The 144,179-nt window shown below is 45.0% G+C and overlaps 1 protein-coding gene and 1 pseudogene across 1 annotated transcript in view; both read right to left on the bottom strand.

Annotated features, from left to right (window-relative positions):
- Nucleotides 1-49,314, bottom strand: part of LOC137504115 (NADP-dependent alcohol dehydrogenase-like) — a 52,054-nt gene extending 2,740 nt beyond the window's left edge. The window contains exons 1-9 of the mRNA XM_068232128.1: nucleotides 49,143-49,314; nucleotides 47,348-47,449; nucleotides 42,615-42,753; nucleotides 38,045-38,132; nucleotides 33,043-33,259; nucleotides 14,420-14,680; nucleotides 9,351-9,486; nucleotides 2,287-2,422; nucleotides 1-756 (exon numbers count right to left, since the gene is read on the bottom strand). The exon at nucleotides 1-756 is cut by the window's left edge and continues 2,740 nt beyond it. Of these exons, the coding sequence (XP_068088229.1) occupies nucleotides 732-756; nucleotides 2,287-2,422; nucleotides 9,351-9,486; nucleotides 14,420-14,680; nucleotides 33,043-33,259; nucleotides 38,045-38,132; nucleotides 42,615-42,753; nucleotides 47,348-47,449; nucleotides 49,143-49,160 (1,122 nt within the window). The 5' untranslated portion in view covers nucleotides 49,161-49,314 and the 3' untranslated portion in view covers nucleotides 1-731. The remainder of the gene's footprint in view (nucleotides 757-2,286; nucleotides 2,423-9,350; nucleotides 9,487-14,419; nucleotides 14,681-33,042; nucleotides 33,260-38,044; nucleotides 38,133-42,614; nucleotides 42,754-47,347; nucleotides 47,450-49,142) is intronic.
- A 20,783-nt stretch (nucleotides 49,315-70,097) lies between these two features.
- LOC137504109 (NADP-dependent alcohol dehydrogenase-like) lies at nucleotides 70,098-137,415 on the bottom strand (annotated as a pseudogene).
- Nucleotides 137,416-144,179: the final 6,764 nt, after the last annotated feature.

Genomic DNA, 144,179 nt, shown 5'->3' with positions numbered 1-144,179 from the left:
GGGTTTTTTGGGGACTGGTACTATTACGGACCGCTTAAAACATGGGGGGACAATACCGTTCGATAATGACCGCTCGAATAAGGAGGTGAGCACCGGGGCTAGCTGGTTAGCACAGGTTCTCAGGCAGATCGTCGACACTCCATCTGGGCCAGAAGACTTCCTGGGATTTAGCTTACGGAGGTGCTGGAGTACCTCTGGTTCGTGGACAGTGATAGGAGCTGGGGCGCCCAGTTCACTCGAGAGAGGGGTCACCTTGTGCAGGGGGTCCACGCTCAGCAGTGGGAGAGTAGACGATGCAGAGGGGAGCCTCAATAGGATCCTGAGGTTTCCCATTCTATAGGTAAGTATCTCATTATAAACCTGGGCTTCAGCTCCCTTCATGCCTAAGTAATGTGTCTTTCTAAAAATATGGGGATGCACTGGACGTGTCCCAGACTGAATGAACAGTGATATTTGCCCTACCCTATCAGACTTGATAAAATAAGACAAAGGAGACAAAAGTCTACTTGAGAATACAGAGTTCCATACAAAAGAAATCCTAATCATATTTGGGAAAAAGCACAATTGATTATCATAAAAGAAGGCAAACTAAAGATAAAATACCTTGCTGCACAAATTAGATTTTACTTTATAATGTGTGATACAAACAGCCAGTTTCAGAAGAGAATCAGAAGCAAAAAAATTATGTTCAGCAGTGTAAGACCGACAGAAGAAAATGCTTCAGAAGCTGATTAGAAGACCACAATGCTTCGTACCCTGGAAAAATAAACAGAGAAAGCCATTAGCAACAAAAGCATACATCTGGATAACGTTATTAGAATGCATGCTTACTGCAGCTACCCACTACCTCTGCTGTTGGACCACTCTTTACCTCTTGCTGCTGCTGGACCTCTCTGTCTCTCCCTGCTGATGGACCTCTCTCTGCCTCTCCCAGCTGATGGACCTCTCTCTGCCTCTCCCTGCTGATAAACCTCTCCCTGCCTCTCCCTACTGATCAGCCTTTCTCTGCCTCTCCCTGCTGATGGACCTCTCCCTGCCTCTCCCTGCTGATAAACCTCTCTCTGCCTCTCCCTGCTGATCAGCCTTTCTCTGTCTCTCCCTGCTGATGGACCTCTTTCTGCCTCTCCCTGCTGATCAGCCTCTCTCTGCCTCTTCCTGCTGATTAGCCTTTCTCTGCCTCTCCCTGCTGATCAGCCTCCCTCTGCCTCTCCCTGCTGATGGCCCTCTCTCTGACTCTCCCTGCTAATTAGACTCTCTACCTCTCCCTGCTGATTGTCCTCTTTCTCCCTCTACCTGCTAATCAGCCTTTCTCTGCCTCTCCCTGCTGATGGACCTCTTTCTGCCTCTACCTGCTGATCAGCCTTTCTCTGCCTCTCCCTGCTGATGGACCTCTCTCTCTCTCTGCTTTTCCCTGCTAATCAGCCTTACTCTGCCTCTCCCTGATGATGGACCTCTCTCTGCCTCTCCCTGCTGATGGACCTGTCTCTGCCTCTCCCTGCTGATGGACCTGCCTCTGCCTCTCCCTGCTGATGGACCTCTCTCTGCCTCTCACAGCTGATGGACCGCTCTCTGCCTCTCCCTGCTGATGGACCTTTGTCTGCATCTCACTGCTGATCAGCCTTTCTCTGCCTTTTCCTGCTGAAGGACCTCTCTCTGCCTCTCCCTGCTGATGGACCTCTCTCTGCCTCTCCCTGCTGATCAGCCTTTCTGTCTCTCCCTGCTGATGGACCTCTCTCTGCCTCTCCCTGCTGATGGACCTGTCTCTGCCTCTTCCTGCTGATCAGCCTCTCACTGCCTCTCACTGCTGATCAGCCTCTCTCTGCCTCTCCCTGCTGATGGACCTGTCTCTGCCTCTCCCTACTGACCAGCCTCTCACTGCCTCTCTCTGCTGATGGACCTCTTTCTGCCTCTACCTGCTGATGAGCCTTGCCTTGCCCCTCCCTGCTGATGGACCTCTCTCTGCCTCACCCTGCTGATCAGCTTCTCTCTGTCTCTCCCTGCTGATAGAGCGTTCTCTTCCTCTCTCTGCAGATGGACCACTCTGATCAGACACTTCAAATTATTTATTTGAGATCATTATAACAAAGAACTTTTACACAGAATTATCTGCACTTGAGACCTACAGAGGACCAGGAAAACATTTCATCATTAGTGGGGTAAATATTTAACATGTTAGGAATAATAAGTATTCAGCATATTGCTTTGGACAGTGGGATTATTTTGTCAAAGAATATAAGCAAAATGGCAATGAAATAATACAAAACATTTTGTTCATTATATACATACCCCTTTCCAGCATTAAGAAGATCAAATCCCTCATTGATGCTACTCAGTGGAAGTTTTTTGCTCACCAGGAAGTCAAGATTAAATTTTTTATTCATATAATCATCAACTAGCTTTGGGATTTCATCACCTTTCCAGCCTAGAGGAAACACATTGTAAATGAAAAAACCTGCGCATTGCAATACTCTATTTCTATACAAGGACATGCCTGAAAAACACAGATTAACTGAATAAGCAAAGATTGTATCATAACTGTTGTTATGTCATGTGCCATTTTTCATTTATTTTCCCTGAATGAATTACCCATATATAAAAATACTGCAGGTTTGAGCCACTGTGTTCACGCTTATCTGAGGTGCTAATGAGAATTATATAAAAAAGAAGAGTTGCAAAAAGAAGGAGAAGTAAAAAGGTGCTACTCTGTCTCCCTTTCACCCCAATCAATCAGCTGCTTGATTCTCAAGGTGTGGGTATCCCTTTAATCCCCACCAAACATAAAAATAGACAAAAAACAGAGAATAGCGCTCGTATCCAATTTATAATTGATAGTTTATTTATCTATACATAAAAAATATATCTAGCCTTTGGAATTAAAACCATATAAGCATAAAGGGTTTCATATACAAGGTCACTTCAAAAGTTCTCCACTATATCCCCTTCTGCATATACTTTCTAAAAAATTTTTTTTAATAAGTGGAACAATAGAACTTCATTCATGCCATACGCACTATCATGCATACCATGGAGCCACCTGAATCTCTAATAAAAATTCCCCATAAAAAGTTCTCCAATAAAATCCGTGTAGATAAGTGCATTGGGTCAATCCGCCTATATATTTATAGCAGTCCCCTCCGTTATCTCAGAGTCTCTATCCACCTGCCGCAAAGGACGCTTTCAATCACTTATGCGTCCAGTCACTTACGCGTCTTGCAGCTTTTCTAATTTTCACATGCGGGCTCCGGCCGGTAGCCTCGCAAGCAGGACTCCTCTCTCTTTCCGTATCGCTGCCCCCCCGGTATGGCGTCCGTTTGCAAGCTCCTTACAGCTCCGTGCGCTCCGGCTGTCACACGGAGGGGACTGCTATAAATATATAGGCGGATTGACCCAATGCACTTATCTACACGGATGTTATTGGAGAACTTTTTATGGGGAATTTTTATTAGAGATTCAGGTGGCTCGATGGTATGCATAGATGCGGATACACACGCTGCTAAACAGGAAGCAGCGTGGCAGCGTGTGTATCCGCATCTATGCAGAGAGAGGAGACAGACCAGCGGCGAGAGAGCATCGCTTGAAGCCAGGGAGGTGAGTTGTATACAGTGCTTCCTGGCTGCTCACTATGCATCTGAGGGGGGAGCACGGAGGGCGGCCCGGGAGAGGAGAGGGAGGGAGAGGTCGGGCTGCCCTCCCCGCGGCTCCGGCTCCCCCCTCCATTATAGGGGACAGCTAGCTATCTAACCTATCCTAGGGGCAGCTACCTAATCTAACCTATCCTAGGGGCAGCTACCTAATCTAACCTATACTGGGGGCCAGCTACCTAATCTAACCTATCCTGGGGGACACCTACCTATCTAACCTATACTGAGGGGCAGCTACCTATCTAACCTATCCTGGGGGCACCTACCTAATCTAACCTATGGTGGGGGGCAGCTACCTAATCTAATTTACGCTGGGGGGCAGCTACCTATCTAACCTATACTGGGGGGCACCTACCTGATCTAACATACACTGGGGGGCAGCTACCTATCTAACCTACACTGGGGGGCACCTACCTAATCTAACCTACACTGGGGGGCACCTACCTAATCTAACCTATACTGGGGGGCACCTACCTAATCTAACCTACACTGGGGGGCACCTACCTAATCTAACATACACTGGGGGGCAGCTACCTAATCTAACCAACACTGGGGGCAGCTACCTAATCTAACCTACACTGGGGGCAGCTACCTATCTAACCTACACTGGGGGGCACCTACCTAATCTAACCTACACTGGGGAGCAGCTACCTAATCTAACCTACACTGGGGGGCACCTACCTATCTAACCTACACTGGGGGGCACCTACCTAATCTAACCTATACTGGGGGGCACCTACCTAATCTAACCTATACTGGGGGGCACCTACCTAATCTAACCTATACTGAGGGGCACCTACCTAATCTAACGTACACTGTGGGGCACCTACCTAATCTAACCTACACTGGGGGGCACCTACCTAATCTAACCTACACTGGGGGGCACCTACCTAATCTAACCTATGGTGGGGGGCAGCTACCTAATCTAACCTACACTGGGGGGGCAGCTACCTATCTAACCTATACTGGGGGGCACCTACCTGATCTAACATACACTGGGGGGCAGCTACCTATCTAACCTACACTGGGGGGCACCTACCTAATCTAACCTACACTGTGGGGCACCTACCTAATCTAACCTATACTGGGGGGCACCTACCTAATCTAACCTACACTGGGGGGCACCTACCTAATCTAACATACACTGGGGGGCAGCTACCTAATCTAACCAACACTGGGGGCAGCTACCTAATCTAACCTACACTGGGGGGCAGCTACCTATCTAACCTACACTGGGGGGCACCTACCTAATCTAACCTACACTGGGGAGCAGCTACCTAATCTAACCTACACTGGGGGGCAGCTACCTAATCTAACCTACACTGGGGGGGCACCTACCTAATCTAACCTATACTGGGGGGCACCTACCTAATCTAACCTATACTGGGGGGCACCTACCTAATCTAACCTATACTGAGGGGCACCTACCTAATCTAACATACACTGTGGGGCACCTACCTAATCTAACCTACACTGGGGGGCACCTACCTAATCTAACCTACACTGGGGGGCACCTACCTAATCTAACCTACACTGGGGGGCAGCTACCTAATCTAACCTACACTGGGGGGCAGCTACCTAATCTAACCTACATTGGGGGGGCAGCTACCTAATCTAACCTACACTGGGGGGCAGCTACCTATCTAACCTACACTGGGGGGCAGCTACCTATCTAACCTATACTAGGGGGCAGCTACCTAATCTAACCTGTGCTGGGGGGCAGCTACCTATCTAACCTATACTGGGGGGCACCTACCTAATATAACCTACACTGGGGGGGCAGCTACCTAATCTAATCTACACTGGGGGACAGCTACCTATCTAACCTACACTGAGGGGCAGCTACCTATCTAACCTACACTGGGGGGCAGCTACCTAATCTAACCTATACTGGGGGCACTTATCTAACCTGTATTAGGGGCACCTACCTAGCTAGCCTATACAGGTGGCCACTATACTGGCTACATATATTGCAGGCACCTACCTAAATAACCTATACTGGGGGCACCTACCTATCTAACCTATGCTGGGGGCAACTATTCTGGCTACCTATATTAGAGGCACCCACCTAGCTAACCTGTACTGGGGCACCTACCTATCTAACTTATACCGGGGGCGCCTGCCTATCTAACCTATACTGGGGGCAACTATACTGGCTACCTATACTGGAGGCACCTACCTGGCTAACCTATAGCGGGGGCAACTATACTGGCTCACCTATGCCTGGCTACCTATACTGGGGGGACCTATACTAAGTGCAACTAGACCTGGCTAACCTATACTGCGGGCACCCATACCTTGCTCGGGGGGGGGGGGGAGGGTGCAATTTTTACACCCTCACCCTGTGTGCATTTTAGCCTAGAAACTGCACTGATTAGCCCAACTTTTGCACTCTCATTTTTCACCCTCATCAAAAGGTTTCTTAATTCTTCTTCTCTTTCTGCCATAAGAGTCGCATCATCTACATATCTGAAGTTATTATTTCTTCCAGCAATCTTAAATCCAGCTTTAGCCTCATTAAATCCAACATTAGACATGACATAATCTGCATACACATTAAAAAATACGGTGACAATATACAGCCTTGTTATACTCCTTTTCCAAGATTGAAGTTATTCCATGTTCAATTCTCACAGTGGGTCCTTGACCTGCATACAAGTACCTCAGGAGACATATTAGGTGATCCGGTACTCCCATCTCTTTAAGAACTTGCTATAATTTATTGTGATCCACACAATCAAAGGCTTTGGTTTAGTCAATGAAGCAGAAGTAGATGTTTTTCTGAAACTCCCTTTCTGAATAATCCATCGAAGGTTGTCAATCTGATCAATGGTTCCCCTGCCTCTTTGAAAACCAGCTTCCTTTTCCAGTAGTTCTCGCTTCACATATTGCTAAAGTCTAGACGGAAAAATCTTGAGCATAACCTTGCTAGCTTGTGAAATGTGGCCAATTGTTCGGTAGTTGAAACATTCCTTGGCATTGCCCTTCTTTGGAATTGGGGTATAAACTGACCTTTTCTAGTCCTGTGGCAATTGTTGGGTTTTACAAATTTGCTGGCATATTGCAGTGCAGCACTTTAACAGCATCATCTTTTACTATTTCAAATAGTTCAACTGGTATTCCATCACCTCCGCTAGCCTTTTTGTTGGCCCACTGAACTTGCTCGAGAATGTCTGACTATATCAAAAATCATACTGTGTCTGGGTAATCAGTGTGGTTAAGATCTTATTTGTACTGTTCTTCTGTATAGTCTTGCCACCTTTCTTAATCTCTTCCACTTCTGTTTTGTCCCTCATATTTTTGTCTTTTAGTGTAAAATGTTCTCTTGATATCTCCAATTTTCTTGAAGAGGTCTTTTGTTTTACCCACTGTGTTGTTTTTTTTCTATTTCCTGGCATTGCTGGTTTAGGAATGCCTTCTTATATCTCCTTGCTTGCCGATATTGTTGCCTTCCTCTTTTGCCTTTTGCTTCCCTTCTTCCCTTAGCTATTTGTAAATCCTCAGTAGACAGCCATTTTGCTTTCTTGCTCTTCTGTTTCTTTGGAAAAAAATTTTTTGTTGCTGTCTCTTGCACAGTATTCTGAGCTTCTGTCCATAGCTCCTCAGGTGCTCTGTTTACCAGATCTAATCCCATAAATGTATTTTTCATCTCCACTGAATATTCTTAAAGAGAATATGTACTGTAAAAATCTTACATAAAAAAACGTACCAGCCTGTTTTTTGTCTTCTCCTAGCCCCCTCTGTGACATTTTTGTAAACAATGAAGATGACCGGCAAACAGAAAATACATCATCAGAGCAGGTGCCCGTTTGCAGTGGCTTCTCTGCTGGAATGTTACTGCCACTTGTTGCCTTAGCTGCTTGTCTGGGCTTTGAACTGATCTTTCTACACTCACAGCTGTTCACAAGGTCACAGCTCCATGAGCTGCAGAGACCTTGCCTGGGACTCATTCACACAGCACACACACAGTCTGCAGGGGAGCGTGGAGGGGTCGTGCATAACTTCTCCCTATCACGGCAGAGGCAGTGCATTCCTCCCTGGGTTGTGCATTCCTCCCTGGTGTATAAGACTACTTTTTAACCCTTGAAAATCTTCTGAAAAGTCAGGGGTCATTCCTCCCTGGCGTATAGGACTACTTTTTAACCCTTGAAAATCTTCTGAAAAGTCAGGGGTCGGCTGTCATTGATGATGCACCCTATCCTGTTACCGCCACTCAGATCCTCCTGCTGGGGATGGTAGTGAAGCGGTGCAGGCGAGCATGTGCAAGATCTGAGAGGCAGAGAAGGAGGTAAATAGGATACAAGGGCGGGTGAAAGAGGCTTGTTTTATGGGCACATTTATGGGCACATTGCAATCTATTCTTCCATACCGCTCTGATAAACAGGGAGACAGGAGAGCTGACCAATCCAACCTGTCAATCGCCTATGTATGGTTATATACTGGGTACCACATACAGTACAGCACCAGCATCTGTTCATACATAGCACTAGTATATGATGTTTTTTACATTTTTATTTAGTGCGCGTTGGAAGAGGGGTAGTCTTAGACGGCGAGTATATCCCAAACGCTATATTTTTACTAGAAAAGTTGGGGAGGTCATCTTATACGCCCAGTCGTCTTATACGCCGGAATATATGGTAGATATATTACAGAGACAGTGCAACTAGAAAAGGCTGCAGTAATCCAGACCACATTACAACAGGTATAGGAACTTATAGGATAGAAGAAATAAGGCTGAACATTTTGTTACAGAGTCTCTTTAAGAGATATTATTTAGCTCATACCTGTATGGTCTAGTATCTTTGATTACTTTCTTCAGTTCAAGTTTGAATTTTGCAATAAGAAGTTGATGATCTGAGCCACAGTTAGCTTCTGGTCTTGTTTTAGCTGACTGTATAGAACTCCTCCATGTGTAGAGTCGCAGTTTGGGTTGTTGGAAAAGTGTGTTTGTTATGACCAGTGATTTATCTTGACAAAATTCTATTAATCTTTGCCCTGTTTCTTTTTGTACTCCAAGCCCCAAATTGTCTGTTATTCCAGTCGTCTTTTTATTTCCTACTTCAACACCCCCAACTTACCTTGATACATAGATCTTATGCTAGGTACACATGATTTTCTGACAGATTTACTGTCAGATCGACTATTTCCAACAGGTTTGATCTGATTTCCGATTGATTTTCCGTTCACTTCTAGAGAAAATTGATCGGATAATCGATTGGAAATCAGATCGGACCTGTTGTAAATAGTCAATCTGACAGTAAATCTGTCAGAAAATGGTATCGTGTGTACCTAGCATTACATTCCAGGTTCCTATACAGTATTGATTTTTACAGCAGTGGACTTTCCTTTAACCTCCAGCTACATCTGCAGTGGAGCATCCGCATCGGCTTTGTCCCAGCCGCTTTATTCTTTCTGGCGTTACTTGTATTTGCCCTCCACTCTTGCCCAGTTACATTTTACACACAGGGCTCTATGCAGTATTTTACAGGAGTGGAGTGAAATATATTAAAACAGCACTGGCAGCTTGAACGTGTTGATTGTGGCATGTCACTATGAGATCTTTTTAAAAGTTGTGTGCCAAAATAGGCAAAAATTAACAACACAATTTATCTAATTTCCCTACAGACATTCAATAAAATAATATATATGCACACATTTATTCATACGTAGATATATCTAAACATTTAAAACCCTATATATTTTTATTACCTCCATAGGCAGATCCTTTTAATGTCCGTCCTGTCAGCAATAAGAATGGATTGAAAGCAATGGAATCATTTGGAGATGTCACACCCATAACCACAGTCACTCCATTGGCACAATAAGTGCATTGTAATGCAGATAACTGTAAAATGAAGTAAAAACTTATTTTTAACAATGCACATAGCAATATGCTTAGCTACTAGAGTTATTTGAGGAAGATGTGGACCCCCTAGAATAGAATAGAATGAGTATTTTGTTTATTTTGGGGGAAATGCTTGTTTGGTTTAGCAACGGTCAATGCTGTAAATGCATTTTGCAAAACAACTCTTTGACGTAACCTTACAGAAATGTAATAAAGTTCACTAATGGCCATAACTGGAACAGACAGCTATGCTGATGCATCATTCTTCCTCCTGAGGGCACATACACACACATACAATCTTGATTAGCAAAGAAATGAACAGCGCTACTTAAAAACAGATGAATGCTTACCTGCAAAAAAGTGCAGACCCCACTCATGGGATACAAATACACAATGAGCACACATACAACCTGTCTACCACTTGGAGGATGTTAGTTTCCACTAACAGCTTGCAATGCAATTTGTTAGGTACTCGTCCCTCCCACTGTCGAAGAAGTCTTTCCTCCATGGGAGGGGACCTAACACTAACTAAAACCTACCTATGCATATGCATAGCCTGGGCGCGCTACCAGTAAAATTAAGAATTGCGCAGAAAAAGTGGGATCAGCGCATCACCAGGCCGCCTCTGAATGGCCTCAGCTCAGAGATGCGCTGAGCCCCCCCAGGAACTGCAAACGCACCTTGATACAATCTTGATTGGCCAATGATTGGCCAATTTTACTACTTCTATTTAGTATAAGAGCTTACCTACACAATTTGTTCATAGTATTTAGACTTTTAGCAGCCACATAAAGTAAAACCTTATTTGGCTGCAGGGCCATATTTTTCCTGCTGCTGGGGAAGAGTGCCTTCCCTAAACTGGCAGGCTCGTCAGGGTATGCAGAGTGGGCAGCTGGGAGCTTTTATAGTTACCTGTCCAAATAGCTGGACAGGCTTCTTCTCTCCTCCACCATGGCGGCAATATAACCCTGACATGTCTTCTGGGTTCCAATCACATTATATGACATGTGATCAGGATCAAGGAGAACGTGTCAGCATTACAGCGCCACCCGGTGGTGGAAGAGGGGTGATGGAAGAGTCTCTTCTATCACGTTCATCACCCCTCTTCCACCACCGGGTGGTGCTATAATGCTGACACATTCTCCTGGATTCCGATGACATGTCATATGATGCGATCAGATATGATCTGGACCCAGAAGACATGTTGGAAGTTCAGAGCTGCGGGTGGAGGAAGAGAAGAAGCTATCAGGAAAATAGCCATCCAGTTAAAAATCACATACTTACCTAAAATGAAGCCTCTGGATCCCCATGAGGCTTCCCTCACTGTCCTCTGGTTCCCTGTCACCAAGTGCAGACCCTCCAAAGATTACCAACAAGGGCTTGTAAATAAGCAGATTGCGGCAGTGCTCCTCTTCAAGCATGAGTACAGCTCTGGTGCACCTGTGTAAATATGGCCGCACCTGCGCAGTAAGGTGGAGCCAAGTGCGCAGTAAGTTGGAGCTGTGCATGAGTGGCTCTGTGCTACTGCGCAGGCGCGTCCGTCCTGGAGCATGACTGTGCTTGTACCAGAAGAGGAGTGCAGTCCCAATCAGCTGAAGAGTCTGTTAGTGGCAATGGGAGACCAGAGGTGAGGGAAGCCTCATTATGATCTGGAGGCTTCCCTCTCCTTGGGTAAGTATACGTTTCTGAACCTGAGCTTTGGCTCGGGTTCTCTTTGAAATATTGTGTTTCCACAAATGTATGAATGTTCAGATGCATCATTTCTATTGAACTTTAGAGCTGTCCCGAACCATTCGCCGGGCGAATCTCTCTGGGCCCTGTACTACTTCCAAGTCGCTATGACCCAGAGTAGTACGTCTGTGCTGGCCCGGTGGTGCGCGTCCTATATCACGCTCCTGTTGCCGGGCACTCTCTGCGCATGAGCGTGACGTCACATGCACATGCACAGAAAGTGCCCGGCAACAGGAGATCTAGGACGCGCACTGCCGGGCCAGCGCAGGCGTACTACTCCGGATCATAGCGACCCGGAAGTAGTACAGGGCCCAGAGATGCTGAAATGTTTGCCGGCGAACGGTTCGGGAACCGTTTGTGACATCTCTATTGAACTTTCTAAAGCCCATCTCTAGGCTGAGAGCTTAATATGCCACCTAAGCCATTGTGATGGTCAATGGTTACATTTTTATGTGAAATCAAGCTGCTACAGTACAAATTCTGTTTGAGATTTGATTACTTAACCAGATGCAGGTCAGTTTAAACTAGCAAACCTAAAGTGAAAATAAACTTATGATATCATGAATTGTATGTGTAGTACAGCTAAGAAATAGAACATTGGTAGCAAATATAATTCTCATCAGTGGCGTAGCAATAGGGGTTGCAGAGGTTGCGACCGCATCAGGGCCCTAACTGGAAGATTCGGCAAAGGAAGCGGGCTCTAACCCGCGAAACGTGTTGCCTGTGCTACTAATAAAAACCTTTGTTATTACAAAGATTTTTTCGTCATTGAGGTAAGCTACCTTAAATTTATTTTTCGTTTTAAACTGTTTTTAGATGCTTTTATACTACACCAGGGCGCCTCTTATACCCTAATTGTGTTCTGACACTGTGGTTTTCCTTGATTGGTTTTGGTGTGCCATATCAATTGTTATGTAAAGAGTGTTGGGGGGGGGGGGGGGGGCGATGTAAAACTTGCATTGGGGCCCACAGCTTCTTAACTACGCCGCTGAGTATCATATTGTTTTCCAGTACAGGAAGTGTTAAGAAACTTCAGTTGTTATCTATGTTCAGCTTTTAGCTCTGAGCTCTTCGACCAATCTTGGGTCAAAGACAGTCCTGTTTTCTCTAGCACTTAAACAACCATGAAACAGTAAGAGACAGGATGAGATAAGGTTTTACAGCAGGAAAGTTCAAAAGGTCATTAGCTCTGCTCTGTTTTATAGTTTAAAATACACAGTGTGGTTTGTAAACTGCAAATAAGACAGAGTGATGCACTGTTATTAAAAAAAGCTATATAGCTGAAAATAAAAATATTAGACCCTTTTTTTTCTACTAAAGTTCTATTCCTTATCCGTACTATACATACAATTCATTATATCATGACTTTTTGTTCGCTTCAGGTTTGCTTGAAGGCTGTGTTGGTGGAGTTGCTGCTGCCTGAAATGCATCATCCTGCTGTTGAGAAGAAACCAGGCACACACTGAACCAGATTGCACCTTATAACAATGACAGTCTAAGGTGCAGAAAGTGACCAAGGGCTTCTCTACATATAAAAACAAGCTCTGTAACTGATTGCCCATACAGATAAAGGGAAAACATTAGTACCTTGACTGGAGCTTTAAAATAATTTAGTTTTTCATGCTTATTATCTTAGATCTAGTGTTTCTTTAAAACCATCTTTACAATAGATTAACTGTAATTAATTGTACAGCACTAGGGGATCAATACTTTAGAGCATAACTAATAAAGGTTACATTTTAAACTGGCACTCATAATTAGATGTGTGTTTTAGGTTTATTCCCTTTGTATCTATTTGGAATGTTTACAACTTATTCTTTACAATCTACCTACTCCCATATAGGCACAGTTTTGCAATTAAAGAGAACCAGAGATGACGTAAAGGAAAGCTTTTATGCATACCTGGGGCTTCCTCCAGCCCCTTACGCACGGATCGCTCCCACGCCGCCGTCCTCCGCTGCCTGTATCTGCCGTTACCGGGTCCCGTAGTTTTGGCCAGTCGGGCAGTCGGCGGCAGCACGCAGCCAATTGTCCGCATTACAGGGGCTCCCTCCATACCCGTACGGGTGCGGCTCCATACTGCGCAGCCGCATGCGTAAGGGTATGGAGGGAGCCCCTGTGCATGTGGACACTTGGCCGCGTCCACTGGAAGTGACGGGACCCGGTACCGCCGATAGAGGAAGCGGAGGATGGCGGCGTGGGAGCGATCCAGGCTTATGGGGCTGGAAGAAGCCCCAGGTATGTATAAAATCTTTTTTCATTTTCCCTCTCTGGCCGTCTCTGGTTCCCTTTAAAGGAATACTATCGATGTATGCATTTATTTTTAAATGCTGTATGTTGTAGCACACATTAGGGCAAGTACTAGGAGCAATTTTATTCCTCACACAGCTGTTCCTCTCAGCTGTAAAATCCTCCGTCAGTTTTGGCGTCAGTGTTGGATACAAAATGTATCTAATACTGAGCTCCCAGAGGGCTAGACCATGTCTGCACAGGGGAGTTTCTATCAACTCCTCAGTTTATAGTTTAATTATCACCTTGCTGAAAGAATCTTGTTGATATGGTGGTAAGGGGTTAAAGATTCTAGCAATGTGTGTTTATTATCTTTGCTTCTTTTGACTGATAAAGATACTAATAATGCTAATTGTAAACAGTGATCTGCCCCTCTCAGCAGCTTGTAAAGTGGATGCAGCCTGGAGTGTATCACCTCAGCAGACAGCCAGGCAAGCAGTCTGAGTGTAAACACAATAGCTAGTTATATTCCAGCAATATTCCAGCTCATTTAGTTACCTGTTACCACCTCAGATCAGCCTATTTCTCCTCATGTCTGCTGCATGCTGTGAGTGACACAGTGAAATATATTTGTGAGCTGTGTGACAGAGTAACCAAGCAGCTCAGGGTGACCCAAACTACTATGAGCTGTGTGAGAAATGAATTTTTAAGCAGGGATAGTGAGAGAGAGAGACCTGGGTGAATAAATAAAGTGCCCCTAGCACTAGTGGTAATGTGTACACTAATATAGAGTATTAAAAAAAAAAGTCGTTTCAATCGATAGTACTCCTTTAAATACTTATTCAATACAGAGGCAATACATACACCATATCTGGTCTGGGTAATTCAGGATCACTGAGCAAGGGAAATATTCACATACTGTAAATATTAAGGATAAACGTTTAGCTTTGCTTATTTATTCATTTCTACATACCATGGTATCAATTCGTCCAGTGCATTCAAACGAAAAATCCACTCCTCCATTAGTCTTCTCACAAATGACCTCATGAATTGGCTTGTCATAATCTTTTATACATAGACACTCTGTGGCTCCCAGCTCAATGGCTTTTGGAAATTTGTCTTTATGAGTCCCAACCCCGATAATGCGAGAGGCTCCTGCATTTTTGCATCCAATTATTGTCGAGAAACCAACACCTCCCAAGCCAAACACAGCACAAGTAGAGCCTGGTGTCACCTATGGGAAACAGGAAGACAAGTGGTTATTCAAATATCATTATCCCCATTATGTGTCTGCATTGATATCTTTAAAAATAGACTCCTAGGGCATGATTAAAGGGAACCCGAGGTGGGGTCTACATTAAAATAAACAATGCTACCTGAGCCGGGGGCCTGGGATCAGGTAGCCACAATCCCCGCCACTCTCCGCCACTCCAGTAGCCTGAAATGTCTTGGTTTCGTGAAGCCTGGTGTATTGATGCTGTAAGAAGAGCGTTGTGTGTGTCTTTACAGAGCAGCATGCAGGGAGGTGGAGGAGTGGCAGGGGGAGTGGCCAGGGAGAGACAGAGCTGCCCAATGGCAGCTAGGGAAGACCTGCAGGAACAACCCCAGTGGGCGTTTGAGCAGGGAATACTTCTCTTCCCTTACCCTTGAGCTAGTGACAATTGCTTATCGCTAATTTCGGGGGGTAATAGTGCAGCGCTTGGGGTAGCAGAGAGTGGCGTGGGGGGGAGACACAAAGGCATGTCCTGCAGCAGGAAACATGCCTCTGTGTCCCATCTGCCCCCCTGCTGCACGGCCTTGGGTACTCTGTAAGGTGGTGAAATAAGTATTTGGAAGCATAAAATTATAAAAACTTTTTTTTTCCTTATTGTTTTTGTATCAGCTGTGCAAAATGAGCCAGTGAGTATGGCAGAGAGTGTTAATTTATCTATGTTGCTGCCTCTCGCTGATGTGCTGCATGCTGGTCTGCATCATGCTGACATGTCTTCAGGATGTGAAGGTGGAAGTGTTGGGAAGATGGAGAGCAGCGTATGGTGCATTGTCGAGAGCTGGTGACATAGGTAAACACACTCTGTCTCCCCATAACACGAAGGTTCCGTTTTTCTACAGGCGACACTGAATTTCATACTGCCGGCTAATCCCTGGTTATAATCTTCTCAATGAAAAACTAGGTGGGAATAAACTATTGTTAAATTAACCTATACTTATTTGTTGAGGAAATATTGTGTAATTGCATTGCATATTTTATATGCACTAAATAAAAATAAGATAATTTGCACTGAATTTGTGAAAATAAGCTGGAGCAAAGTGCACACTATTTAACATCTAGTGTAAAGGCCTGTACACATGCTCAGTCAATGCTGCCCAACGAACATTGGGACCAGGGGAAGGTGGAGCTTCCTGGGAGTGACGTCAAGTGGTGGGTGGAGAAAGTGGGCAGAACAATGGCCAGGCAGCTGAGAGGAGGCGGTGGCTGCTGGAAATCGGTCGCTTTGGCCGGGTTTCATCTAGCCCAGGCATGGGCAAACTCGGCCCTCCAGCTGTTATGGAACTACAAGTCCCACAATGCATTTGCCTTCATGAGTAATGACTGTGGCTGTCAGACTCCTGCAATGCATTGTGGGACTTGTAGTTCCAGAACAGCTGGAGGGCCGAGTTTGCCCATGCCTGATCTAGCCTGTGTAAGGAGCTTAACTGTTAAAAAGAGCTTCCACTTTTAAGGAATAAAACTCATTGGGCTCAATTCTGAAAGGCCACTCTGTAAAAAACCAAACATGAGGAGAAATACCGCATTCGGTATTTCAGATTTTTTGTAACTATTCTGAAAGCGGTATTTTTCTGCACAGTCGTGTGCAGTGAGGGAGGGAGGGGGTGAGGGGGATACCTTCCTCGGCTCACTAATCCTCCTGGCTGATGGGCAGATGGCATCGGGGATGAGTGCAGGGGCTGCGCTGTCACATCCCCGCAGCAGCAGCTCTGTGCAGTAGCTGGCCTCCACCACCCCCTCCGTGCTCACTGACTCCTATGAGGCCGATCAGCGAGGAGGAGCACGGAGGTCAGTCAGAAGCACACAGCGGGCATGGGTGTAGTGAGACACCACAGCACCCAGCAGGAGACTGCTTTACAACAGTCTTCACTCTGCAGATATCCACGGCTCCCAGCGCAGCTTCAACAGCCAGGAATTACTGAAGGAAACTCCCTCCCCCTCCTGCCTCCCACTACCCACACAGCTTATCGCATGGATAAGATGAAGTTACTGGCAGGTAAGAGCTGGTCTTAAAAAGCAACTACTTTTGCTTGTTCTACCAAACACTCTTATCTTTTAGAATTGACGTTTACTGACTTTTAAGGAGGATTTTACCTCAAGTCGGTAATTTAGCTCACTGCTCGGTAACTTTACTTTTTCATGCGGTAACTGTCTATCAGAATTAGATATTTGATAAAATCAGTGGTATTTTTGCATTACCGAATGCGGTGATGCTTTCAGAATTGAGCCCATTGTTTTCCATTTTACTCTTACATTATCTCTAAATATTCAAAGCTTCAATGGCAAATATTTTTTCTGCTTTTTTATTTTGTTTGTATGTATGTGCATAATAAATAGTCAAATAGTCATTCCACAGTGTTTCTAACAGAATTTGGTGGCCTGAAGTGTCAGTTTGCTGCCAGTCAATGGTATAGTCCAGGTGTTGAAAATGAGCAACAAAGCCTCTTGCCCTGCACAGCAAATTGAAGCAGCAAGGGTGGGGATTTCTGGACACTCACACAGAAAATCTACTCCACACACAGTACAGAGAGTGTTGTTGCTAAGGCTGAAACAGGAGTAATTTGAACTTGTTGTCAATTGTGTGAGTTATTTCGCCTGGACCATACTAGGTCCACTGCTCTGCATTTTTAGGGAACAAGCAGTGAACTCAAACAGGATGGGTCAAAACTTAATTCCTAAACCTTCCGTAAACAATCAATGATCATTCAGAAAGACAAATGTTGGCCGCCTTGATATAGCTTTACTGCCTAACATGTATTTGCTCATAGAGATCGGTGGTGAGATGAATTTGGCTGAATTCCAAGCTACATACAGATTAATTTTCTTATTGATCATCTTTATCAGCCCTCCACTTAGAGTGAACCTAAACCGTTGTAAAGAAAAAAAATTCACTTGTAATGATCGCTGCTGCAGCAGCTATTACTGGAAGTAGTAGTGCTGCAGCTCAGGCAGTTCTGATCTATTTCCATGCAAGCTGCATAGATTTGTCTGTCTTTCCCTGCTGTCAGCTTGTGACTGATTATCATTCACCTGTGTGGGAATCTGCATGTCTGCTCCCATTGGATGACCTCAGTATAAAGATCTGCTTCCTGCAGGGTTTCCTTGGGTTTTCATAGCTTCAGTGTAAGCCAGTCTTGCTGTCGCTTTAGCCCCCGATCGTGTTTCTTGTTATAAAGATACTTTGCTGGTCTTTGCATCATATATTGGTTCATTGCCAATATATATGCATACCAGCACGTTTATTATTTTCCGTGTATTTGTGTTACGTTAATACATCAGTGTCGCTGATGTATACGTACACGAACTGTTTATATCCTGTGTGCAGTTAGTCAGCTTTCCAGCACGTTTTGGTAGGTTGCGCGTACCGTGACCACCCGTGCTGAGGTAGTTACCCTGCTTCTGGTTCTGTTTGTGGATTGCGTTCATCTCTGCGAAGAGATAACGAATCCTTCTGAATCCTGTCCTGTTACCGTTTGTGGATTGCGTTCATCTCTGCGAAGAGATAACGAATCCTTCTGAATCCTGTTCTGTTACCGTTTGTGGATTGCGTTCATCTCTGCGAAGAGATAGCGAATCCTTCTGAGTCCTGTTCCCTGTATTACTCCAGTCCTAGTCAGCGTTCCTGCTTATGTCATATATCGGTTCATTGCCGATATATATATATGTTAGTCAGACCTTACAAATAGTTTCATTGATAGCTGTAATTGTAATACGCTAGGAAAACATACTTATTGTATATTTATCTGTGTTACGTTCATCTATCTCGATCCTGCTATTTTCTGACTATCCTGTCCTGTCTTTGTGAGGCACGCCATCGCCGCATCGCATTGGCTGCCTCATTCCAGTCTGTCTGGTTTTGGACGCTTGCTGTCGCTAAGTAGCCGCTAGCTAGCAAGCGTTCATTCTGTCTACCTGTCCTGATCTCCTCAGTTCTGGTTTATGCGCTCAGCGCTACTTTGCGCTGAGACGTTATAACGAAAGCATTGTTTGTGGCTGTCAGATCTGCACCGGCTCTGTGCGCCACAATCTCCTATTGGAGTCAGTCCTCCCCTCCACTATACTAGGGATAGCCTGTTTCCTGGTGCTAGTGTGTGTACCTCCTCCACGCCAGCTCATGCGTTGCATGCTGACTGTGGAGAATACACCACCAAGCGTTACATTATGAAAACCCCATTACCAATCCCCATTGTGGGGGGGATTCCCAGAAAGTATGACACTGTTAATTATGGTTCCTGTTCCTTTAAGAAATTTGAAGAACTTAGCTCTGAAACAGAAAATGAGTTTTTCTCTGAATGTGCCAGGTTCCTGGCCAATCCTGATCTCCAAGCGACTCCTGTTTCAACCTGGGCACTCCAACTAAGTTATATTTTGTTTAAAGGGGAATTATTCCAGTGGGCATTTGATGTTCTCAATCATTCCGATTTGAAAGAAAGACCGCTGGAATTTCTAGCGTTTGTGATCCATAACTGGTTGCGCATAGATCCATTGCCTTTTCCTCTTAATGAACTCCTGGCAGCAGGTCAATCAGCTACTCCGTCAATTGCTTGCAAAAATGTTCAGCAAGCAGAAGGTGTTACTGATAATTTTCCTGCAGCCTTGAATAAATCACCAAGAACAGCAGGGAAAACAGCAGGGTCTAAGGCCAAACGCAAACGTTCTAAGAAACGTGTCCGATCTGCAGAGTCGTTATCCTTAGCGACTGAGACCTATAATGAGATTCTGCCATTAACAGATAATGAAATGCAATTGTCTTTCAGGGGAGTTAAATGGACTTATGAAACTACTAATGAACTTTCCTCCCTGGCTAGGGAAAATAAAGATTTTTGTTTAAAAAAATTATCTGAGTATGATTATGAGGAGATATTACAGAGTATTGAACAAATCAACTTATTTGTAAAGCAAGGAAAGTTTGCATACACTACAGTTCAGCACTTGCTACAGGTATTGGAGATTCTTAGGAATAAGGAATCTGCCAATCACCTGCTAATTAACCCAATATATGTCCCTGCTACAATCATATCTGCAAACCATGATCTGCCTGTTAAGTATGCTTGGAATCCTCCATTTGAGAAAGGAGAGATGGAAGCTCTGGTCAATGAATGGAAGAATGATTCAAGTTCATTTTGTCAATTTTACAGTGCAAAAAGTGAATTGGTATTGAATGCATGCATTAAGTCTGCCTATAACCTAATAAAAACTGGTGTGTGTGAGTATGACTTTGTGGCTCCATTGATTGATGTGTGGGAACTGATTTTGGATGATTTTTTTGTGACTCCGAATTCGCAAATTTGGCGTTCTGACCCGCCTGCTTCAGCACCTTTGGCTGATTCAGCAGGTGATTCGGAGCTCTTTTTGTGTGAAATTGAAGTTCCTGCAATTCCACCCTGTACCATGGATAACTCAGTGTTACTTCCCAGTAAAATAGAAGCCACTGATACATTCTTAACCTTGCCCTGCGCAAATTTCTCAGCAGAGAATCCAGAGGTCCTGCTGACTTCCGAGTCCAGCCTAGCCAGTACTCATGACTCTTTGTTTAGTGAAACAGACACCAGAAAAATCTTGCCTGTCTCTGCAAACACTTCTGCAGAAATTACCTGTGTTAATAAAGTTCAACTCCTGTCTGATCCAGCAGATGCGCAAACATTGTGTCTTGATCTTCCTGTTTCTACACCTCGCTCTAGTTTCGTGAATAGCTCAGAGCATCTGCTATGTGAACCTGAAATCGCAGAATTATTACCTTGTTCAGAAAATTTTCCAATAAATTTGCCCTGTACCATGAATTGTGCAGTAGATCTCTCCAATGAAACTCAGGTCACAGAATCATTATGCTGTCCAGCAGGTGCTTCCATGGTTTTGCCCTGCAATATGGACTGTTCAGTGATCCTGTCCAGTGAAGCTGTGGTCACAGAGTCTTATGCTTCACCCAGTATTTTGGATACTTTAAACCCTCTAGCAGAGGAGGCTGAAGCACTGCTTACCTCAGTTGGTGTTGCAGTAATATTCACTTGTCTAGCAGCTGTTTTGGAATTACAGTCTGCTCTAATAAAACTTGATGAATTTCTGCCCAGCAAAGCAGAAGCCATTGAAATATTGTCCTCGTCAGCAAGTGTGTCAGATACCTTGCCCTGTACACAGTCTGATTTAACCAATGTTGTTGAGTCCCTCTCCAGTGTTGTAACAGCCGAGGAACTCCAGCCCTGTCCTCTGAATGTTTCAGAAGTCTTGCCCTGTAACATGGATAATTCTGATTCTCTGGTCAAAATAATAGAAATCTCAGAATTTCAGTCCGGTCTGATGAGTGTTCCTGAAACCCAGCCCTGTATCCTGAAAGATTCTAGTTCTCTGGCCGCTGTGGCAGAGGTTCCAGAGTCCCCTTCCTGTCCAGGGAATTCCTCAGTTTTGCCTAGTCCAGTGGGGGCTGCTGCAATACTGACTTGTTCTGCAGCGCCTCATGAGCTCCAATCCAGTGTATTAAATGAGTCTCTGTCCAGTCCAGAGGTAGTTGTGGAGTCCCTATCTGGTTCAGTGCATACATCAGAAGATTTGTCCTGTTTTGTTGGTGCCCCTGAATCTGATTTGTTACTGACTTTGCTGGAATCAGCGACATCTAAGTCTGATCCAGCATTCTCGTGTAAAAGTCCAGTGGTTGCGAAGTTTAGTCATGATGATTTTTTTTTGGCCGGTCCTGGTTTTGGTCCGGTCTTGGCTGACCCTGAGGCTCACAGTTCCTTGACATGCCCAGAGGTTTCTCTTGTGCCGGTGTGCCCAGATGTTCTTTGTGTGCCAGAATGCCCAAGTGTGTCTAAGGTGTTAGCGTGCTCTGATGCTTCCTTAGTGGGAACACGTTCTGATGTTGCCAGTCTGCCTGCATGCCCAGAGATGGTTCTGGTCCCTGAAAGCCCTGATATTGATGTTTGTCCTTGTGGCCCTGACTCGGGAATTGCCCTAGGTTCCATAGGGGTTCTTGATAGTTCTCCATGTGAGCCTAAGGGGCGTTCTGACCTATGGGGATCTCTTTGGAGCTTCAAGGTGTTCTGGGAGGTCTCTGAGAAAACCTGTCCTGGTGCCTTGGACTGGTTCAACAGTGGGTTTTGTGTTGGTAAAGACAGTACCGGTGGGCATTGCAAAGGCTTTGGCGTTTCTGAACGGTTCCTGGAAGGCGGTGGGTATCGCTCAGGGAATTTCGGAGGGCTTTCTTCTGGAAATCATGGTTCTGATGGGTGTCACACTGGGGCTTGTGGTACTGATGGGCGTGGTTCTGTAGGTTCTGGTTCTGATGGGTCCAGTCTTGTGGGGACTGATTCTGGAATTCGGTCTTGCCGGGCTGTCCCGGTCATCATGAATTATCAGTCAGACTGTTTTGTTGGGAATTTCGGTTTTGAAAAGCGTCTGGAATCCGCTTTTAAAGGCGGGGGTACTGTAATGATCGCTGCTGCAGCAGCTATTACTGGAAGTAGTAGTGCTGCAGCTCAGGCAGTTCTGATCTATTTCCATGCAAGCTGCATAGATTTGTCTGTCTTTCCCTGCTGTCAGCTTGTGACTGATTATCATTCACCTGTGTGGGAATCTGCATGTCTGCTCCCATTGGATGACCTCAGTATAAAGATCTGCTTCCTGCAGGGTTTCCTTGGGTTTTCATAGCTTCAGTGTAAGCCAGTCTTGCTGTCGCTTTAGCCCCCGATCGTGTTTCTTGTTATAAAGATACTTTGCTGGTCTTTGCATCATATATTGGTTCATTGCCAATATATATGCATACCAGCACGTTTATTATTTTCCTTGTATTTGTGTTACGTTAATACATCAGTGTCGCTGATGTATACGTACACGAACTGTTTATATCCTGTGTGCAGTTAGTCAGCTTTCCAGCACGTTTTGGTAGGTTGCGCGTACCGTGACCACCCGTGCTGAGGTAGTTACCCTGCTTCTGGTTCTGTTTGTGGATTGCGTTCATCTCTGCGAAGAGATAACGAATCCTTCTGAATCCTGTCCTGTTACAGTTTGTGGATTGCGTTCATCTCTGCGAAGAGATAGCGAATCCTTCTGAGTCCTGTTCCCTGTATTACTCCAGTCCTAGTCAGCGTTCCTGCTTATGTCATATATCGGTTCATTGCCGATATATACATATGTTAGTCAGACCTTACAAATAGTTTCATTGATAGCTGTAATTGTAATACGCTAGGAAAACATACTTATTGTATATTTATCTGTGTTACGTTCATCTATCTCGATCCTGCTATTTTCTGACTATCCTGTCCTGTCTTTGTGAGGCACGCCATCGCCGCATCGCATTGGCTGCCTCATTCCAGTCTGTCTGGTTTTGGACGCTTGCTGTCGCTAAGTAGCCGCTAGCTAGCAAGCGTTCATTCTGTCTACCTGTCCTGATCTCCTCAGTTCTGGTTTATGCGCTCAGCGCTACTTTGCGCTGAGACGTTATAACGAAAGCATTGTTTGTGGCTGTCAGATCTGCACCGGCTCTGTGCGCCACAATGTCCTATTGGAGTCAGTCCTCCCCTCCACTATACTAGGGATAGCCTGTTTCCTGGTGCTAGTGTGTGTACCTCCTCCACGCCAGCTCATGCGTTGCATGCTGACTGTGGAGAATACACCACCAAGCGTTACATCACTTACTTCTACCAGCCCCCCGCAGCCATCCTGTGCTTACGCCGGTACACAATGATGCTCCGTTACACGCTGCTGCTTAGTTTCAATTCTGTAAACTGATCAGTCGGCAGTCCACTGTGCCTGCAGGGCCCTGGCCACGCGCATCCTCGTATGTGTTCAAGCCAGGGAGAGCGTCCTGCGCAAGCGCAGTATGAAGTTTTCTCTTACTGCGCCTACGCAGGACGCTCTCTCCAAAGTGAACGTGTACAAGGACAGGGCCAGGGCCGCACAGTGGAACGATGACTAATCAGTTGGCTGAATCGAAACTAAGTGGCGGCGGGGTAATGGAGGATTGTTGAGGACTGGCACGGGCACAGGAGGGCTACGGGGGGCTGGTAGAAGCCCCAGGTAAGTGAAACGCTTTTTCTTAACCACTTGAGGACCTAGGGCTTTCTACCCCTTAAGGACCGGACACTTTTTTTCCATTCAGACCACTGCAGCTTTCACGGTTTATTGCTCACTCATACAACCTACCACCTAAATGAATTTTGGCTCCTTTTCTTGTCACTAATAAAGCTTTCTTTTGGTGCTATTTGATTGCTCCTGCGATTTTTACTTTTTATTATATTCATCAAAAAAGACATGAATTTTGGCAAAAAAATGATTTTTTTAACTTTCTGTGCTGACATTTTGTAAATAAAGTAAAATTTCTGTATACATGCAGTGCGAAAAATGTGGACAAACATGTTTTTGATAAAAAAAACCCATTCAGTGTATATTTATTGGTTTGGGTAAAAGTTATAGCGTTTACAAACTATGGTGCAAAAAGTGGATTTTCTCATTTTAAAGCATCTATGACTTTTCTGACCCCCTGTCATGTTTCATGAGGGGCTAGAATTTCAGGATAGTATAAATACCCCCAAATTACCCCATTTTGGAAAGAAGACATCCCAAAGTATTCACTGAGAGGCATAGTGAGTTCATAGAAGATATTATTTTTTGTCACAAGTAAGCGGAAAATGACACTTTGTGAGAAAAAAAAAAAAAAGTTTCCATTTCTTCTAACTTGCGACAAAAAAAAAAATGAAATCTGCCACGGACTCACCATGCCCCTCTCTGAATACCTTGAAGGGTCTACTTTCCAAAATGGGGTCATTTGTGGGGTGTGTTTACTGTCCTGACATTTTGGGGGGTGCTAAATTGTAAGCACCCCTGTAAAGCCTAAAGGTGCTCATTGGACTTTGGACCCCTTAGCGCAGTTAGGCTGCAAAAAAGTGCCACACATGTGGTATTGCCGTACTCAGGAGAAGTAGTATAATGTGTTTTGGGGTGTATTTTTACACATACCCATGCTGGGTGGGAGAAATATCTCGGTAAATGACAATTTGTTAATTTTTTTTACACACAATTGTCCATTTACAGAGATCTTTCTACCACTCAGCATGGGTATGTGTAAAAATACACCACAAAACACATTATACTACTTCTCCTGAGTACGGCAATACCACATGTGTGGCACTTTTTTGCACCCTAACTGCGCTAAAGGGCCCAAAGTCCAATGAGTACCTTTAGGATTTCACAGGTCATTTTGAGAAATTTCGTTTCAAGACTACTCCTCACGGTTTAGGGCACCTAAAATGCCAGGGCAGTATAGGAACCCCACAAATGACCCCATTTTAGAAAGAAGACACCCCAAGGTATTCCGTTAGGAGTATGGTGAGTTCATAGAAGATTTTATTTTTTGTCAAAAGTTAGCGGAAAATGACACTTTGTGAAAAAACACAATTAAAATCAATTTCCGCTAACTTGTGACAAAAAAATAAAATCTTCTATGAACTCGCCATACTACTAACGGAATACCTTGGGGTGTCTTCTTTCCAAAATGGGGTCATTTGTGGGGTTCCTATACTGCCCTGGCATTTTAGGGGCCCTAAACCGTGAGGAGTAGTCTTGAAACGAAATTTCTCAAAATGACCTGTGAAATCCTAAAGGTACTCATTGGACTTTGGGCCCTTTAGCGCAGTTAGGGTGCAAAAAAGTGCCACACATGTGGTATCGCCATACTCGGGAGAAGTAGTACAATGTGTTTTGGGGTGCATTTTTACACATACCCATGCTGGGGGGGGAGAAATACCTCTGTAAATGGACAATTGTGTGTAAAAAAATCAAAAGATTGTCATTTACAGAAGTATTTCTCCCACCCAGCATGGGTATGTGTAAAAATACACCCCAAAACACATTATACTACTTCTCCCGAGTACGGCGATACCACATGTGTGGCACTTTTTTGCACCCTAACTGCACTAAGGGGCCCAAAGTCCAATGAGTACCTTTAGGATTTCACAGGTCATTTTTGTTTCAAGACTACTCCTCACGGTTTAGGGCCCCTAAAATGCCAGGGCAGTATAGGAACCCCACTAATGACCCCATTTTAGAAAGAAGACACCCCAAGGTATTCCGTTAGGAGTATGGTGAGTTCATAGAAGTTTTTATTTTTTTGTCACAAGTTAGCGGAAATTGATTTTAATTGTTTTTTTTCACAAAGTGTCATTTTCCGCTAACTTGTGACAAAAAATAAAATCTTCTATGAACTCACCATACTCCGTACGGAATACCTTTGGGTGTCTTCTTTCTAGAATGGGGTCATTTGTGGGGTTCCTATACTGCCCTGGCTAAACCGTGAGAAGTAGTCTTGAAACCAAATGTCGCAAAATGACCTGCGAAATCCTAAAGGTACTCATTGGACTTTGGGCCCCTTAGCGTACTTAGGGTGTAAAAAAAAGTGCCACACATGTGGTACCGCCGTACTCAGGAGAAGTAGTATAATGCGTTTTGGGGTGTATTTTTACACATACCCATGCTAACTGGGAGAAATATCTCTGTAAATGACAATTGTTTGATTTTTTTACACACAATTGTCCATTTACATAGAAATGTCTCCCACCCAGCATGGGTATGTGTAAAAATACACCCCAAAACACATTATACTACTTTTCCTGAGTACGGCGGTACCACATGTGTGACACTTTTTTGCAGCCTAGGTGCGCTAAGGGGCCCAACGTCCTATTCACAGGTCATTTTGAGGCATTTGTTTTCTAGACTACTCCTCGCGGTTTAGGGCCCCTAAAATGCAAGGGCAGTATAGGAACCCCACAAGTGACCCCATTTTAGAAAGAAGACACCCCAAGGTATTCAGTTAGGTGTATGGCGAGTTCATAGAAGATTTTATTTTTTGTCACAAGTTAGTGAAAAATGACACTTTGTGAAAAAAAACCAATAAAAATCAATTTCCGCTAACTTTTGACAAAAAATAAAATCTTCTATGAACTCGTCATACACCTAACAGAATACCTTGGGGTGTCTTTTTTTCTAAAATGGGGTCACTTGTGGGGTTCCTATACCGCCCTGGCATTTTACAGGCCCAAAACCGTGAGTAGTCTGGAAACCAAATGTCTCAAAATGACTGTTCAGGGGTATAAGCATCTGCAAATTTTGATGACAGGTGGTCTATGAGGGGGCGAATTTTGTGGAACCGGTCATAAGCAGGGTGGCCTTTTAGATGACAGGTTGTATTGGGCCTGATCTGATGGATAGGAGTGCTAGGGGGGTGACAGGAGGTGATTGATGGGTGTCTCAGGGGGTGGTTAGAGGGGAAAATAGATGCAATCAATGCACTGGGGAGGTGATCGGAAGGGGGTCTGAGGGGGATCTGAGGGTTTGGCCGAGTGATCAGGAGCCCACACGGGGCAAATTGGGGCCTGATCTGATGGGTAGGTGTGCTAGGGGGTGACAGGAGGTGATTGATGGGTGTCTCAAGGTGTGATTAGAGGGGGGAATAGATGCAAGCAATGTACTGGCGAGGTGATCAGGGCTGGGGTCTGAGGGCATTCTGAGGGTGTGGGCGGGTGATTGAGTGCCCTAGGGGCAGATAGGGGTCTAATCTGATAGGTAGCAGTGACAGGGGGTGATTGATGGGTAATTAGTGGGTGTTTAGGGTAGAGAACAGATGTAAACACTGCACTTGGGAGGTGATCGGACGTCGGATCTGCGGGCGATCTATTGGTGTGGGTGGGTGATCAGATTGCCCGCAAGGGGCAGGTTAGGGGCTGATTGATGGGTGGCAGTGACAGCGGGTGATTGATGGGCGGCAGTGACAGGGGGTGATTGATGGGTGGCAGTGACAGGGGGTGATTGATGGGTGATTGATAGGTGATTGACAGGTAATCAGTGGGTTATTACAGGGGAGAACAGATGTAAATATTGCACTGGCAAATTGATAAGGGGGGGTCTGAGGGAAATCTGAGCGTGTAGGCGGGCGATTGGGTGCCCGCAAGGGGCAGATTAGGGTCTGATCTGATGGGTAACAGTGACAGGTGGTGATAGGGGGTGATTGATGGGTGATTGATGGGTAATTAGTGGGTGTTTAGAGTAAAGAATAGATGGAAACACTGCGCTTGGGTGGTGATCTGATGTCGGATCTGCGGGCGATCTATTGGTGTGGGTGGGTGATCAGTTTGCCCGCAAGGGGCAGGTTAGGGGATGATTGTTGGGTGGCAGTGACAGGGGGTGATTGATGGGTGATAGGTGATTGGCAGGTGATTGACAGGTGATCAGTGGGTTATTACAGGGAAGGCCAGATGTAATTAACCTCCTTGGCGGTAATCCCGAGCTGAGCTCGGGGTATGCCGCCGGAGGTCGCCGCTCAGGCCCTGCTGGGCCGATTTACATTCTGAAAAAAGCAGCACACGCAGCCGGCACTTTGCCAGCCGCGTGTGCTGCCCGATCGCCGCCGCTCCGCGGCGATCCGCCGCGTGCAGCGGCGAAAGAGGGTCCCCCCAGCCGCCCGAGCCCAGCGCAGCCGGAACAAACAGTTCCGGCCGGCGCTAGGGGCTGGATCGGGCGGCTCTGACGTCAGGACGTCGACTGACGTCCATGACGTCACTCCGCTCGTCGCCATGGCGACGAGGAAAGCGTAACAAGATAGGCCGCTCATTGCGGCCTATCTTGTTACTTTCGATTGCCGGAGGTGATCGAAAGTACGCTTCCGGAGCGCCCTCTAGTGGGCTTTCATGCAGCCAACTTTCAGTTGGCTGCATGAAATATTTTTCTTTTAATTAAAAAAAAACCACATTGCAGCCTCCCTGGCAAAATAATTAAACCGCCAGGGAGGTTAATGCACTGGCGAATTTATAAGGGGGGGGGTCTGAGGACAATCTGAGCGTGTGGGCGGGTGATTGGGTGCCCGCAAGGGGCAGATTAGGGTCTGATCTGATAGGTAACAGTGACGGTTGGTGATAGGGGGTGATTGATGGGTAATTAGTGGGTGTTTAGAGAAGATAACAGATGTAAACAATACATTTGGGAGGTAATCTGACGGCGGGTTTGCGGGCGATCTAATGGTGTGGGTGGGTGATCAGATTGCCCGCAAGGGGCAGGTTAGGGGCTGATTGATGGGTGGCGGTGACAGGGGGTGATTGATGGGTGATAGGTGATTGGCAGGTGATTGACAGGTGATCAGTGGGTTATTACAGGGAAGAACAGATGTAATTAATGCACTGGTGAATTGATAAGGGGGGGTCAGAGGGCAATCTGAGCGTGTGGGCGGGTGATTGGGTGCCCGCAAGGGGCAGATTAGGGTCTGATCTGATAGGTAAAAGTGACAGGTGGTGATAGGGGGTGATTGATGGGTGATTGATGGGTAATTAGTGGGTGTTTAGAGGAGAGAATAGATGTAAACAATGGATTTTGGAGGTGATCTGATGTCGGATCTGCGGGCGATCTATTGGTGTGGGGGGGGTGATCAGATTGCCCGCAAGGGGCAGGTTAGGGGCTGATTGATAGGTGGCAGTGACAGGGGGTGATTGACGGGTGATTGACGGGTGATTGACAGGTGATGGACAGGTGATTGACAGGTGATCAGGGGGGATAGATGCATACAGTAGATGGGGGGGGTCTGGGGGGGGGGGTCTGGGGAGAATCTGAGGGGTGGGGGGGTGATCAGGAGGGAGCGGGGGGCAGGGGGGGGATAAAAAAAAATAGCGTTGACAGATAGTGACAGGGAGTGATTGATGGGTGATTAGGGGGGTGATTGGGTGCAAACAGGGGTCTGGGGGGTGGGCAGGGGGGGGTCTGATGGGTGCTGTGGGCGATCTGGGGCAGGGGGGGGGGAAATCAGTGTGCTTGGTGCAGACTAGGGTGGCTGCAGCCTGCCCTGGTGGTCCCTCGGACATTGGGACCACCAGGGCAGGAGGCAGCCTGTATAATACACTTTGTAAACATTACAAAGTGTATTATACACTTTGTATGCGGCGATCGTCGGGTTAACATCCCGCCGGCGCTTCCGTATGGCCGGCGGGATGTTGCGGCGGGTGAGCGGCGCCAGGCGGAGGTGGAGGATCGCGTCACGGATGACGCGATCGCTCCGCCCATGCCCATACAAGGACCGCCGCCAATTGTCAATACGGCGGTCCTTGCGGCGTCCACTTCCGGCCGCCAATTGTATATACGGCGGTCGGGAAGTGGTTAACAACAGTTTAGGTTCACTTTAAAGTGAACTGAGCAGGGGCGTAGCAATAGGGGTTGCAGAGGTAGCGACCGCATCGGGGCCCTTGGGCCAGAGGGGCCCCAAAGGGCCCTCCCTCAACTACAGTATTAGCTCTCTATTGGTCCTGTGCTCATAATAATCACTTTTATAGATACTTTGAATAGTGGTAATCAATAACAAGCTATTCCCCATCCCCTTCTTGCACCTCTGACACTGTAGTTGCCATTGGCAGGTTTTGGTGCGCCGTATCAATTGTTATGTATAGAGTGCTTGGGGGCCCCATTGTAAAACTTGCATCGGGGCCCACAGCTCCTTAGCTACGCCACTGGAACTGAGCACCTTTTTTTAGCACTCAGGACATTTCTATAGCACATGAAAAATGCATGCCAACAATCTGTTTCATTATTAAAATAAACTTTTATTTTACCTTGTATTTTACATTCAAAGTAGTTTTATTAGCCTGTTTCAGCAGGCCTGCCCGGCCGTCCCCACCACAGAGATTTCAGGAAGCTAATTGTTTTATTGAGCTAATTATCAAGAAGTAAAAAATACCTTTTCATCAACAAATCGGGTGGGTAATTAGGACTGTTTCTTCAAAGTGCGGTAAAAGTGCGGGACTCATGCGGAAAATTTTCCGCAAAAGTCGGTATTTTCCGCAATAAAAAATCAATTCTCAAAAATGTTCAGGCGCATCACTTCGTCGTTTCTTTTACCGATTTTTTTTATCACCTACAAATAGTAGGTGATATATTCCGCATCCCATTGACTTTAACCTCCCTGCCGGTTATCCCGAGCACAGCTCGGGGTAACCTGCCGCGGAGGATTCCTCAGGCCCTGCTGGGCCGATTTGCATAATTTTTTTTTGTTACACGCAGCTAGCACTTTGCTAGCTGCGTGTAACATACGATCGCCGCCGTTCCGCGCCGATTCGCCGCAACCCGCCGCATCAGAGGGTGCCCCCCCCCCGAGACCCGTGCGCTGCCTGGCCAATCAGTGCCAGGCAGCGTCGAGGGGTGGTTCGGGACTCCCTCTGACGTCACGACGTCGATGACGTCGGTGACGTCATTGCGCCCGTCGCCATGGCGACGGGGGAAGCCCTCCTGGAAATCCCGTTCAGAACGGGATTTCCGGATGGGTATATGCGCCGGCGGCGATCGGCGCATTCGGGGGGAAGCCGCAGGGAGGGGGGAAGCATGTAGCTAGCGCTAGGCTAGCTACATGCTAAAAAAAAAAAAATGCCAAAAAACACCCTCCCTGCCGTGCGCAGCAATTTTTTATAACGGCAGGGAGGTTAATGAAGTATGGAGGCTTAAAGTGAACCTAAAGTCACTTAAAAAAAAACGAGATTAACTCACCTGGGGCTTCCCTCAGCCCCCTGTAGACGATCGGTGCCCTCGCAGCTCCGCTCCGATGTCCCAGGACCCGCCGGCGAGCACTTCCGGTTTGGCCGTCACCGGCCGACAGGGATGGGAACGCGAGTGATTGTTCGCGTTCCCAGCCTGTATATCGCCCCCTATGCTGCTATTGCGGCCAGGAGGTCGCAATAGCAGCATAGGGGGCGATATACAGGCTGGGAACGCGAACAATCACTCGCGTTCCCATCCCTGTCGGCCGGTGACGGCCAAACCGGAAGTGCTCGCCGGCGGGTCCTGGGACATCGGAGCGGAGCTGCGAGGGCACCGATCGTCTGCAGGGGGCTGAGGGAAGCCCCAGGTGAGTTAATCTCGTTTTTTTTAATTGACTTTAGGTTCACTTTAAGGGCTGTGCTTGGTGGACTTTTTTTTTTTTTTTTTTAACCCCCCTGGCGGTATAAAAAAATCCGCCAGGAGGCAGCGCAGCAGGTTTTTTTTTTATCATATCATGTAGCAAGCCCAGGGCTCGCTACATGATAGCCGCTGCTCAGCGGCATCCCCCCGCCCGCTTCGATCACCTTCGGCGATCTCCGAACAGGAAATCCCGTTCAAAGAACGGGATTTCCTGGAGGGCTTCCCCGTCGCCATGGGGATGACGTCACGGGACTTCATTGGGAGTCCCAAACCACCCCTCAGCGCTGCCTGGCACTGATTGGCCAGGAAGCGCACGGGGTCTGGGGGGGGGCGCACGGCGGGACGGATAGCGGCGATCGAGCGCGGGGCGGCGGCGATCGGTGTGCTGTCGCAGCTAGCAAAGTGCAAAAAAAAAAATTAAACAAATCGGCCCAGCAGGGCCGGAGAAAACCTCCTGCGTGGCTTACCCCGAACTACGTTCGGGGTTACCGCCAAGGAGGTTAAACACTTTTTCATGCGACCTTTTTACCGCATGATTCCCGCATGAATAATGGCTGTTTCCGCATCTTTTTTCCTGCATGCGGAAAACATGCGGAAATTATTAGTGAATGTGGAAAAAATGCGGAGTTTACCGCTGGCGGAAATATAGCGGTAACATTTTGCGGAAAATTTGGCTCTTTGTGAATAGAGCCCATTGTGTGTGCCAATGTGTCAAGATAGCATCTCTGACTTCTGTAAATAAGGAATGTAAGAAGGGGAGGGGAGAACATGGCAGCTTTTATGCCAGGAGAAATTCCAGTGAAAGAGAATGTGCTCAGTTCCCTTTAAAGCGGAACTGTAGATACAAAATAAACACATTGTTTCACTTACCTGGGGCTTCCCCAAGCCCCCAGCAGCTGTCGTGTCCCACGCCGAGTCTCCACGAGTCTCTGTTCCCCCGCCGCCGCTACTTCCCGTACCTCGACTTGTAAGTCGAGGCCAGCGCAGCTCTACCAAGTGTATCCTTTGTTCGTGTTCCTCTCTGCAATAGCGGGGAATGCGAAGAAAGGATACGCATGGCCAGAGCCACGCAGGCGCAGTGGCCCGGCGGCGAAACCGAAAGTAGCTGTCAGTGGGAGAACGGAGGCTCGTTGAGGAGCGGCGCGGGACAGGACGGCTGCTGGGGGCTTGGAGAAGCCCCAGGTAAGTGAAACCATGTGTTTATTTTGTATCTACAGTTCCGCTTTAAGTTGGCTCTTGTGAAGGACGTTCCATTTCACAGTGCAGCTCAAATTTATATCCACCAGCGCCATCTTGTGTTTCTTTTACTTACTTATGAAAGTAAACTTTAGACAATTCTCATGCATAGAATTAGAAATAAAACAAAAAGTATACTTTATGTCTGTAGATATACAGTATAGTTAAAGAATTATTATTACCTTAGCAGTGTTTATAGCTGCACCATATCCAGTACCAAATCCACAGCCTATGAGGCAAGCCTCATTAGGAGCACAGGAATCCACTTTTGCAACACAAAGGTCAGAAACGACAGTGTATTCAGTAAAGGTGCTTGTACTCATAAAGTGGTAAACTACTTTGCCTTTGCAAGTGAATCGGCTGGTTCCATCTGGCATCAGGCCTGTTCTGGGGCCTATGCTGTTAGGAGAAAACAAATCAGACCAAAATGTATTAAAAAATTTACTGAACATTTATAAATTGGACTCAGGCACAGATGATCATGATTCCTATAAAAATATCAATATTAGGTCTCAATATTATAAATTATTATAATATACAGTATATATATATATATATATATATATATATATATATATATATATATATATATATATATATATGTATATATATATCAATATTGGTGCTGGAGCCTGTAAGTACATTTTCTTTATAAACAACAGTTTATGTATTACCAGATCTGCCAGATCTTACTCCCATTTATAGATTCTTACTTGCTTCTCACTACCATTTATAGATAAAAGTATATACAGTGTAATATGACTTTTGGTTTCTGGTTCCATTCCCTACCTGCTGTCCTCTCCCGGTTTGCTTTTCTGTTTTGGTTGTTCTGTTCAAATATATGTTTGTATGTGTGTGCATATGCAAATGCATGCACGCACACACATACAGTGGGGTGCAAAAGTTTGGGTGAGATTTTTCTTGATCTGCCACTTCGAGCCTTAACCTGAACTGAGCCTGTGGTCATCCATTTCCTCAATATGTTCCTAATTGTGGAAACAGACAGCTGTAATCTCTGAGACAGCTTCATGTGTCCTTCTCCTAAATCATGATGGTGAACAATCTTTTTCTTTAGGTCATTTGAGAGTTGTTTTGAGACCCTCATGTTGCTACTCTTCAGAGAAAATTAAAAGAGGAGGGAAACTTATGATTGACCCCCTTAAACACTCTTTCTCATAATTGTATTCACCTGTGTATGTAGGTCAGGGGTCACTGAGCTTACCAAGCCAATTTCAGTTCCAATAATTAGTTCTAAAGGTTTTGGAATCAATAAAATGACAAAAGTGCCCAAATTGATGCATCTGCCTTATTTTATTTAAACAATTATAACGCACATTCTCTAAAACCAATAAACTTTATTTCACTTCTCAAATATCACTGTGTGTGTCTCCTATATGCTATACCATATTTTTTGCATTATAAGACACACTTTTTCTCCCCCTAAAGTGGCAGGGTGGGGGGGGGGGGATTAAGTGCAGTTTATAATCTGAATATTCATTTTCAGTGGAGCAAAAGTGCAGTGTAAGCCCTCACTTATAAAGCCGGGAACTCGCGGCTCAGAGTTCTCCACCCGTCCTGTCTTCTTCCTGTATCATCACGTGTGTGTAAGCTCTACACAGTGATGTCACCAACATATGTGTGTGGACGGCTGGGGGATCCCGTACAGACTGAGCGTGGCAGATTTCTGCATGCCACCTCTATCCATCCAGCCAAAAGTAAACACAGATCAAGGCTTTGAATCCACACAGGGAAGTAGGACTTTACAGCACACTGAACTCCCCAGAATGCTTTAGATGCTGGCCGGACCCAGAGATGTCAAGCTACTCCTGCAAGCTGAAAGCTGAGCCCTGAAAGCTTGGTGTCTATCAAAACAGTGAGTGACAAATTCCTCTGCTGTGAAATGTTTTAACCCTTTGTTTACAGTTGGTAATTAGCAGCAATCCACTTTAAAGAGACTCCGTAACAAAAATGTCATCATGTTTTCTACCATTCTACAAGTTCCAAAACCTATCCTAATGTGCTCTGGCTTACTGCAGCACTTTCTACTATCCCCATCTCTGTAATAAATCAGCTTATCTTTCCCCTGTCGGACTTGTCACCCTGTGTCTGGAAGGCTGCCAAGTTCTTCAGTGTTGTGGTTCTGTGATGCATCTCCCCCCTCCAGGCCCCTCTGTGCACACTGCCTGTGTTATTTAAATTAGGGCAGCTTCTCTCTGCTCTATTATCTTTTACAAGCTGGATAAATCATCCTCTGAGCTGGCTGGGCTTTCACATACTGAGGAATTACAGACGGGTAGAGCTGTCTGCACTCTGCAGGAAGAAACAGCCTGACACTTCAGTGGGTGATAGCTGCAGGGGGAAAGAAACACACAAATGATCTCTTGAGATTCAAAAGGAAGGCTGTATACAGCCTGCTTGTGTATGGATGTATTTTCTATGTGTGGACATACTGTACATCAACCTACTTCCTATCAACCTACTTCCTGTTTTGGTGGCCATTTTGTTTGTTTATAAACAAACTTTTAAAAACTATATTTAACCACTTCAGGATTCTGCGTACGCATATGTACGCCCCTGAATCCTGAAGCGGTTTCCATGGAAACGGCCGCTCGAATGAGCGGCCGTTCCATGTCAGTTCACGGAGGGTGTCTCCGTGAACACCCTGCGAGCCTCCGATCGTGGCTCGCAGGGTAAATGTAAACAGGCGGGGAAGATCTTCCCCGCTGTTTACATACATACGGCGCTGCTGCGCAGCAGCGCCGTGACGGAGATCGGCGATCCCCGACCTCTGATTGGCCGGGGATCGCCGGCATCAGATAGGCTAAAGCCTATCCTATCCGGCGCAGGACGGCTTTCCGTCCTGCGCCGCACACAGGGGACGGGAGAGGGAGGGAAGGCGGCAGAGGGTGGACTAGCGCTGCGGAGGGGGGCTTTGAGGAGCCCCCCCCCCGCTAGGCACAGCAGCGCGGCGGCGATCAGACCCCCCCAGCAGGACATCCCCCTAGTGGGGAAAAAAGGGGGGAAGTCTGATCGCCCTGCACGATTTCTGATCTGTGCTGCGGGCTGAAGAGCCCCCGCAGCACAGATCAGCCAAACCACCCGGTATCCGGAAGTGGTTAACCACTTTTAATGCGGCGGGGAGCGGCGAAATTGTGACAGAGGGGAATAGGAGATGTCCCCTAACGCACTGGTATGTTTACCTTTGTGCGATTTTAACAATACAGATTCTCTTTAAAGCAAGTACAAGTGCAGACACAGCAGGAGCTTATCAAGTAAACAGCACTAGGGTCTAATGAACTATTGACAGTGAGAGGATAACATTTTGCTTAATTATTGTACAAACTTATGCCTACCACATACCACATGTTAATTTACTGTTAGTACAATTAACTCATTGAGTTCATTGTTGATGAGTTTTGGATTTTTTTATGCAGATATTCATTTTATTCACAGCAGCACTATAGACTGCATTGTTTATATGATACATTTAAAGGGGAACTTCAGCCTAAACAAACATACTGTCATTAAGTTACATTAGTTATGTTAATTAGAATAGATAGGTAATATAATCTCTTCCCCACCCCGTTTTAAAAAAACAGGCAAATGTTTGTGATTCATGGGGGCTGCCATCTTTGTCATGGGGGCAGCCATCTTTTTGGTTGTAAGGAGGTGACAGGGAGCAGGAGACACAGTTCCAACTGTCCTGTGTCCTGATAACCCCTCCCAGCTGCACGTGCTAGGCTTCAAATGTCAAATTCAAAATGTAAAAAAAAAAAATTGCACCAAAACTGCAGAACGAGAACAACATCATCAGAAATCCCATCATGCTTTGCACAGCATTAGGGGGAAAATGCCCTGGCAGTTTTTTTTCGGTGCAGCTAAAAATGAGACTTGTATAAGAGAAAAAAAGTTCTGATGCTGTGAAACAGTTAAAGAAACACCAGGCCTTTCCAGTGCTGCTGAGTAAATTTTTAGTCTGGAGGTTCACTTTAATGCACTTATTTATAAATTATTATTGATGGTCAATGGTCATACAACATTCCATCTGTGCCTGGTAGTGTTTCTGCACCCCAACAGTAATAAGCTCCTGCCATTGAGGTACACAGCAAAGATGAAGTGTGTGGAATATTGCAAGACACATCATTTATGTAACTTGGGGGGAGAAGCTCTACAAGATGTCCCTGGGCCATGGATGCACCAGGTTTAGTATATATATATTTTTTCCTTGGATTCTGTCCTCTAAACCTATGTGCATCTTATAGTCCGGAGCGTCTTATAGTCCGAAAAATACAGTATTTAACTGACATTTTTTTAATCCTAACAGCCAACAAATTATACAGGAAAATCATGTCGATTAACACAGTTGCCCAAACTTTCACATCCCACTGTATATGTATGTATACAGACAGACAGACCCCCACACGTACACATAAAAAGGAAACTGGAAATAACCACTAGTAGAATATTGGTAAAATGACCTATATTCTACCATTGTACAGTGGTAATTCTGATAGTAAAATATCGGTAAATGTTACCAATATTTTACTATCACCAGTTTAACCCCATTCTCACACAGAGTCTCCCTCTACCAATGCCTAACCCTAACCTCTACCGATGCCTAACCCTAGCCAATTTGTGCCTGCTATTTGTAGCCGCAGTTTGCATAGTGGGTGCTCAATATTTTATTGGGTCCTGCAGGTGCCCACATGTCCATCATTTACTAATAATGACATGGGTGCCTATGGTGGCCCAAATGTTGTGCTTCTGACCCCCTACCCTAGATGTCCTAAGCTGGTTTTACGGTATGCAGTATTGTGCGGGTTCCTTGCAAGAGGGGGACAGCAAAGCCTCTACCCACCTCAAAAGAACCATTTTGCTCAATATTCCCAAGCTCTGTGTTCCCCAAAAAGGAAGTGATGGTTGGGTTTAGAGAGATGGTATATTCTACTTCAGAGAATGGCATTCTAGATGTCTATGTCTGAACACTTGGGAAATGATGTTCAAAATACGAAAAAAAAAGTTTAGAAAGAACTCAAAAGACCTGATCGTGAGCAGAGAAATTGGAGCAGAAGGATTTCTGTGCACAGCATGACTTGCACACCCTTATTTGCACTACTAGTTATGTATTTGATCCATACAGTGTTCAAAAGTCAAGAGATAAACAAACATCAACAATATTCTTACTCATTTTTCTCACACAGGTTACAGGTGTCACTTTTACAACTTCTACAAGATCCACATTGGGGAATCATCAGTGGAATAACTTTGTCACCTAAACACAGAAAAAGAAAAGTCAGAAATTATTTTTTTAAGCATGGTAAATGTGATAATGACACAATATTTAGTTTATAAAGATTTATGTAAGTCCATGAAACATTAAAATTGCAAATAGAACAGTAGTTTGCTTTTCAGATACTTTTCAGCAAGACCCATAATTTGCTCAAAAGAAATAGCTAGTGATAGGCCATGATCTGGAGGGGGAGGGGGGGAGGGGGTTGCTGCTGGGCCAGTCATGTCCATCCTATTAAGTTTTTTTTTCAAAACTCTGATTATTTAGTTTATTTGGTCAGTCAGCACGTTTGTTTTCTTTCCAACTACTTACTAAGAACAGAAAAGCCACTTTTAGACATAAATACTACTGATCATCACCATTATCACAGCAGCCCCATTACTGAACATTTATCTATATCACTAAAGGGATAACCTAGACTCGCTAAAGGAATACTTAAAGGGAACCTAAACTGAGAAGGATATGTATTTTTTCTTTTAAAATAATACCAGTTGCCTGACTCTCCTGCTGATCCTGTGTCTCTAATACTTTTAGTCACAGCCCCTGACCAAGCATGCGGATCAGGTGCTCTGACTGAAGTCAGACTGGATTAGCTGCATGCTTGTTTCAGGTGTGTGATTCCACCACCACTGTAGCCAAAGAGATCAGCAGGACGCCAGGCAACTGGTATTGTTTAAAAGGAAACATCCATATCCCTGTCAGTTTAGGTTCTCTTTAAATCAAATAAAAAAAATATTTTAACTTACCTGTGGCGTCTTGCAGCCCCCTGGAGTGGTTCTGTGCCCAGGACGTCCTCCTGATACTTTCCATCCAGCAGCGGTGCCCCCCCCCCCCCCCCGGCAAAATTGGGGCACATTGCTGCCAGTCACTGGCTACTGCGCATGTATCTCTGAGCCGTGCGCACCCTGATCGCAGTACACAAAAATTATGGCTCAGGGCTGCGCATGCTGGTAGTGACGGGCCAGCTTTGCAGGGGTTGCTGCTGTGAACTACACCTTAGACTTTCAGTGCCCTAGCGGTAAAATGCTCCAAGACACACCAGAATGGGCCATGCACTTCAATGCATTTCAGATCCCCATAACATCAACAGTAACATAACATTTTTTTTGGGGGGGGGGGGGGGGGGGGGATTGTGATAAAGTATAAAATGAAATTTTACATGTGTCTAGTAATGACGAGCCAAAGAAATTGAAAGGCATTGCCAATCTTCCATGACTTCTGCACAATTATAAATGTGCAGAAGTCATGGAAGATTGGCAATGCTCTACAATTGGCTCGTTCAAGTCTGTACATGAAGTGATGGGATGCCAATGTAAATATCATGTTCTTAGTAACTCAGCTCCCTTATCCTGATTTATGATAGTAATTGTATTGTGTATGTGAGTGCTTGTGTGGGTGCTATCACATTTTTTTTTTCGTTTTTCATCTACTTATGCTAGAATACTGGGTAATTCAAACACACAATCAGTTTTTACCTTCATTGAAAACAATATTTCAGAAATGATCAATGAATTGCAGATTTGTCTATCTTAATGCAAATTTTGAGAAAATAAAGTTGGGATCACACTTGTTTAAAATCGTGTGTGGTTTTGCTCAATGTGAAATCACATATAATGCTTTACATTGTTGACAGGTGCTTTCTTTTGGAAATTAGTGATTTCCCACCGCAAAAAACGCAAATTGCGTGCGATTACCATGGACTGCCGGGAAGTGCTCTAGTCTATGGTGGTGAAGCAGATGTTAAAATAGATACTATATGCGTCACCTTGTCCATGGAAAATTGCGGCTGTTTTCCATTGATGCAAGTGTGGTCCCAACCTTAGAGTGCAGATTTAAATTTGGTCATATACAGTTATTGTCAGTTTGAATGGGTTCGGTTTCAGGTAGTTAGCACACTAATTAGTATCATGTGGGTTTTGCCACATAGCGTAAAATGCAGACCAAATTGCATACGATGCCAGACCCCACAAAAATCGCATTGGTGTGTGATTCGCAATGTTGTTATGCGTGTTTTAAATAGTACACAGCAATTTCCTTTTTCTCGCAAACAATACAATACTTTTCTATGGAACTTTAAAGGTATGCATTTTATGTAAAAACAATCTAGTGATTCCTACTACACTGGCACAAGCGCGCTCTCATATACATAGAAACTACCACAACCTAGACATGCAATCTATCTCTGATTGTACTACTTTAAGAGGAACTCCAGTGAAAATAATGTAATTAAAAAAGTGCTTCATTTTTACAATAATCATGTATAAATGATTTAGTCAGTGTTTGCCCATTGTAAAATCTTTTAAATCCCTGATTTACATTCTGACATTTATTACATGGTGACATTTTTACTGTTGGCAGGTGATGTAGCTGCTGTATGCTTTTTTGGCAGTTGGAAACAGCTGTAAACAGCTATTTCCCACAATGCCGCAAGGTTCACAGACAGGAAACTGCCAAGAGTACGTACTCAGAGTTTCTTGTGGGAGGGGTGTCACCACAATATCAGTCATACAGCACCCCCTGATGGCCTGTTTGTGAAAAGGAATAGATTTCTCATGTAAAAGGGGGTATCAGCTACTGATTGGGATAAAGTTCAATTCTTGTTCAGAGTTTTTCTTTAAACCATTAAATAAATAGGCTGTGCTAGCACAGGGGAAAGGAGAGCTAAAGCTTTCAGCCAGACCACAATGGCTGCTAACATACACACAAGAAATTGGAGCTATACTCATCCTGCTTAGGGACCAAGATGTTTAACCACTTGCCGACCGCGCACTCATAACGCGCGTCGGCAAAGTGGCAGCTGCAGGACCAGTGACGCAGTATTGCGTCGCCAGCTGCAGGCTGATTAATCAGGAAGCAGCCGCTCGTGCGAGCGGCTGCTTCCTGTCAATTCACGGCAGGGGGCTCCGTGAATAGCCTGCGGGCCGCCGATGGCGGATAGCGTCCTGTGCAGCCCGGATCTCCCGGGGGGGGGGGCAGGTAGGAGAGGGAGGGGGAGGATTTCGCTGCGGAGGGGGGCTTTGAGGTGCCCCCCCCCCCCGCAACACCCGGCAGGCAGGAGCGATCAGACCCCCCCAGCACATCATCCCCCTAGTGGGGAAAAAAGGGGGGCGATCTGGTCGCTCTGCCTGCACGCTGATCTGTGCTGGGGGCTGCAGAGCCCACCCAGCACAGATCAGCTACAACAGCGCTGGTCCTTAAGGGGGGGTAAAGGGTGGGTCCTCAAGTGGTTAAAGGGATCTAAGAAGCTCCTGTCTTCAAATAGCTGAAAGGGCTGCCATGTTTGAAACGTTCACCCCCCTGCTACTTTTCCACTGCCATTATCCAGGCTGGGTATGAAACTCTTCAAGTGGGACTAATGTTTTCTGTTTGAAGTACTCAGGGTTTGTTTGTGATCAATTAAGTCTAATTAGGTGATTTCTTATCTGCCTTCCATCATCTGTTGTTACTCGGTCTGCAGGGGCGGAAGAGGTAGAATATTTTAACCCTTAAATGTAAAAAGATGAGGTAAAATGAAAGTTGTTTTTTTTTATACTAAACCACATTTTTAGAATGAATTTTTAATTTGCTATGCTCAGTTCGCTTTAAGGGAAAACAGGTGCTGAGGGGAGTGGCTACTTCACATACAAAGAATCATTAAAGTGGTATGAAACCAGGCATTTCTTCTTTGCGCTAAAAGATTATTTACAGCATATAATATAATACTACAATTTTTTTTAGCAGAACAGCATTTAAACAGTTAAACACAGGACATATGCTAGGTACACACTATACAATTTTCCAACAGATTTACTGTCACATCGACTATTTCCAACAGGTCCGATCTGATTTCCGATCGATTTTCTGATCAATTTTTTGTTCACTTTTTATGGAAAATCAATCAGAAATCAGATCGGACTGGTTCGAAATAGTCGATCTGATAGTAAATCTGTCAGAAAATTGTATAGTGTGTACCTAGCATTACTTTTTTAATAGGAAGCTCCCTGCGGAGAGATCCGCATCCGAAGAGGTGATAACATTATTTTGTGTTTACCTAATTGTAGCAGAGAGGAATGTAAACATTTCCGGGCAGTGCTGAAACTCCTTCTAACGTGTGCAGATTAGATACAGCTCAGAAATAATCACTGGGTACATTACAATATATAAATACTGTAGCTATGGATACAATGCAATGGCAGCTTTCAGAGCAAATAAACTGTACTTTGGGAACCTGGGAACTAAATAAATAATATTACTTGTGCACAAAAGCAAATATGATAACTGTTTGGGTTATCAAAAGCAGCAAAAAACATTTATTGAATATTATGTCAGAGTTTAATACTATCAAGACACTCATAGACCACTCCCCTCTTCCTTTCCCTTTAAAACCTTGGTCTCAAAGCAGGATGATCATAGCATACCTTTATTGGGTGTATTATATGCTTCTGTTCCCAATTACCACATTTCAAATGAATACTTTGCACTCACCTGGTTTTACCTTTGTGACTCCTTGCCCAACGCTTTCAACAACTCCAATGCCTTCATGACCCAAAACCACTGGGAATTTAGTGTGAAATATTGTTTTCAGAGCACTATTATCTGATCCACATATACCAGTGGAAAGAATCTGAGGAATAAGGATACAAAATAGTTACTTACATCACAAAGCATTAATTATATCGTTAAGAAATATTGAAGTAAGAAAAACAATAGCGACCCATGTAACTGCACTGCAGTGGAGTCTGCCAATATGGTGGAAGGGCAAACAAAGACCCGACCATGTAATAAGCTCAAAAAGTAAAGCAAATAAACCCCCAAACAAACAAACAATACAAAAATATGCACAACACAACTTGGGTACTGCCTGGCTACTTCAACAATAATCTATAATGATTGATGTTATGAATTAACATTAACAAGCTCAGGACACAACTGTACACATGGTAGACTCTTGGCCAAATAGATTACAAATGGCCGCCTAGACCAAATTCAGTATAGCATGTACGCACCTTTCTACTTTGCTGTGTGGAGTGTGTACAGATCTTCAAACTTTATATATTATTCTACAGCTGACCTATTTTTTTTCACAGTCTATATCCCCTTACCATCTATCTATCTATCTATCTATCTATCTATCTATCTATCTATCTATCTATCTATCTATCTATCTACACACACACACACACACACACACACACACGGGTCATCTTCTGACACAAAGAGGAACGGGTTACTGAAACTCCGATGAAACTCCACAACATCTATTGCTTGTAATCCTTTTGTATAACCCTTACCCAATTTTAAAGTCTCCTATAAATGTTTGTTAATTATTCTACCTTAATTTTCTCCTTCTTTTCTTGAATTAGAGACAAACACTGCCTCTTTATGCATCCATACTACTGCAGCATCCATACTACTCCATATAGATCTCCTGCAAGGGCGTAATATTGATCTATTTGTGTAGACTAATAGGACTCTGGTGGGAAGATTCAGTAAGCCCACTGAGGATGGGATTCAAATTTGAATTCACTGTTGAACATCCTTATCAGTGCATTTATATGGAACAATATTTTTGAGATTATGCTACTATCGGTCACCTCATTGCAGTGTGCATTATGCAACCCTTCAGCTCAGTAAATCAGCCTATATGAGTAAAAAAGAACCTGGAACCCTACAGTAGTTTTGGTGTTTCAAAAACTTCAGGCAACCTTCCCCAATTGTAAAACTTAATTGTTACCCTATTTTAAGACTTGGGATTCAGATTATTGCAAATTCTCATTAGTTTCCCTCTTGTGACCAGATAACTTTAATATACACTTTAAGAGGGATATGTATGGTGCGATTGCTGATTCCTTTTGGAAAGGCTACTTACCTGACTGTTCTGACTCTGACAGCTCAGTAACTGACCCATAAACAGTATGCACATCAGGAGTTGTGACTCAAACTAGGTACTGTACATGTTTGCTGAAGGTGTGTACTGACAATGCAGATGCCCAAAGACTGTCCAGTAGCCAGGCAAATTGTATTTTTAAAGGTGACCGCAACATGGCAAATTCCACATTCTTCTCCCTTCAAGTTAACATTGAAAGACCAGTGTTGCACAAAACATGATACTTACTGTAAATGTAGCCTCAGACAAAGCAAGAACTCGTTATTTTTTTATTTAATAGCAGTTATCTATAATAAGCACTCCAAAATGCCACAGCACAAAGCTTTATGAGGGTGTTAGCCTAATTAGTATTTGCACCCCTCCCTGCCGCAAATGACAGTTGACAGTCTGACCCAAAATGGAACATGTTGCTTTGCTGTAACTGTTTTGAATTCTAGAAAAAACAAATAGTTGTGATTTCAACTTGTTAGTAGCCTATTATTGACCCCTCAGCAGACACATGGCAGCCAATCAACTATCCCTCCCACCTGGACTGCCCCCCTCCCCCCCCCACCTTTCAGAAAGCCAGCACAGCAGCCATTTTACACTCTGTGTGGTGTGTGAAGCAGTTTAGGGACAGAGCTGTACTACTATTAGGGAAAGCGTTAGTTAGGCCTATGTTCTGTGTCCCCAGTGGCCCTTCTTGCTGCTACAGTACCAGTTCACCATCTACATAATCCCAGAGCCCTTCAAAAGGCTTTGTTTTGATCTTGTCTTGATATATTGCTGTTCATTGTGTCCACACAGTGCCCTTTAGCTGTTGCAGACAGGTGCAGTCAGTGCATAGTGCTACAGTAGTCCAGTGCACCCATAAGCTGTTGGAGACAGGTCTGCTGGTCCTAGTAGTGCACCGACTTGATAAATTAATTGCCCTTGTAAGGGCTCTTTTTTTTGTTCTTGTTATTGTTATATTGCAATTCTGTGTGTCCAGAGCACACGTTACCTGTTGGAGACAGGTCTTCTTGTCCTAGCAGTGCAGCGACCATAACCCAATAATCCTTCACCACCATTACTGGCATCTAGTATCCACTACTGCACCCTGTATAAGGCCTCAGTGCAGAATCAGTGTTTTTTGGGTCACTTACTGTCATTGAACTACCTCAGCCCGACCATAGGGTTGGAAAACCGTGATCGCCTGCACTCCCACGAAAGTGCGCATAAGCATATTGGCCACTACACACCACTACACAAAGATTGCCGCCAAGAGGACTAATATTTATGCCCTGGAGTTGTCATTAGCAAAAACAATGATTTGCTCACCTGACGTTATCACTAAAGCTCTTTACGGTTGTTTGCTGTGCGTTAAACACCGCGTTTCATCTGTCAGTGTGAAGCAAGCATAACCCTTACACTACCTTATCACTCTGTATGCACGCTGGATGTTTTAAAGCATGTCATTTCACAAATTTAGGAATGTACTGCAATTTCTGCCATTTAGAAATTAAAACATGACTCTGCGTCTGCTACATGATTTTTTGGTGCATCTTTTGCCATGGATCCCCCTCCGGCATGCCACGGTCCAAGTGTTAGGCCCCTTGAAACAACTTTTCCATCACTTTTGTGGCCAGAAATAGTCCCACTACATTTTAAAATTTGCCTGCCCATTAAGGTTTATGGCGGTTTGCCTGGTTTGCTTATTCACGCTACATCACTACTGCCAAACCCCAGGGGCATATCTGGGTAATATAGTGCCTATGGCAAACATTGAAACTGCGCCCCCCCCCCCTCCTGGTCAGAGCCCCCTTCCTCTCTAAAAAAAAGCATCTTTTCTTGTGTGTATGTGTTATGATTGCCTATATTTTTTTGGGTCTGGATACTGCTGAAGATACTTATTCCTTCTCTGTCCTCTTTTCTAACACTAAGCCAAGTGCACCCTACATACATAAATTAAGTAACCACGATGTTCCCCAGATAAAAGAATGAATCTGATCTGAGTGATGGAGAGGCATGGGGGCAGGCATGGTGGCTCAGCACAAAGGTAGGCATGGTGGTGCAGTACAGGGACAGGCATGGGACACAGCACAGGGGCAGGCATGGCACAAGGGCAGGAATTGGTTGCAGAACAGGGGCAGGCAAGGCACCCATGGTGCTGTGGCAGCCATGGGACGATCCATGCCTGCACCCCTCTAGATACGCCTCTGCCAAACCCTGCGGGAGGCCAGCAGAGCTGGGTTAGGTCCAAATCAGATACTTAGGAAGGAATCTCATTTGGGTCCCCCTGAATAAAGCTACATTAGACTGATGTCGTAGGCCTCCCTCCCATTGGACACGAGGAGCCTGTAGCTATTTCTGTGTTTTTCCCGTGTTTTGAACACGAGTAACACTTTGTTGAGTGTCCTTGATATATATTACAACTGATTATGGACATGTGTATTTGATATGATATGTATAATGATGATTTATATGTAATAACTGTGGGGCGACATTTCTAGGATCATGATTGGTGGAATGTAATGTTGAATATGCATATATGTAAATGATCTAGTTCTCTATGTGGTCCTCTTTGAGACTTTTAAGAAGTGATTTGTAAGATGTAGGGTTAGTGCGGGCCTGTTATGATTTGAGAAAGGACCTATGATGGCCCGAAACGCCTGTGCATCGTCAAAAACATACCCGCAGATGGAATTTTAAGCATTATGTTTTAAGGAAGCCAAAATAAAGGAAATATTTTAGATGGTGTGAATCTTATGGAGTAATCCATAGACTCCAGACAAGACAATCATATTCATGGTCACATTGGACAATCTATTGTCTGCACACTCATCTTCTGCTGCTGTTTCTTCTACATTAAGAGTGGATTTATGTGCATGATTGCTATTGTTGGGAAATGATATTTCAGGCCAATCAGGTAAAATGGGCACGAGGTTCACCTGATGATTTGGGCACCACCATAGGCTGAATGCAATTTGCAGCTATGGTAGTGCCCTGTGTGCTGTATCATTATCGCATGGTTAGTATATGTTGCAGCTTTAAGGAAAAAAACAAAAAAACCTAAACATCTAGCAGCTGGTCTTTGTCAAATGCATAGGCGACATTGGTTTTGATATTAAGAATTTCACAACAGTGACCCTTAAAGTTGGCTGAATATTGGATGACACAATTTCCCCCCTTTAGTAATATTTCAGTTCATAAAGTCATTCTATTTTTTTTCTTCAGAACTTCTGAGCCTATTCACTGGCACAGTCTGATGTGTGCTGTGCTCTATAAGCACAAACGTGCTAATTTATTTTTTAAAATAATTCAGTGCTAGCTTTATATTAACAAAAACAGAATTTTAATAAAAATGACGTACCTTTATTCTAACTTCATGAGCTTTTGGAGGAGCTACTGTAATTTCTTCAATGGTCAGAGGTTTCTTTGCTTCCCAGGCAACCGCTGCCTTGCAAACAATATCCTTACAAAAAAAACAAAAAACAAAAGCAAAATGTAAGATAATTGACCATATAAAGATAAAAGAACATTTGAACTGAATATCATCCAGAAGGATTAAAGGAATGTGATCAGTTTCAGGTTGACACTTGCCAGAAAGCAGTACACTACATTTGCATAGTGAGTATGGACAGGAACTGGGCTTTTTTTTTTTTTCTTACATTTCGATCTAGTGGTGGTTGTGTGTACATTTTAGCATCTCTGGCTTTGGTGCTCCAGCACTGAGTAAAACTATGGCATTATGCTCCTCCACTCTGAACAACATCAAAGATTTTAAGAAATTGAAACATCTGAGGCTTCATTAATCACTTCACCACTAAGGGGTTTTTACCCTAACGGACTTGTAATTTTCACCTGTCAGCGCCCCTCCATTTCATTCGCCAATAACGTTATCACTACTTATCATACTAAAATGATCTATACCTTGTTTTTTTCACCACAAATTAGGCCTTTTGGGGTGATTTTTGTTTTTTTAAGTACTTTACTTCCTATTCATTTTAAAGGGAAAAAAAGGGAAAAAAAGAAAAAATAATTACACTATTTCTCCAATTCCATTTTCTATAGTTTTAAAATAAACAATACTACTTTAAATAACTTTCCAATATAGTCTGTGCTATTAGGTACACCGGACTTCTCACACACAGTGTTCCTGATTAAGTAAGTTGGGTTGAAATCAATCTCTTTTTCAGAAGTAACTAAATTAATCAGGAAATGATTTGGATGTGAAGGCAGAATATTATTTACCTACTGGAAAAGGTATTGTTGAAAAGATTGGTGATCTGATTAAGTTTTCTTGTGAAAAAAAAACAAAACTTGTTTTATTCCAGCCCACAATAAACAATGGTGCTTAATTATGAATTGTTCTTTTGTAAAATGTGTATGATCACACACAAAAAAATTACAAATATTAAAAACATTGAGTTGAACCAAATAAATGAAGTAAACCCTTAAAAAAATACCATTTAATTTAAAATGGTATAAAAAACATATCAACCCATTCACTAAACAAGAAAAGACATGTTATTATACAAATGCATTATTTCTTTCTGCTACATATATCTACAATTTTATGAAATGTATTTTTAGCTCTGTGATGGGATATAGTTTAATAGCTTTAACAGCTTTCAGAAGCAGTAACAATCGGGACTTTCTTGTGGTGAAATACCACAGCTCACCAAAATCCACCAAACTGGAGAACATGATCTCACCAGCAAATCCAAACAACAATGACAAAAATATAATTGTAAATATAACTTTTCTTTCAATAACAGCATTATTATTGTTGTTGTTATTATTATTATTATTGTCCCTTTTCTGATGATTAAGCGTATACTTGTAAAAAATACACTTAAGTTTCTTCTGAGGCTTAGTATGTTATATGAACTCTGTCAGCAATGCATAGTTTCTACAAGATATTTAGGAAAGATCTATTAAAAGAGGTAGTACACTGCAAAATATTTATATATGGGAAAACTTTTAGAATGGGACAAAAAGTGTAGATGTTAGATAAATAATAGTGAGACAAAAGCATGACCCTTTGTTGAAATAAAGCAAAGCAAAATCTACAGCACTCTAAAGGTCAAGCAAACAAAGACAGCAGAACATAACATTCAATCACATTCAAGGCAAGGCAATAACTTAAAAAACGTGTTCCCTACTTTTCCTGCAGTGCTCATGTCTCCAGAAGAAGGGATATGTCTTTCCGATGAGTTTTTCAATGCTTTCTTTGCTTCTGAGGTTTCCTGTAGTTAGTGGTGTTGACAGGGAGTTGTTTCCACTCCCTCTGAACTGACTACAGTACAAGCTTTGCTTAAACAGTCTGTTAATTGTTCCTGCAAGGCTGAGATCTTGGCAGTTTTCAGCACTGCACTGTTTAATTGGTTATCGCAAACATCCAGTCATTCCAAGCAAAGATAGCTAAATAGATTGAAGTTCATATGTATCTACAGTATGTGTGCCCAAAAAAATAAATGACATAACCAGAATTTAGAAACTGCAAAATGAAATTGTATGTGTGATAAAGATTTACATTACACCTGCAAAATTCTATTTTTGCAAAAAAAAAAGGGAAATCTGGACTTACTTGGGGCTTCCTCCAGCCCCCCTGTAGCCCGTGAGGTCCCTCAATGCCCTCTGGGTCCCCAGACTTGGGGACTACTGCTGAAGTTGTGCATGCGTGGCCCTCCAGGCACCTAGCGCATCATTGCTCCTGTGAACCTAAGGGTCCTACGCATGCGCGGTTGAGTCTTTCATGTATGGGCCCGTGCATGCCCAGCTTTGGTCAAAGTCGGGCACCTACCGGAGCCTCCAGCAGGACCACGGAGGGACCCAGAGGACACAGAGGGACCTCACAGGCTCCAGGTAAATTCAGATTTGCTTTTTTAAACTCTGTTCAGGGTCCCTTTAAGTTGTATGAGTTGAAACAGGTACTGCAAATTCTGCCAAGTCATTTTCTGCTCAGAATTTGCATTTCCAAATCAGCAAGAGTTAGGTTGGAATTTCTCCCCCCCCTCCCCCCACCTCAATTCAGCAGAAACATTCCTGATTAGATTGGAGTGCTTACAATGCAGGGTAAGGTTCCAGGCTGCTTAATAAATACAGAGCAGTAGGTAAATGGAATTTGATTTTGTGGCTGACAATCCCTCTTTAAAAGATGTAAGAAAAATATACAGATGAAAACGTTATTAAAATAAAGAAGCATATGCAGAAGAAGATGATATATGTGGATACAATGGAAGAAAGAAGATTACAGATGAGAAGAGGGAAGTAAACAGATGTAACAGATGTAAATAAGAAATTTAAAGTCAGATTTATTTCAAATCAAAAATTTTTAAGGCCTCGTTCCCACTATACGCGCTGCCGTGCACATTTCAGCATTGAATAGAATCAGCATTGCAGTGCATAGCAGCGCAGATAACGCACAATTGTACACGTTGCGTTCCAATCGCACAGCCATCTGCCCTAATTGATGTGAACAAGGCATTGCATTTTTTGTTTTACACCATTTGTTTCAAATAAGTTGAGGGCCAAGAAAAGATGTAAAGGCAAAACTAGAACAGTCTACAAGATGTCTCAACAGTTCGAAACCAAGCCTGTGGCTTAATGAATGTATTGGGCACTGGCGTAACAATAGGGGAAGCAGCCCCTGGTCCTGCTCATGGCTGTTTTGGGGGGGGCAGGAGGGGTCACAGCATGAGGGGAAAGCTTTGCACATCAGCAGGGAGGGGGGACAGTCCTTCCCCCTCACTTCGGGCTCTCCCCTCTGCGCTCCCCCTCCTGCATCTATCTAGGTGGCAGCAGCGGCGGCGGCAGCAGCAGCTATAATTACCTCCATTCACCACGGAGGTTGCCGATTTGCAAGGGCTTCTCCGATCTGCAAGGGCTTCACATTACTTCCTGTTAAAACAGGAAGTAATGTGAAGCCCTTGCAGATCGGAGAAGCCCTTAACAGGAAGTAATGTGAAGCCCTTGCAGATCGGAGAAGCCCTTGCAGATCGGAGACCTCAGATGGTGAATGGAGGTATTTATAGCTGCCGCCGCTGCTGCAACTAAGATAGATGCCGGAGGGGGAGCGCAGAGGGGAGAGCCTGAGGTGAGGGGGGAGGGGCTGTCCCCCCTCCCCGCTGATGTGCAAAGCTTTCCCCTCATGCTGCAAACCCTCCTGCCCCCCCCATACGGCCATGAGCAGGCCCCAGGGGGGGGGGGGCGTTCAAATTCTTGCAGGGGGGCCCGGGGACTTCTAGTTACGCACCTGGTATTGGGGATTTTTCTTATTTTTCAAATAATTGTGTACACTAAGACTAGTTTCACTGTACTCTACTACCAATCATCCTCTAGCTTCTAGCACTTGGGTTGGCTTGTTTTCTATAAAATGAACCCCACAGTATCACAAATGCCGATATCAGTAGTTGCCTAGCATTTATTGATTGTTAAGGTTGTTTATACAATCAAATCTTGCAAACATCACAAAGGCGTTCTTATTTTAAACTTGCCTTAGGGTGTGAAGCTTAACATAATGCCAAACAGATTACACTAGCCAGCAACGCCCAGATTCCTGACTCATGTTAGTTGTAATAATTATTATGTTAAAGAAACCTGGTATTTAATACAAAATAATGACATCTGCTTTTGAAACAACATACATGATTAGTACAGCACATACTGTGTATATATTTTATTATTACTTAGATTCCCATGTCTGATTTCTTCTGTTTGCTATCTGGGTGCTGCCATCTTGCTTGTGATGTTTGCTCTGCAGATCTTTCCATAGTGATCACAGTTTGTTCTCTGATGTAATTGTTAGTTATGGATCAGTCATTTATCAGGTAACTGAAGGAAGATAATAATTCATAAATAGTGTTGCTGCTTGTATTCAAGTTAAAGCCAAATGTATCAAAAATATTGGTCATTTGGTTTACCTCAGACAAAGATGAAGTTCAGTGAAAATTTGGTGGGCTCGGTGGGTTTCTCTTGAGTCAACAACAGCAATTAGAGACTCTGTAAACTATGCTGGTGGTGACTAGGAATGATCATTGGAAATGGCATTAGCATCATGAAGCATCCGCCTGTGAATAAGGAAGTATAGCAGAGATGGAACATGCCAAGGAACGCAGTAGAGGCTTTCCTCTATTGAGGGCACTTTTTTCCCTACAGGTACACTATAAGAGTGACTCTGTGTCCCACCCCAGAAGTGTCAGAAGTGTGCATATTAAAGGTTTGTTTGTTTTTTAACCTGTGTGAGTAGCAATGTGGTGTATTATTTAAAATACCCTTGTGGGTTGGGTTATGTGGGACCAACATCAAGGGGGATGAGGCTTAAGACTGAATGAATGTAGGAAAGGTGACTGCTCTACCTCACTCCATATAAAGTGCCATGTGAAGAGTGAAGGATGCTGGAGAGGAAGCAACTCCATATAGCAAATCTTTAAATCATGATTCTACACTCCTATTGGGATAAAAGTTGTGGCTTGAGGGCAGGAAGTCATCTGCTGGATGCTGTGGAGGAGGCTTCATTTTATATGCTTGATTTTATAATTTACTAGTGAGTAGTATTACTTTTATGTGAATAAATACTTTACACTATGGGTAGTGTTTTAGCCTTCAGGTGATTGCTGATTATCTAATGTTTGTGGAAAAGCCTGGCACAGTGAAACACGGTGAGTGGTCCTTATGCAGGGGGAGATAGGGGTGATGCTGAATAGCTGTCTGTGAGATCTGGGGAGCCACTGTTATAGGTGAGTGTGATTCCTGCTAGTGGAATCACACTCACCTATAACACAAGCTATAGGCTGGCGAGGGTCATGGTGTGTTTTTACAGTTTGCAGTTTCCATACAGTACAGCAATCTACACTATTGTTTGTCTTTCTTTTACTTCTGAGAGCAACACTACTTTATCTGGAGTTGGAGAGACAAGAGGATATTTGCTGGGGCTTAACTATTAGAGATGGCTCGAACGGTTCACATGGCAGGTAGTCCACGCAGATATCAGCTACCCACACCCGCGGCGGGTAGCCGTCACATAGCACGTCTGACCCGCCCCCTATACCTCATCATTAGGCTAACCTTTCACTCTCTACATCACAGTCAGCAGACACATGGCAGCCAATCAGGCTGCACTCACCCATGGACCCCAGCAGCAGCGTCGGCCATGTTCTCACTCTGCTGATCTTGCTATAGTGAGAAGAAGGGAGAGACATTTGGAGATAGGGAAAGCGTTAGTTAGGCTCTTGTTAGCTTGCTCCTCGCTCATTCTTGTTGCTAAAAGCACCCCACAAAAAGCTCTTTTGAGAGCTAATATTCTTCTCATCTGTTTTTTGTGTGTGTGTGACCACAGGCCCGGTCACAGCTGGGTCTACTTGCTGTACTGTGCCAGGCCCACACTTTGTATTACCATTGCATATCTTTTCACTTCATTTGTGATTTAACTTACTAAAGCATAGTTTTCTTTGTGGTTGACACTGCATATCCATAGAGCCCACAGACAGTTGCCAGCCAGGCTAGCTGGGATTTGTAGTCCCACACTGTATTACCATACCATTGGATATCTTTTTGCTGCATTTGTGATTTAACTTACTAAAGCATAGCTGTCTTTGTGGGTGACACTGCATATACCCAGAGCCCATAGACAGATTGTGCAGATAGTATGCCCCCCAACACAGCATGTGCAGATAGTATGCCCTCCAACATAGAATGTGCAGTTATTATGCCACCAATACAGTGCAGATATCGTGACCCTAACATAGCAAGTCATATGTGAGCCATAATGTCACCAAATGGCCTGCAAGAGCCTGCAGCACAATCTCACTCATACACACACGATCTCTGTAGAATCATATGCAGTGCAACCCTCCATTTCCCCTTCTCAAAGGAACCATAACATTCCTGCAAAGCATTGCCCAAAATATATGTGATTATGCTTGCTACAAGTCATCCCCTCCACCCAATAACACAGAAGCCAGCAAATTACTGCTTTCTGGCTTTCATGTGGAAGGGAGGTGCCAGAACTGTCATTCTATATGTGGGCCACCAATATTTAAAGATGCAGTAAGGATGCAGCAAGTATATATAATACATTTTGTGTGTGTGGGGGGGGGCAGTAAAAAAGCCTCAGGGGGGCACATTCGGCACGCAGGCCTTAGTTTGAGGACCACTGTACTAAAGCATAGCTGTCTTTGTGGGTGACACTGCATACATAGAGCCCACAGACAGTTGCCAGCCAGGCCAGCTGGGATTTGTAGTCCCACCACTGGCAGCGCACTCTCTTATACCAGTGCATATCTTTCCACTGTACCTGTGTGACAGCACACTCTATTATACAAGTGCATACCTTTCCTCTGTACCTGTGTGACAGCACACTCTATTATACCAGTGCATACCTTTCCTCTGTACCTGTGTGACAGCACACTCTATTATACCAATGCATACCTTTCCTCTGTACCTGTGTGACAGCACACTCTATTATACCAGTGCATACCTTTCCTCTGTACCTGTGTGACAGCACACTCTATTATACCAGTGCATTCCTTTCCATTGTATCTGTGTGACAGCATACTCTATTATACCAGTGCATACCTTTCCACTGTACCTGAGTGACAGCACACTCTATTATTCCAGTGCATACCATTCCACTGTATCTGTGATTGAACGTACTATACCATAGCTCCCTTTGTTGGTGACACTGCATACAGCCCACAGAGAGACAGGGACAGTTAGCTAGGCTGTTCGTTATTGCTGAAACCACCCCAAAACAAAAACCCCTTTTGAGGATCATATTCTATTCTTTTTGTGTGTGTGTGAGACAGACACTGCATACAGGGCAGGCCACAGTCATTGCTGGGCCTTGCAGTTCTACTATCGGCTTCTATCTATTACAAGCCAGCACATTGTCTATCATCATGAGCAGTGCTTAGCTTGCAACTGTATTTGTGATTGAAAGTACTACATAGGATATCTCTGTGTTGGTGTTAAAGTACACAGCCCAGTGACACACACACACAGCCACACACACACACACACACACACACACACACACACACACACACACACACACACACACACACACACACACACACACACACACCTGTTGTGTATTTGACACTGATTGTGCACCTCTTTGTGATTGCACACACTGTGATTACTACTACATACCCCCCACCAATATGGAAAAAATAACAGGCAAAGGCAGAGGCAGGCCACCCGACAGGTCTGTCCGAGGTCATGAGGACGTGATTTTGTGCTGCCCTTTACCAAAGTACAGTGTTTGGAAGGCACATACCCTCATCCCCCAAGATTCTGCGGACATAGTTGACTATTTAACACAGGACACCTCATCTTCTTCAGCTTCCACATTGAAACGTGACATATCTTTCCTCCTGCTCTGACACGGGCACACCACTTAACACTCAGCTGGCAGCCACCACCGCAACTACTAGCACCACATCCGCTCCATTTGAGAGTTTGCAGGAGTTATTTGGTGGGGGATTAACTGATTCACAGCCATTATTGTTACAAGATGAAGGCGCTAAGGATGTTACACCACCTCGTATATCTGAATTAGGCATCGCTATGGACGTAAGGTGTGAGGATGATGATAAAGTACCTGTGCAGTTTTGGAGGTGTCTGGTACAAGCAAAGCTGTGGAGGAGGATGATGATCAACCTGCCATGGATTGCACGTGGGTTCCCAATAGACGACGAGATGAACATTGGGACAGTTCAGAGGGGGTGTCAAAGAGGAGTAGTACATGAGTTGCTTTAAGAAGCAGGGGGAGCTCCTCATCGGAAACAGCTCATGGCTGTGTCCGTCAGCATGTATCGCCACCTAGGGACAGCCAGCCAACACACCCTTCATAGTCAGCTGGTGCCACCACCACAATGCCATCAACCCACAGCTCACCAGTGTGGAGTTATTTTTGTGTCTCTGCCTCAGATTACAGCAATGCCATCTGTACTCTATGCCATCAAAAATTGAGTTGTGGAAAAAGCAACACCTCCCTAGGGACATGAGCCTTACAAAGGCACTTGATCAATAAGCACAAACACCAATGCGATGAGCTCATAAGGAAAAGCAGCATGCAAATGCAAAGCCACTCTCTGCCTCCTCTAGGTGCAGCATCTTTAGCCGCTCGCTCTATCCTCTGCTGCCCTTGCACCTTCACAGCCACCCTCCTCCACTCCGTCTCTCACTTTGAGCGGTTCCTGCTCCTCTGCCCACAGCAGCCAGGTGTCTGTAAAGGAAATATTTGAGCGGAAGAAACCAAAGTCTGACAGTCACCCACTTGTACGGCGTCTGATGCTGTTAGCCCACCAGCTGTTACCATACAAGCTGGTGGACTCTGCGGCCTTCTGAAAATTTGTGGCGATTGGGACACCACAATGTAAGATACCAGGCCGCAATAATTTCTCAAAAAAGGCGATACCCAAACTGTCTCGTGATGTTGAAAGGCAAGTGGTGTCATCTGTGGCACAAAGCGTTGGGTCAAGGATCCATCTGGCCACAGATGCCTGGTCTGCAAAGCACAGTCAGGGTAGGTACATTACTTATACGGCACATTGGGTCAACCTGGTGACCGCTGGCAAGCATGGAGTACCTGGCTTGTAGCAGACTCACTGGTGACACATCCACGGCTTGCATGCAGCCCTGCTGCCACCTCCTCTCCTTCTCCTCCTACTCCTCCTGCTACATCCTCTTCACTAATTATCCTCCTCCTCCTCCTCGGCTGAGTGCTACTCTACTGCTGTGTTTTCTCAAACTGCACACCCCCAGCTCCCCAGGGCATGCCAGGTATGACGGTGTCATGCCATCTTGGCAGGGCCGGCCCTAGACTATTTGCCGCCTGAGGCAAAAAAAAATTTTCCGCCGCCACCCCCCCCGGTGGGGGGCGCACGCTCTGGGGGGCCGCCGAGCTGGAGGGGTAGCTGGCAGGACGGGGGTATTGGGCCTAGCGGCGGGGAGGGGGTCGTACCCCCCCTCCCTCGCCTGGGTCCCCCGTGCTCCGCTCCCCTCCAGCCTTAAATACAAGCAGCCGCTATGTGTAAGACGCACGGGCGGGGAGGACTCGCCTCTTCCCAGCGTGCGCTCCACTGACATCACTTCCTGCAACGCTGCAGGAAGTGACGTCAGTGGAGCGCACGCTTGGAACGATGAAGAGGTGAGTCCTACCCGCCCGTGCCTCTTACACATAGCGGCTGCTTGTATTTAAGGCTGGAGGGGAGCGGAGCACGGGGGACCCAGGCGAGGGAGGGGGGGGTCCGACCCCCCTCCCCGCCGCTAGGCCCAATACCCCCGTCCTGCCAGCTACTCCTCCAGCTCGGCGGCCGGCTCCCCGAACCCACGGACGGGCGGGTGCCGCCCCTGGAATTTTGCCGCCTGAGGCAAAAGTTTCACCCCACCTCATGAGCGGGCCGGCCCTGCATCTTGGTCATGTCTTTTCTCAAATCTGAGAGTCACACCGGAGCAGCACTCCTGGCTGCTCTGAACAAACAGGTGGATCAGTGGCTGACCCCGCCCGCACCAACTGCAGATCGGCAACATGGTGTGTGACATCGGCAGCAATCTCATCGGCTTTGAATTTGGGAAAGTTGACACATGTGCCCTGCATGGCACATGTGCTTAATCTTATAATACAAAGATTTGTGTGTAAGTTCCCAGGCTTACAGGAGGTCCTGAGGCAGTCCAGGAAGGTGTGTGGGCATTTCAGGCATTCCTACACGGCCATGTCCGATATTCAGTGGAGAACCAACTTGCCAGTGAGGTGCTTGATTTGCGATAGCCCGACTCGCTGAAATTCAATGGTCCTCATGTTTGACCGCCTGCTACAACAGGAGAAAGCCGTCAACGAGTATCGGTACAACTACAGTGAAAAGTCATGCTCTGGGGAGCTGAGGATTTTCTGGCTGAAGTACTGAACACTCATGCATAATGCCTTCTGGCTCATGCATCCGTTTGAGGAGGTGACAAACCTGGTGAGTCGCAGTGAAGGTGCCATCAGCGACCTGATCCCATACACTTTCTTCCTTGAGCGTGCCGTGCGTAGAGTGGTGGATCAAGCTGTAGAGATGCATGAATAGGAAGAGGAGGAAGAGTTATTTGAACCATTACCAGAACCAGATTTATCATCAACACCTGCGGCATCACAGAGGCGGGGGGAGGAGGATGCGTCATCTGGGGAAGAGGAGGAGGAAGAAGTTGGCTTTGAGGAGGAGGCGCAAGAACAACTGCAGAAGGCATCGCAGGGGGCTTGTGCTGCTCACCTTTCCTGTAGTATTCTTCGTGGCTGCGGGGAGGAGGAGAACTTACCTGATATGACTGAGGAAGAGCAAGAGGAGATGACTAATAGGACGGCATCCAACTTTGTGCAGATGGGGTCCTTCATGCTGTCCAGCCTGTTAAGGGACCCCCGTATAAAAAAAACTCAAGGGAAATGACCTGTACTGGGTGGCAATGCTACTAGACCCTCGGTATATGCACAAAGTGGCAGAGATGTTACCAAATAAATACAAGGCTGATAGGATGCAGCACTTGCAACACAATTTGGTAATTATGCTTTACAGTGCTTTTAAGGGTGATGTCACAGCACAATGGAAAAAAGGTGCCAATAATCCTCCTTTTACCATATCCACGCAGGCAAGGACAGGACACTAGCGATCTGATGGTGATGTCGGACATGCGTAATTTCCTTAGTCCAACGCATCACCTCAGCCCTTCTGGATCCACCCTCCACCAACTCCTCAACCGGCAGGTACCCGACTACCTGGCCTTAAGTGTGGCTATAGACACTCTGAGCAGCGATGAACCCCTGGACTATCGGGTGCACAGGCTTGACCTGTGGTCAGAGCTGTCACACTTTGCCACTGAACTTCTGGCTTGCCCCGCCTCAAGCGTCCTGTCAGAAAGTACCTTTAGCGCAGCAGGAGGCATTGTCACTGAGAAGAGAAGTCGCCTAGGTCAAAAAAGTGTTCAGCACCTCACCTTTATTCAAATGAATGAGGCATGGATCCTGGAGGGCTACTATCTGCCCGAAAACGAAGTCAGTCCCCACACAGCATCTCTGCCTGCAGGCTGCTTGACTGCCTTCTCCGCCACCACCAACAAGGTCCACGACTCCAGGTGGATTCCTGCATTTCGGCCGCTACCAAAAAGAATAATCATTTTTCCGGTGCTTGTACATGCCTGATTTTTCTGGCTGCACTGTGGCTGCAACAACAAAACAAAAGGCATGTACATGTGTCAATTCCCCTTTATGATCGTTACCTTGCTACGGTAAAGGGGCTTGTTTATCACAATGAAGCAATGACCTATATGAGTGCATTGGGGGGCACACCCAAGACAATAAGGTTGTTGCTTCATTGTAGACAGACCAAATTCGATCAGCTGGACAGTCACTGTTGTTCTGTGACTGAGCTACCTCAGCCCGACCATATGGGCTGTAAAAACCGCCATCGCCTACACTCTTGCCATCGTGCACACCAGCACGGCCATCACTACACAGCTGTTTGTGGTGCATTACACAGTGAGTTTAGTCTGTCAGTGTGAAGCAGTACACTACTTACACTACCTGCTGATCCATGTATACACACGCAAGATGTTATCAAGCACTTTATGCCTCCAATTTAGAAATGCAATGTGATTTCTGCCCTTTAGGGATTATAACCCCACTGTGCGTCAAATCCGTAATTTTCCCAGGGACTTTTGGCATGTATCCAATTCTGCCATGCCCCCCTCAAAGTGTTAGACCCCTTGAAACATCTTTTCCATCACTTTTGTGGCCAGAAACAGTGTTTGTAGTTTTTCAAGTTCGCCTGTCCATTGAAGTCTATTGGGGTTCATCAAGTTGCTGGTCCGCGGACTTTTGCGGAAGTTCACGTTCGCAGTCCGCGGACCCATAATCTGAGGTTCGAGCCATCTACGTACCGGGACTGTATTGTGACACTCAGGCACAGACAGATACAGTAGGACTGGACTTCTTTATATGTGGTAGCGCGCTTTTATAATACAACCTGTTTTCTCTGTATGAGCATACAATTGTACTCACCCAATCCTCCAGCATTACTGCTGCCATCTGCTGTCACTACTTATGCACAGTGATGTCAGATGCTGGCACTGTGCTAGAGGAACTCAGAATCTGGTAAGTGAGTAGATGTGAGGTGAAGCATGTACCGGTATATGAATTTCTTGTTCAACAACAATACAAAAAGCTGTTCATCATCAGTGGCGTAGCTAAGGAGCTGTGGGCCCTGATGCAAGTTTTACAATGGGGCGCCCCAAGCACTCTATACATAACAATTGATACGACGCACCAAACCCTGCCAATGGCAAATACAGTAGTGTCAGAGGAGCAAACAGGGGATGAGGAGCACTTTGTTAATGATTACCACTATTCAAAGTATCTATAGAAGTGATTATTATGAGCACAGGACCAATAGAGAGCTAATACTGTAGTTGAGGGAGGGCCCTTAGGGGCCCCTCTAGCCTAAGGGCCCCGATGCAGTCGCAACCTCTGCAACCCCTATTGATACGCCCCTGTTCATCACTTATACCTGTTTTCTTAGTGAATTTTTCAGATCTCAGATCATGGAAACACAGAGGCAAATTGCATCAAAATGTAGTAAGCAGCATTTTTTAAAATGCAAAATTCATGCAATTCAAAAACTGGACATTATTTTTAAAACAATGCAAAATGCTGGACTGTCCTGATAATCCTCTGCCTCCAAGGGCTAATTCACAGTACATCAGTTGCGTTGCAGGATAATTCTGCATGTCATCTCACTGCCTATACAATTCTATGGGCTGTTCATGTTCACATCTCTGCATTGTAACACATTGGGCCTGATTCACAAAGCGGTGCAAAGTATTTGCACGCCTGTGAAAAGCCCCTTATCACGCCTAAACTCAGTTTAGGCGTGATAAAATGAAACTCGCGCGAAATTCCCGCACGCAAAGTTTTGCGCGCGCAATCGTGCAGCGCACGGTGCAGTGCGCGCGATGCGCCCATTAAACCCTATGGGCGTTGCGCGCGGAATTACGCGATTGCATGCGTAAAACTTTACGCACGGGACTTTGCGCACGATAAAGAGCACAAATCGGTGCTAACTCAGCGGTGCAAAGCTTATCACGCCTAAAGTCTTTTAGGCGTGATAACTAAGATCGCGGACTTTTGCGCTCACAATTTGCGGCAAATTGCGTGCGCAAAAGTCCACAATCGCGCAAATCGCAGCACTTTACGCGCGCAAAAGTCCGCGAACGGCACTTCACGTGCTAACTATTTAGCACACCCGTGCTAAACAGTTAGCACCGCTTTGTGAATCAAGCCCATTGTGTTATTCTTAACTTGCTGCAGTGACATTATGCTATTAAAGTGATCCTTAAGCCTATGAAAAAAAAAATACGTTTTACTCACATGGGGCTTCTACCAGCCCCTTGCAGCTGTCCCGTGCCCTTGCAGTCACTCATGGATCCTCCTGTCCCCCAACGCCAGCTACTTTCAATTCACCGCACCTGCGCAGGCCTAGCCACTTGTCTCCTTCTACGTGTTCCCGTCCGCAATAGCGCCCTGTGCAGGACGGGAATGCGTAGAAGGCTTCGCGTGGCCAGGCCTGTTGGCGAAGTGAAAGTACCTGATGGCGGGGGACAGGAGGATCTGAACGAGACTACGAGGTCACAGGTCAGCTGCAGAGGCTGGTGGAAGCCCCAGATGAGTAAAACGTATTTTTCATAGGCTTAAGTGTCTCGTTAAGCTATTTATGTCTAGTCTCCATTGCCTTGCTTTCGACTGGAGGAAAGCCCCAGGTATGGTAAGTATTAATGCTGCAGTAGTTTATGTCTCAGGTTTACTTTAAAGAGACTCCGTAACAAAAATTGCATTCTGTTTTTTTATCATCCTACAAGTTCAAAAAGCTATTCTAATGTGTTCTGGCTTACTGCAGCACTTTGTACTATCACAGTCTCTGTAATAAATCAACTTATCTCTCTCTTGTCAGACTTGTCAGCCTGTGTCTGGAAGGCTGCCAAGTTCTTCAGTGTTGTGGTTCTGCTATGAACTCCCCCTTCCAGGCCCCTGTATGCACACTGCCTGTGTGTTATTTAGGATTAGAGCAGCTTCTCTCTTCTCTCTTATCTTTTACAAGCTGGATAAATCGTCCTCTGAGCTGGCTGGGCTTTCACATACTGAGGAATTACAGACAAGGGCAAAGCTGTTTGCAGGAAGAAACAAGCAGCCTGAAACTTCAGTGCATGAGAACAGGGGGAAAGAAACACACAAATAATCTCTTGAGATTCAAAAGAAAGGCTGTATACAGCCTGCTTGTGTATGGATGTATTTTCTATGTGTGGACATACTGTACATCAACCTACTTCCTGTTTTGGTGGCCATTTTGTTTGTTTATAAACAAACTTTTTAAAACTGTTTTTAACCACTTTTAATGCGGCGAGGAGCGGCGAAATTGTGTCAGAGGGTAATAGGAGATGTCCCCTAACGCACTGGTATGTTTACTTTTGTGCGATTTTAACAATACAGATTCTCTTTAATGCTTTTAGCCATAGACTCTGAACAGCCATGCAGATCAGGTGCTGTGTGAGTGGATTAGCCACATGCCTGTTTCAGGTGTGGGATTTAGACACTACTGACCAAAAGATCAGCAGGATGACAGCCAACTGGTATTTTTTTAAAAGGAAATAAATAAATATAGCAACCTCCATATCCCTATTAGAGATGGCCCGAACGGTTCGCATGCGAACTTATTCGTGTGAACATCGCAGGTTCACATTCGGGTTGAATTGTGAACTTTTATGCGAGTTCGACCCGCCCCTATACTACATCATTGGGCTAAACATTCACCCTCTACATCACAGTCAGCAGACACATGGCAGCCAATCAGGCTGTACTCCCTCATGGAGCCCCCCCACTTATAGGCAGCAGCGTCGGCCATGATCTCACTCTGTGTGCTGCTGTAGTAGTGAGAGAAGGGAGAGATTGCTGCAGAAGCATAGGGAAAGCTCGTTAGCTTGCTCCTTGCTTATATTTGTTGTTGAGAAGTACCACCAAAACAGCTCTTTTGAGAGCTAATGTTCTGATGAATGTGTTTTTTTTGTGTGTGGCCCACTGACACTGCAATGCATATACAGCCCTGTCTGTCGCAGCTGACCCTTGCTAATTGCTATACTGTGCCAGGCCCAGCACATTCAGTGCCTAGTGTGACTGATGCAAATTGTATTATAATAACAGTCACTGCATACTATTCACTGCACCTGTGTGACCGCATGCTGTTTTATATAGCAGTTACCGAATAGCTTTCACTGCACCTGTGTGACCGCATGCTGTTTTATATGGCAGTCCGTGGATACCTTTCACTGCATCTGTGTGACCGCACATTATTGTACAAGCAGTCACTGCAACCTTTTCACTGCACCTGTGTAACCACACATTGTTGTACCAGCAGTCACTGCAACCTTTTCACTGCATCTGTGTGACCGCATGCTGTTTTATATACCAGTCCGTGCATACATTTCACTGCATCTGTGTGACTGCACATTCTTGTACCAGCAGACTAACTGCAACCATTTCACTGCACCTGTGTAACCGCACATTGTTGTACCACAAACACTGCAACCTTTTCACTGCACCTGTGTGATTGCATATTGTTGTACCAGTAGTCACTGCAACCTTTTCACTGCACCTGTGTGACCACACATTGTTGTACCAGCAGTCACTGCAACCTTTTCACTGCACCTGTGTGACTGCACGCTGTTTTATTTACCAGTCCATGCATACCTTTCACTGCACCTGTGTGACCGCACGTTGTTGTGCCAGCAGTCACTGCAACCTTTTCACTGCACCTGTGTAACCACACATTGTTGTACCAGCAGTCGATGCAACTTTTTCACTGCACCTATGTGACTGCACATTGTTATACCAGCAGTCAGTGCACCCATTTTCACTGCACCTGTGTGACTGCACATCATATTAGTCAAGTCAGTGCATACCTTTCACTTCATCCCCCCAATATGGACAAAACAAGAGGCAGAGGCAGGCCACCCGGCAGGTCTGTTCGAGGTGGCGTGATTTCGTGTGGCCCCGGACCAAAGTACAGTGTTCAGAAGGCACATGCCATCAACTCCCAAGATTGCCAGGATGTACTTGACTATTTAACACAGAACACCTCATCTTCCTCAGCTTCCGCACGGAACCGTGACGTATCTTCCTCTGCAGCCACCACTGCTACAAACTACTAGCACCACATCCGCCCCATTTGACACTTCACAGGTGTTATTTGGTTGGGAATTAACTGATTCACAGCCAGTATTGTTACAAGATGACGGCGCTAATCATGTTACACCTCCACCTCATATGTCTGAGTTAGGCGCCAGTATGGACGTAAGGTGTGAGGATGATGAAGTACCCGTTGTTGGTGCAGTTTTGGAAGTGTCTGATACAAGCGAAGCTGTGGAGGATGATTATAATGATGATGAAGATGATACTGCCATGGATGTCACGTGGGATCCTAATAGACATGATGACCAGGGGGACAGTTTAGAGGGGGAGTCAGAGAGGAGTAGGAGGAGACGAGTTGCTGAAAGAAGCAGGGGGAGCTCGTTGTCAGAAACAGCTCGTGGCAGTGTCCGGCGGCATATATCGCCACCTATGGACAGCCAGCCAACATGCCCTTCAAGGTCAGCTGCTGACGCCACCACCATAGTGCCATCACTCCAGGGCTCAACGGTGTGGACATTTTTTTGTGTGTCTACCTCAGATGAGAGCAATGCCATCTGTACTATCTGCCAGCAAAAATTGAATCGTGGAAAGACCAAGACCCGCGTTGAGACAACTGCCTTTAAAAGGCGCATGGTGAAAAAGCACAAACGGCAATGGGAAGACCACCTGAGGAAAAGCAGCAAACAAATGCAAAGCCACCCTCCGCCTCCTCTTCCTCCTTCAGGTGCAGCATCTTCTTCAGCCACTTTATCCCTTGCACCTTCACAGCCACCCTCCTCCACTCCGCCTCTCACCTTGAGCGCTTCCTGCTCCTCTGCCCACAGCAGCAGCCAGGTGTCTGTTAAGGAAATTTTTGAGCGGACGAAGCTAATGTTTGCCAGTCACCCCCTTGCCCAACGTCTGATAGCTGGCTTGATGGGACTGTTATCTCACCAGCTGTTACTATACCGGCTGGTGGACTCTGAGGCCTTCCCAAAATTTGTGACGATTGAGACACCACAGTGGAAGGTACCAGGCAGCAATTATTTCTCAAAAAAGGCAATACCCAAACTGTACTGGGATGTATAAAGGCAAGTGGTGTCATCTCTGACACACAGCGTTGGGTCAAGTGTCCATCTGACCACGGATGCCTGGTCTGCCAGGGCAGGTACATTAATTATACGACACATTGGGTCAACCTGGTGACCGCTGACAAGCAGGGAGTATGTGGCTGTGCAGCGGACCTAGTTGTGAAACCTCCATGGCTTGCAGGCAGGCCTGCTGCCACCTCCTCTCCTTCTCCTTCTACTCCTCCTGCTACATCCTCTTCCTCCTCAGCTGAGGGGCAGTTCTCTCCAACTTCACACCCCCAGCTCCCCAGGGCCTATGCTGCATGCCAGGTACGACGGTGTCACGCCATCTTGGACATGTCTTGCCTCAAAGCCGAGAGTCATACTGGAGCAGCTCTCCTGGCTGCTCTGAACAAATAGATGGATCAGTGGCTGACCCCACACCAACTGGAGATTGGCAACGTAGTGTGTGACAATAGCAGCAATCTCATTTCGGCTTTGAGCTTGGGAAAGTTGACTCATGTACCCTGCATGGCACATGTGCTGAATCTAATAATCCAAAGATTTGTGTGTAAGTACCCAGGCTTACAGGAGGTCCTAAAGCAGTCCAGGAAGGTGTGAGGGCATTTCAGGCGGTCCTACATGGCCATGGCGCGCTTGGCCAATATTCAGCGGAGATCAACTTGCCGGTGAGGCTCTTGATTTGTGATAGCCTGACTCGCTGGAATTCAACGCTCCTCATGTTTGACCGCCTGCTACAACAGGAGAAAGCCGTCAATGAGTATCTGTACAACTACAGTGAAAGGTCATGCTCTTGTGAGCTGGGAATTTTCTGGCCGAAGTACTGGACACTCATGCGTAATGCCTGCAGGCTCATGTGTCCGTTTGAGGAGGTGACAAACCTGGTGGGTCACAGTGAAGGCGCCATCAGCGACTTGATTCCATATGCTTTCTTCCTGGAGCATGCTGTGCGTAGAGTGGTGGATCAAGCTGTAGAGGAGCATGAACAGGAAGAGGAGGAAAAGTTGTGGGAACCATCACAACCAGAACAAGATTTGTCATCAACACCTGTGGCAGCACACAGGAGGGGGAAGGAGGAGGAGGAGGAAGAGTCATCTGGGGAAGAGGAGTCAGATGAGAAAGGTGTTTTTTTGAGGAGGAGGCAGAAGAACAACCGCAGCAGGCATTGCAGGGGCTTGTGCTGCTCACATTTCCCGTGGTATTGTTCGTGGCTGGGGGGAAGAAGAGAACTTACCTGACATCACTGAGGAAGAGCAAGATGAGATGGCTAGTACGGCGGCATCCAACTTTGTGCAGATGGCGTCTTTCATGCTGTCCAGCCTGTTGAGAGACCCCCATATTAAAAAACTCAAGGGGAATGACCTGTACTGGGTGGCAACGCTACTAGAACCTCGGTATAAGAGATGTTACCAAATACACACAAGGCTGAAAGGATGCAGCACTTGCAACACCATTTGGGAAGTATGCTTTACAGTGCTTTTAAGGGTGATGTCACAGCACAACGGAATAAAGGTGCCACTGCCAGTAATCTTCCTCCTTCTCCCATGTCCACACAGGCAAGGACAGGACGCTCTAGCGATCTCATGGTGATGTCGGACATGTGGACATTCTTTAGCCTTAGCCATTCCGGATCCATCCTCCACCAATGCCTCAAACGGCAGGTAGCTGACTACCTGGGTTAAGTGCGGATGTAGACACTCTGAGCAGCGATGAACCCCTGGACTACTGGGTGCGCAGGCTTGACCTGTGGCCAGAGCTGTCACAATTTGCCATCCAACTACTGGCTTCCCCTGCCTCAAGCGTCCTGTCAGAAAGGACCTTCAGCGTACCTGGAGGCATTGTCAGTGAGAAGAGAAGTCGCCTAGGTCACAAAAGTTTTCAGTACCTCACCATTATCAAGATGATTGAGGCATGGATCCCAGAGGGTTACTGCCTGCCTGCAGTCACACAGCATCTCTGCCTGCGCGCCGTGTGACTGCCTGCCCCGTCAGTCCTCACTCAGCATCTCTGCCTGCAGGCCGCTTGACTGCCTTCTCCGCCACCACTAACAGGGTCCAGGACTCCAGGTGGATTCCTGAATTTTTAAGGTTGCTGCTAGCAGTGGCCCCGCCCCCTATGATAATTTTTCTGGTGCATGTACATGCCTGCCTAATTTTTCTGACTGCACTGTGGCTGCAACAACAAAACAAAAGGCATGTACATGTGTCAATTCTCCTTCGTGATTGTTACCTTGCCGCGGTGAAGGGGCTTGTGTATCATAATGAAGCAATGACCGGCTAAATGAGTGTGTTGGGGGGCACACCTGACCCAAGATAATAAGGTTGTTGCTTCATTGTGGACAGACCAAATTTGATCAGCTGGACACTCAGTCACTGATGTTCTGTCATTGAGCTACCTCAGCCCGACCATATGGGCTTGAAATCCGCCATCTCCTGCACTCTCACCATGGTGCGCACCAGTCCAGAACGGCCGTCACTACACAAACAGCTGTTTGCGGTGCGTTACACAGTGAGTTTAGTCTATCAGTATGAAGCAGTACACTGATTACTCTACCTGATTGATGTATACACAGGCAAGATGTTTTAAAGCACTTTAGGCCTCCAATTTAGCAATGCAATGTGATTTCTGCCCTTAAAACCCTGCTGAGCGTCAAATCCGGATTTTTCCTGGGGACTTTTGGCATGTATCCCACTCCGCCATGCCCCCCTACAGATGTTAGTGACCCCTGAAACATATTTTCCATCACTTTTGTGGCCAGAAGCCCAGAATTAGTGTTTGTAGTTTTGAAAGTTTGCCTGCCCATTGAAGTCTATTGCGTTTCGCGATGTTCGCCGGTTCACTAACTTTTTTTGCATGTTCACATTCGAGGTTCGTGAACCTAAAATCGGAGGTTCAAGCCTACTCTAATCCATATCACTTCAAGTGTCCTTTATTTGTAATTCCACGGGTCAGTGAATCAGGTCCAATGTATTGGATACACAACCAGAGCCAGGGGCGTAGCAATAGGGGGTGCAGAGGTAGCGACCGCATCAGGGCCCTTGGGCCAGAGGGGCCCTGAAGGACCCTCCCTCAACTCCAGTATTCACTCTCTATTGGTCCTGTGCTCATAATAATCACTTCTATAGATACTTTGAATAGTGGTAATCATTAACAAACTGTTCCCCATTCCCTTCTTGCACCTCAGACACTGTAGTTGCCATTGGCAGGTTTTGGTGCGCCGTATCAATTGTTATGTATAGAGTGCTTGGGGGGCCCCATGGTAAAACTTGCATCGGGGCCCACAGCTCCTTAGCTATGCCACTGACCAGAGCAGGTTAAAAAATATATCAGACATGATGAAAACAACATAACCAAAAATGCATGTATTTTATGTAAGACAATTTTGTATCATGGCTCATGGAGCGTTTTTGAAGTTGACCACTTAGTCTGTTGATGCCTGTGAGAATGCCCTTGCATGTTTACATCTATTTCAATAAAGCAATAAAGATGTCGAAAATGTTGGTTTTGTGTCTAATAAGATGGTTTTTATTTTATTTTCTCCCTCAGTACAGTATACCTGTGATTACATTTGTATTTGTATGCTTTAAGTGCTCTAATTGATGAAAGTGAATTAGTTTCTAAAGCCAACAAATTGAAGAAGGAAAATGACTAGTGTAATATCTATCCTTATGCAACATACATTTAAAGCGGAATGGAACCCAGCATTTCAACTTTGCTCTAAAAACATTATTTACAGCATATTATATGCAACCAGCATTTTTTTTTTACTAGACCAGCATTGGAAGGACACACAGAGCTTTAAAGTTCCGTGGAGAGAAATGCAGAAGCATCCGAAGTTTAGATAGATACATTTAAGTAAACACAATGTAATACGTGAGGGATGTGACTTACTTTCTATCTGTGTCCGGGAGCTCCTGCACAGTCAGAGAGTGTGTGTCACATTCCACACTTGTTACATTGTGTTTGTTGAAATGTATCTTTCTAAACTTTGGATGCGTCTGCATTTCTCTCCATCGAACTTTAAAGCTCTGTGTGTAACCGTTCCAATGCTGGTCTAGTAAAAAAAAATGCTGGTTGCATATAATATGCTGTAAATAATGTTTTAGAGCAAAGTTGAAATGCAGGGTTATATTCCGCTTTAAAGTGACCCTGTCACTTCTTCACATGTAAGCGAGATAAAATTTGTGAAACACATTTAAATCTGTGCATTTGCATTCCTCATGTTCAAATAATGTCACTGCTGACATGCAGGATGCAAGAATACAAAAGCGAAAATAAAATCACAGACTGCAATGAAAAAAATTCATCCACTTGAAGCTTGCATTTAAAAAAAAATATATGTACACAGTAATATGAATTGAAATAGGGGAATGACCAATGATGCATCAGACTTGCTTTACTTATTTTAGCTTTTTTTTTTTTCAATGCGGACCCAACCTCTTGCACAGCACACCATATTTTTTGGTTTTTTTTTAACATGCTGAAGAATTCACTTCTCTGTGTTCCCTGTTTCAAAGATTGAATCAAAGTGTCTAATTAACTCTTATAAGATGCTGTAAGTAGACTGCAGGAGAGCTCTGCCTAGGTACCCTGGTATACAGTAAACACCTTCAGTTCGCACTGCAAAGGTAAAACCTAGTAGAACTTCAGTGGTTTTTTAGGATTTCCATAAATTGTAAGATTTTTTTCCTCATAAAGCTTATCATGTTAGATCATAGAGGAAGTTTTGAGTTTAGTTCCACTTAACACATTGTCAACCCCAACATAAATATAGGTTGTAGAATATAAAATTACTTTCTGCACACTTCAGTGTGTAGAAGAAGGAAAGGGTCATTTTTCAAAATATACAAGCAAAACATATTTTTAATGCAGAATGGAAATTACAGAAGAGAGTGCTCCATACGCAGGTTAAAAGATCACAATGCTTCGAACCCTGAAAAAGAAACAAGAAAAGTAATGTTATTTATAGATTCAGGATGTTTTTCTATTTGTTTTAAGAAAACTTAAAGGGACACTTAAGCCAGAAAAAAAAATGAGTTTTACTCACCTGGGGCTTCTACCAGCCCCCTGCAGCAGTCCTGTGCCCTCGCAGCCACTCACTAATCCTCTGATCCCCCACTGCCAGCTAGTTTCGTTTTTGCCAACAGGCCCGTCAGGCCTGGCCAGGCGTAGCTTTTTCCGCATTCCCGACTGTAATTAGCGGTATTGCAACGCATACAAAAATATGCGTTGCCGCATTACGAACGCATAGATATGCGGCAACGCATATTTTTTTACGCGTTGCGGCCCGCAATAGCCAGGGCCGGATTTGGACTTCCCAGTGCCCTAGGCCCGGTACCACCAACCGCCCCCCCCCCCCCACACACACACACACACTCAGGGTGCATACACACATCAGACCATAGTCTTTGGAAAATGAAGGATCACAGACCAATTTTACCCCCTTCCATGTAGTATGAGAGCCATACCTACAAAGTCTATTCTATTGAGCTGAACTCCCCATCAGATAGAAATCTTTGCAAGATGCTGCACACAAAGATGCTGTACACATGCAACAGATCAGTATCTGCAAAAGATCTGTTCCTGCAAAAGATCCGTTTCTGCAAAATGCATTCATAGTCTATGATATCTGCAGATCCTCATACACACCTTGTTTAACAAACATTCATCTGCAGATCAGATCCACCAGGATGGATCTTCAGATCTGCAGATGATTGTCTGATCTGCAGATAATTGTCTGTTAAACAAGGTGTGTATGAGGATCTGCAGATATCATAGACTATGAATGCATTTTGCAGGAACGGATCTTTTGCAGGAACAGATCTTTTGCAGATATTGATCTTTTGAACGTGTTCAGCATCTTGCAAAGATTTTTATCTGATGGGGAGTTCAGCTCCATAGAATAGACTGTGTAGGTATGGCTCTCATACTCCATGGAAGGGGGTAAAATTGGTCTGTGATCTTTCATTTTCCAAAGACTGTGGTCTGATGTGTGTATGAGCCTTTAGGAAAATGAAAGATCACAGACCAATTTTACCCCCTTCCATGTAGTATGAGAGCCATACCTACACAGTCTATTCTATGGAGCTGAACTCCCCATCAGACAGAAATCTTTGCAAGATGCTGCACACAAAGATGCTTTACACATTCAAAAGATCAGTATCTGCAAAAGATCTGTTCCTGCAAAATGCATTCATAGTCTATGATATCTGCAGATCATCATACACACCTTGTTTAATAGACATTCATCTGCAGATCCGATCCACCAGGATGGATTTTCAGATCTGCAGATGATTGTCTGATCTGCAGATGAATGTCTGTTAAACAAGGTGTGTATGATGATCTGCAGATCTCATAGACTATGAATGCAATTTGCAGGAACGGATCTGTGGCAGGAACAGATCTTTTGCAGATACTGATCTTTTGTGTCTGTACAGCATCTGTGTGTGCAGAATCTTGCAAAGATTTTTTCTGATGGGGAGTTCAGCTCCATAGAAAAGACTGTGAAGGTATGGCTCTCATACTACATGAAGGGTGGTAAGATTGGACTGTGATCTTTCTTTTTCCAAAGACTATAGTCTGATATGTGTATGAGCCTTAACGATCACTTGTTTGCAGGATACCTATGAATGTTTTCTCTCTGAAAAATGATGAATGATTGTTTTTCCTGTTAGAGCAGTGAGTCCCTAATGCCTGGTACGCACCAGATAGATGGGTTGAATCGATTTTCCGATCACTTATACAAAGTCGATTAGAAAAATGATCAGAAATCAGATTAGACCTGTCAGAAATAATTAATTTGAACCCATCTATCTGATGGCAAATTGCATGGTGTGTACCAGGCATGAAGTAGCAGAGCGGCATTCATCTCCCTCTCTGCTCTTCTGTAATCACAGATCTGTTGCATTTATTTTATAGTATTTATTGTACTGATTCTTTCACAGGTGTTTTTTTACTGTTTGCCAACACGGTACAAATATATATTTTTTTAATTTTTAGTGTATGTTATTACTTTTGGTATACAAAACAGAATGTAACAATACAAAAGTATACAACAGTACATTTGTAATTATAATTATAGAGAAGTTGTCTATCTCATACTAGACTACTGCTGCCTTTAAAATGAGCCAGCAAGGGGTTAAGATTTAGCTTAGAAGGGGCTGCCATAAATCTCTCTAAAAAAAACCTTATCTGTTTAAGATTTACAATCCAGGGGGAGAGAGGAGAAGGAATGGCTCAAGTCATTAAATCTGACCAGCAATACATTGTTTAGCCCAGCTTGAGTTGTAAAGTGGAAATAATTCTGTTAAAATGTTTACTTTTACTGGATCAGAAATTGTCTACATTGTGATCCATGTTTCTCTCACCCCTGGCAATAAACTGAAGCGTGTATGTTCAGTAGATAGCACTGTCTCATCGCACACCACAAAGTAAGGAAAATACACGGAGCTCTGGAATTCTGACTGTGTGTGTGCAGCAAAGCCCGGGCGCTTTGGAGTAGGAGAAATGATTTATTTTGACATGCAGCCTCTTATCTCTCTCAGGTCCTGCCGCCCTTTTATCCTTCTGATTTTTTTCCGCCCTAGGCCGTGACCTTTGTGGCCTTTGCAGAAATCCGGCCCTGGCAATAGTGCTAATTGCAGTTGGGAATGCAGAAAAAGCTACGCGTGGCCAGTCCTGACAGGCCTGTCGGCAAAAACGAAACTAGCTGGCAGCGGGGGACCAGAGGATTAGTGAGTGGCTGCAAGGGCACAGGACTGCTGCAGGGGGCTGGTAGAAGCCCCAGGTGAGTAAAACTCATTTTTTTTTCTGACTTAAGGTTCACTTTAAAGCCAAAAAAGAAAGCAGCTCGACACAAAGCAACACACTAAATCAATAATGTTTAAAGTTCTACCAATTAAAACAAAATAGTTTAAGATATTATCCTTATCTTCTGATGAGCAAGTTTATTACATTTGTCATCCTTTGGACGTCTCTGGGCCTTTCTGGGCTGGCGCCATAGATAGATAAAAAAGAAGGCACATCACTCAGGACTGGCGCTATCATGGGGCAACCTGGGCAATTGCCCCAGGGCTCCTGAGTTCTACTGGCCTTTCCAGGTCTCAACCCCAACTTTTGCTCACTGGGGTCCCTGCCAAAGTTTTGGCAGCATAGCAACTCAGTCGCCAGTCCTGATGTGCACACCTCTCCATCTGTCTGTGCTTCCTGTCTTCATCCGTCCCTGGCTGCATATTTTCAGTGACCTAGCGGATGTCATTATGTAATAACATTCGCTGAGTCATGACCTGAGGAGAGTTATCCCTGCGAGGATGAAGATGATAGTGTATGTACAATAGTGTACTGCACGGGCCCTGAGGTGCAGATTAACCATTTATGCCACGCAGACGTGAGCTTCACATCCGCAGCGGCAGCTGCTAGAGCTGCAGGGATGCGCTAGTCATGTCCCTGCAATTTGAGAGGTTTGCAGGCGATTGTGCGGGCAGATGCCCGTGATCGCGCTGTTACAGGGAGCAGGGGGAGTTTGGCTGCAGGGGACAAAAGTCCCAGGGGAGATTGGCTGCAGGGGACAACAGTCCCCTGTGCCAATCCGTACATTACCGCCAAAACTAAACATACTTTTTGTTGGAGAAAAACAGTGTTTATTCTTAAATAGAGCCACCAGGCTATCTCCCGCCATGATTTACGCCGGTTTCCACCGCCTGATCGTTCATTTATGAATGGGAACTTTGCTCCTATTTATTAATCTCCCCGCTGGCACTATGATCGCAGGTTTCCATTGAAACCTTGCGTCACTTCCCTAGTTACAATGTAGCAATACATTTTATCCTATGTAGCGTACTTGTACGCTACATAGAATTTTGCTCAGCCGGGACATCTTGTGGCCAAATAGTAAAATACACCTACTGACTTTAGGGAAAAAAAATAATAATATCTATAATTATTAAATAATGGGCTAAAAATTAGGGATGGATGTAAAACCTAAAAAATTCACCTTTATTTCCCCCAAAAATATTGTCACCATACATTATACTAGGGATTTCATTTTAACGTTGCAATAACCGGAACAAATGGCCAAATAAAATGTGTGGATTTTAATTACAGTAGCATGAATTATTTTGAAACTATAATGGCTGAAAACTGATTCTTATTATTCTTATTATTCCCATTATAATGCATTTAGAATAAAATAATTCTTAGCATAATGTACCACCCAAATAAAACCTAATTGGTGGCGGAAAAAACAAGATATAGATCATTTTGTTGTGATAAGTAGTGATAAAGTTATTGGGGAATGAATGGGAGGAGCGCTTAAATGTGAATATTCCTCTCGTCCATAAGGTGAAAAATACCTGCGGGCTGAAATAGTTAAAGCTGTGGGGATCTGGGGTGAATTTGCTGCTGGGGGAGGTGCAGTAAGGCCCCAAGGTTACTTTTCAACCCATAGCATGTAGTGTGATTTATATATATCGACTCATAGCAAAATCAGCCACTGGTGTACATCTTTCTTTATCTATCTTTGATGTCAGTTTGATAGCAGGAGTGATGTACCTGTATGTAGTTGGCATTGACAAGTTTTTCCAACAATGGATTGTGTAGCAGGAGGTAAGCTAGTTAGGTATTTGGTTGCTTTCTGGGCTATTTCTGTGGCCATTTGTGTATTGGTTACAATTTGCCGTGATCTGTGAGACACTATTTTGAGGCTGGGTTCACATATGGCATTGCGTAAAAGACTTAAAATACACACATCAGACCATAGTCTTTGGAAAATGAAAGATCACAGACCAATTTTACCCCCTTCCATGTAGTATGAGAGCCATACCTACACAGTCTATTCTATGGAGCTCAACTCCCCATCAGACAGAAATCTTTGCAAGATGCTGCACACAAAGATGCTGTAGACATTCAAAAGATCAGTATCTGCAAAAGATCTGTTCCTGCAAAAGATCCGTTTCTGCAAAATGCATTCATAGTCTATGATATCTGCAGATCATCATACACACCTTGTTTAACAGACATTCATCTGCAGATCAGATCCACCAGGATAGATTTTCAGATCTGCAGAGGATTGTCTGATCTGCAGATGAATGTCAGTTAAACAAGGTGTGTATGATGATCTTCAGATCTCATAGACTATGAATGCAATTTGCAGGAACGGATCTTTGGCAGGAAAAGATCTTTTGCAGATACTGATCTTTTGTGTCTGTACAGCATCTGTGTGTGCAGCATCTTGCAAAGATTTTTTTCTGATGGGGAGTTCAGCTCCATAGAAAAGACTGTGAAGGTATGGCTCTCATACTACATGAAGGGTGGTAAGATTGGTCTGTGATCTTTCATTTTCAAAAGACTATGGTCTGATGTGTGTATGTGGCCTTAGTTTTATGTCATGTTTTATTTTAATGTTGTGTTCGTTTTTCTTCACTTTTAGTGCATTTTTGGTGCATTTGTGATGCGTTTTTCATGCGTTTTGCGTGCGTTTGAATGCATTTGCGATTAGCATATACAAAACGCATATGCATTTTGTATGCGTTTTCCATGCCTTGTTATATTTACATGTATGCAAATCACTAGGAAGACAACAGGAGCCATAAGTACAACAACAAAAAATATTTTTGGGAAAAAACGCATATAAAAATGCATGGAAAACGCATTAAAAACGTATACCATTGCATTCCCATTGATTTTCATTATGTGCGTTTTAGCAGCATTCCTGCATAATATTCAACAAAACCAGCGTTTTTGCATTTTTATATACATTTTTTCTTGCGGCCCATAGACTTCCATTAGCTGCAAAAACACAGCGTTTTCCGCAATGCTAGCATTTCTGCTATGTGTGCACCCACCCTGAGAGTTCTTGTAAACTTTATTTCAAATTGCACACAGCTCGTAATTGGGTCTATTTAAATTCAGCATCTGACAACTTCTTTATAGTCCTTTATCTATGACAAGTGACAACACCTGTAAAAAAAAAAAAGATGGCTACCTTTTTATCCCCCGTACCATGTTATTGTTGGATTCGGGTCAAACAGCACATTTTTCCATACAGCCATTTGATTTGGTTCAACCTGACTATAAGCAACATTTGGGATGCCACTTTTGGGGCATCTAGCCTGGCTAGCTATTCCATTGGCTCCAAATGGTCCTCTTTGCACCCATACATCTTGTTTTGGTGGACAATGACAGTTGTCAAAAGGGGCTATGTTTATATTAAACTCCCACTCCTAAAGTTAGGGTTCAGGGTAACTGCCATCATTACTAAGGTAAAATGCCTGTAGCCACTATCTTGGATTAATGCAATTAGGCCACATCATATAAAATATGAACGGGGAGGGGATTCATGAGGGCAAAGCCCACTTTTGTAATCTGGGCAAAATCCAAGGTAAAGACCAGCTATGTAGCAGCAGATGAACAACAGTTGTGTCTGGGTATTTTCAGCGAATAATATTGTGGGACCCTTAGGGCCTTTTCACACTGGGATGTTGCAGTGTGGTAAATTTATCGCACCCCACATTGCGGTACGCTGCGCCGGAAGTTCCCTATCTAATGTGAGGGCATACCTACGTTACGGTACGGCTCCTGCAGCGACCTGCATCGGACCGGAAGTCATGTAAATCTATGGTGACGCAGTGATTTAAAAAAATGTTGGCGGCAGCATCGCGGCGCGCATGTGCGGAAGTGTATTTGTTACAATACGCTTCCGTGCTTTTCCGTCTACCCAAAACAGGAAGTAACTGCAAGCATGCATCACTTCCTGTTTGATCGGATGCCATAAGGGGAATACTGCATAGTAACGCAGTATTCCCTGAAGGCCTGTTTTTGGCGGTGCGGTGCGGTGCGGCTACCGCACTGCACCACTAACACCAATATACAGTGTAAAACCAGAATTATTTTAGGAATACCATGGGCTATGATAAGTAAAAGTTTTGTTTTCCTTTGTGGAAACTATTAACCCTGCATGGTCATTACTATCACCTTCTTTTAAGGGACACAAGGGGTACAGATAATGACCCTGCTTTAATATAAGAAAAGGGTGTTACAAAATTAGGGAGGAAATAGTAAACAATAGTATTGCTCAGGAAGAGATGTCCCTTGCTCACAGACTTCAAATTATCTGTGGACTACCAGCTTGCATAGGGAATAGGGATTACAAACAGGGGTCTGACTCTTTTTTTGTCATTTAATTTTTAAAAATACAACAAAAAAAATCTATTTTATTCAAGCGATTTGCATTAAAAGGGCACACCCATGCCGTTTCAGTTTGTGGCACTGTGGGGTGTCTGTGTTGTATATGTGCATAAAAATAAAGCAAGCTGAAATCATATTTGCCAATAAGACTTGCTGGGTGTAAACTGAACCTATCGAATAGTGCTTCTCAACAAAAGTGGAATTTCTCTTTGATGAGCCACAATTCAATTACTGTTAAGCTGGCCATACACTGGCCCGATTTGCGGCCGTTTTGACAGCAGATTCGATCACTGGGATCGAATCTGCTGCCAATCGTTCGCGCTAAACGCACCCGCCGATCCGATTTCCTCCCGAAATCGGATCGGTCCGTCGATCACGCCGTGCGGAAAAATACCGTCGATCGCCCGCGGGTAGGGAGCGCGTCGCTAGCGGCGGCCGATCCGATCAGGTATACATTACCTGACGCTGGCTCCCGGGCATCTTCTCCGCACTGCACGGCTCTGTTCCTTCTTCCATCCCGGCGTACATTATTTTCCTGTGTCACTGCAGTGACTAGGAAGTTCAAATAGAGGGCGCTCTATTTGAACTTCCTGGTCATGGAGTGACACAGTGTACGCTGGGATGCGGTGCGGGGTGCAGCGCGGAGAAGAGGACCTGGAGCCAGCTTTAGGTAATGTATACAGGGGGGGGGGGGGGGGGGAGACAGGCGGCAGAAGCAGCTCCACAGATTGTGATCGGTTTCAGGCTGAAACCGATTCACAATCTGTTTGCAGTAAAGGCAGCCATACGATCCCTCTCTGATCAGATTCGACCAGATAGGGATCTGTCAGCTGGTCGATCTAATGGCAAATCGACCAGTGTATGGCTACTTTTAGGGCTCATTCACACCATGAGCGTTTGCGGATTTTTTTAAGAGCTGGCGATTTTTGTAATCTCTAAAAACACTTGTGCAATGATTTCCTATGAGATTGTACACATGTGAGCATTTCGATTTTAGTAAAATGGAAGGTATAAGGAAACCGCAAAGCGCTTGAAAAAGCGCTTTGTATAGCGACTTCCCGAGCGCTTTTAAGAATAAATACATTGTATTTATTCTTTTCCGGGTCAAAGAGTTCACTTCCTGGCTGGCATCAGGAAGTGTAAATCTCAATCGCTCATCAAAGTGATTAGAAAAGTGCTTGCAAAAGCGCTTTTCTAAGCTCAAACCGCAGGGAAAAGCGCTTTAAGAACTCTCAATAAATCGCTCAGCACTTGCGATAGCGCTGGCGATTTATAAGTGAACAAGGCTTTAGAGTTAACTCAGCTTTTTGCACCAGTTCAGTTTGTTAGTGAATAAAAACATACACACACAAAAAAAAAAAGAATAGTCAAGCACCAATAAAAAAAGTTCTTTATATACTGCACGTACCCCTTTCCAGCATTGAGCAAGTCAAATCCCTCATTGATGTTACTCAGTGGCAGTTTTTTGCTCACCAGGAAGTCAAGATTGATTTTTTTCTTCAAGTAATCATCTACTAGCTTTGGGATTTCATCACCTTTCCAGCCTAGATATAAGAGAGAAACAAGAGAACAGACATTGATTGAACAGGTTATCAATTCTGGAGAGGAACATATTTAATAAAAAGCTGGAAAACATTGATCTACAGAATACACACATGGGGCTTTATTCACAAAAGAGTGCAAACTGTTGGCACGGCCGTTTTCACGCAAATGTTCAAGTAAACCTTTTTGTGCGCAAACACAAATAAAACACGATAACGATTTTGTGTTTGCGTGCGAAAATGTTTAATTGCGAAAACGGCTGCGCTAACAGTTAGCACTCTTTTGTGAATCAAGCCACATCAGCTTTGCTTTGCCTTAAGTGATTGACAAATCTGAGGGTTGAACTTTGTGCTTGCATTGAACTGGCATGCAAGAAAGCAGTGTGAAACAAGAAGGGCATAATTCATAGGATAAGAAGAATGAGAAACTGAGATGAATGCTAAAAAAAATAATCATACATACCTGGGGCTTCCTCCAGCCTCCTTCGGCCTGATCCGACCCTCGCCGCCATCCTCCGCCTTCTGCTTCCTCCGTTATGGCTCCTGCATACTGTGTATGTGCGCCCGCCGACCTCCCTTCACCAAGACTATAGTACTACAGCGAAGGAGCAGAACGCTCCTGGCCACGGGAGCGTGATGGCTGCACTGCGCTGACTGACATTCCTGAATCTCTTCTGAGTAGCTGCACTTAAAATAAATCTTGAAGACGATCCATTATAATCACTTTGCATATAATGATGACATCATCCTTCTAGACCCACTGCACTATACCGGTATTACCAGCCAAGCTAACGTTAATGCTGCTTTAAGCATCACTTGCCTGTTGGACAAAGGACTGCACAACTTATGATCCTAGATGGCCTGAACGGTTCGCATGCGAACTTATTCGCGTGAACAATGCAGGTTCGCGTCGAACCGCGAAAACTTAGCGAGTTCGACCCATCCCCTATACTTCATCATTGGGCTAAACTTTGACCCTCTACATCACAGTCAGCAGACACATGGCAGCCAATCAGGTTGCACTCCCTCCTGGAGCCGCCCCCCCCTTATAAAAGGCAGCAGCTTTGGCCATGTTCTTACTCTGTGTGCTGCTGCTATTAGTGAGTTAAGGGAGAGGTTGCTGCAGAGATAGGGAAAGCTTAGTTAGGTCTTGTTAGCTTGCTCCTTGCTGATATTTGTTGCTGAAAAGCACCACCCAAAAAGCTCTTTTGAGAGCTAATGTTCTTGTGATGTGGTTTTTTTTTTGTGTGTGGCCCACTGACACTGCATATACAGTCCTGTCCGTCGCAGCTGGCCCTTGGTAATTGCTGTACTGTGCCAGGCCCAGCACATTCAGTGCATACCTTTTTACTGCACCTTTGTGACTGCACATTGTATTTTACCACTAGCAATCACTGCATACTTTTTAACAGCACCTGTGTGACTGCACATTGTATTATACCACCAGCAGTCACTGCATACCTTTTCACTGCACCTGTGTGACTGCACATTGTATTATACCACCAGCAGTCACTTCATACCTTTTCACTGCACCTGTGTGACTGCACATTGTATTATACCACCAGCAGTCACTGCATACCTTTTTACTGCACCTGTGTGACTGCACATTGTATTATACCATTATACAGCAGGGCCTTGAAAGAGTCCTCCTGTATTGTTATTTTTCGTCACTATCTCCCTGAGTCAGGACTTGCTGGTGGTAATTGCTGTACTGTGCCAGGCCCAGCACATTCAGTGCATACCTTTTTACTGCACCTTTGTGACTGCACATTGTATTTTACCACTAGCAATCACTGCATACTTTTTAACAGCACCTGTGTGACTGCACATTGTATTATACCACCAGCAGTCACTGCATACCTTTTCACTGCACCTGTGTGACTGCACATTGTATTATACCACCAGCAGTCACTTCATACCTTTTCACTGCACCTGTGTGACTGCACATTGTATTATACCACCAGCAGTCACTGCATACCTTTTTACTGCACCTGTGTGACTGCACATTGTATTATACCATTATACAGCAGGGCCTTGAAAGAGTCCTCCTGTATTGTTATTTTTCGTCACTATCTCCCTGAGTCAGGACTTGCGTGTCGTGCCTTTCTTGGATGTGTGGTGGTAGCCGCTTCTCAGGCTCCCACTCCGGGCCGGAACCGAACCCTGATTCCTGGCCCGTTACCCGTGGTCACCATGGTACTGAGAAATTAAGATGGAAAGTTTATCACACAGTTGAATGAAACCCTGATTCTCGGCCTGTTACCCGTGGTTACCATGGTACTGAGAAAGTACTTACACAAAGAATTGGATGTGTGCATTAAACACCAAGTGAACACCTGACTTATGTGTTCGCTCCCAAGTTGCGCTCATGTAGTAGAACGTAATGAACATTACGGTAAGTGCCTGTTTTTAAATGTTGGGAGGCAGGTGCGGGCGGCTCTTCCCAGCGCTGGCCACACTTGGAGGGGTCGCCTGCACCTCCCAGCCTCCCCCTCCGGGATTCCGCTGTGGTTTCCAGGCAGTGAGGGAGCTTGGGGCCCTGCGGCACCCCGGTTGTATGGGGGCATTGGGAAGCCTCCCCATGGTGCTCCTGGATAGTGCTAATGTAGCATGAACTAATTCCCACAGGGCAACTGCTTTGCGGTATTGGTTTTAACTCTGCAAACTTTGGCATGCGAAAGCAAATGCATATTTGCGTGAGCTATGTCTCATAGCCAATTAGGCCAAATTTCCAAAGCCAGATTTGTCAAGTGTTACTTGGTTTGATGCACACATAAATTCTCGACAAAAGTGTACTGAGAAAGTACCACGGAAAGTCTATCACACAGTTGAATGAATGGCAGACTTGCCCTCCATAACAGATTCTTGTTGAAGGAACTGCACAGACAGCAGAAAAAGTAATTAAAAAAAATAGATGTAAGCTTTAACAATGGTAGAGAAAGAACCATCGACAGTCTGAGCAGTGGTGAACCCCTGGACAACTAGGTGTGCAGGCTTGACCTGTGGCCAGAGCTGTCACAATTTGCCATCCAACTTCTGGCTTGCCCTGCCTCAAGCATCCTAGAAAGGAACTTCAGCGCAGCTGGAGGCATTGTCAGGAAGAAGAGAAGTTGCCTATGTCAAAAAGTGTTCAGTACCTCACCTTTATCAAAATGAATGAGGCATGGATCCCGGAGGGCTAACTGCCTGCCTGAAGACTAAGTCATTCCCCACTAGTGTTGGGCGAACAGTGTTCGCCACTGTTCGGGTTCTGCAGAACATCACCCTGTTCGGGTGATGTTCGAGTTCGGCCGAACACCTGACGGTGCTCGGCCAAACCGTTCGGCCACATGGCCGAACTAAGAGCGCATGGCCGAACGTTCCCCGAACGTTCGGCTAGCGCTGTGATTGGCCGAACAGGTCACGTGGTTCGGGCCCGAACGCGCTCTGATTGGCCGAACGGTCACGTGGTTCGGGTAAATAAATACCCGAACCACATCATATCTCCGCCATTTCTCTGTGGGTTTAGCTTTGGGTAGGCAGGCAGGGTAGTTCGCTCTCCAGCCACGCTAGCCAGGGTCCCCCCCAGTCATTGTGTGTCGCTGCTGGGAACAGTAGTACACCGCTCGCTCAGCCACACTATATATATAGCATTGTTTACTGCCACTGTGTACCTCGCTCAGCCACGCTATATATAGCATTGTGTTTTTTGACACTCTGTGTACACGGCTTAGCCTGGCTATATAGCATTGTGTGTACTGCCACTGTGCACCTCGCTCAGCCACGCTATATATAGCATTGTGTTTTCTGACACTCTGTGTACACGGCTTAGCCTGACTATATAGCATTGTGTGTACTGCCACTGTGCACCTCGCTCAGCCACGCTATATATAGCATTGTGTTTTCTGACACTGCGTACACGGCTTAGCCTGACTATATAGCATTGTGTGTACTGCCACTGTGCACCTCGCTCAGCCACGCTATATATAGCATTGTGTTTACTGCCACTCTGTGTACACCGCTCAGCCAGACTATATACCATTGTTTACTGACACTCTGTGTACACCGCTCAGCCAGACTATATACCATTGTTTACTGACACTCTGTGTACACGGCTCAGCCTGACTATATAGCATTGTGTGTACTGCCACTGTGCACCTCGCTCAGCCACGCTATATATAGCATTGTGTTTTCTGACACTCTGTGTAGACGGCTTAGCCTGACTATATAGCATTGTGTGTACTGCCACTGTGCACCTCGCTCAGCCACGCTATATATAGCATTGTGTTTACTGCCACTCTGTGTACACCGCTCAGCCAGACTATATACCATTGTTTACTGACACTCTGTGTACACCGCTCAGCCAGACTATATACCATTGTTTACTGACACTCTGTGTACACGGCTCAGCCTGACTATATAGCATTGTGTGTACTGCCACTGTGTACCTCGCTCAGCCACGCTATATATAGCATTGTTTACTGACACTCTGTGTACACGGCTCACCCAGACTATATAGCATTGTGTGTACTGCCACTCTGTGTACACCGCTTAGCCAGACTATATAGCATTGTGTGTACTGCCACTGTGTACCACTGTGTACCTCGCTCAGCCACGCTATATATAGCATTGTTTACTGACACTCTGTGTACACGGCTCAGCCAGACTATATAGCATTGTGTGTACTTCCACTCTGTGTACACCGCTCAGCCAGACTATATAGCATTGTGTGTACTGCCACTGTGTACCTCGCTCAGCCACGCTATATATAGCATTGTTTACTGACACTCTGTGTACACGGCTCAGCCAGACTATATAGCATTGTGTGTACTGCCACTCTGTGAACACGGCTCAGCCAGACTATATTTCATTGTGTGTACTGCCACTCTGTGTACACCGCTCAGCCAGACTATATAGCATTGTGTGTACTGCCACTCTGTGTACACTGCTCAGCCAGACTATATAGCATTGTGTGTACTGCCACTCTGTGTACACCGCTCAGCCAGACTATATAGCATTGTGTGTACTGCCACTCTGTGTACACCGCTCAGCCAGACTATATAGCATTGTGTGTACTGCCACTCTGTGTACACCGCTCAGCCAGACTATATAGCATTGTGTGTACTGCCACTCTGTGTACACCGCTCAGCCAGACTATATAGCATTGTGTTTACTTCCACTCTGTGTCTGCTGGGCCTGGGAACAGTAGTACACCGCTCACCCACCACTGTATAGCATTGTGCTCTGTGTCGCTGCTGGGAATAGTGGTACACCGCTCACCCGCCACTGTATAGCATTGTGCTCTGTGTCGCTGCTGGGAATAGTGGTACTGTATAGCATTTCTGTACTGCCACTGTACTGCTGCCAGTCAGCGTTTGCATTGTGTTTTCTGACACTCTGTGTAGACGGCTTAGCCTGACTATATAGCATTGTGTGTACTGCCACTGTGCACCTCGCTCAGCCACGCTATATATAGCATTGTGTTTACTGCCACTCTGTGTACACCGCTCAGCCAGACTATATACCATTGTTTACTGACACTCTGTGTACACCGCTCAGCCAGACTATATACCATTGTTTACTGACACTCTGTGTACACGGCTCAGCCTGACTATATAGCATTGTGTGTACTGCCACTGTGTACCTCGCTCAGCCACGCTATATATAGCATTGTTTACTGACACTCTGTGTACACGGCTCACCCAGACTATATAGCATTGTGTGTACTGCCACTCTGTGTACACCGCTTAGCCAGACTATATAGCATTGTGTGTACTGCAACTGTGTACCTCGCTCAGCCACGCTATATATAGCATTGTTTACTGACACTCTGTGTACACGGCTCAGCCAGACTATATAGCATTGTGTGTACTTCCACTCTGTGTACACCGCTCAGCCAGACTATATAGCATTGTGTGTACTGCCACTGTGTACCTCGCTCAGCCACGCTATATATAGCATTGTTTACTGACACTCTGTGTACACGGCTCAGCCAGACTATATAGCATTGTGTGTACTGCCACTCTGTGTACACGGCTCAGCCAGACTATATTTCATTGTGTGTACTGCCACTCTGTGTACACCGCTCAGCCAGACTATATAGCATTGTGTGTACTGCCACTCTGTGTACACTGCTCAGCCAGACTATATAGCATTGTGTGTACTGCCACTCTGTGTACACCGCTCAGCCAGACTATATAGCATTGTGTGTACTGCCACTCTGTGTACACCGCTCAGCCAGACTATATAGCATTGTGTGTACTGCCACTCTGTGTACACCGCTCAGCCAGACTATATAGCATTGTGTGTACTGCCACTCTGTGTACACCGCTCAGCCAGACTATATAGCATTGTGTGTACTGCCACTCTGTGTACACCGCTCAGCCAGACTATATAGCATTGTGTGTACTGCCACTCTGTGTACACCGCTCAGCCAGACTATATAGCATTGTGTGTACTGCCACTCTGTGTACACCGCTCAGCCAGACTATATAGCATTGTGTTTACTTCCACTCTGTGTCTGCTGGGCCTGGGAACAGTAGTACACCGCTCACCCACCACTGTATAGCATTGTGCTCTGTGTCGCTGCTGGGAATAGTGGTACACCGCTCACCCGCCACTGTATAGCATTGTGCTCTGTGTCGCTGCTGGGAATAGTGGTACTGTATAGCATTTCTGTACTGCCACTGTACTGCTGCCAGTCAGCGTTTACTGTAAGGATAAGTGAAATGAGGAAGAAATCCGGTGAAAGAGGAAGGGGCAAGGGAAGAGGTGTTTCCCCTGACGGTTCACGTACAGGCCACAGGGGAGCACCCAAGAAAACCCACTCAATACCGCCCATGTTGTCCAGGACAACAACCCTCACAAATCCAAAAGAACAGGACCAGATAATTACTTGGATGACCTCTCAAGCGTCCAGCAGTGGGTTAAGCAGCACCAGCACATCACGCACGAGGTCCGAGTCCTCAGCCAATTACAAGGAGCCAGTGGGCACAAAGCTGACACAACCGGCAGCGACACCACGCACACAACTGCCAGATAACCAGTCCGATGAATTACCTCAGGACACAATGGGGTATTCGCAGGAGCTATTCCCAGCCCAACAAACTTCCACCTTTCAAAGGTCAATAGAGGAACAGCCAGAAATGTTGTGCCCGGATTCACAACCATTAACTGTGGGAAATGCACCGCGCACTGAAATACAAGGCGAGTTCGAGGAGGACTCGGAAACCCAAATCCCAGAGCAAGTTGAGCAGGAGGGGTTGCAATTGCAGGAGGTCGGCCGACAAGATCTGGAAGACGACGTTGGAGTGAGCTGCGCAGAGGTTGTTCTGGGGAGCTCTACTCCACGGCGGCGGCCCCCCACAATGACATATGACGAGTTTGAGGAGATGGAAGAGGAGGGTATGGACAATGTGGACATAGACCCAGATTTTGTTTGTGAACGAGAACATCGCCGTCGTAGCAGCAGCACAGATGAGTCTGTTGAAGAACCCACTGCTGCACAAGTTCGCCTTGTGCCACAAGGTAGGCGGCGCGCAATTTCAGGCACCACAAGCGTGGAAGTTCAAGTGAGAGGCAAAAGAGGAGCAAACAGAAATCGCCAGCAAGGAGGCAGGTGCTCCAAAGTCTGGGCTTTCTTTGAAGACTGCACTGAGGATCTTACCATGGCAATTTGCAAGGTGTGCAAGACCCGCCTGAGCAGGGGGAAAAGTATTAACAACCTCTCCACCACCAGCATGAGCCGCCACATGCTATCCAAACATCCCACTCTGTGGGCAAACGCCGCAGGACAGGGTACCAGCAACACTGCCTCCCTTGGGTTCACCAGACTCACCACCAGACCCGCCTCAGCAGCAGCAGTAGCCCAGCCATTGCGTGGTTCACAACATTCACAAACATCAGACGACGCTGACACTGTCACTTTCCGGAGTAGTGCTCTTGAGGTCTCCCAGTGTTCATCAAACACAACAACCAACAGCCCTTCCGTGTGCAGCGCTACGGTTCAGTTGTCTGTGTCGGAGATGTTTGAGCGTAAGAGGAAATTGCCAGCAAATGACCCCCGGGCCGTGGCAGTAACAGCCAGCATAGCCAAGCTTCTGGCCTGCGAAATGCTGCCATATCGAGTGGTGGAGACAAACAGCTTCAAGGGCATGATGTCAGTGGCTATCCCACGTTACGTGGTTCCCAGCCGCTACCACTTTGCGCGCTCTGCAGTGCCTGAGTTGCATGAGCACGTGGTCAGCAAAATAACCCGAAGCTTGAAGAATGCCGTTGCCTGCAAGGTTCACCTCACCACTGACACTTGGACGAGTGCGTTCGGACAGGGTCGATACATCTCCCTTACCGCGCACTGGGTGAACCTTGTGGAGCCTGGCAGCGATTCCTCACCTGCTACGGCGTGGGTGTTGCCCACGCCGCAAACAGCTGCACCGCCGTCCCTCCCACTGGATAACAACAGCAGCACCTACCTCTCTGACTCCTTCTCCTCCAACGCATCTCAAAGCTGTACCTCATCCGGAAACGCTAACCCAGCAGCAGTAGGATCGTGGAAGCAGTGCAGCACAGCTGTTGGCATGCGTCAGCAAGCGTTGCTGAAGCTGATCTGCCTTGGGGATAAGCAGCACACAGGGGAGGAAATTTGGAAGGGAATAAAGGAACAGACGGATTTGTGGCTGGCACCGCTGGACCTGAAACCGGGCATGGTTGTGTGTGATAATTGGGAGTAATCTCATTCGCGCTTTAAGGTTGGCTAAGCTGACACACATCCCTTGCCTGGCGCACGTGATGAACCTAGTAGTTCAGCGGTTCCTGAGGACATACCCAGGCGTGGCCGATCTTCTGTTGAAGGTGCGTCGAGTGGCCAAACATTGTAGAAATTCCAGTACTGCTTCGGGGGCACTCGCCAAGATGCAGGAGCGCTTCAATCTCCCCCACCATCGCTTGCTGTGTGATGTCCCTACGCGCTGGAATTCTACGCTGCACATGCTAGCACGCTTTTGTGAGCAGAAGAGTGCAGTGGTCCAGTACATGACGGCGCAGTACCGAGGCGCATCCGGACAGCTGCCAAGCTTCTGTGGATCCGATTGGGCCAACATGTTGGACCTCTGCCAAGTCCTCCAAAATTTTGAGCAATCCACGTTGCTTGTGAGCAGTGACAACTCTTCAGTCAGCATTACCATACCACTGCTGTGTTTACTGAAGAGGTCAATGTTGAAAATCAAGGAAACAGCTGTCATGATGCAACTGGGGGAATCTGAGGGAGAAAACGATCAGCGTGATGGTACCAACATCAGGCCATCCGCCTCAGGGAACGCTGGCCCCAGCAGCTATGACGAAGAAGAGGAGAAGGAACAGCTGGAGTTGGAGCAGGAATTTCATGCCACCACTGACGAGGGCCAGAGCGGTGCACGTTGGACTTCCACAATTCAGCGCGAATGGTCAGCAGAAGCAGACCAGGAGGAAGGTGACGACTATGATGCATCACAACAACTATCACAACGCTCACAAGAGGATGATGAGGATTCTGGTAGGACTCTGGCACACATGGCTCAATTCATGCTAGACTGCATTGAACGCGACCCACGCATTGTGCGCATTCTGGACAACACCAATTACTGGGTTTATACCCTTATGGATCCACGGTACAAACACAATGTTCCAAAACTGCTTGAAGAAAGAGTCAGACAGGTCAAAATGGAAGAATACCAGCAGGCCCTTGTGGAGACTTTAGAGAGGAGATTGACATCCTCCCCCTCCTCTAGCCAGTTGTACGCCGACAGACTGACTTCCGCAAACCCAGGACGACCAGGAGGGCAGCAAACAATGCAAGCCGCAGCTAGTGCCCAAAAGGGAATGGTATCGGCAGTGTCCTTGGAGTGGGAACATTTTCTGACACCCATGCAGCAGCAGCCCACTGAACAGCAAGCGTGCAGATCCACCTCCAACACCGATCGCCTGGAGAAGATGGTCAAGGACTACATGTCAGATGACGTAGCTGTGTCGAACAATCCATCTGCACCCTTCAACTATTGGGTATCGAAGCTAGACACCTGGCACGAACTGGCAATGTACGCAATAGAGGTGCTGGCTTGCCCGGCAGCCAGCGTTATGTCGGAACGATGTTTCAGTGCTGCCGGAGGCATCGTCACAGATCGGCGTATCCGCCTCTCCACAGAAAATGCAGACCGTCTGACTCAAATTAAAATGAATCAATCCTGGATTGGAAATGACTACGCAACACTCCAGGACCCCAACCAAGTAACATGACCAATGAACATCTGGGATGGTGTAGCGTTTCCCGTCCCTGTTTATTGAACCTCTCATCTGTATTACATTTATGACTGCATGGCGGCAAAAAGCATTGCTGCTATATCCGCACGCTTTTTGTCCTCATGCAAGGCCTGGGTTGTTGTGTCTCAAAAAGCATGGCCTTCTCCTCCTGCGCCTGCTCCTGTTCCATCACGTGTGCTGCTGCTGCTGCTGGGTTAGCGTTGCCGGTCCCTGTTTATGGAACCTCTTATCTTTATTACATTTATGACTGCATGGCGGTACAAAGCATGCTATCCGCACGCTTCTTGTCCTCATGCAAGGCCTGGGTTGTTGTGTCTCACAAAGCGTGGCCTTCTCCTCCTGCGCCTCCTCCTGTTCCATCACGTCTGCTGCTGCTGGGTTAGCGTTGCCGCGTGGTCCCTGTTTATTGAACCACTTATCTTTATTACATTTATGACTGCATGGCGGTACAAAGCATGCTATCCGCACGCTTCTTGTCCTCATGCAAGGCCTGGGTTGTTGTGTCTCACAAAGCATGGCCTTCTCCTCCTGCGCCTCCTCCTGTTCCATCACGTGTGCTGCTGCTGCTGCTGGGTTAGCGTTGCCGGTCCCTGTTTATGGAACCTCTTATCTTTATTACATTTATGACTGCATGGCGGTACAAAGCATGCTATCCGCACGCTTCTTGTCCTCATGCAAGGCCTGGGTTGTTGTGTCTCACAAAGCGTGGCCTTCTCCTCCTGCGCCTCCTCCTGTTCCATCACGTCTGCTGCTGCTGGGTTAGCGTTGCCGCGTGGTCCCTGTTTATTGAACCACTTATCTTTATTACATTTATGACTGCATGGCGGTACAAAGCATGCTATCTGCACGCTTCTTGTCCTCATGCAAGGCCTGGGTTGTTGTGTCTCACAAAGCATGGCCTTCTCCTCCTGCGCCTGCTCCTGTTCCATCACGTGTGCTGCTGCTGCTGCTGGGTTAGCGTTGCCGGTCCCTGTTTATGGAACCTCTTATCTTTATTACATTTATGACTGCATGGCGGTACAAAGCATGCTATCCGCACGCTTCTTGTCCTCATGCAAGGCCTGGGTTGTTGTGTCTCACAAAGCGTGGCCTTCTCCTCCTGCGCCACCCTCCTCCTGTTCCATCACGTGTGCTGCTGCTGGGTTAGCGTTACCGGTCCCTTTTCCTGGAACCTCCTATATGTATTACATTTATGACTGCATGCCGACAAAAAGCATGTTACCTGTGCAAAGAAAACAGACATTTCCCGCATTTAAAAGACAGTTTTCCCTTTGAAACTTTAAAATCGATTTTCTCAAAAACTATAAGCTCTTTTTGCTAAATTTTTTTTCCTCTTGTACCCACTCCCAAGGTGCACATACCCTGTAAATTTGGGGTATGTAGCATGTAAGGAGGCTTTACAAAGCACAAAAGTTCGGGTCCCCATTGACTTCCATTATGTTCGGAGTTCGGGTCGAACACCCGAACATCGCGGCCATGTTCGGCCTGTTCGGCCCGAACCCGAACATCTAGATGTTCGCCCAACACTATTCCCCACACAGCATCTCTGCCTGCCTGCCTGCCTGCTAGCCGCTGCTGCCTGTCCCAAGACTAAGGCCTCGTTTCCATCTATGCACTTCTGTCTGCTTCTGTCCGCTTTTCAGCAACATGTATCTTTCTGTAACATTGATGTGCTGAAAAAAAGCGGATAGAAGTGGACAAATGGAAACAAGGCCTAAGTCAGTCCCCACACAGCATCTCTGCCTGCAGGCCGCTTGACTGCCTTCTACGCCACCACCACCAACAGGGTCCAGGACTCCAGGTGGATTCCTGCATTTCGGCCGCTACCAAAAAGAATAATATTTTTTTCTGGTGCTTGTACATGCCTGATTTTTCTGGCTGCACTGTGGCTGCAACAACAAAACAAAAGGCATGTACATGTGTCAATTCCCCTTTATGATCGTTACCTTGCTGCGCTGCTAGCAGCGGCCACTATAATAATTTTTCTGGTGCGTGCACATGCCTGCCTAATTTTTCTGGCTGCACTGCAGCTGCAACAACAAAACAAAAGTGTGAGAGATCGTGGAAAAGCCGCCGCATGTACTAGCAGTAAGGCGGCTGTTTCCGCGTCGAACGCGGCGGTTTGCACGCAGCAGCATGCGTCTGGTGTGGCTGGGTCTGTTAGTTCACACAGATGGATGGAGAGCTATGCGCGCGCACGCCAGAAGTCAGGACCTTTATACCAGCAGCAGAGGTATCAGCTGATCCGGACAATCAGCTGATTCCTGCTGGACTCCTGATTGGCTGAGTGGCTCGGGCGGGGCGGCAGAGTCCTGCAACTATATATACAGCTTGCTTGTCAGTTGCTGGTTGTCTGCCATTGCGAACACTTACGTGGAAGCATTCAGACCATAGTCAGATCCTACAGTGTGTTTGAACCAGGAGGACCTGGGAATTCACACTGATCCAGATTACTTCTGTTTATCATTGTATATTATTTAGACTAGTTCCAGGGTGTAGAGACCAAGGACCTCGCACCCAAGACTAGGGAACTGTATCATCTTTGTGTTATACTCCAGACTAGTTCCAGGGTGCTGAGACCACGGACCTCGCACCCAAGACTAGGGAACTGTATTATCATTTGTGTTATACTTCAGACTAGTTCCAGGGTGCTGAGACCATGGACCTCGCACCCAAGACTAGGGAACTGTATTATCATTTGTGTTATACTCCAGACTAGTTCCAGGGTGCTGAGACCACGGACCTCGCACCCAAGACTAGGGAACTGTATTATCTTTGTGTTATGCTCCAGACTAGTTCCAGGGTGCTGAGACCACAGACCTCACACCCAAGACTAGGGAACTGTATTATCATTTGTGTTATTCTCCAGACCTGCTTGTGACGCCCATCTTCCAGGGGTCACTAGCCACTGGGTCTTCTTGCTATTCAGCCTGGGACTCTGCCCCCTTGGATGTCTCAGGCTGCTGCAAGATCTCTGCACTTCCAAAGGGAGGTATTTCTCATACTGCCAAGGACCACCTGCTCCTCGGGTGGTTCTCACTCAAAGTTATTACTGTTGCACCAAACACTCACATTATGTAGGTGTCCAGAGGTTAGTGATATATCTGTATTATTGGTGATTCTGCAGATCATCCATAATCAGGTGTATATCTGTATTCTTGGTGATTCTGCAGATCACCAATAATCAGATTCTCTCTGCGTGCTGACACCGATCGTTACAAAAAGGCATGTACATGTGTCAATTTCCCTTCGTGATCGTTACCTTGCCGCGGTGAAGGGGCTTGCGTATCACAATGAAGCAATGACCTATATGAGTGTTTTTTGGGGGGCACACCCAAGATAATAAGGCCGTTGCTTCATTGTGGACAGACCAAATTCGATCAGCTGGACACTCAGTCACTGTTGTTCTGTCATTGAGCTACCTCAGCCCGACCATATGGGCTGGAAAGCCGCCATCACCTGCACTCTCGCCAACGTGGGCACCAGCACGACCATCTGTTTGCGGTGCATTACACAGTGAGTTTGGTCTGTCACTGTGAAGCAGTACACTACTTACACTACCTGATTCATGTATACACACGCAAGATGTTTTTAAGCACTTTAGGCCTCCAATTTAGGAATGCAATGTGATTTCTACCTTTGAGGCATTATAACCCTGCTCTGCGTCAAATCCGTAATTTTCCACGGGACTTTTGGCGTGTATCCCACTCCGCCATGCCCCCCTCCAGGTGTTAGACTCCTTGAAACATCTTTTCCATCACTTTTGTGGCCAGAAACAGTGTTTGTAGTTTTTCAAGTTACCCTGCACATTGAAGTGTATTGCGGTTCACGATGTTCGCTGGTTCGTGAACTTTTTCGCAAGTTCGCGTTCGCGGTTCATGAACCGAAAATCAGAGGTTCGGACTATCTCTAATGACCCCTAACAGTAATGGTTGAATGGCTAATATTCAGCCAACAATACTGAATACATATGGCCGATGTCAGTTTGCGGCTATGATGGCTATCGCAAGACAGCATAAGTACAAATTCACAATAACTAGCTCCATGCTAGCATGCTAGAACATTAGATGTGACCATATGCAGCAAGATACAAGAAGCAACTGAGAAAACAAAAGTACCACAATATCTTTATTTATCTTTACACAGGAGCATGACATGACACTAAGTTCCTCTATCCCAAGATTTTGTCCCCTCAGATTTACATCTCTACTATATCGAATAAAAGGAGGAGGACTGGCAGGCTGGCATGATATTCACCCATAACCCTCTGTGTCACCTCCCATAAGACACATCTTATCCATTCAGGGGCATAACTAGGAATCACTGGGCCCCACTGCGAAACTTTGGATGCCCCCCCCTCCCCCCCCCCCCCCCTCGATTTTTGCATGGGTAAACTGAGAACCAATGTTAATCAATTGGCTAGTGCACACTTTATTGTGTTTTCCCCATGCAGATAAAAACAGACAGCAGTGAAGCACTACACTCATTTTCTGAATCAATTACATTGGCTTCTGTGATAAAACATTGATGTTTTCACACATACAGACACACATGGTGGGCAGAAAACGCATATAGAAAGCTGACAGACGAGTGTGCTCCCAGTGTCAGCCTACTACACTCATTCTGTCCATCTCTGATGGAGCAGAGTTGGCTCTGCAGACTTCTCCAGCATCACTACAGTACAGAGCACTTGGGGAGGGGTAGAGCGGTTGGGGGCAATGCACTGTACACAAAAGCCTGCTGCACACTGTATAGGGACTGTCTACAAATCATTGTCTACAAAACTTTGCATGATTCGTTATCAGTGGCTGAGCAGATGCAGTCATTAGAACAATTGTGCAGAGAGCAGAAAGCTTTCTCTTTCCGTGCTCAGACTCCCCAAGCATTACTACAGTTCATAGCACTTGGAGAGGGGTAGAAAGGCTGGGGGTAGAGCAGCGCTTTACACAAGACCCTGCTGAACACCTAATAGGAACTGTCTACAAATCTTTGTATTATTCCATATCAGTGGCTGAGCAGATGCAGTCATTAGAACAATTGTGCAGAGAGCAGAACGTTTTTTCTCTCTGTGCCTTAGTCATTAGTCTCTCAGGCATGTTAACCCTGCTGCTTCTTCTCCCCCCCCTTCCCCGTGACTGAATCCCTTGCAGGGTCTATTGTTACGCCCCTGTATCCATTTCATAGCTTCTTTCTTTTCATAGGAGGAGGTGGAAAGTGGCTGTAACAGCCGCCTTCCTCCTCAGATGTGTTAGACAGGATGATAACTGGTGTGTGCATCACTACCCCTCCCAGAAGGCACTGCAGGAGGTTAGAGTGCTGTGATGATGATAGCACTATTCTACAAGACATAGGGTCCATTCCGAAAGTGCCCATGTCATAAAGATGCTGCAGCTTTGAATACACTTAGTGTGAGTACCTTGTGGGCTGATGGTGAAAGGCTGTCTCTTATGTGCATTCAGTGGGGAAACGCTGTCTCTCATTATATGCATTTACTGGTGAAAGGCTGTCTCTTATGTGCATTTAGTGGGGAAATGCTGTCTCTCATTACGTGTGTTTACTGGTGAAACGCTGTCTCTCATTACGTGCATTTACTATTGAAAGGCTGTCTCTCATTACATGCATTTACTGGTGAAAGGCTGTCTGTCATTACGTGCATTTACTTCATTTTTTTTATGTAACTGCATTAGCTAGTACAACTACATTACAGTTAGCCCCGCCCACATGACACCATGACCACGCCCACTCCCTTCACTTCGCGCACCACAAATTTGCCCCATGAGCCCCGCCAGCCAGCTATTGTGCCCCGTTTGAGCCCCCGCAAAAATATGAAGCTGGAGCCACTGCTGCTTTGGAGATGACCCCTGGAAGGTGTGGAGCACCATTAATTGTGCCATGGCTCTGTATATTTCTCCCAGCAGCACCATGTAAAGCTATAGTGTAGATCCCTACACCCAATCAAATTGAAAGCAAAGAAATGTAAGTGCCAGCAGATATTTTTAACAGATAGGATCTAAAAACCAGCAATTAAATTGCCAGCGCCAGAGCTCAGTGGCTGCGCAATATGGCAGACTTTTTTAGATGTTTGAAACAAACCAAAAGAGGATTACCAATGTGTGTTTCATAAAAAACAAATAAAAATGTACATTTTAGTAAAGGTTTGAGGAGGGCTCTTTTTTGTTTTACAGATTCTCTTTAAACTGTTAGTTATGTCACGTGCCCTGCCCAGTAATGTTGATACCTTGGTTCTAAACACATCACATATGAGAGGTTCTAACTTTTCTATCACTTTCTGTTCTACAGCTTGTTCCAGGTGACCTGATATAGCAAGTGGTATTAGGCTGACAACTTTATAAGAAGGTCAGCAATGGCAGACTCCATAATCCTCTCATAACATGTGCCTTGTGTTTAACTCTTTCTGAACTGGAAGGCTCTGGCCCGTTAAAGACCAGTCTTTTTTCAATTTTAGATTGTTATCACTGTGATTAGCTCACAGGGTCAGGACCAATGAAATTGGTTTCTGACCATCACATGGAGCTCAGCTGTCATTAGACAGCTGAGTGCAGCAACAAAGGAGCAGCAATAGGAGCAGGAGCATGTCAATGGGAGATTGAACTTTACGCTCTGGCAGAGAGAGGAGGCCCCAAATGGCATAGAGTAAATGATGTGCATCTGGAACTGGTTAAAGAGACACTGAAGCAAAAAATATATAATGTAATGGTTTTTTATGTGTAGTACAGCTAAGAAATAAAACATTAGGAGCAGAGACGTAAGTCTAATATTGTTTCCAGTACAGGAAGAGTTAAGAAACTCCAGCTGTTATCTATGCAAAAGAGCCATTGAGCTCCACGACTCCACGAAAGAAGAAGCGTATTATCTCAAGTGTCTGGCACTGTGTTTTGTTTTTGTTTTATTCTACAGAGGAGCGTTCAAAAGTTTACTAATCTGCTCTGTAAAATCATTTGGAATGCTGAGTAGTGTGTAAACTGCAAATATTAGAGAATGATGCAATGTTATAAAAAAAAAATTAAATAACTGAAAATAAAAATATGAGAATATTTTCTTTGCTACTAATGTTCTAATAATTATCCATACTACACAACCAATTCTTTATATCATAATTTTTTTTCCGCTTCAGTGTTTCTTTAAGGATGTAAACCAAAATAGACATCAACAACAATAATCCTCCATTACATTTTATTATAATTTTACAGGTGTAAATACAAACATATGTTTAAAATGCAAAGTATTCATACATACATACATATCTATATAAATCTTTAAAATACCTCCAAACACAGATCCTTTTTTTGTCCGTCCTGTCAGCAACAAGAATGGGTTGAAAGAAACGCAATCAGATGGAGATGTTACACCAAGAACCACAGTCACCCTATTGGCACAATACGTGCTTTGTAAGGCAGACAACTGTAAAATGATATAATCCCAAGTTAGTTACAAAGTACATAATATTTTTAGTTAACACAATTATGTATGAATGGGTTGATCACAGGGTATGAATAATTTGAAGATTCGCTCGCTGGACTATCTGATCACAGCTGATGTTGCAGAAACAATTTTGCATATACAGCTATGTGCTCACTCACATATATGTGCTCACTTACATATACAAATTTAAAAAAATTAAACATTTATTGCCATAAGAAAAGATATTGAAACAACCATGCATCCGCCTAAGAACTGTGAATGTTGTATTTACAAAATATGTTTCCATAAAAATAAGAATTGTAGGGGGACGGAGCTAGCGCACGATGCGGGAGGACACAACTTAAGAGAGCTCAGTCACACTCCTATGATCCGAGGCTATTATCCTGTTTGTAGGTGAACTTACCTGATCAATCTTTACCTTCACGAATTGCTGAATCTTTGGGGATCGTAATTATGTCAGACAATTAGGATTCAGACAAGTCTGCAGCCCAGAAGCTAGCCCGGTTCCAGTGGGCCTCCTTCTCCCAAGATGGTGCACATGCAGAGACTGAACAGGCCATGGAGGAAGAAGGAGAGGCCTCTAACAGCGATAGTGAACCGCCGGTTTTGATCCCTGCTTTTGAGGCTACTGGTGAGCTGTCTTTAACTAAAATCTACAAGAACCTTATGATGGTGATCATGGAATCTAAAACCTGCCTCACTACTAAAATTGAGGAGATAAAGGCGGAAGTGAGCTTTCTGCACCAGGACTTTGGTAAGCTTTGAGAACGTACCACTGAGGTGGAGAAAAGAGTCTCAGATCTGGAGGACCTTACAGCACCGTTCCCTATGCAGATGAAGAAACTACAAATCTCCGACACATCTACTAAGGAGAAGATTGACAATATAGAGAATCGTCTCCACCGCAATAATATCCGCCTCATAGGCCTACAGGAGCGGGCGGAGGGAGATGCCCTGAAAGCTTTCCTGGAACAGTGGGTTCGATCTACATTCCGATCGGAGGGCCTCTCAACAGCATTTGTGGTAGAGAGAGCACACTGGATCCCAGGCGGGCCCCAAAACGCCCACTCGCCCGTTCATCGCCCGACTACTGAATTTCCGAGATCGTGATACGATCCTGAGGATGGCTGGACAGAAAGGTGAATTCACTTTTGAAAACTCTAACATACAGATTTTTCCTGATTTCTCTTTGGCTCTACAGAAGAAAAGGGCTACCTTTATCGAGGTAAAGAAAAAGCTGCGGGACAAGAATGTTCCTTACTCTACGTCCTATCCTGCTTGGTTAAGTGTCGTCTATGGGGATAAGACACACTTTTTTGAGGCCCGTTCGGAAGCCATGGATTTTGTTTCCCAGGTTGTGTCTACTTAAAATATCTTACTATTATTATCTTATGATGTTTGGAGCCTTAAACACCTTGATCTGGAGAGATTTCATACAGCCATATTCGTTTGTCATCTGGAACTTTCTATGGGCAAGTACTTTCTTCTATACCAATGCTAGCAGACACTGTACTGCATAACCCTGCAATGTAATGTTCAGAAAGGTTTTAACTCACTAAAGTCATGTTTCACCGATAATCCGAGGTATTTAGGAGTTAGAGGGTGGACTGAAGCCGCATTCACCCACCCTTAGGGGAGTGATCCTCATGGAACTGCTCAAGGCTATGTTAAGATTTCTTCGTTCATGTTTTGTTCCGCCTTCACCAGTTCTATGTGAATTCTTTCTATACTGGCTGATTACTATGCAATACCTGTGCTATTACATGCAGTATGTGCTAACAGTTATTTTTTTAATGGTTCTGAGCTGGGAGGGAGCAAGGGGTGGGAAAGGGATACTTGATATGTTCTGGGGGTATAGGTATATTGCTCCAATGATTGATGGAATTTATTCTGGGGAGAATAATACTGTGACTCTGGATAATGGCTAAGATGATAAAATGTATGTCATGGAATGAAACGGAATCTAGTATTCTCATTCATTAAAAAATATGATCCTGACATTTTAATCTTGCAGGAAACGCATTTGACTGGAAGCACCTCCTCTAGGCTTCATAGACACTGGGTAAATACAAAAAAAGAGTATAAACTACAGTAGTAATATAAGAAAGAAATCACTAATCTAATGTGCATCAGCAATGGAGCAGCATAAAAAGTACTAGATGAGGAGAAAATGGAGTGCAAAAATAGTGCACACTATACTGGTACTAGTTGTTGTATTATATTGACAAATATTTTAAATAAAAAATAGTTTTACCTATTAGCCAATTTCTACATACCATGGTGTCAGTTCGTCCAGCACATTCAATAGAAAAATCCACTCCTCCATTAGTCATCTCACAAATGACCTCATGAATTGGCTTGTCATGATCTTTACTACATACACACTCGGTGGCTCCCAGCTCAATGGCTTTTGGAAATTTATGTTTATGAGTAGTGTTGGGCGAACAGTGTTCGCCACTGTTCGGGTTCTGCAGAACATCACCCTGTTCGGGTGATGTTCGAGTTCGGCCGAACACCTGACGGTGCTCGGCCAAACCGTTCGGCCATATGGCCGAACTAAGAGCGCATGGCCGAACGTTCCCCGAACGTTCGGCTAGCGCTGTGATTGGCCGAACGGGTCACGTGGTTCGGACCCGAACGCGCTCTGATTGGCCGAACTGTCACGTGGTTCGGGTAAATAAATACCCGAACCACGTCATATCTCCGCCATTTGTCTGTGGGTTTAGCTTTGGGTAGGCAGGCAGGGTAGTTCGCGCTCCAGCCACGCTAGCCAGGGTCCCCCCTGTCATTGTGTCACTGCTGGGAACAGTAGTACACCGCTTGCTCAGCCACACTATATAGCATTCTGTTTACTGCCACTCTGTGTACCTCGCTCAGCCACACTATATAGCATTCTGTTTACTGCCACTCTGTGTCTGCTGGGAATAGTAGTACACCGCTTGCTCAGCCACACTATATAGCATTCTGTTTACTGCCACTCTGTGTACCTCGCTCAGCCACACTATATAGCATTCTGTTTACTGCCACTCTGTGTCTGCTGGGAATAGTGGTACACCGCTCGCTCAGCCACACTATATAGCATTCTGTTCACTGTTCTGTGTCTGCTGGGAATAGTGGTACACCGCTCGCTCAGCCACACTATATAGCATTCTGTTTACTGTTCTGTGTCTGCTGGGAATAGTGGTACACCGCTCGCTCATCCACACTATATAGCATTCTGTTCACTGTTCTGTGTCTGCTGGGAATAGTGGTACACCGCTCGCTCAGCCACACTATATAGCATTCTGTTCACTGTTCTGTGTCTGCTGGGAATAGTGGTACACCGCTCGCTCAGCCACACTATATAGCATTCTGTTCACTGTTCTGTGTCTGCTGGGAATAGTGGTACACCGCTCGCTCAGCCACACTATATAGCATTCTGTTTACTGTTCTGTGTCTGCTGGGAATAGTGGTACACCGCTCGCTCAGCCACACTATATAGCATTCTGTTTACTGTTCTGTGTCTGCTGGGAATAGTGGTACACCGCTCGCTCAGCCACACTATATAGCATTCTGTTTACTGTTCTGTGTCTGCTGGGAACAGTAGTACACCGCTCGCTCAGCCAGAGTATATAGCATTGTGTTTACTGCCACTCTGTGTACACCGCTCAGCCAGACTATATACCATTGTTTACTGACACTCTGTGTACACCGCTCAGCCAGACTATATACCATTGTTTACTGACACTCTGTGTACACCGCTCAGCCAGACTATATACCATTGTTTACTGACACTCTGTGTACACCGCTCAGCCAGACTATATACCATTGTTTACTGCCACTCTGATTCTGCTGGGAACAGTAGTACACCGCTCGCTCAGCCAGACTATATACCATTGTTTACTGACACTATATAGCAGACTATATAGCATTGTGTGTACACCGCTCAGCCAGACTATATACCATTGTTTACTGACACTCTGTGTACACCGCTCAGCCAGACTATATACCATTGTTTACTGCCACTCTGATTCTGCTGGGAACAGTAGTACACCGCTCGCTCAGCCAGACTATATACCATTGTTTACTGACACTCTGTGTACACCGCTCAGCCAGACTATATACCATTGTTTACTGCCACTCTGATTCTGCTGGGAACAGTAGTACACCGCTCGCTCAGCCAGACTATATAGCATTGTGTTTACTGCCACTCTGTGTACACCGCTCAGCCACACTATATAGCATTGCGTACTCTGCCAGTCAGTGTGTATATTGCTGGGATCAGTAATACTCCACTCACCGTCAACCACTATATGAGCTCAACATGAGTTCCCCAGAGACCTCCGCTGTGAGCAGCACTCCCAACAACAGCAACAGCCAACGCCCCACGCAAGCTATAACATCCACCCCAGCAGCCAGTGGTCAGCAGCAGCCCTCCCCGGAGGAGAACGTTGTGTCCATCAGTCCGTCGCCAGAGCGATTAATGAGGGCTGCCATTGAGGAGATGATGGGGCCTGATGTGGAGGAGGAGGTCTGGCTCAGGCCAGCATCCCAAGTTAATGTTGAGGACGATGAGGGGTCTGTGTCTGGGGATGTTGGGGTGGCAGAGGTGGTGGGTGGGTCAGACTCAGGAGAAGAGTTGTATGATGAGGATGATGATCGGGACCATCTGTATGTGCCTCAGAGTCCGACCCCGGAAAACATGTTGTATCGTGTGTTTAGGTACTAAAATCTGCGTTCCCTCCCAGTAGTGTTGGGCGAACAGTGTTTGCCACTGTTCGGGTTCTGCAGAACATCACCCTGTTCGGGGTGACTATATAGCAGACTATATAGCATTGTGTTTAATGCCACTCTGTGTACACGGCTCAGCCACACTATATAGCATTGTGTTTACTTCCACTCTGTGTCTGCTGGGAACAGTAGTACACCGCTCACCCGCCACTGTATAGCATTGTGCTCTGTGTCACTGCTGACAATAGTGGTACACCGCTCACCCACCACTGTATAGCATTTCTGTACTGCCACTGTACTGCTGCCAGTCAGCGTGTACTTTAAGGATAAGTGAAATGAGGAAGAAATCCGGTGAAAGAGGGAGGGGCAAGGGAAGAGGTGTTTCCCCTGACGGTTCACGTACAGGCCACAGGGGAGCACCCAAGAAAACCCACTCAATACTGCCCATGTTGTCCAGGACAACAACCCTCACAGATCCAAAAGAACAGGACCAGATAATTACTTGGATGACCTCTCAAGCGTCCAGCAGTGGGTTAAGCAGCACCAGCACATCACGCACGAGGTCCGAGTCCTCAGCCAGTTAAAGTCTGGGCTTTCTTTGAAGACTGCACTGAGGATGTTACCATGGCGATTTGCAAGGTGTGCAAGACCCGCCTGAGCAGGGGGAAAAGTATTAACAACCTCTCCACCACCAGCATGAGCCGCCACATTCTATCCAAACATCCCACTCTGTGGGCAAACGCGGCAGGACAGGGTACCACCAGCAACACTGCCTCCCTTGGGTTCACCAGACTCACCACCAGACCCGCCTCAGCAGCAGCAGTAGCCCAGCCATTGCGTGGTTCACAACATTCACAAACATCAGACGATGCTGACACTGTCACTTTCCGGACTAGTGCTCTTGAGGTCTCCCAGTGTTCATCAAACACAACAACCAACAGCCCTTCGGTGTGCAGCGCTACGGTTGAGTTGTCTGTCTCTGAGATGTTTGAGCACAAGAGGAAATTGCCAGCAAATGACCCCCGGGCCGTGGCAGTAACAGCCAGCCAGCATAGCCAAGCTTCTGGCCTGCGAAATGCTGCCATATCGAGTGGTGGAGACAAACAGCTTCAAGGGCATGATGTCAGTGGCCATCCCACGTTACGTGGTTCCCAGCCGCTACCACTTTGCGCGCTCTGCAGTGCCTGAGTTGCATGAGCACGTGGTCAGCTAAATAACCCGAAGCTTGAAGAATGCCGTTGCCTGCAAGGTTCACCTCACCACTGACACCTGGACGAGTGCGTTCGGCCAGGGTCGATACATCTCCCTTACCGCGCACTGGGTGAACCTTGTGGAGCCTGGCAGCGATTCCTCACCTGCTACGGCGCCGGTGTTGCCCACGCCGCAAACAGCTGGATAACAACAGCAGCACCTACCTCTCTGACTCCTTCTCCTCCAACGCATCTCAAAGCTGTACCTCATCCGGAAATGCTAACCCAGCACCAGCAGCAGTAGGATCGTGGAAGCAGTGCAGCACAGCTGTTGGCATGCGTCAGCAAGCGTTGCTGAAGCTGATCTGCCTTGGGGATAAGCAGCACACAGGGGAGGAAATTTGGAGGGGAATAAAGGAACAGACGGATTTGTGGCTGGCACCGCTGGACCTGAAACCGGGCATGAAGCTAGACACCTGGCACGAACTGGCAATGTACGCAATAGAGGTGCTGGCTTGCCCGGCAGCCAGCGTTATGTCGGAACGCTGTTTCAGTGCTGCCGGAGGCATCATCACAGATCGGCGTATCCGCCTCTCCACAGAAAATGCAGACCGTCTGACTCAAATTAAAATGAATCAATCCTGGATTGGAAACGACTACGCAACACTCCTGGACCCCAACCAAGTAACATGACCGATGAACATCTGGGATGGTTTAGCGTTTCCGGTCCCTGTTTATTGAACCTCTCATCTGTATTACATTTATGACTGCATGGCGGCAAAAAGCATTGCTGCTATATCCGCACGCTTTTTGTCCTCATGCAAGGCCTGGGTTGTTGTGTCTCACAAAGCGTGGCCTTCTCCTCCTGCGCCTCCTCCTGTTCCATCACGTGTGCTGCTGCTGCTGCTGCTGGGTTACCGTTGCCGGTCCCTGTTTATGGAACCTCTTATCTTTATTACATTTATGACTACATGGCGGTACAAAGCATGCTATCCGCACGCTTTTTGTCCTCATGCAAGGCCTGGGTTGTTGTGTCTCACAAAGCGTGGCCTTCTCCTCCTGCGCCTCCTCCTGTTCCATCACGTGTGCTGCTGCTGCTGCTGCTGCTGGGTTAGCGTTGCCGCGTGGTCCCTGTTTATTGAACCTCTTATCTTTATTACATTTATGACTACATGGCGGTACAAAGCATGCTATCCGCACGCTTTTTGTCCTCATGCAAGGCCTGGGTTGTTGTGTCTCACAAAGCGTGGCCTTCTCCTCCTGCGCCTCCTCCTGTTCCATCACGTGTGCTGCTGCTGGGTTAGCGTTGCCGCGTGGTCCCTGTTTATTGAACCACTTATCTTTATTACATTTATGACTGCATGGTGGTACAAAGCATGCTATCCGCACGCTTCTTGTCCTCATGCAAGGCCTGGGTTGTTGTGTCTCAAAGCGTGGCCTTCTCCTCCTGCGCCACCCTCCTCCTGTTCCATCACGTGTGCTGCTGCTGGATTAGCATTACCGGTCCCTTTTCCTGGAACCTCTTATATGTATTACATTTATGACTGCATGCCGACAAAAAGCATATTACCTGTGCAAAGAAAACAGACATTTCCCGCATTTAAAAGACAGTTTTCCCTTTGAAACTTTAAAATCGATTTTCTCAAAAACTATAAGCTCTTTTTGCTAAATTTTTTTTCCTCTTGTACCCACTCCCAAGGTGCACATACCCTGTAAATTTGGGGTATGTAGCATGTAAGGAGGCTTTACAAACCACAAAAGTTCGGGTCCCCATTGACTTCCATTATGTTCGGAGTTCGGGTCGAACACCCGAACATCGCGGCCATGTTCGGCCTGTTCGGCCCGAACCCGAACATCTAGATGTTCGCCCAACACTATTTATGAGTTCCAACTCCAATAATGCGAGATGCTCCAGCATGTTTACATCCAACTATGGCTGAGAAACCAACACCTCCCAAGCCAAGCACAGCACATGTAGAGCCTGGTGTCACCTATGGGAAACAGGAAGACAAGTGGTTATTTAAATAAACAATTATTTTGTGTTGATTATTTCCTTGAAAAATGTTTTCTGACCGCTCTGCATTGGTAATGCTGTATTGCTATAAAAAGGAACTCTACTTGATACATTTAGGTAGTGAACACAATTTTATGTAGCTTACGTCTAATAACATATAATAACTGTGCCATTTTGTAAGTTTATAAAGACAATAAGGCCATCTATATGTGTTGGCGGAGCCTTTCTTTGTTGAAAAAGGTCGTGGACCAAATTATATCAGATGGTTTGTATTTTGTTTTGCCATTGCTTGTTCTGGATAAAGAAAAGTTTCAGTATGATAAATATGAATTGTGTAAAAAACGTACATTGTTGTGAATCTCTTTCTGGGGCTCTCCATTCGTCCACTAGCCCATTCGTCCACTAAGTGGACAAATTAAAAACCTCCTGATTCTCAATGGACCAATAAGAACCAGAAGCAATCTATTGGGTCCACCTTAGTAGAAGAATGAGGATCCACAGCGGGAGCCCCACTCATGCTTTTGCCAAAGTTCCAGTGAAGAAGATGGCATCAGAGGCAGTCATGGTGGGTCCCGCGGGTGGCACAGAGTGATACGAAACTGCAGAGCCTGACATGCTGTGGCAGAAATCAAGTAAGTGTTTGGGAGCCTGCTGGCTCTAGCGATGGATGGCATGGGGCCAGTGATGGGCGTGTGTGTATCTTCCAGGGGAGCGAGACATCAATGCTGTGGTGCTCGCTCAGGACAGCTGGCACATACACCCTATCAATCAGAATTGTTCTGGGTAAAGGAGCATCACATGGGTAAAAGTTAATATTCACCTGAGCTATGCATATATATATATATATATATAGTCATGGTGCTAGTGAGAAGTGCCCAGAGGCTGCAGATTAGAAGTCTCCCTTCTCAGTTCCCATGTGTCCATCTTTGCCCCTGAATTATTGTACATACATCCGGTTGCACGCTGCTCCCATCCGCTGGTGTAGAAATAGCCGCACATAGAGAGGCTTCAACTGGCTTTCATATAGAGAGGCTTCAACAGGCTTCGGCAAGCCATTTACCAATCATGTGGGAGGTTCTGCCACAGGCCTACCAATCACGGCTGCCCACTGCTCCTTTTCTTAACTGGAACTGATGGTCTCAGGGGCCGGACCATGGCTTCGTGATTGGGGCCAATCACTGCACTCGCTCAGTAGCAGTGACATCTGCTACTGAGCGAGTGCAGCGATTGGCCCCAATGACGAAGCCATGGTCCGGCCCCTGAGACCATCAGTTCCAGTTAAGAAAGGGGGCAGTTTGTGGCCTGGATTGGCAGGTCTGGGGCAGCGCCTCTCACCTGTTTGGTGGATGGCTTCCCAAAGCTTGTTGAAGCTGCTCTATGTGCGGCTACTTCTGCACCAGCTGATGGGAGTGGTGTGCACCTGTATATACAATACTTTAGGGGCAAAAATGGACACAGGGAAACCGAGGAGGACACAGGAGGACAGAGGAGGATACGGGGCAGAGAAGGACACAGGGGGACAGAGGAGAAAAGAAGAGGGTAGAGGAGGAAACATGCGAAAAGAGGACACAGGGGGGTAAAAGAGGACACAGGGGGCAAAGGAGGACACAGGGAGACAAAGGAGGACACTGGGGGGCACAGCTACATGCAAGGCTCAAGGGGGAACATAATAATTGGGGGAAAATGTCCTTGAGAGATGCCTTTGCACCATGGAGGCACCAGGTTTAGTATATTTTTTTCCTGTTATTTGTCCTAGGTGCGTCTTACAGTCCAGAGAGTGACTGGTTTCTTGGTTCTATGCAAGTATTCCATATGGCATTATTTATTTTTACCAGATGTCATTTTTACCTTTTAGTAGCCAGCATGGTTACTATGCTCCATAGTGCTTTTGCTGTTATTTTATGTCATGACCTACTACTCTTGATAGGCAATTGGTACTGTTTGACACAAAATGGTAACATTTAGATTATCGTCAAGGATTGCTTCAAGCCTCTATTTGGAAGCAGGAAAAGATAAGATAGCGGGTGCTGGGGCTGCCTGCTATGTAAACTGTGGCTATGTATAGTGAACAGGTGCGACTGATATTAATGTGGAAGAATATGGGGGTTAGGGTTAGGTTTTTATGTGAAAATAGGTTTAGCTGGAGGAAAATATCAGTATAATCAGAAATTGCACTGCAAAATAGTAGAATATCAGTAAATGTATGCTACTAGCTACTAATTAGGACGCCTTTTTGTAAGTATGCTACTATTTAGCTGGATGGGAGGTATGTTAAAGTATTGATACAGTGTATAATATGTACTTCTATGTGTAACTAAAGAAGTATGACCTTAGAACCCCATTTAATAAAAAAAAAAATGTAGACACATATTGTGCATAGAAATAAATAAAAAATGAACAACAACAAATGATGCTTCTAGTTGTGTACACATGCTGAGGATGAGTAAGCAGTTAGATGCATCTTTTGTGCTTGCCATGTGCAGTAATTCAATGCCTCATCTGTAGCTGAATGACCAGTGTTGCTTGCGAATTTTCACTAAAATCATTTTTTCGCATCAAAAGTGCTATTTTCGATTTTGAGAAAAAATTCTCGAAAATAACTTGTATTTTAGCGTCTTTCGCTAAAAAAATGATATTTTTATCATGAAAAATCAATATTTGTACCGCAAAAACACGGATAGACAATATTTTTACCGGAAAAATGAGAAAAATCTATATTTTTACCGGGAAAATTTGCAAAAAGCACGGGAAATGCAAAAATTCACAAAACTTATTTTTGATGCCATTTTTGCTCAGAAATAAAATGTAACATTAGTTACATTATTTAATGCAAAAAGAATATTGGCATTTAATAAAGTAAACTTATCATTCATACAAGTTGAAATAAAATACATAGTAAATGATTATAGGAATATAGAAAATTAACAGCATTATTATGACCTTAGCAGTGTTGATAGCTGTACCATATCCAGTAGCAAATCCACAGCCTATGAGGCTAACCTCGGCAGGGGCTCGAGAATCCACTTTCACAAGGCAAATATCAGCCACAACAGTGTATTCAGTAAAGGTGCTTGTACATGCTAAGTTGTAAATTAGTTTGCCTTTACAAGAAAATCGACTGGTTCCATCTGCCATTAGGCCTGTTCCGAGTATCATGCTGTAAGAAAAAATCATGTCAGAATTCAAATTAGACTAGTGTTTAACCACTTCCCTAACCTGGTCGTTTTCCCAGTTCAGCTCAGCTCTGATTACTTTGGCAATAATTTTATCAATAATTATCCCTGTTGTACAGAGGAGAGTGCAGTGACTTATGTTTACGTCATGGGGCAGGAAGTGGTTAAAAATAGATTTGAGGGGTTTGCTGTCATTCCGTTTCAACTCCGTTTCAACTTTTTTTTTTACCAGCTCAGAGATAAATATACAGTGTTATCTCTGATGTACAGAGGAGATTGCAGTGACTTATTTTTATGTCATGTGGCAAGAAGTGGTTAAAAAAAGGTTCTGCTGAGAATTTAACTGTGAGTTCTGGTTAATACTGGATTGAAGGAGTCTTAAAATCACATAATATCAATCCTCAGGTCTCTGCATTGCAAGCAATTTTCTGTGAAACAGAAGGAGTTCTATTCAATTGCTTTAAGCAAGTTCTAAAATCTGGCAAATTGTCTTTTTTACCCAGCAGGGCAGTAAAAACTCACTTGGATGATATTATCGCCAAGCGAGTTCTTCTCTACCTATGCAATTGTCCGTTTCATGCCTCTTTGAAGCAATTTTTTTTTTACCTGGGGCAGGTCAAAAGTATCCATCACTCTCATTGTCTCACTTCCTAACTGGCCATCTTGCAGATTTCAGGATGTGAGACTTATGTCCTGCATTAAGAGCAGCTGACGTGTGCATGTGAGCGCACTTGTATAATGAATGCGGTTTAAACAGTATAACAGAGGTGCAGTGAGTAGAGTAAAGTGTTTAAAAGCTATTCCTCGTGGTCCTTCTGTTGTGCTCACAGTCAGCAGCTGTGCCCATTCAAAAGCTGCATGCATAGCCCCAAGCCGCATACCTTCTGATCGTGCTCCTGTGAAGCATTCTGCGCTTGCTCTGTTTGTAAAAACAGCAACTGTGCATGCGCCAAATGCTCCCAGCCAGGTACAAGAGAGCAATCAAGGAGGCGCATAGGCAGGGCCGCACATGTATATTAGCCCATGACTGGTTCAGTCTAACAGCTTTCAGGGCACTACTATTGCTGCTGCTGAATGGAGCACAGTGGAATGACTGCAAGGGAACAAAAGGACTGCAGGTGGCTGGAAGAAGCTCCAGCCAGGGCCGGGCCGAGGCATAGGCTGGAGAGGCTCCAGCCTCAGGGCGCAGTGTAGGAGGGGGCGCACAATTCATTCAGCTGTCATTCCTAATTGCGTTTGAAGCAGAAAGAAATAAGAAAAGGAGATACATGGAAGTGACTACAAGCCAGATAACTAGAGATTAAGGTGTTGGGGGCCGTGGGGTGCCTCTTAGTCTAATAGCAATCAGTGTGTGGCGGCTGGGGTGGAGGGATGGAGGGGCGCACATTGGTGTCTCAGCCTTGGGTGCTGGAGGACCTTGTCCCGGCTCTGGCTCCAGCTAAGTTGAAATGGGCACTTTCATTTCACTTTAGATACCCTTTTTTAACATATTAACTTCTATATATAAACACTATAGGACTATAGAAAGAACACAAAATGGCGTTAAAGCAAAGTTTTAGATTTAGAAAGATTCATGTGCAGATTCTGTGCACAGCTTCACTTAATCATCCTTCTTTGCAGTTCTGGTTTGGTAAAATAGCCATGAGATGTTTACAAGTTTACAAGTTAAGAAAAATAAATATTCTTACTCATTCTTCTCACAAAAATGAACCATGCTCTAAGGGGCCAGTGGGTCTGACCAGTCTGCAACTTTGCTTCCATCCCAAGTGACCACTAAAATTCCTTGTGTATCTAACAAACGTCTTCCACAGGAGTACTAGGAAATGGCACTGAGATTAATCCATATGCATAGCAGGGGTAATAAAAAAACATTGCGCTAACGCAGAACATACATTGATGGTGCAGACACCGGCGGGGCGTAACTGCAAATCACGGGGGCCTCCAGCAAAACTTTGACAGGCCCCCCCAATATTCACACCCTTTCCCTTGCCTAGCAGTGGTGACCCTCACAGCCAGGGAGAACATCTTCCAAGAGTCATGATACAAGTGTGGACATAGTTATCTTCTCACCGATGAAAAGTGTAGCCACAAAAACACCTGATCTGACGGATGGACCCCTATATAGGAGGGAATGAAGTAGTATTTGGGACTCCCTTACAGATCTGTGCCCCCCTGTGGTCGCAGGGCCTGCTCCTCTGTAGTTGCACCCTGTCCAGGCACAATGAAGGACACTAATACACCATAATCTGTTGGTGCAAGGTGGTGGCAATCCAGGGTAAAGTGCAAATAAGTTCAGTGGGTGGAGGGCTTGTGCAGATGTAATTTTATTGTGTGTGCATATATATTGTAGAGGTAGAATTGTTTGTACTGCAAGTGGTGTGAGGGACTGAGGTCTATGGAAAGTGGAGGGGTTAAATACATGGCACGTGTGTCCCGTGTCTGCATGGGTTTGCTCTGGACACTCCGATTTCTTCCCACATCCCAAAAACATACAGATAAGTTAATTGGCTTCACCCCAAATTGGCCCTAGACTATGATACATACACTACATGATATAGACATACGACTATGGTAGGGATTCGATTGTGAGCCCCTCTGAGGAACAGTTAAGTGACAAGTGTTAAAGGAAAATAAACTTACTCATGAGACACTCTTCATTCAGTTGCCAAAATGTTAGAAATCTTTATTCACTCAGCTGAGGACCCTTTTATATACCAGCTTTTTATCAGAGCAGAAACAGGCTAGCTGCAGCCTGGCTAGTCACAAAAGGGTGGAGACTTCCTTCACCTGCTGATCTTTATACCCCAGTTAACATGCTAATATATTCCTCCCTCCAAACAGTCTGTAATCCCATAAGTCCAATGAGCAATGTCCAATTTCTTCTTTTGGGTGGATCTTGTCCTCCTCTGTGTCCTTCATAAATGCTTAGAAAGTCAACAGGAAAGTGAAATATTCTGACATCAGTTCCTTGTTCCATTCTTCTCAAAGTCATATTCACCTCCAGGAAACTAGTTTAGACTGCCCTCCCCAGCATCCTGCCTCAGGGGCCTGGTACAGAGTAACACTGAGGGGGGGAAGAGGGGAGGGAAGGTGCTGTGGAAAAACATGAGACTGCGCACAGTGAATAGTTCAGGAAGAATATATAACATGTATTCAGTGTTATCGTGATAACTCCCTGGTTAACTTAAAGTGTCACTCCAACACAATAATCTAATCTTGTGCATGTGGTCTATATAGCCACATAGGTTACACAGGATATACAGGATATACAGGATATATATAAAAATTAACAGATTAATTATAAAATTCTTTCCACATTTCCCTCCTGTTTATAATTAATACTGTGGGTTGTGGCTTGATTATATATGAATATAAAAAGAAATATTTACATTCACATTTCTGTGCTTATGCTTACTTAAACCTCAGGTATCTGCAAATGTGTCTCCACTACAGGGGTTAGAAATTCAAGCAAACACAGCCTTCTATTCCCCTTTACTGCAAATGGGTATGCACTACAGCAAGTCAGGGCATAGAAGTGAAATGATCAAAAACAAAAATCAGGCTCTGGCCGTGAGCTGGAGTTATTGCCTCACACGTTGGCCTGGCCATCTCCCTCCAGCATTCCATCATAATCTCTTCCCAAATCACCGTATGCTTCTTCATCATGCTGTGCTAAGGCTGCATACATAGTAATACTCATATGCTTATCTATCAACCTTGCAAAAAATGTTCTCAGCATTGGAAAAATACAGCAGGCTAGTAGGAACAGAACCATAAGAACAGTTAGGAATGCGATACCAAAACTCTGAAAAAATGAAGTCCAGCTTCCAAACCAGTTCTGTAACCAGTCTGTTATTGGGTTTGAAACACCTGAGTTTCGTTTCAGCTCTTCAGATAGGTCTTTTAACTGCTGAAGAGCCACTGTCACTTTTCCATCAGGGGACGTATTATCTGGAATGTAGGTACAACATTGTTCCCCAAAAAATTCACATACACCCCCTTTCTCTGCCAACAGCATATCTAATGCAATTCTATTCTGCAATGCTGTTAATGATGTTGCTTTCAGTTGCTCTGCCAAACCTTCGATAGCATCTCTAGTATAATTAACAAATCTCTGCTGATTGTAGTAAATGTAATTAATCCAATCCACATTTTCGTTAACTGTTGGCCATAAGAAAATGGACTCAAAACCCTGCAGCAATTTGGTTCCTAGCCTTGAACTCGTCTGGCACCCCTCTGGGGACCCCTATCGCATCAATATATACATATGGGTCCAAACTCCCTTTTGGTGCCTCCCTTTTACTCCGGTGTACCTTTTTATCCACCAAAATTTTAAAGGATTCATAGGGCAATATAGTGACATGTTCTATCATCCAGACAGGGGCACACAACCCTTTCCATTCTGGTGGCAATGATGATTCTGCTTTGTTGGGTTCACAAGTCCACCAAGTATCTTCTAACTGCCATTTTGTTCCTAGGCTCAACCCTTTATCATCGGTTATCTCCATTATTTCTCCACAATACTTGATCATTGGATGGTTACTGGGGGCAGATCTATTATAGCACGTAAGATTGCTGGCTGTAGCAAATGCACGCTGCGGCGTGCCTGGTACCTTCATACAGACTCTCTCTGTGGTACAGTTCCGTGGTTGATTCACACTTATCATACTTTGTTTCATACATTCTAATTCAGACCCACTCGCCACTACTGATACCAGAGCAATCTGCGGTCTAGCCGCTGCACACACAATACAGTCAGACACATTCACTCGGTACATTCACTCGGTTTGCAGTAAAAATTGCCAAAGTAATCCAAAAATTAAAAATTCCACCGGTCACTAAAACTTTATCACTAGTCACGTTCATCTTGTTAATACTGTCCGGTGGGGATGGGTCAGTAATCTCTTTGTCTATCCTGTCATTGCTGTTCAATGGAAGTCGTATTGTCATTGTCATTCCAGGGCTCTTCTTCTTCTTCTTCTTCTTTAAAAATGCTATGGCTCTAACCCAACTTCCCCTATGTAGCCTTTTTAGGTATCTGTTCCCCCTTTTTTATCTCCTTTTCACCATGGTTCAAGATAAAGAACTACACCTGTGCCTTAGGAAGAATCCTCTAATATCTTCCCACAGCCTTTGAGATCGTGGTCGCACTGAGGCTCAAGCAAATGTTCCCGTCACCTCAGGATCTCAAATTTCCGCCCCTCTTTACCCCGTGGTGCTAACTATCAAGAACAGATTGTATCTGGCTACTTGTTTTAAAAGGAAATGACCGCTAAGCATTCTTCTTGAGCAAGATTCAAACAACATTTCTTTTTGTTTCAAAAGCCACCGAAGCTTCGTGTGAGTGTTCGTAGCAAGCTGTGGCTCTGGATCTTTTAATCAATCTGGATTCGGAAGGCCCATGTGCGCCCTCTTGCAATGGCTTAAATGTTCCCATGTGGTTTTATTCTAATTTAGCCACTATCCCTCCTGTTGACACATGTAAGACTCATGTGTCATCACCACAAATAAATTGGACAAAATCAGTCAAAAGAAGGTTAGTAGGTCAGCAGTGTACAGAGCGACCTGTAGGTAAAGTCGTAGGCTGCAAGTCAGCAGAGGGAGTTGTAGTTGCATATGTTAGGACTGCCAAGTCGTTGCCACGGGAGATTGTGAGGGGACTGGGATGTTGCACACATGTGAATGGCCAGTGTTGTGGGAGCCCGGAGAACATCCATGGTCTGTGGGACAGGTGGGCTCCTCAGTTGCTGACACCTAACCCTGCGGACGCCACTAAGCCGCAAACGTATGCATGATGGGAAAGCGTACACAGTGTTCGTGAAAACAATGGGGGACGAAATCCCATATAACAGGGTAAATAATAAACACACAGCTTGAGCAAAGACGCAGAAAGAAGCTTATCTATTCCACGATGTTCTTCAGCTCACTACTGTAAGACCAGGACAATCATTGGTGTATTCCCTCCTATGCACATAGAACTGATCCACAAAGATTTATTAATTGCCTTGCGGACAAGTCACTGCGCGCAGATGCGGACGGGAGAAACATCCTCTGGTCAATAAACAACACAGAAAACAAAAGTACAGGGGCCAGGGTGGTGCAGCTTTTTTGGACAATGAAGACGTAAATGCCCAAGCAAACTGGCTGTGCAGCATAGGCGGGGGGGGGGGGGGATGGATGGATGGAGCTGGTGGGATGGGGTGGGGCTGGTGGGGGGTGGGGCTGTGGGGTGGGGCTGGTGGGGGTGGGCTCTTGGCAGAGAACTACGATCATGCATCCCTCTCTGCAGTCCGCCATTAGACAAGGCATTGTGGTCAAAATATCTCTATCAAAGTCATTTTTTTTTACTGAACTTCTTCTAACATATCCATGAATTATAAAAATTTTAATTAGGTGTCAATCAAAACAGTCAATCAGTCGATGACAATGACCCACATACTACAGCAATACAGCAATCAATTGTTCCCAGAAACAAAAACAGAAATCATCATATTTTACTCTTATAATTGAAAGTAATATTTGCGGGGTTTCTCTTTTTCTTTTTTTTTTTTTTTATTTATCCCGCACTCTGGGTTTCACAAAATATATACATTAACTTCTTGCAAACAAACCTTTCATCTTGCTGCATGCATTCTCTCAAATCACTCCGTTCTGCTCCAACACACATACACACATCTAGGCTGGGACTAGTAGTCCATGAAGCCTCTTGCCCCCTCCTCAGAAATAGGGGCGTAACCCATACCTTCACACAAATCTCAGACAGAAACTCCACTCGAATTTCACAAAATTTAACAGTACAAACACATTTCAAATAACCGACATTCACAGACAATTGCAGACAGTATAAATGCTTTTAAACCTCCAAACTTCAGACAAAAACATCAGACAAACAGAATATAAAACTTCTACAGACATTTGTATACTGTACATGCTACACAAACAACAAACAAACAGACAAACAGCAGCTCATAACTTGTGGATTTCTCCTGTAGCCCCCCTCCTCCTCCCCCTCTGCTGGAAACTTCCCCTAGGAGCTCTGGTGATTTAGATTACAGAGCTCAGAATTCCCAGCTTCACATCTTACACACCACAACGTAACATTCTATGTTCATCAATAAATTCACTTTCTCATTTGCCTTCAACTAGGGCACAAATTAGTACCCTAAACCACACTCTGTCACTGTGGACCTTGAGCTCTCTGGGGACACTGTCGGACCAGGTGACCTTTCAACCCACATTCAAAACATGCTCCGCGTTCTCTGCGACCTTCATAGTCCTTAAATCTGCGCTTTTGTGAGCGCGTGTGGCTGTTACCATCATTCACACAACAATTACTTTCATCCTTGTTGCCATCAGAAACATATGCAGCAACTTTCTTCCCTTTCTTTCCTTGTCTCTTAATCACACATACAGGGTGCCGGGTGCTTTCTAGAAAATCACTCGGTCCGCAGATTCTATGATCCACAACATATTGTGTGACACACTTGTATATCCCTTCAGTCAAAACCTCACGTACAGCAATCTTAAACCGTTCATAAGGTGAATCTGTTGTTTCAACAGCAGGGGGAGCTATACCTCTATATTTACTAAAAACCTTCATCACTGTATCCAGTAGCTCATTTATGTCTAATCCATGTATACCATATTCCACCTCATATGTCTGGGAGGTCCCATCCACCTTTCGTGGGAGGGGCTGGGTTTGGTTTTGGGGAGGGTTCTGGGGAACCTGACATACAGTAGATGGTACCTCCTCCAAGTCTTTGTTCTCCGTACGTGGCCCCTCCTCATTTATACCTCTAGTAGCCATCTTTGAGCTTCTGTCAAACAATATTACTTTTCGAAAATCACATTACCCTGAACATCTCCTTTAATTTGAGAAACAAGTTTCTTTACAGCTGTCAAAATGCAGATACCCTAAAAACCTATATTTATTTCCCCACAGGCTGCGATATTTTACCCAATTTGTTTTTACTTTTTCCTACGCATAACACATACATCATTAATGGCCATAACTTTGCTTGCACCTTGCCCCATTGATCTATGTACAGCACTATGATGTAACACTTCCTGCTGTTTCAATCCCGTTCACTCACTTATTGTTGGATTTACAATGTCCCGCGGTCCCCTCCCGGAATATACTGCCTTCTATGCACAAAGATGTAACAATTCCTGCAATTACAGCGCAAAGATCTTACAATTCCCGCTGAGGCAGAGTGCCTGCACTAAGATGGAAACATTCCTGCCAAGGCACCTCGAGGGCTGCAGCTGAGACCTGGACAACACTCAACGTGATGAACCTCTGTGTGGGCTAATCTCGACTGAAGTACAGAAACAATCTGTGATCTAGATCCACTCCGATATTACTGCCTGTTACGCGGCTGTGTTCTATTACAAAAACGTACAATTCCGCTGAGGCACACGGTAGCTTAGGAAACTGACCACAGATTGCGTCATACAAAACAATATAACAACACATCAAAACTTATACTCTAATTTTGCGCAGCCCTGTGTATGAGAAGTTACAGAAACAAAAGGTAGTACTTACAATTAAGAAGCTTTCAGGACACCCGAGAAGTTTGTTTTTGAATCCTAAGCAGGCGATTTCACCGACCTTGGCTGAAGAAGTCTCACGGTTCGAAATAAACCGTATGTCACAAGGACGTGAGATCTAGTTGCGTTTGGCCACCTTTTTTGAAAGGAACGTAGCCTCAGTGGACTTACACCGGCTTGCTATCAGATTCGCCAGTCGCAAACGCGCTCCTAGGCCTCAAATCTCTGTGACTATAGGTTTTCCGGTTCGAAGGACCAGATGTTAAAGGAAAATAAACTTACTCATGAGACACTCTTCATTCAGTTGCCAAAATGTTAGAAATCTTTATTCACTCAGCTGAGGACCCTTTTATATACCAGCTTTTTATCAGAGCAGAAACAGGCTAGCTGCAGCCTGGCTAGTCACAAAAGGGTGTAGACTTCCTTCACCTGCTGATCTTTATACCCCAGTTAACATGCTAATATATTCCTCCCTCCAAACAGTCTGTAATCCCATAAGTCCAATGAGCAATGTCCAATTTCTTCTTTTGGGTGGATCTGGTCCTCCTCTGTGTCCTTCATAAATGCTTAGAAAGTCAACAGGAAAGTGAAATATTCTGACATCAGTTCCTTGTTCCATTCTTCTCAAAGTCATATTCACCTCCAGGAAACTAGTTTAGACTGCCCTCCCCAGCATCCTGCCTCAGGGGCCTGGTACAGAGTAACACTGAGGGGGGGAAGAGGGGAGGGAAGGTGCTGTGGAAAAACATGAGACTGCGCACAGTGAATAGTTCAGGAAGAATATATAACATGTATTCAGTGTTATCGTGATAACTCCCTGGTTAACTTAAAGTGTCACTCCAACACAATAATCTAATCTTGTGCATGTGGTCTATATAGCCACATAGGTTACACAGGATATACAGGATATACAGGATATATATAAAAATTAACAGATTAATTATAAAATTCTTTCCACACAAGACAATATACTCTGTACAGCGCTGCGGAAGATGACGGTGTTATATAAATAATAATAATAATAACATAATAATGATGTATACATTTTGTCTCATCACGTGACGTCACACATCACTTCAGGTACACCTTTACTATTTCGCAGCAGACAAGAAAAACAGAGAAATTCACCCTGTGTGTGTTTACAGAGAAAAGCCTGTTTAATTCTCACAAAGGGCGCATTTCCACTTGCGAAGTGATGCGAGTGCAGCAACCTAGCTGCACCACATCACTTCCGCTTGCAGTCGCGTCTGTAACGATCGGTGTCAGCACACAGAGAGAATCTGATTATTGGTGATCTGCACTATCACCAAGAATACAGATTATACCTGATTATTGATGATCTGCAGAATCACCGATAATCCAAGTATATCTAACCTCTGGACACCTTTATAGTGTCAGTGTTTGGTGCAACAGTAATGACTTTGAGTAAGACCACCAGAGGAGCAGGTGGTCTTTGGCAGTATGGGCGATACCGCCGTTTGGGAAGTGCAAAAACCTTCCAGCAGCCTGAGACCTCCAAAGGGGTGGAGTCCCAGGCTGAAAGTAGGAAAGACCTGTAAGTGAGTGACACCTGAAGGTGGATGTCACTAGCAGGTCTGGAGACTATCTCTTAAGGAGAGAGATAGCTCTCAAGGTCGGGCAAGCCAGGTTGGCAACACACAGACAGACAAGGTACAGAGACAGAAGGCTGATTCGGTATAAAAGGCAGGCAGGGTTTGGCAACAGATAATCAGATATGCGTAGGTACCGAATCAGAAAGCAGAGGGATAGTCAGGAATGCAATAGGTCACAACAGATATCAAAACAGTGCCTAGTCTTGGGTGTGAGGTCTGTGGTCTCTACACCCTGGAACTAGTCTAGAGTATAATATGATGGTACAGAGTATCTCTAGACTTGGGTGTGAGGTCCGTGGTCTCGACACCCTGGAACTAGTCTGGAGTATAACACAATGATAACACAGAGTCCCTAATCTTGGGTGTGAGGTCCGTGGTCTCAACACCCTGGAACTAGTCTGAAGTAAAACAGAATGATAACACAGAGTCCCTAATCCAGGGTGTGAGGTCCGTGGTCTCAACACCCTGGAACTAGTCTGAAGTATAACAGAATGATAACACAGAGTCCCTAATCTTGGGTGTGAGGTCCGTGGTCTCAACGCCCTGGCACTAGTCTGAAGTATAACAGAATGATAACACAGAGTCCCTAATCTTGGGTGTGAGGTCCGTGGTCTCAACACCCTGGACCTAGTCTGAAGTATAACAGAATGATAACACAGCGTCCCTAATCTTGGGTGTGAGGTCCGTGGTCTCAACACCCTGGAACTAGTCTGAAGTATAACACAATAATACACAGAAGTAATCTGGCTCAGTGTGAATTCCCAGGTCCTCCTGGTTCTAACACACTGTAGGATCTGACTAAGGTCTGAGTGCTTCCACGTAAGTGTTCGCAACGGCAGACAACTTGAGACTGACCAGCAGTGACTATATATATAGAGCGGCGCTCTCCAGCGCCACCCCTCAGCGATCAACCAATAGCCACTTGCTTTGAGGTCAGCTGACCAACCTGGTCAGCTGATCCCTCCTCGTTTGTCATAAAGGTTCTGCCTCTCAGCGTGCGCACGCGTATTCCTCAACCTGTGTGAACTAACAGACCCAGCCACACCAGACGCACGCTGCTGCGTGCAAACTGCCGCGCTGGACGCGGAATCAGCCGCCTTGCCGACAGTACACACGGCGGCTTTTCCGCGTTCTATCACATCTCCCGATGTGGAAGTGACTGGAGGAGACAGGGCGCGGATGCGGGTGGATGCGGCCGTGTGAGAATCTGCAGCATGCTGCAGACTCTCAGATTGCTCCACATATCCAGCACCCAATGGAAACTGTTCCATTGCCGTATATTGGTTACAGTTTCGCCGCGGTGTGATGCGACTATGTAGTACAAAGATATTTTCCCGTTGTTAGTCTTTAATAAACCACAGATGATGTTACTGGTTTATCTTGTGTTACAATTTTTATTTAGCAAGCTACAAATCAATGCATTAGACTCACCTGGATGTACATTAGTGACTCCTGGTCCAATACTTTCAACAACTCCAATAGCTTCATGACCCAAAATCACTGGGAATTTTGTTGGAAATATTGCTTTCAGTGCACTGTTATCTGATCCACATATACCGGAAGCAAGAATCTAGGAAATAAAATAATTAATGACACCAAAGTGCAACAAAAATATTGTTTGGTTGCACCTTAATTTTGCAGAGTTAAATGTTCCAACTTGCAGAAAACACACTTTCAAGCTATTTGGTCTTCATTAAGGCAGTGAAGTCACACTATCAGCAAGATTTGACTTTTCATAGACCACATAATCCAAATACCATGGATATTTTTTTAATGATGGCATGTTTGTTAGGGTTAGGCATCACCAGGGGGGTCTTAGGGTTAGGTACCACTGGGGGGATTAGGGTAAGGCACCACCAGAGGGTTATTAGGTTTGGGCACCACTGGGGGGAGGTCTTGGGGTATATACCACCAGGGGGAAGGGGTCTTAGGGTTAGGCACCACCATGGGGGTCTTTGGTTTAGGTACCACCATGGGGTCTTAAAATAAGTCACCACCTGGGGAGGCTTAGGTACCAAGGGGGGGGGGGGTCTTAAGGTTGGACACCACCAGGGTAGGGGGTCTTAGGGTTAGGCATCAGTAGTAGAAGGGGTTCTGTGGGAGTAAGGTTGGGTTTAGCCATAATAAAATGGCTTCTGTGAGAGTAAGGTTAGGTTTAGCCATAGTAAAATATTGGTAGGTATTACTGCTATTTTACTATCGGAATCCAGCTGTAGAATATTGCTAAAATTAGTGATATTCTACTGGTGGCGATCCCCTGCAACCCCTTTTTTCCAGGCGCCTTTTTTTCATGTATCCCTTATCCCTGCCCCCTGGGAAAAAAAAACATATTTTGCCTTGAGTACTACTGTAAATCTTCATACTTTAATCATTCATGTCACCAATTTGATCATTTTAGAGCCCAAGGCCCGTTTTCAGTTACCGTTTTCCTGAGTTACCTCCTACAAGATAATTTTCATGTTCTCTTTAAAATAACTTTTATGCATTTAACAATGAAAAAAGTACCTAAAAATTATTATGTTATTTATGGCTAAGTGTGAAAATATCACCCATTAAAAAACTCAGGAAAAAAAGTGAATTGCATATGGGCCCAAATGTCATCTGAATGTTATCTTAACACAAGGGCTAGAAATCACTGGGCCCCCCTGCATAACTTTGGATGGGGCCGCCTTTGCTTTTTGCACAGGTAAACTGAGAACCAATGTTATTCAATTGGCTAGGGCACATTTAAATGTATTTTCCCCATGCAGATAAACACAGCTGTGAAGCACTGCAGGCATTTTCTCTATCAATTACATTAGCTTCTGTGATAAAACGTGCATGTTTTCACACATACAGACACATCTGGTGTGCAGAAAACACATACAGAAAATTGACAGATGAGTGTGCTCCCAGCCTCAGCTTTTTATACTCACTCTGTCTATCTCTATTGGAGCAGAACTGTCTCTGCAGACTCCTCCAGCATGATTACAGTACAGAGCACTTGGGTAGGGGTAGAGAGGTTGGGGGTGGGGCGTTGTACACAACATCCTGCTGAACACTGAATAGGGACTGCCTACAAATCTTTGTTTGCAAAACTTTGTATGATTCCTTATCAGTGGATGAGCAGATGCAGTCATTAGAACAATTGTGCAGAGAGCAAAAAGTTTTTTCTCTCAGGACAAGGAAAATAAACTTCTCCCCCCACAAGGCCTGAGACCCCTGCATCTCTTGCAGAGTCTATTGCTATGCCCCTGCTAACCAAAATAGAACTTTTTTTGTTTATTTATTTTTACAGATGAAGAAAAATTATTATTAACGGCATATGTTAAGTCCTTAAAAGGAACCCGAGGTGAGAGGAATATGGAGGTTGCCATATTTATTTCCTTTAAACAATACATACAAGTTGCCTGGTAGTCCTGCTGATCCTTCTGGTCAGTAGTGGCTGACTCACACACCCGAAACAAGAATGCAGCTAATCTTGTAAGATTTTTGTCAGAAACATCTGAGTTTTGTATGCCTGTTCAGGATCTACAGCTAAAAGTATTAGAAGCAGAGGATCAGCAGTGCAGCCAGGCAATGTGCATTTTTAAATAAGTATGTTAGCCTCCATATGTCTCTCACCTCGATTTCCCTTCAAACCTGACTCCTGTTTAGCAATGTTACCTAAGCAATCTGTATTAACAAAGTGGATGATAATATTTTTTAAACTTTTTAGCTTGGGAAATGTACTGTATCTTACAGAGGTTAATTTCGTTAATTTCAAGTGGATGGAAAGTCTACAGGTCCTTTTCAGCTATTTCCTATTTGACACCAGAGCCAGCATTACTAAAGTTCACAGGAGGACACCGCTTATTAATCATTCTCTGTTTGCGTTTTGCAGACAGGTTCCATTTGATAACCCAGCCTACCAGCTACATTGTAATTGTATTATACCACAGTTATTTACATTACACCACACTGTTGCCAACTTTCTGTCACCCTCAGATACCCAAAATGAACTAACATTTCCAGTCTGCAGCAGTAAAATAAACCTGCTTATGGGCCTGTTCAGTTTCGGGGCATGGGATAAATTTGTACGATGTTCGCCATAATGCTTAGAATCTAATAGAGGCAATAAGGACTCCAAGGCCTTTTGTTTTGCAACTGCATGAAAAAGCAAGCATTGAAATAAAATATGTACTGTATATACTTGAAAAGTTTGCAGTTGCAAATAGCTGCCTTTACCTCCCTCTCTCCCTCCCCCCTCCCCCTTCCAGAGTAAACTAGACTTCTGGCCATGACCCATGTAAGGAGGTGGATTACCACTGCTGCTACACCCACATATTTTTTGACAGCATACTTACTGGCTGTTAGTTGCTGGCAAGCATGGTTGTGGTGGGGATAGCAGTCATCTCTAATATCCACGACACAAGTCACCCCACTACCATAGTACACATATGCTGACTAGAGATGGGCCGAACCTCCGATTTTAGGTTTGCGAACTTCCGCGGACGGTTCGGTTCGCGGAAAAGATCGGGAACCGCAATAGACTTCAATGGGGAGGCGAACTTTGAAAAATAGAAAAAATTATGCTGGCCACAAAAGTGATGGAAAAGATGTTTCAAGGGGTCTAACACCTGGAGGGGGGCATGGCGGAGTGGGATACACGCCAAAAGTCCCGGGAAAAAATCTGGATGTGACGCAAAACAGCGTTTTAAGGGCAGAAATCACATTGAATGCTAAATTGCAGGCCTAACGTGCTTTAACATCTTGCATGTGTATACATCAATCAGGTAGTGTAATTAGAGTACTGCTTCACACTGACGCACCAAACTAACTGTGTAACGCACCGCAAGTTACCAGCTGTTTGTGTAGTGACGGCCATGCTGGACTACTGCGCAACATCGCGAGATGCCTTGCTGTGTATTTGAAATTAATGTACTTTAAATCCTTCAACGAGAACGAGTTATGGCGGGCAAAGATGACATCTCATTCCTTTCACGAGAATCATATGGAGGCGGGCAAGTCTGCCATTTGTGACCCCGGGTAATGGCCGGGGAATGAGGGATGGAATCCGGTGTGGAGCCTGAGCAACGTCTACCACTACACAGGCAAGGAGGGCAGCAGGCAGGCATGCACACCCGCCCCGAGGTAGTGACCAAAAATAACAATACAGGACTCAAGAGGACTTTTGAGGCCCTAATTGTAATAAATCAACTTTAAATCCTTTAACGGGAATCCGTTATGGAGGGCAAGTCTGCCATTGTCCCCACGGGTAATGGGCGGGGAATGAACTTTGGATTCCGGCCCGAAGTGGGAGCCTGCTGAGACCCATGCTGTAGCTGCCCTGACCGTGCTTTGCAGACCAGGCATCTGCAGTCAGATGGACCCTTGACCCAGCGGAAGACAAACCAAGTTGAAAGCATTTGCCAAGAATGTTTTAGGGAGGGCAAGTTTTTTGCCATTTTTTTTAATTGTTTTTAAACTGTAAATGGTTGTATTTTTCAATTGTTTGAAACGGTAGATGGTTGTATTTTTAAATTGTTTGAAACCGTAGATGGTTGTATTTTTTTTAAATTGTTTGAAACTGTAGATGGTTGTATTGCGTTCCGGAGTTGGAGCCTAAGAAACGGCTACCACCACACATCCATCCAGGCAAGGAGGGCAGCAGGCAGGCATGCACGCCCGCCCCGAGGTAGTGACCAAAAATAACAATACAGGACTCAGGAGGCCTTTGGAGGCCCTAATTGTAATGAATCAACTTTAAATCCTTTAACGGGAATCCGTTATGGAGGGCAAGTCTGCCATTGTCACCACGGGTAATGGGCGGGGAATGAAGGTTGGATTCCGGCCCGAAGTGGGAGCCTGCTGAGACCCATGCTGTAGCTGCCCTGACCGTGCCTTGCAGACCAGGCATCTGTGGTCGGATGGACCCTTGACCCAGCGGAAGACAAACCAAGTCGAAAGCATTTGCCAAGAATGTTTTACGGAGGGCAAGTTTTTTGCCATTTTTTTCAATTGTTTGAAACTGTAGATGGTTGTATTTTTCAATTGTTTGAAACTGTAGATGGTTGTATTTTTAAATTGTTTGAAACTGTAGATGGTTGTATTGCGTTCCGGAGTTGGAGCCTAAGAAACGGCTTCCACCACACATCCAGGCAAGGAGGGCAGCAGGCAAGCATGCACGCCCGCCCCGAGGTAGTGACCAAAAATAACAATACAGGACTCAGGAGGACTTTTGAGGCCCTAATTGTAGTGAATCAACTTAAAATCCTTTAACGGGAATCCGTTATGGAGGGCAAGTCTGCCATCCATTGAAGTGCAAGTTCTGCACTGACTGCCAGGTATAATACAATGTGCAGTCACAGATGCAGTGAAAGGTATGCAGTGACTGCAAACAGCCGTTTGTGTAGTGAAGGCTGTGCTGGACTGGTGCGCACCATGACGAGAGTGCAGGTGATGGTGGCTTTTAAGCCCATATGGTCGCCCGGCTGATGTAGCTGAATGACAGAACAGTGACTGTCCAGCTGATCAAGTTTGGTCTGACCACAATGAAACAACGACCTTATTATCTTTGGTGTGCCACCCCCACCCGAGACACTCATATAGCCGGCGGTCATTGCTTCATTGTGATATGCAAGCCCCTTCACCGCGGCAAGGTAATGATCACGAAGGGGGATGGGCACATGTACATGCCTTTTGTTTTTTTGTTGCAGCCGCCTGCAGTTCAGCCAGAAAAATTAGGCAGGCATGTGCACGCCCCGGAAAAATTAGTATACCGGCCGCTGCTAGCAGCGGCCTTAAAAATTCTGGAATCCGCCTAGAGTCCTGGACCCTGGTGGTGGTGGCGGCGGAGAAGGCAGTCAAGCGGCCTGCAGGCAGAGATGCAGTGTGTGGGGACTGACTTAGTCTTCGGTCGTGCAATAGCCCTCAGGGATCCATGCCTCATTCATTTTGATAAAGGTCAGGTACTGAACACTGTCATGACTTAGGCGAGTTCTCTTCTCATGTAATAATGCCTCCAGCTGCACTGAGGGTCCTTTCTGACAGGATGCTTGTGGCAGGGCAAGAGAGAAGTTGTATGGCAAATTGGGACAGCTCTGGCTACAGGTCAAACATGCGCAACCAGTAGAGCAAGGGCTCATCCTCGCTGCCTGCAGTCGCAGTGTGTACATCCACACTTAAGGCCAGGTAGTCGGCTACCTACCGGTCCAGGCGTTGGTGGAGGGTGGATCCCGAAGGGCTACTGCGAGGCGTTGGACTAAAGAATGTCCGCATGTCCGACATCACCCCGAGATCGCTGGAGCGTCCTGTCCTTGCCTGCGTGGACTGGTGAGGAGGAGGAGGATTACTGCCAGTGGTACCTTTATTGCGTTGTACTGTCACATCATCCTTAAATGCATTGTAAAGCATCATTGACAGCTTGTTCTGCAAGTGCTGCATCCTTTCCGCCTTGTGTTGAGTTGGTAACAGGTCTGCCACTTTGTGCCTGTACCGAGGGTCTAGTAGCGTGTCCACCCAGTATAGGTCATTCCCTTGAGTTTTTTGATACAGGGGTCCCTCAACAGGCTGGACAACATGAAAGAGGCCATCTGCACAAAGTAGGATCCAGACGTACTCTCCATCTCCTTTTGCTCTTCCCCAGTGACGTCACGCAACTCCTCTTCCTCCCCCCAGCCACGAACAATACCACGGGAACGTGGAGCAGCAGAAGCCCCCTGTGATGGCTGCTAGCGTTGGTCTTCTGCCGCCGCCGCTGCCTCTTCCTCCTCCACAGAAACACCTTCCTCATAATCGTCATCCGAGTCTGACTCCTCTCCTTCCCCACACGACTCCTCTTCTTCCTCTTCCTCCCCCCTCTGTGGTGCCGCAGGTGTCGAGGAAACATGTGGTTCGGATGTAAATCGCTCCCACGAATCCTCCTGCCATAGCTGTTCCTGTTCCCGCTCCTCCACAGCTTCATCCACCACTCTACGCATGGCACACTCCAGGAAGTAAGCGTAGGGGTTCAAGTCGCTGATGGTGCCTTCAGCGCGACTCACCAGGTTGGTCACCTCCTCAAACGGCCGCATGGTCCTGCATGCATTTCGCATCAGTGTCCAGCTGTTGGGCCACAACATCCCCATCTTCCCAGATTGTGTCCTTCTACTGTAGTTGTACAGGTACTGGGTGACGGCTTTCTCCTGGTCTAGCAGGCGCGAGAACATGAGCAGGGTGGAATTCCAGCGAGTTGGGCTATCGCATATCAAGCGTCTCACCGGCAAGTTGTTTTTCCACTGAATGTCCGCAAAGCGTGCCATGGCCGTATAAGACCGCCTGAAATGCCCACACAACTTCCTGGTCTGCTTCAGGACATCCTCTAAGCCTGGGTACTTTGAGACAAATCTTTGCACGACCAGATTCAGCACATGTGCCATGCAGGGTACATGGGTCAGCTTTCCCAAATTCAAAGCGGAAAGGAGATTGCTGCCGTTGTCACACACCACGTTGCCGATCTCCAGCTGGTGCGGGGTCAGCCATTGCTCCACCTGTTTGTTAAGAGCAGCCAGGAGAGCTGCTCCAGTGTGACTCTCCGCTTTGAAGCAAGACATGTCTAAAATTGCGTGACACCGTCGTACCTGGCATGCAACGTAGGCTCTGGGGAGATGGGGCTGTGTAGCTGGAGAGGAAGAGGAGATGGCAGCACCGCTAGAGTTCAACTGCCACTCAGCCAAGGAAGAGGAGGAGGTTGACAGCAAAGAGGATGTAGCTGGAGGAGAAGGAGAGGAGGTGGCAGGAGGCCTGCCTGCAAGCCGTGGAGGTGTGACAAGTCGGTCCGCTGCGCAGCCACGTACTCCCTGCTTGCTGCCATCGGTCACCAGGTTGACCCAATGGGCTGTGTACGTAATGTAGCGGCCCTGCCTGTGCTCTGCAGACCAGGCATCTGTGGTCAGGTGGACCCTTGACCCAATGCTCTTCGCAATAGATAACACCACTTGCCTCTGAACTGCACGGTACAGTTTGGGTATGGCCTTTCATGAAAAATAAGTGCGGCCTGGTATCTTCCACTGCGGTGTCCCAATGGCCACAAATTTATGGAAAGCCTCTGACTCCACCAGCTTGTATGGTAATAGCTGGCGAGCTAATAGTTCTGCCACACCAGCTGTCAGACGCCGGGCAAGAGGGTGACTGGCCGAAATTGGCTTCTTCCGCTCAAACACTTCCTTCACGGACACCTGGCTACTGCTGTGGGCAGAGGAGCAGGAACGGCTCAAGTGCAGAGGCAGTGTGAAGGAGGGTGGCTGTGAAGGTTCAAGGGAGAAAGCGGATGAAGATGATGCACCTGAAGGAGGAAGAGGAGAAGGAGGGTGGCTTGTCTTTTGAGGGGTGCTGCTTTTCCTCAGGTGTTCTTCCCATAGCTGTTTGTGCCTTTTCTCCAGGTGCCTTTGTAAGGCACTTGTCCCTACGTGAGTGTTGGCCTTTCCACGGCTCAATTTTTGGAGGCAGAGAGAACAGATGGATTGCTCCTATCTGAGGCATACACCTTAAAATATTTCCAAACCGCTGAGCCCCCCTGGGGTGATGGCACTACGGTGGCATCAACAGCTGACCTTGAAGGGCATGTTGGCTGTCTGGCCAAAGCTGGCGATACATGGCGCCGGACACTGCCCCCAGCTGTTTCTGAGGATGAGCTCCCTCTGCTTCTATCATGGAGTCGTCTCCTCCTACTCCTCTCTGGCTCCCCCTCTGAACTGTCTCCCTGGTCATCTCCTCTATTAGGAACATACGCGGCATCCGTATAATCGTCATCATAATCCTCCTGCCCAGCTTCGCTTTCCTCAGACAACTCCACAACTGCACCAACTTCAGGTGGTTCATCATGCCCCTCCTCACATGTTACGTCCATACTATCGCCACCTAACTCAGACGTATGAGGTGGTGTACCTGCGCCTTCTTCTTGTTGTTGCAGTAGTGGCTGTGAATCAGTGATTTCACCACCACCACCAAATAACTCCTGCGAAGTGTCAAATGCAGCAGATGTGGTGCTTGTTGTAGCGCTGATGGCTGCGGGAGATGAGGTGTTCTGTGTTAAATACTCAAGCACGTCCTCACAATTTTGGGAAGTGATGGCACATGCCTTCTTCTGAGCACTGTACTTTGGGCCAGGTCAGCACGAAATCACAGCAACACCACCTTGCACAGACCTGCCAGTGCCAGGTGGCCTTCCTCTGGGTCTGCCTCTAGCTCTTCCTCTACCTGGTTTGTCCATTTTGTCCATCTCGGGGGGAAGCTAGGTATATGCAGTGAGGTGAGTTCACTCAACAGAAAAGGTAGTTATATATGCACTGAGGTGAGTTCACTGAACACAAAAGGTAGCTATATGCAGTGAGGTGAGTTCACTCAACCCAAAGGTAGTTATATATGCAGTGAGGTGAGTTCACTGAACACAAAAGGTAGCTATATGCAGTGAGGTGAGTTCACTCAACCCAAAGGTAGTTATATATGCAGTGAGGTGAGTTCACTCAACCCAAAGGTAGTTATATATGCAGTGAGGGGAGTTCACTGAACACAACAGGTAGTTAGATGCAGTCAGCTGAGTTCAATCAACACAAAGGTAGTTATATGCAGTGAGGTGAGTTCGCTCAACAGAAAAGGTAGACATGCAGTGAGGTGAGTTCATTCAACCCAAAGGTAGTTATATATGCAGTGAGGTGAGTTCACTCAACCCAAAGGTAGTTATATATGCAGTGAGGTGAGTTCACTGAACACAACAGGTAGTTAGATGCAGTCAGCTGAGTTCACTCAACACAAAGGTAGTTATATGCAGTGAGGTGAGTTCACTCTACAGAAAAGGTAGATATGCAGTGAGGTGAGTTCACTCAACTTAAAAGGTAGTTATATGCAGTGAGGCAAGTTCACTCAACACAAAAGGTAGTTATGTGCAGCGAGGTGGGTTCACGCAACACAAACGTAGGTGTATGCAGTGATGAGGTGGGTTAACTAAACACAACAGGTACTAGTAGTAGGTAAATGCAGTACTAGGTGGGTAGTACAATGTGCAGCTCCCTGTCACACACACAGGTAGTCACTGAATGTGCTGCTGAATGCTGGTGGGCTGCTGGCAGTGGGACTCACACATTATGAATTAGCAATGCTGTCTAAGCAACACAAGTGTCTCACACACACAGGTAGGGGTTATGCATCCATTAGGGAAACACGTTCCATTATAACATCTTCCTCTTTTTGTAGAGCTGCTTATTATAGCATCTGCCTCTCCTTTATAGATCTGCCCCATTATAGGGCTTCTCTCATTATTGTGCCCCCATCATGGTGTTTACACCATCACAATGATATCTTGGTATTAGGCTTTTCCCCTTAAAGTATTCCCGTTTGTCACATGATCTCAAAATAGCAATCATTGCAAATGGTCACTTAAAAAGGAACTGTAGTGAAAATAACACAATTGATAAAATTGCTTATTTCTTTTTACAATGTTCATTTATTTATTATTTGGTGTTTGCACATTGTAAAATCTTTCCTCGCAGGATCTTTAGTCCTGTCAGGTGATCTCTGCAGATTGTTTAAAAACAAGGAACACCAAGAGCCCCAATAGTGTAATATGTACTGGTAAATGGTTACTAGATAGAGTAAATATTAATACTCACAAACCAGGGTTACCATTAGGCAACCACTGTAAAGGCAGGTGGGGAGATTTTCCTGACCCCGCTCAGGAATAAGAAGTCGCTCTCTGTAGATGAGTAAAAAGGGGATTCAACCCTCCACCCAGGGTGAACTCAATATTATGCAGGAGAACAGAGGCGCCAAAAGGATAAATGGAAGCTAAATGAGCTTAAAAACCAAATTCTTGGTAAATAGAGGAGGTAGTGGTGGATTTACCTCCTCCAAGTAGACACACAACGACTGTAGTAAAGACAGACAATACATTTGATTTATGAACTCCAAATATGCAATGCGTTTCGCAGGTTTGATCCCGCTTCATCAGGCAATAACAAGGGAGCAATAGCATATGTGGTCAGTAGAAGCCAGGCACCTTCTGCAGATTGTTTACTGAGAGATCCAAAGCCATTTTCAATATACAGCAATATATAGCTATAGGAAGTGTTTCAAATGCTAAAACCAGGAAAATTAGCATAAAAGTGGATATTCTGAATAATTTACTGCATTCTACTACATCTCACAACGGTGTGCCACAGACCCTACCCCACAAATAAGTGTGTACTTACCTGAACTGAGCTTCAGGAGTGGATGAATAACTGGCTAAAACTAAATGCTGACAAAACTGAGGTTCTTGTTGTCGGAGGTCAGCACTCAACAGCAAAGCAGCTCCAGTCTCAACCATTACCACTAAGGATAGGAAGCTCAGACCTGAGAAACTCAGACTTTGTTTGCAGTCTGGGTGTACTGACTGATGGGGGAATTAAGCTTCAATAATCAAATTTCAGCTGTTGTGAAACATTCCTTCTTTCACCTAAGGAACATTGCAAGGATTAAACACCTTACACCTCCAGTGGATCTTCCAACCCTAGTTCATTCCTTTATCACATCAAGGCTGGACTACTGCAATGTTCTCTACTCAGGCCTTCCAAACAAAGACCTACATCACCTGCAACTAGTACAGAATGTAACTGCAAGGCTGTTAACTGTCCAGTTCCACATAACACCAAACCTTCGCTCACTGCACTGGCTACCGATAAAATGGAGAGTTCTGTTTAAGATTGGCTTATTGACATTCAAACCCTTGCATAATCTGGGCCCTGGATACCTGAAGGACTTGTTGCAGCTCCATCACACCCTCCACAATCTTAGATCAAAAGGTATTACTTGTTCAGCCCCAGAGTCCACCTCAAAACCTTTGGAAACAAAGCCTTCTGTCATGCTGCCCCTAGACTTTGGAACTCCCTTCCACAAGCAATCAGGACATCGCAATCCCTGGAAGCATTTAAGTCCAAACTGAAAAACCACCTGTTTAGCATGGCATTTATGAACACCCTGTATTGATCTGAGAAATAATATCTATGCGCTTTGAGTCCTATGGGATAAAAGCACTTTACAAATGTTATTGTATTGTATTATTTGTGCCTGGTGTAATTAAGATTGCCGCACACTGAATAATACCCCATTTTCTTTATTCATGATGATGGTTTTGCGACAGCTATAAAGGATATTTCAATGTATTTGCGTAGGAAAATATATACATAGATTTAAAAGGCCTATAATATTTTTTCATGAAATTTCTCAGAATAAACATGAATTATTAATATTATTATTATTGTATCGATGCGCTAGATGGTTATGTGTTTTATCTAAAGAAAAGGCATGATGTTAACAGTTTACATACCTTTATTCTAACTTCATGAGCTTTTGGTGGAGCCACTGTGATCTCTTCAATACAAAGAGGCTTATGAGGTTCCCAGGCAACCGCTGCCTTGCATACTATAGCCTTGGATAGAAAAACAAAAAAAGATATTTGTTGATGAAATGGAAGAAGCCACAGCTAATACAATTCTCTGTTCCATACAACACTATAGAAAAGCTTTAGAACCTGAGCCCACTAACGCAGTTGTGCGCAGTTGTACGCAGTTGTGTCCGCTTTTCAGCATCTGTAACATTGATGTGTTGCTGAAAAGCGGACACAACTGCGCACAACTGCGATAGTGGGTTCAGGCCCTTAGTTTTCATTTTAAAGGTATACCAATTTTTTTTGTCTCTCTCTCTCTTTTTTTTTTTTACTTAGGTTTTTTAATATATAACCTAATGCTTTACACTGGTTCCATGGGAGGGAACTGAAGCAATGGTTGGCCTTAGAAACTGGTGATGGTCCACTACATCCAAGAGCTTTACTTTTGACCCTGAGAGTCAAGAGGCCAGGAATGGATGGTTTGCCATTATGGACTGCAGAGGTGTTAAAGTCTTAGGAAAAATTGAAATTCCTACATCATCCTGCAGAATCCTAGAGACTCGATGACTCAATCAGACAGCCTAACTGATTTATGATAGATCAGTTCCACAATTTTTATAAATCCCTGCTTCGAATGAGCAAGGGTGCCTAGAGATCTTATGTCATTTGAAATCCTCTGTATGATGCAATCGAAACTTCTGTCTTATAAAATGTCCCCTTCTGTAACAACTCAGGAGAGAAATTACAAGATAAGTTTCCAGATGATACAGAGATCCTGTTGAGATAGCCAAGTTTGACTCTATTGGCTTAATCACTTGCTGGAGGGGCGAATCAGAAATGGGGGATTCTTTTCATATTTGGTGTAATTGTAAGTATTAGTCTATTCTGGGAAGGTGTCTTCAAAAACATCCTATACAATAAACTTGTAATCTTCTCCCCAGAGAATGCATTTTTATCTCCTCAGCTAAAAAAAAATCCCTATTTAGATATTTTCTCATCAGTGCTCTCCTTCTCATAATAAAGCAATGAAAGCAGAGCCATCAAGGGCACATTTGAAGTGCACCTCAGAGGTGGATGGTGGGTATTTAATTTTGTGATTCAGATGCAGTCCACTCATTTGTGTCTTAAATGTCTGCTTGGGGGGTGTACCTTGTCTGCAAGTGCTCTACAGTTAGGGTGCGAAACAAACATAAAGCTAAATGGGCTTGGAGGCATAGGTGGGGATGTACCTTAATCAGGGGTACATTGGGGTATTTGCCTTGTCCTTTCATCATATTAATGTTTGTTTGGATTATTAAGCTTTTGCTTTTTGTTTCATAAGAATTGAATTACCTCTGTCAGGGTTTTTGTATGGCTCAAAGTTGTGGCTCAATTCAGGACCCCAAAGTTACACTGGACAGTGATATATAAAATGTTCATTGTGTGGGGCCTGTGTTCTTCATAACACATTGTAGTTACTATAAATGAGGCATTTGCTTTCCCTTTCCTATCCCAGTCTCTTTGTTTTTCCTACTACCTGCCCTTTCCATCTCTCCTATATTTGCCTATAACCCTCACTTCCCTAGTCCAGACCGAAGCAGGAAATTTGGGCGGCTGTAGCTACTGGACGATTGGGTGTCCCATTGGCGCTAATGCAAATATCAGCTATTGGGTGGCCAAAGCAGAAATTTGAGTGCCTGAGACCGTCTAAACAAAATTATTTGTTTTTGTAAATTAGAATTTTATAGTTTTAGAAATCTTTTGTCTTTTATATTTATGATTTTTTTGTTTTTGAAAATTATCATTTTGAAATGTATCATTCTGAAAACTATATGGTTAGGAAAGGGGGATTTAAGGTTAGGCATTAGGAAGAGGGTTTTTAGGTTAAGGCATCAGGAAGGGGGTTTTAGGGTTAGGCATCAGGAAGGGGGGTTTAGTGTTAAGCCTCAGGAAAGGGGTTTTAGGGTTAGGCGTTATCTTGGCTTCACCCTTATATTGGCTTCACCCGGTACCCATATTTTCTTGCCCCTCTACAGTATTTCATGCACATGCCCATACACTTTAAAAAGAAAAAAAAGAGTATGAAAAATTGATTTGTTTACGAGGACACTAGTTTCAGCATCCTGGGTTATGTTATCTCATGATATTTGTCCCTGCTACAAGTTACTATGTTGATTACTTTTGATGTATTTGTTATACTAAATTTTATTGCACATCAATATGATTGTAGTTTATATGCACTTTTGTTACCACTAAAAAAAAAATAAAAAAAATAGATTGTTCCTCTCTGGGCTTTATTTTATACCGTTATATCAAATTATAACCATCTGTAACATATATGGCCAGCCCCTGAAATGAGGCAAGAACATTAACAACTTGTACATGATATACATTATTTTCCACATTTAGATCCATCCAGGTCAGTGGAAGATCTACTTGGCTAACAGGATAGTCCAGTTGTCATTCCACCAAATTGAAAAGGATCTGTATTGCAGATAAAGGGGTAGGGATAGAAAAACTATTTATCTGTCAACAGGTTCTGTAGGCTAACTAACCTTTATGAAAATTAACCAAGCATGGATCTCATATGGTGTCCACACCACCTGGTGGATGCCAATGATTAGCTGCAGTATGAATGATGGCATATATATTTACAAAATTGCGAGAGCACACTGTGTTTTCTAGGTTGTGGTACTGCTACTGCTGTTACTGCGACTTTTGTATTTCTCTCAATACAGTTTATCTGTAATAATTTATTGCCATAAATGACCATACATTTATGGCACTGGGCTGGACACCCATTTCAATGTCAGGCTAACCAAATCCTGATAATAGCCTTATTTCATGGGCCCCTAGCTAGCCAAAAACATTCCCCTTTATTACCACTCCCCTTTTGACAAAAGAAAAAATGAAACCTAAGAGCTCTCTCCATTTCTTAAAGAAGATATTCCCATGGGCTTTATGCATGTAATGTGAGCTCTGGCTTGTCTATATATTTATTTTTGGAAGACCCTCACCAGGAACCTTCTGCCTGACCTTTCAGACTTGTCAGTTCATTTGTCTAAATATGGCATAATGCACTCATTTAAAATAAATTTGTATGTCCACCATGTTGCCCTTGAAGCCAAACAAAATGGCCCCTCCCACTGCTGTACATACTTATCAAACAGGAACAACGTTACTCAGTCAGACACTTTATTATTATTATTATTATTATTATTATTAATTTATAAAGCGCCAACATATTCCGTGGCGCTGTACAATGTAAGAAAACAAACAAGGGATACATAATGATACAGACAATGATATACATCAAATATAAACACTGATACAAGATACAGCACTGCTGATTACAATTTGATTTAACATGATGACTGAAATGTATAAATGTCTAACAGAGTGCAAGCAATTAAATTAACCACTTGCCGACCGCACGCTTATACCGTGCGTCGGCAAAGTGGCAGCTGCAGGACCAGCGACGCAGTACTGCGTCGCCAGCTGCAGGCTGATTAATCAGGAAGCAGCCGCTCGTGCGAGCGGCTGCTTCCTGTCAATTCACGGCGGGGGGCTCCGTGAATAGCCTGCGGGCCGCCGATGGCGGCTCGCAGGCTAAATATAAACACAAGCGAAAATAATCCGCTTTGTTTACATTGTACGGCGCTGCTGCGCAGCAGCGCCGTAAGGCAGATTGGCGATCCCCGGCCAATCAGCGGCCGGGGATCGCCGCCATGTGACAGGGGACGTCCTGTCACTGGCTGCACAGGACGGATAGCGTCCTGTGCAGCCCGGATCTCCGGGGAAGGGTGGTAGGAGAGGGAGGGGGAGAATGTCGCTGCGGAGGGGGGCTTTGAGGTGCCCCCCCCGCAACATGCCTGCACGCAGGAGCGATCAGACCCCCCCTGCACATCATCCCCATAGGGGGGAAAAAAGGGGGGCGATCTGATCGCTCTGCGTGCACCCTGATCTGTGCTGGGGGCTGCAGAGCCCACCCAGCACAGATCACAACAAACAGCGCTGGTCCTTAAGGGGGGGTAAAGGGTGGGTCCTCAAGTGGTTAATAACAGTTCATGACACAAAAGGATGAGAGCCCTGCCCTTGCAAGCTTACAATCTAAAGGAATGGGGTGGAAACAAGAGGTGGGGATGTATACAGTATATGTACAGGCAGTGCGCAATTAGGTTATTTAGTGGGTGCATGGCCTAAGCTAGAGAATATGCTTGTCGGAAAAGGTGGGTTTTGAGGGAGCGTTTAAAAATTTCAAAGGTGGGAGAGTGGCGAATGTGTTGTGGAAGGACATTCCAGAGGAATATAATATATTATATAGCGCCAACATATTCCGCAGCGCTTTACAAAGCACCATAAGACGATTGACAGATTCTGCCATTGACCCATGCTGTTTTATCATGTTTGCAGACCTTTATCACCCAACAGCAGACAGTAAAAAAACAAATCTAGTCCAGGTTTATCAGATCAATTACACACCCCCTCGAAAAAGCCAGAAGTTGCCGGCGAAACATGTCGGGACCTCTCAACGTGCCTGTTGCCTGACCCCCGCTTGTGCGGTCACGCCGCCTTCCCACACTGGACACCTATGCCTACCACCTGGAACCCGTGAGGCTCTCTCTGTGAGCGCCCGCTCGCTGCCCCCCCCCCCAGCACAGATGCCCATGCGCTCGCAGCATCAGCTCTCCGTGTGAGACCCACGCTGTAGGGACAGGATCACTCTGCTGTGCCTTCATGGACCAACATGGATTCTATCCTGCACAGCATCGCAGCATCGGATGGGTAATGTTTAAGACTGTCCATCTTTGACCTGCCAGAAGCGGTACAGTAACTGATCCTTCTGTGTCTGTACTCAGGCTTAATCTGCATTACATAGCTGAGCTGTATGAACTGCTGCATGCACTCTTGCTTACTGTGCTTACTGTTGCACACTTAAATCTTGCCAGCAGAGTAAACAATACTTTTGATCTAGCCAACAAGGACCAGCAGGGTCTTTGTTGGCTAGAATCGAAAGTATTGTTTACCCTGCTGGCAAGACATCGTATATCCTGCATGCTTTTGAACTGCTTTTGCTGCACGTTATGCTCTGCCTTGCTTAAAATCTGTCAAGTGATGAGATATCACCATCTGATTGTCCCTTTGATGGACACCTGTCCTCTGCATGTGGAAGGTCTCTTCTCAAATGTAGCTTATATGGGCCCTGGATCACAGTAGGTGATCAGTATCAGGTGTGTGTGGTGGTTGTATGAGTTGGTTTTGATGTGGTGGATGGCCGCTCCATATGGGGTTTTGGTTTTTAGAAACACTATATATTTTTCAGATTAATAAAATCAGTTTTGGTATTTGTATAAATTATTGTTGTTAGGTGAATTATTGTTGCATACACCCCACCTTATTCTTCTCTTAATATGTTATCAGACCAATTATATTTTTATACGCATGCTCTCTAATATCTGTATATCAGCACATGTACAAATCAAAATCCCATTTCTGGATACATCATATTTTTCTTGGGTTGCAATAAAACTTGAAGAAAACCACAAAAAAAATAAAAATGATAACATACACTGTAGAAACATCAACATAAATCATGATAAAATAATGTGTGTGATTTCCTTGCAGCAAGTCTTTTGGTTTGTCCTTATTTTCTGATGACAACATTTGTAATCATTATGACAAACACACTTGTGGTGCCCAGAATATTCCACTTACAGCTTGCTTGGCACACTTACAATGTTATATGGTTATGCTACCAGAACTCATTGACAGCGCAGAGGTTCTGTGAGACATTCTGTGAGACATTCTGTGAGACATTGAAAAGGACACTAACGATAATATAGAAAATGAGATAAAAATATCCTAAACAGACACTAAAAACTGCAGAAATAAACCTAAACATGTTTTGCACCACTGTTTAGGGTAATTAAAAAACTAACTACATCCAAATTAACTACTATTAAAAAAAATAAAATTAAAAAACTAACTACATCCAAATAATAGTAATCATTTTCTTATATAAAAGCAATACTTTTCCTGCAGTGCTCATGTCTCTGGAAGGAGGTGGTTTTCTTTCTTCCCCTACTTTCTCTTGTCTTGAGGCTTTGTTGAGGCTTGCTGTTTCGACTGTGAATGTTTCCCAATAGGAAGGACTATAGCCATTACACAAGATACTTAAATACAAGGATTAAGGAGGTGCTGCTAAAGGGTTAATGTGAATATTTGCTATGTGACTGTGAGCTGTTGCCACTCCCTATAGAGTACAGGGTTTGCCTAAACAACCTTGTAGTTGTCCCTGCATAGATTGTTTAGGCAATACAGTGTTTTACTTGTTATTTTACAAATATGAGTTAAGGTGGCCATGCATCAGGTGACTTGGTGGCCAATCGACAATCTGATTTGAATATTACAATTGGAATCTGATGAAAATCGATGCTGCCAAGTGCATGCACGATCCACAATGCGACCAATTTCAGGCCGAAATTGGTCGCATATATTTTAGCTCTCCAAGACATGGAAAGGCTATGTCATTGAGCAGAGACAAAACAATAAATATACTTTTTAAAGTTTTTAAAGAAACATAAACTATGGGATATCTAAATAAAGTCATTTTTAGGCTAGATACACTTTCTTGAGTTTATTTTCACTTAAAGTTCACTTTAACCTCCTCAGCGGTAAGCCGTCGCTTAGGATTTCTCAGCCCCTGGTGGGCCGTTTTCCATGCGGTTTGCTTTGTTACACACAGCTAGCACTTTTGCCGATTCGCCGCTACCCACCGCGTTAGAGGGCCCCCCTCCCCGAGACCCCTTGCGCAGCCTGGCCAATCACCGCCAGGCTGCGCTTTAATGGTGTATCGGGACTCCCACAGACGCCATGACGTCGATGACGTCATCCTGATCATTGCCATGGCGATGGGGGAAGCCAAACAGGAAATCCCGTTCTGCCTGTTCAGTAAGCCAGCACCTATTCAATAGGAGACCTTAGGCAAGTCTCCCTAACGCTGCTACTACCTATAGAGTGCGTCCTAGTGGCTGCAGCTCTGGCGCTTTGAGTCCACCAGGAGAAAAGCGCGATATAAATGTTATTTGTCTTGTCTTGTCTAAATCTGCCCTAAATTATGATACATACATAGACATATGACTATGGTTGGGATTAGATTGTGAGCTCCTCTGAAGGACACTTAAAGCGGATCCGAGATGAAAAACTAACTATAACAAGTAACTTGTCTATATATCTTATCTAAAGTTTAGATAGTTTGCAAACAGCTTTAATAGAAAATGATTATTTCTTCCTGTGATACAATGACAGCAGCCATGTTGTTTGTAAACGTTACACAGAGGCAGGCTTATCTGTATCTTGATCACTAAGCCTGTAAAAAAAACCTAATCCCCCCTCCTCCCTCCTCCCCTCTGCCTCTGAAATCAATGGCTAGTAACACCTCCTCCTCCTCCTGCCCAGACTGAGCTCCCATGAGCCCTTGCTACTGCCAAGGCTCTCTGAAAACCTGTAGGCGTGTTTTATTTAGTTTATAGGGAATTAGAGTATTAAAACAAAAACAAAAAAGTATTTGGCTTGAGGAATGCCCTATAAACAATAAGAAAGGAACACAATTATGCAATGAGTAAAAGTTCACCTCGGATCCACTTTAAATGACAAGACAATATACTCTGTACAGTGCTGCTGAAGATTTCAGTGCTATATAAATACCAAATAATAATAATGATCTGAGGGAAGAAAAAAAAAAAACAAAGCAAAACAAGGAGTGAATTGGCAACCAATTTTATTTCACAGTTCAAAAATGATTCCTTCTTGACCCCACGTGGAAGTCAGATGAATTCCCTGATGACTATCCAACTTCATACAACATTGATTAAAAAGGTGGTATGTAGTAGAGTCCGCCTAACCTCCAGACACTCCTAGTTAAAGTTCCAAGATCTCTGCCAAGGCACGTTAGACTAGGAAGGGGTGGGGGGATGCCGCTGCACAGCGGCTATCATGTAGCCAGCGCTAGGTTAGCTACATGAATAAAAAAAAAAAAAGGTGCTGCGCCGCCATCCTATTTTAATATGCAGGAGAACAGAGGCGCCAAAAGGATAAAAGGAAGCTAAATGAGCTTAAAAACCAAATTCTTGGTAAATAGAGGAGGTAGTGGTGGACTTACCTCCTCCAAGTAGACACACAACGACTGTAGTAAAGACAGTCAATATATTTTATTTATGAACTCCAAATATGCAACGCGTTTCGCAGGTTTGATCCCGCTTCATCAGGCAATAACAACGGAGCAATAGCATATGTGGTCAGTAGAAGAGCCAGGCACCTCTGTGTCTAACACAGAGGTGCCTGGCTCTTCTACTGACCACATATGCTATTGCTCCGTTGTTATTGCCTGATGAAGCGGGATCAAACCTGCGAAACGCGTTGCATATTTGGAGTTCATAAATAAAATATATTGACTGTCTTTACTACAGTCGTTGTGTGTCTACTTGGAGGAGGTAAGTCCACCACTACCTCCTCTATTTACCAAGAATTTGGTTTTTAAGCTCATTTAGCTTCCTTTTATCCTTTTGGCGCCTCTGTTCTCCTGCATAATATTGAGTCCACCCTGGGTGGAGGGTTGAACCCCCTTTTTCTCATCTACAGAGAGCGACTTCTTATTCCTGAGTGGGGTCAGGAAAATCTCCCCACCTGCCTTTACAGTGGTTGCCTAATGGTAACCCTGGTTTGTGAGTATTAATATTTACTCTATCTAGTAACCATTTACCAGTACATATTACACTATTGGGGCTCTTGGTGTTCCTTGTTTTTATCCTATTTTAATAGACTGCCAGGGAGGTTAAACACATTCATGTTTGATTTGGCAGCAATCTGATCAAACCTCTGCTGACCACACACAAGGCATCTCATCTTGAAAGACTGATCAGGAGCTGGAAACTCTGTGTATTGGACTGTCTCTTATGCCAGGTTTGCCAATCGGTGTGTGTGAAATTAAGTCATGCATTCACAACTGGCCCAATATGTGCTAAAACCTGTTTCCTGGAACAAATTGACCTAATTGCTCTTGCGGTGTTAGATATATAGAGAGACATATCTTTAGGGATTTGTGATGCACTGCCATCAGCTTTTGTGTTTTGTTTCATCAATTCCCACAAATTTATCCTATTTACCGAGATCATTGAATGCCACCTAGGGTTGAAACAAATAAGCATGGTCAATGCGATGCAAATAATTACGAGTTGATGCAGGATTATGTAAATTTTTTATGAAAATGTATGCAGCTTGAAAATAGACCAATCAAATCCAGCCATTGTAGTATTTGTTTGGTACATTTTCAAGCTGCATTAAATTATTATACAAAATTTGAATAATTTTCCATCAATTTGGAATTATTTGCCTCTCATTGATCACCCTTAGAAACAAGATCATGCCATCAGGGCTTCCCAAGATTGGCAACAGTTCTCAAATCCAGCTGGCATACTGGCATTGGCCGTAATGAAAACAGTGAGCTCCTTTTCTACAGTGAAATGGCAATATAATTAATTTAAAGCTCATTATAATTTAACAAAGAATTGGCAATTGAACAGGTAAATAGCTCCCCATTTGCTAGTAAATAGACATTATTCTTAACCTCTTCCCCAAACCCCCCTGCCCACCTTGTCTGAAGCCTCTCCAAAGAAGTCCGGACCTCTGTAGCCACACCCACCTGTTTTGACGTGACCCTCCCCCTAGCACTGGCTGATAGGACTCCAGACTTCTTTGGAGAGGCTTTGTGAAAAAGTGCCACAACAATTTTGCTGACAGGGCAGGGCTTAAGTATAATGTCTATTTATCAGCGATTAGGTGAGCTATTAACCCATGCAATTGCCAAATGCTGATTATATGTGACCTTTAAATAAATTGTATTGCCCATTTCACTTTAGGTCATCTTTAATGATTTTTATACAGTAGTGTCAACATCTTCCATGTTGCTGTACAAGAGAAAATACTTTACAGGAAAATACAGATAATACCCATTTCCACAGATAACCTTTTAAACTGGACATATACCGGTAGGTGGAAAGAAAGGGAAAACAATACAATTTTGAGCTTACAGTTTAATGAGATATGAGGTAGAAATTAGAAAACATGAGCCAAGGGAAGTCAGTAAACTGTGTATGAGGTGGAAGAATGGTCCTACTGGATAAACAGGATGATAGTAGAGTAGGTCAGTAACTGGAGAGTGTTGTCGGATGATATGCTTGCCTGTGAGTGTTTGGGTTCTAATTTGAAGATATCAAGGAGAAGTGAATGCCAATCTAATCGAATGAATTAGTTCGTTATGATTAGAAAGCCACATAACAAATAATGTCCCACTGTATGTATGAGAAAGATATGGGGTAATTGAAGATGATAGAATAGAGTCAAAGGCAGAGCAGAATTCCATTCCAGAAACAGAAAATAATGTTTCATTAAAAATGAAATTGTCAACATATTTCCTTTCAGTTTACACTGTAAGTATTCAAGGAAGGACCTCTTTTTTTTCAAACCCTTATCAAATGAAATAAACTGGCAGTGCTCTTGCTCAGCAGTGAATGTACTGTATTTGAATAGGCATACAAAGCACAATCAATTAAAAGGGTACCTAACCTGAGACAAAGCTACCTTAGGTAGACACAGTGGTATGTCATGGTGGATCCACACATACTGTTTGTTGTGTGTTCCTCTCCTCTTTCCCCCGGGTCCTGGAATCTCTCCTTAAAAAAAATGACTTTTGGTCAAATTTTCAGACAGTAAAAGGTAGGCTTGCTGAGTTGCTGGGGTGTTCCCACCTATCACCCTCCCATTTCCACATCTTCCCAAACCCATAAAAGGAGTGAATGGGGTGGTAAATAGGAGGAAATGGAGGGTGGGGGGTTGATAACAGGGAGCCTAACATTTCCTGTTTAAAAATTAGACTTTAGTCAAACGTACTAAATGTACAGCATGCATGCACACACAATGCTTACAATACTTATGTACGTTATGCTATTCTAGACAAACAATGCACGCATTGTGTGTACCGTATATAACGTGGGTTACACAAAGTATGTAATGTGAGATACGTAGTTTGCCTAACAATGCTGTCTGTACATGTACATATTACTGTATTTTGGTAAATACAAACAAAGGAGAGATAACGGTAAATCATGAAGTAAGACATATAAAGAAAGTTAAAACTATGAGAAAATTAAATAAGGAGAGATGTGTGTTATAAATGAATGAGTTAATGTAATGCTTTGCACTACTTGAGAACAACCCCTATATATTTGTTTTGCTTACCTATAATAGCTTTGTTGTAGTTTTGGTTTGGGGTTTTGGAAGTTGTATTGTATTTTACACAGCATGCTTTTAAAAATCCTGTTCTTTTCTGCATAATTTAATAAAGCTCCAGAGTTTTTGATGGGAAAATATGTACACTCTGTTTATTTGGGTGTGTATCAATGTGTACATATGGTTTGTGATATGTGTTTTGTTCTGCTGCTAGGGGTTTGTTAGAAAAAGACTGTGTTGTATAGTGTCTATTTTAAGTTGACGCTGGGTGTGGCCCCTATCATTATGTCTATTGTTATGTAATGTGACATTCGTGGTGATGAGTTCTATGTGGGTAAAAGCTAAAAAAGGAGAGAGCAGCAAAGAATATTTTGTCCTAAACTACTCAGCGGTGTAGCTGAGTATTACAGCACCTATGGTAACCACTGAAATTAGTCACATACTTACAGATAAAATAATCAGGTAGTCACATGCATTTAGATAATTAGGCAAGTAATCACATATCCCAAATAAACATATTAAGAAGACTCAAGCATCCAGAAAAAATAATTAAGTAGTCACACACCTCCATATTAAATAATTCAATAGCCAGGTGCTGCAAGATAAAAAATAATTAAGCTAAATAAAATAATTAAGTAGCCAAGTGCCCCCTATGTACAGGTAGTCCTCTGTTAACAAACTAGATAGGAACTGTGGGTTAGTTCATACTCTGAATCTCTTCTTATTTTTTTTAACAAGTCAAGCTTTTTGAAAGATAATAAACGAGACCAATTTACAGGAGCAAGCAATGGTACAGGATCTAAATTACATTGGTAACAAGGATCTAGTGAGCTGCCTGACATGCTTTCAGTATAACATTTAACTCAAAAAAGGCTATTTGCAACACTTACATTACAAATCATTTAGCATATTTTTCAGAAAACAAATCTGGGAAAATACAGAGTAAACATATTCTGGGGTCACAGGTAACTGGGCAAGCCATATAATCATTCAGGAGCTTGACTATTGGCATCCAATATGTATTAACTTCAGCACAAGACCAAATCATATGGAAAAAAGTTCCTCGATCTCATACACATTTAGGACAATTTGGTGAAGTCGATCCGGGGTGTGTGGGATACCTGATGCACTCTATCAAGAGCGTCCTCCCATTCCTGGTCATCTATCGGGCCCACATCTGTTTCCCAAGCAAGTTTAACCACTTCCCGACCGCCTAACGCACAGAGGCGGCCGGAAGGTGGAGCCCTTAAGGACCGGCTCACCCACAGAGGCGGTGGTCCATTTAAGGGCATGGTCATCCGTGACGCGATCCTCCGCCGGCGCCTGTCACCGCTCGCCCGCCGCAACATCCCGCCGGCTATACGGAAGCGCCGGCGGGATGTTAACCCCGCGATCGGCGCATACAAGGTGTATAATACACTTTGTAATGTTTACAAAGTGTATTATACAGGCTGCCTCCTGCCCTGGTGGTCCCAGTGTCCGAGGGACCACCAGGGCAGGCTGCAGTCACCCTAGTCTGCACCCAAGCACACTGATTTCTCTCCCCCCCCTGCCCCAGATCGCCCACAGCACCCCTCAGACCCCTGTTTGCACCCAATCACCC

This window comes from Hyperolius riggenbachi, chromosome 1, assembly GCF_040937935.1.
Source record: "Hyperolius riggenbachi isolate aHypRig1 chromosome 1, aHypRig1.pri, whole genome shotgun sequence".
Lineage (NCBI taxonomy): Eukaryota > Metazoa > Chordata > Amphibia > Anura > Hyperoliidae > Hyperolius > Hyperolius riggenbachi.
Note: the sequence above shows the minus strand (reverse complement) of the source record. Positions and strands in the feature narration are given on the sequence as shown.